Source organism: Poromitra crassiceps (assembly GCF_964638095.1).
Source record: "Poromitra crassiceps genome assembly, chromosome: 5".
Taxonomy (NCBI): domain Eukaryota; kingdom Metazoa; phylum Chordata; class Actinopteri; order Beryciformes; family Melamphaidae; genus Poromitra; species Poromitra crassiceps.
In genome coordinates this window covers 25,755,243-25,899,421 of record NC_139642.1, presented here as the reverse complement: position 1 = coordinate 25,899,421, position 144,179 = coordinate 25,755,243, and the positions used below count along the sequence as shown (strand labels likewise).

At 41.5% G+C, this 144,179-nt stretch overlaps 6 protein-coding genes across 7 annotated transcripts in view; 1 reads left to right on the top strand and 5 right to left on the bottom strand.

Moving 5' to 3' along the window:
- The first annotated feature begins 60,145 nt into the window (after positions 1 to 60,145).
- On the top strand, positions 60,146 to 83,855 carry siae (sialic acid acetylesterase). Of its 2 annotated transcripts, none has more exons than XM_083637785.1 (11): positions 60,146 to 60,265; positions 72,645 to 72,806; positions 73,594 to 73,748; positions 74,948 to 75,083; positions 76,569 to 76,746; positions 76,912 to 77,019; positions 77,127 to 77,209; positions 81,104 to 81,237; positions 81,445 to 81,599; positions 82,185 to 82,371; positions 82,748 to 83,855. In XM_083637785.1, the coding sequence occupies exons 2-11, from the start codon at positions 72,683 to 72,685 to the stop codon at positions 82,994 to 82,996; spliced, it is 1,509 nt and encodes a 502-aa protein (XP_083493911.1). In that variant the 5' UTR covers positions 60,146 to 60,265; positions 72,645 to 72,682; the 3' UTR covers positions 82,997 to 83,855. The 2 variants fall into 2 exon arrangements, with proteins under 2 accessions (XP_083493911.1, XP_083493910.1); XM_083637784.1 differs by lacking the exon at positions 60,146 to 60,265 and adding an exon at positions 72,030 to 72,234.
- A 138-nt stretch (positions 83,856 to 83,993) lies between these two features.
- Positions 83,994 to 94,767, bottom strand: tbrg1 (transforming growth factor beta regulator 1). The gene is made up of 15 exons (XM_083637422.1): positions 94,565 to 94,767; positions 93,994 to 94,157; positions 92,344 to 92,401; positions 92,114 to 92,196; positions 91,480 to 91,516; positions 91,075 to 91,137; positions 89,758 to 89,994; positions 89,394 to 89,464; positions 88,624 to 88,868; positions 88,360 to 88,496; positions 87,814 to 87,960; positions 86,450 to 86,547; positions 85,771 to 85,881; positions 84,988 to 85,133; positions 83,994 to 84,542 (listed from the first exon to the last, which is right to left on the bottom strand). The coding sequence occupies exons 1-15, from the start codon at positions 94,634 to 94,636 to the stop codon at positions 84,454 to 84,456; spliced, it is 1,758 nt and encodes a 585-aa protein (XP_083493548.1). The 5' UTR covers positions 94,637 to 94,767; the 3' UTR covers positions 83,994 to 84,453.
- Positions 94,768 to 98,459: 3,692 nt separating this feature from the next.
- Positions 98,460 to 108,096, bottom strand: LOC310776402 (collagenase 3-like; the record flags this gene model as incomplete). The annotated part of the gene is made up of 11 exons (XM_083636595.1): positions 98,460 to 98,563; positions 98,743 to 98,846; positions 99,068 to 99,233; positions 99,365 to 99,489; positions 99,615 to 99,813; positions 101,617 to 101,781; positions 102,133 to 102,258; positions 103,235 to 103,383; positions 105,106 to 105,233; positions 107,074 to 107,190; positions 107,989 to 108,096. The coding sequence occupies 11 exons, from the start codon at positions 108,094 to 108,096 to the stop codon at positions 98,460 to 98,462; spliced, it is 1,491 nt and encodes a 496-aa protein (XP_083492721.1).
- Positions 108,097 to 110,874: 2,778 nt separating this feature from the next.
- LOC310776401 (collagenase 3-like) lies at positions 110,875 to 118,347 on the bottom strand (the record flags this gene model as incomplete). The annotated part of the gene is made up of 11 exons (XM_083636594.1): positions 110,875 to 110,978; positions 111,108 to 111,211; positions 111,462 to 111,627; positions 111,758 to 111,882; positions 112,000 to 112,192; positions 112,733 to 112,900; positions 113,272 to 113,406; positions 113,610 to 113,758; positions 116,115 to 116,242; positions 117,427 to 117,543; positions 118,231 to 118,347. The coding sequence occupies 11 exons, from the start codon at positions 118,345 to 118,347 to the stop codon at positions 110,875 to 110,877; spliced, it is 1,506 nt and encodes a 501-aa protein (XP_083492720.1).
- Positions 118,348 to 120,099: 1,752 nt separating this feature from the next.
- Positions 120,100 to 125,689, bottom strand: LOC310776400 (collagenase 3-like; the record flags this gene model as incomplete). Its single annotated transcript, XM_083636593.1, has 11 exons — positions 120,100 to 120,203; positions 120,335 to 120,438; positions 120,695 to 120,860; positions 120,987 to 121,111; positions 121,238 to 121,430; positions 122,480 to 122,641; positions 122,976 to 123,101; positions 123,553 to 123,701; positions 124,349 to 124,476; positions 124,736 to 124,852; positions 125,582 to 125,689. 11 exons carry the CDS (start codon positions 125,687 to 125,689, stop codon positions 120,100 to 120,102), a joined length of 1,482 nt encoding a protein of 493 aa, XP_083492719.1.
- A 2,155-nt stretch (positions 125,690 to 127,844) lies between these two features.
- LOC310776399 (matrix metalloproteinase-18-like) overlaps positions 127,845 to 144,179 on the bottom strand; it is a gene marked incomplete at its 3' end in the record, with an annotated part of 19,903 nt that continues 3,568 nt past the window's right edge. The window contains exons 5-19 of the mRNA XM_083636592.1: positions 144,056 to 144,179; positions 143,499 to 143,632; positions 143,039 to 143,195; positions 140,943 to 141,046; positions 140,185 to 140,246; positions 138,993 to 139,112; positions 137,297 to 137,553; positions 136,891 to 137,039; positions 136,301 to 136,432; positions 135,905 to 136,063; positions 130,570 to 130,672; positions 130,284 to 130,426; positions 129,932 to 130,088; positions 129,186 to 129,289; positions 127,845 to 127,987 (exon numbers count right to left, since the gene is read on the bottom strand). The exon at positions 144,056 to 144,179 is cut by the window's right edge and continues 45 nt beyond it. Of these exons, the coding sequence (XP_083492718.1) occupies positions 127,845 to 127,987; positions 129,186 to 129,289; positions 129,932 to 130,088; positions 130,284 to 130,426; positions 130,570 to 130,672; positions 135,905 to 136,063; positions 136,301 to 136,432; positions 136,891 to 137,039; positions 137,297 to 137,553; positions 138,993 to 139,112; positions 140,185 to 140,246; positions 140,943 to 141,046; positions 143,039 to 143,195; positions 143,499 to 143,632; positions 144,056 to 144,179 (2,048 nt within the window). The remainder of the gene's footprint in view (positions 127,988 to 129,185; positions 129,290 to 129,931; positions 130,089 to 130,283; positions 130,427 to 130,569; positions 130,673 to 135,904; positions 136,064 to 136,300; positions 136,433 to 136,890; positions 137,040 to 137,296; positions 137,554 to 138,992; positions 139,113 to 140,184; positions 140,247 to 140,942; positions 141,047 to 143,038; positions 143,196 to 143,498; positions 143,633 to 144,055) is intronic.

Here is a 144,179-nt window from a genome sequence, read left to right as displayed (position 1 = left end):
ATCTTCTATCATAACATATAATACAGTTTGACCTATGGTAAATTACATTTAAACGTGCTAATCTAAACAAAGAAGCGGCGACACGACACACGACTTACCAGCACAGCACTTCTCCAACTTTTGCCCGGGAGAAGAGAAGGACTGCAGCGCCAGAGTCAAGTGAGCAGGAATTTCTGAGCAGGAATTTTTTACTTCCGGTCACGATTTTTCAGAATAAAAGCGATCATTCAAACTCGATAAAATACACAAATTGAAGTTATATCACACAAATTGAATAAAAAATACACATGGAAAAGGTTATATTGCATTTAGATATATATCCTTTGGTATTGTAGTACTAACTACTACTTCTATATTATTATATTAAAGGGATACACTACTTTTTTTGAAGTTGAGCTAATTTGCCACATCCCCCCCACATAGCCAAGATACCCCCTGTCTTTACCGGCATTGTCCAAGCAGTATACAGTGAGATACAGTCATGAAGTTAGTAATTATCGCCATAGAATGGAGGCCAATGGTATCGCTGTTAAAAATCCACTGAAACACACATCTCACGGCATTGAAATACATGTTGTGCTTCGGGGACTCACCACACAATGAAATATCAATCCAAAACACTCTATTTCTGTCGGCATCGGTTGGCATGCTCCACATCTACACCACCAGTCCATCCCGGTTCGTTCTCTTCCCTCGGCCCGCCGGGGCTGTTCGGCTGCCTCAGCCTCTCGTCTTGCCCCCTCTGCTTCCAAAGCCTGTAGATCTTCCTCAGTATATTCTGGTTCAAATAGATAAGGTTCGGGGTCTCGTCTTGGTTTGTCCAGTAGTAATCGTCATCATCCTCTCTAATGAAGTCCACCATGATTAGTAGTTATCACAGTTGTCCTTTGTTTTGATTACATTCGTTTCCATGGTGCTTTGAGGCGCTGTGTGAGATCAGTGCGCCCGGCGGCCATGTTTGGAAAGTAGTGCCCGGCTGTCTATTTTCCTTCCAAAAACACCGCTATGTGCATTTTGGATTGCTATTTCATCGTGTGGTGAGTCCCCGAAGCACAACACAACATGTATTTCAGCGCCGTGAGATGTGTTTTAGCGGATCTTTAACAGCGATACCATTGGCCTCCATTCTATGGCGATAATTACTAACTCCACGACTGTATCTCACTGTATACTGCTTGGACAATGCCGGTAAAGACAGGGGGTATCTTGGCTATGTAGGGGGGATGTGACAAATGAGCTTAACTTAAAAAAAAGTGGTGTATCCCTTTAAGCTTGCTCCAATCAGTCAGAAGACCATGAAAACGGTCCGATTTCTAATAAAGATTAAAAATCAAAAGTAAATTGTTGCACATCAAACTCACTTGGTAGGCTACATGTAGAGGCATAGTCCATCTATCATAGGGAAGTCATCTTGAGGCTGGATGGGTGTACATTTTTGTGTTTTGGACATGTATGTACAGTGTCAAGTGAGCAGGAATTTTCAAGCTGCCCGTCCCCATCAGTCAGAAGACCATGAAAACGCTCCGATTTCAAATAAAGATTAAAAATCAAAAGTCAATTGTTGCACGTCAAACTCACTTGGTACATGTAGAGGCATAGTCCATCTATCGTAGGGAAGTCATCTTGAGGCTGGATGGGTGTACATTTTTGTGTTTTGGACATGTATGTACAGTGTCAAGTGAGCAGGAATTTTCAAGCTGCCCGCTCCCAATCAGAACACCATGAAAACGCTCCGATTTCAAATAAAGATTAAAAATCAAAAGTCAATTGTTGCAGCTTGAAAATTCCTGCTCACTTGACACTGTACATACATGTCCAAAACACAAAAATGTACACCCATCCAGCCTCAAGATGACTTCCCTATGATAGATGGACTATGCCTCTACATGTACCAAGTGAGTTTGACGTGCAACAATTTACTTTTGATTTTTAATCTTTATTTGAAATCGGAGCGTTATCATGGTGTTCTGAATGGGAGCGGGCAGCTTGAAAATTCCTGCTCACTTGACACTGTACATACATGTCCAAAACACAAAAATGTACACCCATCCAGCCTCAAGATCACTTCCCTATGATAGATGGACTATGCATCTACATGTATCAAGTGAGTTTGACGTGCAACAATTGACTTTTGATTTTTAATCTTTATTTGAAATCAGGCCGTTTTCATGGCCTTCCGGTGGTCTGCGAGAGTACAACAAGCATGGATTTAGAATTATTTGCACACATCTGGCCAGTACCTACTTCTCACAAGACCACATTATCCATGCATTTTTGCGTAGGCCTAATGGATCACCTAGCCTATAGCTTGATAATCTTTTCTCTTGGTCTCTTCCCTAGAGGCCATAATCAGGTGAGAGGTACCCTCTATTGACCAGTGTGAGCTAGAGACACACCCTGTGCCAAGCATTTCAAGAAATAACACACTGTCTCCTTTGTATGTCTATTTTCATTCAAACATTAAACTAGAGGTTTATCTTAGTGTTCTTATGTTCATTATGTTGGACATAGTTAGTTAGATTTCTACTAGAAAAAAGTGAAATTCCTGCTCATTTGACGCTCGTGACAGCAGCTGGGCCATCATACCAATCTCATAACTGCTCATGACATTCAAATGTTTGACTTTGTGCATTTTGTGAAGCGCAATATTGGCAACATGGGGGCTCTAGAATTCATGAGTTATTTTAAGGCAATAATACGGCAACCCATGTCAAGGGCAACATTTTGGACGCCACAAAGTGAGATTGGAGTCAAACAAAATAGTTGATTTATTTCCTTTTGTTTCTGTGCAACTAAGCCAAGGACCTTGAAATAATGAAAACTAAGCAGCACTGAGTTCTTCAATTCAGTTCTGCAAATCTGTCTTTTGATCTGACACAGTGGATACATGTAGATCTGTGTCTGCATATAGAGAGAGAGAGAGAGAGAGAGAGAGAGAGAGAGAGAGAGATGGGTGGATGGACGTGTTTTACTCTTGGATGGAATTAAATGTTGTTGGTAGCCTACTGTTCATCAACATTTGTTACAGTTGTAGAGATTTGTGCAGCCCCTAATGTAAAGCTGAAACTGTTCCTCATGCATAAAACACGTGTTTTCATAAATCCTTTATGTATGTACAGCGTGTCATAAATGTATTAATATTAATTTTAAATCGCCACAATAAACAATTTGTGTGTGTGTGTGTGCGCGCGTGCGTGCGTGCTGCCATGTGTAGTCTGTCCCTTTCAAGGTGAGTCCAGATGGCTGGTAAAAGAAAGTCCTCTTGATGTCTTCCGGTTCAGCGTGTCTGTTATTATTTACAGTTGCTCCCCTCGGTTATTAGAGAGACTAAGCAGCATGACCGGTCTCTCAGGTTGGGTCTCTCAAATCCTCCATACATTTAGCATCATATTAAATATACGATTTAATGAAGGTACTGTCATTGTTGTTGTGGTGACGGTTGTAACCTGATGCTGCCAGATGGTTTTGTTGTCATGTGATCTGATCTCATGCAAGCCCAGCTGCCTTGCAGGGTTAGGTTGTGTACATTTTGACTTGAAAATGTTCTCAAAACTAAATGAAGCTCTCTGAAAAACCACATAAACAAACCCACATTTCAAATCAAATCAACATAACGGAATTTGGGATGGTTACTGAGTTTTACTCTGAAATCCAGACAGTGTTCCTGCATGAGGACCAGTTTGACTGCCAAACTTGTCAGTGAAGTCCAGTGCGACCGGCTGACAAAGCCAGTTGACTCTGCCCTAACTGATCAAAGTAGCTGGCAATACATGTGTGTGGACAGTGTGCAGTATTTGTAAGTATAATTGACCTTCTCATTAGATTGCCCTGTGCCTGCTGACTCTAATTCAGTGTGGGCCACACAGTGCCTGAGGAGGAGCTGCCTCAGCACTGCTGCTACGGTCACACTGCAGCATCTTATTGAGAGAGTAGTGTAATGTGTGTGTGTGTGTGTGTGTGTGTGTGTGTGTGGCCTGCTAGGTGCTGGGCAGAGTCAGTTTGAGAGTTCGACAGTACAATCAATCAAACAGCAGTCTGCTGGTTGTGTCTCTCAGTCCTCATGCAGACACTTGAAAATTCAATAATGTGCACGATATTCGTTTCAATATGTGCAGGATATTCGTTATTTGTTTTCCAACCAAAATTAATTAAATAGTCTATTAGTGGCTGTTCCTTCCACGATTTATACCTTAACTTACTGTACAAAAAAATGAGATGAAGCAGCTATACAAACATTTTGCTTATGTTAACTTCACTGGTGTCTGTGCTGCCATTGGTCGTCAATCTGGCTGATGTAGAAATGCATCATGTGCATGGAAAAATGAGACAATGAGCGCAAGAACCAGCTCAATAGTTAATATAATAATGTTTACTTTTCAGATATCACTGCATACTTCATAAATGTGCATTGTGCCAGCATCATGTGGCATATACCACGGCCTGTCGTGAGCTATTGCTTATACAGCATATATATATGTATAAATTTATGTATATGTATATATATATATATATATATATATGGCAACACATACATTATAGTGGCTTTCCAATAAGTCCCCATATTGTTGCATGTCGGTGAAAGTAATTGACAGGTGCCTTGGACATCGACTGTGTTACGCACAAACCAATTAGAATGTCCAAACGTTTACCTTTGCTTTTGCTGCTCCATTTATTGTTCAGGCATTTACAGTTTCTTGCATCCAGGTAAAACATCATAATCACACCGGTAGCCTAACCAAAATTGAGCTACTGCTACACCTGCTGTTAGTGGTCCCATTGCAGGTAACTGCCACCTGGTGGGACAGAAAGTTCATTACATCCAAAAAATTAACATCAAAGCAAACAAATTGATAAATGGCTCTTACAGATCACTGTAAACTCCATGTAGATTACTTGAAAAAATAAAAAATAAAGTGATTGCCTCACCCAGCAAACTCTACAACCAAATCACAATAAAATTGAATTCAGAGATTATTCAAATGTTGCCACAAATTATTCATGTCATAGTAATGCTTGTTGTGACTTAGTCATTTTAGTTATTGCCAAAAGGCTAGAAGTAATACACTGAAGAGATGGGGTTTAAATTAATTGTGCCTTTATGAACTCGCCCTTGTTGATGTCACTGTTCATGTTTAATTCATGTTGGTAAACTTTAGGGATCAATGTCTGAATTCAATATATGTCAATACAAAATATGATGCTCTGTATGGTGGGTCAGAAAAAGATAATGCTGATATTCGCTCCATGTTATTCTGCTGTAGCTGTAGTAATCACAAATCAGACACTTAACTCATTGAGTGCCAGCCACTTTTGGAGAACGGACGCTCCCAGTGCCAGAGTTTCAGAGCGTTTTCAGTGATTTCTCGAGGCCCACAGAATATTGTGTGATATTACTATGTAAACACCGAACACGCACAAAGAACAATGAGACTCTCTTCTATCATCTGCAAAAAAAAGTTTATTGATCCCATTTTCCGTTCTTTAGTTATGAGCCGGAGAAGATAGGCTGTTTTGAGCAAAAAGACAGGTTTCAAATTATAAGCTGAGGTATTCAGCCTTTTGTGAAATGAAGCATTTTAAGCACATTCACTGACTCTAGCTAATATTTTCTGATGTAGTGACGTGGTGTAGTTGTGTGGTGCCTGCGTGCCCCACCCCCCTCTCCCCCCCTCAGCTGCAAACTCCTCCCCACACTACACAGCCTCACGCACCCAGTCTATTTTCGGAGCGCTCCGTTTGTGTGCGCCGGGCGGCTCCCAGCGCGACAAGGAAATGCCAACCCGGACTGCAGGGAAAGGTTTGGCCCTTCGGCGTCGGGTGCTGCCTTTCTGGTGGCTAATCGTGTGAAGAAACTATGCAGACAGACAGACAGAGGCAGAGGAGCTCAGTTGTGTGCGCGGATTGACTGCGGTTCGCAGACAACGTCAGCTGCAGACAGAGCAATCTATATGGCTCTGGCTGCAGCATGCATCGGTTTCTCTTTGATCACGGCTTTTTCCTCCTGTTTTCCGGACCTTTCTGTAATCTGGAGAGCACTGTCGCCACCTACTGGGTCGGTAAAATAGGTTATACACCTTCAACATGCCCCAAAATTTTACAGGAGATGGATCTGGCTTTGATCCACGTCCCACCGTCAAAAAACGCAATTGACGACTTTAGTCGTCATTGGCACTCAACGTTACTAAAGCAATTGACGACTTTACTCGTCCGTGGCACTCAATGAGTTAACATCACAGTTTCACAAGCTCTCCATCCACACTATATTTACTTAGTAGTGACATTTGCACATTGTTGTTTACATTCTAGCAATGCAATGTCAAGATTTATGGCTGAGAAACAAACATAATTATGCATAGTCAGACTCTGTCTCACTGAACTTTGATTCATTACATGTTTGGTTGGATAGAGAGAAGCTTGTTCCCCCTGCAGACAGAGGAGGCGCTCTTCAACAGGTTAGATGCAGCGGTGTTTCTTCAGCCTAGATGACTGAGTGAACATTTTCTTACAGTGGACACACCAGTAGCCCGTTCCATTGTGAATGTGTTTGTGTCTTGTTAGGGCACCTGCCTGACTGAAACTGCTCCCACATTGGTCACAGTGGTAGGGCTTCTCTCCAGTGTGGATGCGTTTGTGTATTCTTAGGTTACTTAAGGTATTGAAATTGCTCCCACATTGGTCACAGTGGTAGGGCTTCTCTCCAGTGTGGATGCGTTTGTGTATTCTTAGGTTACTTAAGGTATTGAAATTGCTCCCACATTGGTCACAGTGGTAGGGCTTATCTCCAGTGTGAATGTGTTTGTGTACGGTTAGGTGACCTAACTGCCTGAAACTGCTCCCACATTGGTCACAGTGGTAGGGCTTCTCTCCAGTGTGAATGCGTTTGTGTCTCTTTAGGGTACCTGGGTCACTGAACCGGCTCCCACATTGGTCACAGTGGTAGGGCCTCTCTCCAGTGTGAATGCGTTTGTGAGCTGTTAGGTGGCCTGTGTTCCTGAAACTGCTCCCACATTGGTCACAGTGGTAGGGCTTCTCTCCAGTATGAATGCGTTTGTGTTTCTTTAGGGCACCTGGGTCATTGAAACTGCTCCCACACTGGTCACAGTTGTAGGGCCTCTCTCCAGTGTGAATGTGTTGATGTCTCTTTAGGGCACCTGGGTCACTGAAACTGCTCCCACATTGGTCACAGTGGTAGGGCTTCTCTCCAGTATGAATGCGTTTGTGTATTTTTAGGCTACCTAACTGACTGAAACTGCTCCCACATTGGTCACAGTGGTAGGGCTTCTCTCCAGTATGAATGCGTTTGTGTGTTTTTAGGTAACTTAACTGACTGAAGCTGCTCCCACATTGGTCACAGTGGTAGGGCTTCTCTCCAGTGTGAATGCGTTTATGTTTTTTTAGGTTACCTGATATACTGAAAGATTTCCCACACAGCAAACAGGAGTAGGGTTTCTCCCCTGAGTGAACTCTCTGATGAGTCTTTAACTCGTCAAGTCTTGTGAATGCTTTGTCACACTGCTGACAGCGGTGACGTTTGGGTCTGCTGGTGTCTCTCTGTATCCATAAAGGAAAATATAAAGAAAGAATTAGGACAGAGTGTGTGTGTGTGGTGCTATGTGTGTGTGTGTGTGTGTATGTACAGTATGTGTGTGTGTGTGTGTGTGTGTGTGTGTGTGTGTGTGTGTGTGTTTGCGTGTGTTGCAAAATCAATGATACAACATTGATATTTCTCTCACCTCTTCTGAAGAATTCATTTCGACAACGTTCCTCCCCTCCTACGCCAAATGTCTCTCCTCCCACCAAGCAGTTCTGTAGGTACAGCAGGGTTAAATTAAAATCGGTCTCATAAAATGTAATTACAAATTTGGGGTCTCAAACTATTTAGGAAATTGTTCAAAATCTAATGGTGTGTTGCTTAGAATGTATTGAGATAATCACACTTAGGTTTGAAGGTATACAAATATTAGCAATCTAAAGGTTGAAGATTTGTGAACTCTTAAAATAGCAGAGGACGGTTTCATTCAGGCTTTTTACTCTTGCTTGCATTTTACTATCGTTTGTCATGTAATGTGTAATTGTGGTAACGCTTTAGAATAGAGAGGCAAAGTGACCGCCTACTTCCTGCTTCAGCACTGTACCAGAGATTTTCATCCACCATTTATTTTCCCATAAACATTTCGTAAAATGTGTATAAAAATAGTTTTACTGGTTCAAACCAAACGGTACAGATATATTTAGAAACAGGAGAGATTGCATAACATTTCACCTGGACCAAAACGTAAAGAAATGCAGGTTTAAAGAAAGAAAAATGTCAATGTTTTTTTTTAAAGTTTTGGTCCGAGTGAAATGTTCTATGGTCTCTCCCAATTATAGCGTTAGCTGAACCGTCTGGTTCGACGAAGTACGAAGTAATTACCCAGAACATCCAAGTACTAAATTCACTTCTAGCCCGTAGTTACACTATAAGTACAGACTTGTTACCCTGTAGTTACACTATAAGTACAGTCTTGGTTACCCTGTAGTTACACTATAAGTACAGTCTTGTTACCCTGTAGTTACACTATAAGTACAGTCTTGTTACCCTGTAGTTACACTATAAGTACAGTCTTGTTACCCTGTAGTTACACTATTAAATATCTTGGTCACGTGATCACAGACCAACTGACAGATGACGAGGACATTTATCGTCAGTGTCGTATGTTGTATGTGCGAGCAAATGTATTGTCACGTAAATTTGGTTGTTGCACTGATGGAGTGAAGCTGACTCTGTTTACAGCGTATTGTTCACCTTTGTACACTGCACATTTGTGGTTGAACTATAAAAAAGCCAGCCTTCAGAGACTGCAAGTGGCATATAATGATGCTCTGAGAATACTGCTAAAAAGGCCCAGGTGGACTAGTGCGAGTGCTGGAGTGAACACACTGCAAGCTGTCTTGAGAAATGTAATGTATAGGTTTATCTGTCGGTTAAATGATTCTGAAAATCAACTTGTTGTGGTGCTGGTGAACATTGCGTACAGTGCCACACACTGCACGTCTAAGTTTTGGGAGCACTGGTATAGGTGTCTTTTAAAATGAGTCACTAGACTATTTTTATTTTGTGTTTTCTTTTAATCTTTTTTGTATTATGTGTATTTGATTGTATTTTTGTATGGACCTTGAGTCTGGAATAAAGCATATCTATATCTAACTATAAGTACAGTCTTGTTACCCTGTAGTTACACTATAAGTACAGTCTTGTTACCCTGTATTTACACTATAAGTACAGTCTTGTTACCCTGTAGTTACAGGCTAAATTCACATCTTGTACCCCGTAGTTACACTATAAGTACAGGGGTGGTACCCTGTAGTTACATGGTTATTTGCGGGCTGTATTCTAAAGCGTTACCGTAATTGCTTGGACCCCAGGAAGACTAGCGGTCGTCTTGGCGGCAGCTAATGGGGATCCTTTTAATAAACAAATAAGCAGAATACTGTATCAGTGAATTTGATTTACTCTATTAATGATGATTTACAGTATACAACAGGTAGTTCCGGTCGATATTTCACGATAACGCACTGGCGCTTCACTGTGTGTAGGGTAGGCTATATCACTCCGCTTCACAGCTGCTCTAATCAACAAAACACTTCAAGCAATATCACACGAGAAGGAGTGCTGTTGTCTAAAATGTTTCACAGCTGATCTAATCAACAAAACAAACACCAGCCACGTTACGTTGAACGTCATTCACAAAGCGTAACACAGTTACCGACAGCGCAAAGATGGATTTATTATATCCACATAACGAACTAACATGCCATTACCAGACTCTTAATTCACTGGCTGTACAATAAATGGAAACTTGCAAATCAAAGTGTATGATAAAAAGTAGGCAGCCTGCAGTTAATTAGGCTACATTTTTGGCAACTGGTAACAGAAAGCTGAGGGGACTATTTTTGTTGGCTGAGGAATAAATAGAGAAATCATATATTTTCTCAGCTTTTTATCATTTTTTTAATCAGCTTTGTTTAATAGAACTGTTGTATAAAAGCAATATCACACTCGAGGTCGTGCTGTTGTTGTCTAATATCGTCACTGGTGTGATTATCTATTATCTACCTACGACCGAATCACAGCAGTGACAATATTAGCCAACAACAGCACTCCCTCTCGTGTGATATTGCTTAAATATCAAACAGGAAGAATCAAAACAACTCAAGCGTCAATTTTATAGTAAATACACGACTGTGTGTGTGTGTGTGTGAGAGAGAGACAGACAGAGAGAGACGAGTCAGAGATGTTTCCGTGAGTGTGTGGGGGAGATGGCGAGAAAATGAGAGAGAGGAGGGGGGGGGGGGGCAAAGATCATAAACCAAGGCTCAGACGGCCTATAAGTAGAGTTGTGCACAGTTACCAGATTTGTCTACTTATCAACTCAATCGCTATCAATAAACGAAGGAGATAATCACAATCGTCCCCAATGATTCGAGATATATTCCTTATGATCAGTATGTTTAGCCTACTACACATCTAACAATAAAGCCAATCTCATTCTGCCCAGATGATCCAGCCTTACTTGGAGTCTTTGCGTTTCCAAAGTTGTCCTTGCTTGTGCGCAGGAGACTGGATCGGAATGTAACGGCTGTAGAATGGCTGCTGAAGAATACCAAGGACAACAGGCTTCAGGATCTGCACTTTTATCTAGGAAGAGCAGCAGGGGGCACAATCAGTACAGCACAGCACACACAGTGGAAGGCTTTCTCACTGGCCCCAGCACAACAGTTCTCCAACTTTTTTGTAAACATAAAATAAACACAACAGAATACTGTAATAAATCCAATGTATACCCTTATAGCGGTTACTATACATATTTGAAATCAGTAGTTACAGTAAAAGCAAAAAAAAAGACTCAGTACTGTTTTAAAATTATTATCCATTGAAACAAAAATAAATAATTTGTTTTCACTAGTTGTGTCACCCTTTAGTTTACATGAAAACATAAATCAAAACAAAATGCATATTTACAGATTGAAGCTATCTTCATCTTATTAGGTGAATCAATACAGTCCTTCATAAAAGTACATAACCAAAACATACCTAGGAAGGAAGAGCAGCACGGGGCAAATCAATACAGCACACACAGTGGAAGGCTTTCTCTCTGTCCCCTGCAACGGGTCAGAACAATTGAAGAAAAATCCCCGACCATTTGAACAGAAATAAAGCATTTTTCTGACCAAAGCAAATGACAAAACAAATGGGAGCACGTTAGCAATCTTCTATCATAACATAATTATCATACAGTTTGACCCATGGTAAATGGCATTTAAACGTGCTAATCTAAACAAAGAAGCGGCGACACGACACACGACTTACCAGCACAGCACTTCTCCAACTTTTGCCCGGGAGAAGAGAAGGACTGCAGCGCCAGCGTCAAGTGAGCAGGAATTTCTGAGCAGGAATTTCTTACTTCCGGTCACGATTCAGGTGGGGGTTGTGGTGGGGGTTGTGTGAATGAGGTGAAGGCGGGACTTTGTAATCCTTTGTCGTTTGTGTTACAATGCATTGCTGTGACCCAGCAGCCTGTGCCAATCTATAACCTGTAGTTTTATAGCAAATTAGTTTGATTACCGTTGTAGAATAGAAATTGACAGCCAAAAGGTAAACAGTGAGGAACCACTTGAAGAAAACCACTTGAGATCAAAAGATGGAGCCAACAGTCAGAAGTCGTCTTAAATGATGTATCAACTTATCTTGGACCGCCCCTGAGATGCACTCTTGTATATTATGGATACACAACACAGGCTTACATACAGAGAACAGAAAGTCAAAGATACTTATCACACATCAGATTACAATCTGTCTTGACCAGGGCCGCTGCTGGCCATTTGGGTGCCCTAAGCGTAATTGTTTTGTGGTGCCACCCCCCCACAAAATACACAACTGCAATCTTAAAACCGAATACTTATTCATACAGTATATTTATAGTTTGTGAAAGCTCAATCTTCAATAACAGTACATGATGGTATAATAAAAGTATATAAAATGAAGTGCCAAATATGTGCATTGTATTTTAATCCTGATCAAAAGTACTATCAAATATGAAGTGACAACACATGTAAGGTACATAAAGCTATAATATATACAGCAGTATGAACGCAGAATGATAGTGTTAGGATGGCGAGCAGGAGAAGAAGGCGGAGGCAGAGGCAGGCTTCAAGTTCCACACAGTTGTTTAATGTGAGAAACAAGGCCTTTTTAACATGTTACACACATGGGAGTTACACATGGGACACACACCTAACCCTAATAATAAAAGGACATACTGGTAAGGTGCAATAAGTTGCAGTTAGTAAATTGCACATCACAAATTTGTGGTACTTCAGCATTGAATATTTAATGCACATTCAGTTGTAGCACAGTTCAGGTCTACATTATAAAATACAAAGTGCAGTTGAGACCAGAAATGGGAGCTTTAGCACTCACTGGGTTAATCATGATAAAAGCCTATAAAACAATGCATAGATCTTCCCCCCCCCCCCCCCCCCCCATGTTAAGGAACACGCTGCCAATGTTCAACCAGCTTTGTATCATTACAAAATTAGTAGCATCAGAAAACTGTAAACAGTCTTGCAGTCATTCATCTAGTTTGACAGTTATTGAGTTGATTTGAGTTAAGCTGTGGACGGCCACTCCACAACTTAACTCAAACCAACTCTAAGTAACTGTCAAACTAACTGAATGACTGCAAAACTTTCAATAACTGTCAAACGAAAGACTGCAAAATCATTAATTATGAACGATACTATAGTGTATCTCACATTACATTACATGTGGCAAACAAACAATTGTTAGAATTACTGTACATGTCAGCAAACAAGCGATTGTTAAACTGTACATGCAAGTAAGCAGGCAGATGCTAGAGCCTGTGAGCTTTATCAGCGCCTCCTGTCTTTCTCATTGAAGTTTCACTGATAATAATAATAATGAATGAGTCATTCATTTAGTTTGACAGTTATTAAGTTGATTTGAGTTAAGTTGTGGACCAGTGGTGTCATTCATGACATCACTCCCCCAGTGATGGCATTCATGACATCACTCCACAACTAGCTCAAATCAACTCTATAACTGTCAAACTAAATGAATGACTGCAAAACTGTGCTATAAAATAAACAAAGGCACACTGAGCTGTGGGATGTGTGTGGTCCATACTTAATTCCAGTTTTAGAGTCACTTATCCTCAGTATCAGGATCTGCTTCCTCGTTGAGCCTGAATTAATTTTAAAATACAGGGGAAATGAATTAGCTATGCATGCAGAGTTAAATGTTTTTCAAGATAGCCAGCCAGCTGCCCCCCCAGTAGGCTACTCGTGGGTTAAGTGCCTGCTATGCGCTCGGGTCGGGACTGTTTCTGTGGAAGAAACGAGTGCTGAGTCTATGAAGCGAGTCAGCGATAAAGTGCGTGTTCGGGACTGCCATGTCATTCTCTGCAAAACAGCGAGTGTTTCCTCACTGTGGAGGAGCAGTAAAGCTCCGGGCCTGAGTTGTGCCGCTGCCGAGTGTTGGGAGGATACCCTGTGTCTTCTGCCTGCCTGTCTGCGCGGACGGGAGACCCGCGGGAAGCGTTGCCGGGGACGAGGGTTTGGCCCAGCGCTGAAGAGGGATCCTCGTCTCGTCTCGTCTCTGCTCTCTGTCTGTCCTTGTTGCTCTGGCCGTCTCTGCCGCGCGGCTGCGCTCAGAGACAGGACCTGCTTCGTGTAGTTGGTTCAGCTACAGAAAGTCGACCGAAACGGTGGTATGGTTGCTTCACTCTGCACACGGAGGTAAACCACTCTTGTGAATCACCTGGTTGTGGACAGAGATGGGCAGTATTTTAAATACATGTATTTAAAATACGTATTTCAAATACATTTGTGTATTTTGTAATTTGTATTTGGCTGGACCGAGAAAAATAAGATGTAATTTGTATCAAGATACTTTCAGACCTTGTATTTTGTGTATTTTAAATACATAAAATACTTTTTTCTTTAATTTTATGTTATTTGATTCTCAAATTGACACATTCTTACCATTGACACAGGTTTAAACTGTGGAGGAAAGAAATGTGACATGTCACTTCTACTATAGAAACACAGCATCAGGCAGCCTACACAGGATGTAATGGAGAGAGTTCCTGGAAACAGGCGAGTTGAATTCACAGTTGAAGACTTGTAACATTACTCACATTGGGTTGCAAACAGGAAATAACGTGAAGTTTCTTCTTTCTTAACATTTTCACAACACCACCGACTTCTGCTTATCTTATCTTCCTCTCCGCCTTACCACTTCTCTGAACTGGGGATAAGGTACGCTTTGAACAAACTCAACGACAAATCAGAGGCAGAGTCGGGGGGGGTCTTGAGTCAGACTTCACATCACTTCTTCGTCTAGTATGAAGCCTTGTGTTGGTGGAAATTCCCCCAGAGATAAATTACTAATATAAATTGATGATTAGATATTGCATGCACTGGCCTCTCTGCAAATGAAACGGTTTACTGCATATTCAAACCTGTGTATCATATTGTATGTATCAAGACACAACTAATTATCTTCTTAATTAAAATTGGCAAAGTGGGTGGCAGTGTGTGTGGCGGCAGTGTGGGTCATGATTGTGATGTCATCAGTGATGTCATCAGTGATGTCACTCGATCAATTGTGATGTCATCAGTGATGTCACTCGAGCCACGATTGCCCAACTGTGATGTTACTCAGGCAGTTGTGATGTCATCAGTGATGTCACTCGAGCAACTCTGATGTAGTATGAGCCGATGGCGCACATTTGCACGATGGCACCAAAGTGGGTGTGTGGTGTCTGTCTGTCTGTCAGTCATGATTTTGGGAGCCCGTGGAGCCGCCGATTTCCATAACTGCAGCCATGGTGCGTCATCTCCAGGGATACTGTTATGATGTCAGATATCTAGGGCTAACATGGTCAAAGTTACAAAGCTTGAGGTTAACATGTAGAAATACTGCCTGTAAGTCAAAAGCCCTCACAGAAGGTGATTAACAGCTGAAGTGAGGGAGAAATTTGCTGTGCTGAAAAACAGCTAAAACTGAAATGAAAGAACTGTAATGTGTTAGGGTACACAATAGGGTTGTGCGATGTCACCTAAATAACCATCGCGATGGTTCCACAGTGAAACATCGCGATGGACGTTGACATCGTCGTTGACGGGGGGTGGGGTTAATTAAAGATTTATGAAGTCCATGCGGTGCCGTTTGGCTGCGCCACTGCAATGTACGTTCACGTTTACAACAGGACAGCTGAGCTCTACATGTCATGAGAGACCAGCGGGCTTGGATAGGCTACTACTACACAGAGCCAGGCAAATCAAACAGTAGGCTATCACTACCAGCAATATTGAAAGGCGCAAAACAATCAAACGTTAACGTTACAGATCGTGACCAACAACGTGTGTGTGTTTAATTTAACTAGCTGGCAGAAAAGGGGCAGAATTAGTGGTGGAACACAGCATCAGGCAGCCTACACAGTAGGGCTGTCAATCTCCCTCTATAATCAAATTCGAATTTCAGTGCTTTATACATTTTAATATTCGAATTATATTCGAATATTTTAATTAATTTTTAATTGAATAAAACATTTTTTTTTTTTTTTTTGGTCTGAGTGAATTGTTGTCTTCTCTTATGTTATGTTCTGATTCTAAATATAGCTGAATCTTTGGGTTTGACCAAGTAAAACTTTTTCTAAGCATTTTACCAAATGTAGATGGAAAAGTGAATGGTGGATGAATATTCAAAATAATATTAGGCTTATCACAAATAGTCCAGCAATGATGTTTATTTAAGAAAACATGTTCCTTGTACAATGTACATACATTCATTGCATTAGAAAATAGGTCAGATAACCAGAGCTTAGTTAATATTCATCAGTGATGTATTGGTGCTGTCTGAAATGCTAAAATAAAATAATTGATAATAAAAAAAGACAGCCTTTGTTTGAGCTCCTTATCAATAAACAAATAAGTAAACTTTGCCAAAACAACAATGAGCCATGAAAAAAAAAAATCAGTCACGTATTGCACTTAAGAGCTACAGGTTTACATTCAGTATAGCAGCTTCAACAGTCAACTTCAGTTAACAATGAATGAACATACATTTTAAGAGCTACAGGTAGGTTTACATCAGTATAGCAACTTCAACAGTCAACTTCAGTTAACACTCTTTTCTTCAAGTATGTTGTCAGAACTTGTCACTGTTCTAGTGTTCTAAAAAAAAAAAAAATAATAATAAAAAAAATAAAAAAATAATAATAATCGAATTTCGTTGATAATTATTAAATTCGAATAATATTCGAATATCAAAATTCGTTTCAACAGCCCTACTACACAGTATGTAATGGAGAGAGTTCCTGGAAACAGGCGAGTTGAATTCACAGTTGAAGACTTGTAACATTACTCACATTGGGTTGAAAACAGGAAAGAACGTGAAGTTTCTTCTTTCTTAACATTTTCACAACACAACCGACTTCTGCTTATCTTATCTTCCTCTCCGCTTTACCACTTCTCTGAACTGGGGATAAGGTACGCTTTGCCGCTTGTTTAATGCTGCCTGTGCGTCCCCCGTGTGTCGTGGTTGAGTGGAGATCGCCTTTTTTATTATTAAATCTGCCAAATTTTTAATTCAAACAGATAATCACGATGGTCCGATGTAGAAGTGTCAGAGGTCGATGGGGGTCGGCCCATCGACGATGGTCGATGCCATCGTCCATGGTGCTGCCAACCCTAGTACACAAAGGAGAATACTGTCACAGAGGACTAAGACATGATTTACCATCTAAGGAAACCAGAAAATGTCACATTTGATAAGCTGGAATCAGAGAATTAGGACATTTTCTTTACAGAAATGGCTCAAAATGATGAACAGATGATTAAAATAGGCAATTAATGTAATATTTGGCAATTAATTGATGGATTGACTAATTGTTGCAGCTCTTTATCAGTTTTTATAAAATGTATTTTTATGTATTTTCAAAATACAAAATACGTATTTGTATCTCAAATACATTTTTCAGACGAGTATTTTGTATTTGTATTGTGATACATTTTTTGAGCAAGTATTTGTAATTTGTATCAAAATACTTTATGATGTATTTTCGCCCATCTCTGGTTGTGGAGGGGCGTGCCCTTAAGAGCACATGATGCCCTATGCAGTCTGCGTACTCTGCGTATAGGGTGCGGCGGCCCTGGTCTTGACGCACATTCGAAGGCTACTCTGCACAGACAACCTATCTGATGGTATTCTGGCTCTGGACAGGACATAGTGACACACGGCACAGTGTGAGATAGAGAGGAGCTGCAAATGTAAGCTACAGGTTATCTGAATATGGCGTCTGTCTGTCTGTACAATAACTATGTGTAACTTAAATTAAAATGTATATGAATACATAGTGATTGTCCAAATAAAGGCTAACATTATTTAAATTTGACCTATCAGGCCCCCTTATTGTTACCTTTTCAAAATGTAACAAACTAAAATGAAATTTTAAATAGTTATCTAAAATTATGACCTTTCAAAGCAAGGTTAAAGCCTATTTAGAAAGGCCATGTGTTCCTTATCTGTGTTGATTTCTATATGTACATGTTGAGGACAAAAACACATTAAAGTGTGTGTGTGTGTGTGTGTGTGGGGGGGGGGGGGGTAGCCCAGAGAGCTTGGCACCTAGCATGCATCTGAGCCAACCAAATATGTTCCACCCCCCGGAGATGGCTGAGTCACGTGACTCCATGTCTTTGAATAGGTTGTTTAGGTGCTGCACGGAATATAGGCATAACATTCCTTTTTTATTTAGCCAGGGCTCAGGAATTAGTGAAGTGACAGTGTTTCCCACAGCGCTTTGTGAGCCGTGGGTGAACCTCAGACCTTCTAGGGGGATTTTGTATGTTTTAAAGTTAAATGCATCAATCTGGTGCACATTGAGAGCAAGATTAAGAGGCTAAAGCTATGAATGACTTTGTACTCTTGTAAACAGTTTTGTGCTCTAGTTAACAATTTAATCGTAAGCACATTGTATAGATATGAATGGTGAAAACCTCATGACCTTGATAAACACTTTTGAAAATGTGTGATGCGGTATCAAGAACTTTGGAAAATGGGAGATTTGTGCAATTTTGACGATTGGGTGACACACACTATTTTCAGAGAATGGCTCAGTAAAACCCATTTATCTTCAATGTAGCCTAGTAGATTATGGGCGATTATCCTAGAGCGCACAATAGGTAATTTTACACAGTAAGGTAAGCCACTGCAGTCTGTTCTTAGTGTCATTTTGTATTGGATCGCGTTGCCAGGTATCCCAGCATGCTTTGCAAGGCGATGAGTGGCGGACGGCAGTGACGAGAGGGGGGGCCATTTTCAAATGGACCAATTGAAGACGGAAATACAGCAAGGCAGCCAATGAAGCTGCAGCGAAAAACGTCCCTGTAGTCTGAAGAAGACTACAAGAAGACCGAGAAGGCCGCCAAGAAGTAACCTGCACCAGCTTGTCCAACATCAAACCAAAGGGTCTTTTAAGAGCCAACCACTCTCTTCTAAAGAGCTCTCCTTAATAGTTATACTCTAGACCTGTGCTGTCACATTGTGACATTTTTTCAAGAATTCTGCTACTTAAAACTATAGAGTTGCACACTAAAAATACACAACTTGGTTCAACATTAGCCTTTGAGCAAAACATTAGAAAATATGACTTGAGCATGTGTTCATGTGAGGGCTTTCACCCAACAAAAAATACAACTGACAAAGTTTTGCAGCAACTCGGCGCTACATTCTACATTTATAACCTGGAATTAAAAGGTTTTAAAAAGGCTTGAATTAGGCTATATATTATGATGAAAACTCAAACATATTATCCAACACACCCTGAAATAATCTGCATCATGTTTAAATGATCCCACAATATTATTTGATTGTTTCTTTACTGTTTGTTTGTTTATATTTCATTCATGTTTTGTAAAGAAATGTTAAGTGTGGGATATTTTAAATTTGAATGATGTATGACAGAGGTTTTCAAAGTGGGAGGGAGGCCTCCCCAGGGGGGGCTCCAAGCAGTTTCAGGGGAGGCTCAGTGAATGGAAGTGAAAAAATATTACATTAGTTATTACATTAGCTATCAGGAGGGGATCACATAAGATAGCCTAAATGTGTTTAATTTGGATAAAGATAGTTCAGAGACACACAGTTAATTGTTAGATACAGGGCTGGACTGCAATGTAATTCTACCGGTGCGATGGCCGGTGGGCCGCTCGCTAGTGGGCCGGTCAGGTTGGTGAAAAAGTATGTATTATGTATTTGATTGGGCCGGTAGCGGCCCAATCAACATTATCTGTGCTGTTTACAACAAGCTCTGTGGCCATTAGTATCTGTTTCTGGGTGTACGAGGCGTACCTGAAGGCACCATGAGGGGCTCACCCACTCTTTACCGTGCAGAGCGAAGTAGACGCTCAATGGATTTTACGTGCAGATAGCGCGACTACGCTTCCTCAAAGTGCGGATGGCGTGACCGCAGTCCATTCAGGCGTCAATAATGAATGATTCTGGTCTCTGGAGTGGCCCTCTAACCAATCAACGTTGGTCCACGTACAATTGGGCCAGCCCATAGCAACTGTCTGTCACTCACTTCAATCACAGTGTTTGAAAAGTAGCGCTGCATCATGGCACCACCGTCCACCTAAACGGATTAAAATCACTGACTTCACATCGGCGTCGTCGTCTGCGTCTCACTCGTTTGAGGTAAGTGTGGCAGCTATTTGAATTTGACCAAGCGATAGGATTCTGGGCTGGCTTGTAGCCTTGACGCGGTACACGCCAAACTCTATTAGAAAATGTGGCAATTTAACACACTGCCTTCCTTGATATCGGCAATCGCACCTACCTGGTAGAAAACTCCCTAAAGGCCTTCACAAATTCGTAGAGCCTGCTGGTAAATTCGGCGTACATATGATCGACCAAGCACTACTTAATTTCAACTTTTAGGATTGGTGCACACTGCTAGGTAATCACTGAGTGAGCTAGCTAACGTAACGTTATTCATGGTGGTAGCCAGGTGGGTTAAACGGCAACAACGACGTTATGATTTTCACGTTTTTATAATGTTTAGATTAATATCTAAACTGTGCTTATTAGAGTAACTTATAAACAATATTTCATTTCCAATGACTTGCTTGCTTGCTCCATCAAACACAGGCATGGAATGAGTTGAGTTGTAACAGACTATGGGGAAAGATACATCAGACATATGGGAAATGTTTGTGTGGCTATATTATGTCCAAAGTAATCTACTCTATATTTTTTGGTTTTGAGTATCTAAGTTTTAGTTTAGTTTTATAGTTTCACCTATAACAATACTGATTCCTAGTGGTAGGGAGGGACGCCAACATGACAACAATCAATACTTGTATTTGCGTTAAAAAAAAATCAGTGTTGTTATGTTTAGTACTGTAATGGGGTAAGTAGGGGTGTCACAATATATCGTCCCACGAAATTTCGCGATAGTAAAACGTCACGATATGTATCGTTGAGATGAAATCTCATATCGTGGGGGGGGGGAAAAAAGTTTTTTTTTTTTTTTTTCCAAAAAATAGACTAAGAAACGTCTTTGTTTGTTGAAGTTCAATGTGTGGAAAGTAGTTCAGTTGACCAAGTCTCTGAAGAGACACACGAGAAGTTATACAGGAGAGAAACCATTCAATTGAGTTTCTGGCAAAACTGTTTACTTGACAGGAAAAACTGAAGATGCATAAAAAATAGATTAAGAAAAGTCTTGTTGTTTGAGTTTGAAGAAAAACTGAAGATGCATGAGAATTTATACTGCTGAGAAACCTTTTAGTTCAAAGTAAATCTAAGTGACGGTGTAACTCATTCTATTTCAAGATAAGCCTTATCTCCAATCTCATGTTTTTTCTAGTTGTTATTGTAATAACAATTTCCCACAACAGCATGTTTTGTATTTGTGCATTTCAAATAAAATACTACTTTTCCAGTCATATATTGTCATTATTCAAGTTTAAAAAAATATTGTTAAAATCGTATCGTATCGTTATCGTGAACCCAGTATCGTGATACGTATCGTATCGTGAACTGAGTGTATCGTGACACCCCTAGTAATAAGTAAACGTTGAGTTCTCACTGGGCACGTTTATTCAATGCTGCAACATCATTACGCCTAAAACCCCTAGACCGGGTCATAACATGTGGCTTTATAAGTAAATCCCCAACCCATGCGAGCGCGAGCGAAGCGAGCGCGAGCTCGAAAAATTGGGCCGATTCGAAATTGTGGGCCTGTCTGACACATGGCAGGTAGCTTTTTTGGTCCCAGTCCAGCCCTGGTTAGATACATTGGGGGAATTTGACTGTTTCTCCCACCTTCCCAGAATCAGAAACTAATAAATGCCATCAGACAGACACTTGTTTATATATATTTGGTGTAGTCTGACATATGTCAAACAGCAATACCAGGCTATCTTGGCTCAATTGTTGAGTGTCTATGACAGTGGTACGCGACCACTCAGGAGCCACATTGACAGTAAACAAACAAAAATCTTTGCAAGGGCCAAAAATATATATATATATATATATATTTTTGTTAGATTTGAATGTATTTTAAGTAGGACTTTTTTGATTGAGGGGGGCTCCTTTTTCCAAGCTTTGTCTGGGGGGAGGCCCAGTCTCAGACTTTGAAAACCTCTGATGTATGATGTCAAAGTGGCGGTCAGAAGACAAAGCAACACAGTTAGGGCTCTCAAATCACTCATTCCCTTGTGAGCTCAACACTGGTTTGTTTTCAATTAAATAGCAACAGAGTTTACTCTTTTTCTATCTCGCTCTCTGAATTATGTTACAGAGGGTGTCACATACAGTACATTATAGTGGCTTTCCAATAAGTCCCCATATTGTTGCATGTCGGTGAAAGTAATTGCACGTAACATAGACGTTGACTGTGTTACGCACAAACCAATTACAATGTCCAAACGTTTACCTTTGCTTTTGCTGCTCCATTTATTGCTCAGACATATTACACAGTTTCTTGCATCCAGGTAAAACATCATAATCACACAGGTAGCCAAACCAAACGTGAGCTACTGCTACACCTGCAGCAGCCCCATTGTAGGTATCAGCCACCTGGTGGTACAGAAAGTTTATTACACCCAAAAATGAACATCAAAGCAAACAAAATGGCTCTTAGTGTACACTCCATGTAGATTACTTGGAAAAAAAAGTCTACAACCAAATCACAAAAAAATTGAATTAAGAGATTATTCAAATATGTTTTGATATGTTTTAGTTATTTCTAAAAGGCTAGAAGTAATAGACTGAAGAGATGGGGTTTAAATTTGTTGTGCCTTTATGAACTCGCCCTTGTTGATGTCACTGTTCATGTTTAATTCATGTTAGTAAACTTTAGGGATCAATGTCTGAATTCAATATGTCAATACAAAATATGAAGCTCTGTATGGTGGGTCAGAAAAAGATAATGCTGATATTAGCTCCATGTTCTGCTGTAGCTGTAGTAATCACAAATCAGACACTTAAAGTCCCTGGAAACCAGAAATAATTTTGTATTATTTAGCATTTTGAGTTCATCACATCACAGGAACCTATGTTAATAAACCACCAGCCAAATTTGAACGATGATGAACGTCGCAAAGTATATAAATTTAGGTTTGACAGTCATGGCAAAAGTCATGAGAATCAATTATATTTTAGAGTGTATTTTCTCCCGCGGACTGTGTGGGCGTGTCCCGTCTGCAGCAGAGGAGACCTGCTGGAGGAGACCTCTAGAGAGAGAAGGAAAGGGAGATAGAGTGTGTGTGTGTGTTCGCGCATTGCTCGACGCATAGCACAGACAGAGAGGGTTTACAGAGAGGAAGAGATCTCTGCGCTGCAAGTGCACAGCGCTACTGTGTGTGTCAGTGTGTGTGTGCGTGCGTGCATGCGTGTGTGTGATTCGATTCAATCTTATGACGTGATAAGATCCTGCATTTTAGCACCGCACGCTCCGCTCTCTTCAATGAGGAAATGGAAATCCAGACCTTGTAGAAAAGTGGCGATTTTAAGGCTTTGGGTTGAAAGTAATGGCTCATACTTTCTGAGCCACACAATTACTCACATAAGACCCTAAATAACAGTTAGAACATTTTTGTGGATTTTGGTTTCCAGGGACTTTAACATCACAGTTTCACAAGCTCTCCATCCACACTATATTTACTTAGTAATGACATTTGTACATTGCATTGTTGTTTACATTCTAGCAATGCAATGTCAAGATTTATGGCTGAGAAACAAACATAATTACGCATAGTCAGACTCTGCTCTCACTGAACTTTGATTCATTACATGTTTGGTTGGATAGAGAGAAGCTTGTTCCCCCTGCAGACAGTGGAGGCACTCTTCAACAGGTTAGATGCAGTGGTGTTTCTTCAGATTAGATGACTGAGCGAACATTTTCTTACAGCCTTCACACCAGTAGCCCGTTCCAGTGTGAATGCGTTGATGTGTTCTTAGGTTACTTAACAAACTGAAACTGCTCCCACATTGGTCACAGTGGTAGGGCTTCTCTCCAGTGTGAATGCGTTGATGTGTTCTTAGGTTACCTAACTGTCTGAAACTGCTCCCACATTGGTCACAGTGGTACGGCTTCTCTCCAGTGTGAATGTGTTTGTGCATTTTTAGGTTACCTAACAGACTGAAACTGCTCCCACATTGGTCACAGTGGTAGGGCTTCTCTCCAGTGTGAATGCGTTTGTGTTTTGTTAGGGGACCTGAGGTACTGAAACTCCTCCCACATTGGTCACAGTGGTAGGGCTTCTCTCCAGTGTGAATGCGTTTGTGTCTGTTTAGGGCAGCTCGGTCACTGAAACTTCTCCTACATTGGTCACAGTGGTAGGGCTTCTCTCCAGTGTGAATGCGTTGATGTGTTCTTAGGTTACCTAAGTGACTGAAACTGCTCCCACATTCGTCACAGTTGTAAGGCTTCTCTCCAGTGTGAACGTGTTTGTGTCTTTTTAGGCTACCTAACTGACTGAAACTGCTCCCACATTGGTCACAATGGTAGGGCTTCTCTCCAGTGTGAATGCGTTTATGTTTTCTTAGGTTACCTAACAGACTGAAACTGCTCCCACATTGGTCACAGTGGTAGGGCTTCTCTCCAGTGTGAATGCGTTGATGTCTTCTTAGGTTACCTAACTGATTGAATCTGCTCCCACATTGGTGACAGTGATAGGGCTTCTCTCCAGTGTGAATGCGTTTATGCTTTTTTAGGTTACCTGACTTACTGGAAGATTTCCCACCCAGCAAATAGGAGTAAGGTTTCTCCCCTGAGTGAACTCTCTGATGAGTCTTTAAATCTTGAAGTCTTGTGAATGCTTTGTCACACTGCTGACAGCGGTGACGTTTGGGTCTGCTGGTGTCTCTCTGTTTATACATATAAAGGACGAAATAAAGAAAGAATTAGGACAGAGGGGTAGTGTGTGTGTTGCCATGTGTGTGTGTGTATATATATATGTGTGTGTGTGTGTGTTGCAACATCAATGATACAACATTGATATTTGTCTCTCACCTCTTCTGAAGAACTCATTTCGACAATGTTCCTCCCCTCCTACGCCAGATGTTTCTCCTCCTACCAAGCAGCTCTGTAGGTACAATAGCGTTAAATGAAATCAGCCTCATAAAATCGAATTACAAATTTGGGGTCTCAAACTCTTTAGGAAATTCTTCTATCAATGCTGTGAATAATATTGAGTTTGTGCAGTGCTAAAAGGGTGTCTTCAGGTATAAATAAAGTTAAATGTAATACTTTTTAAAGATATTTTTACTACGACTTTAAATTAAATTGAACACCAAACTTGCAATGGAATTTACACACCAAAAGTGAAAATATAGTCTTTCCAAGTAAACCCATTATGTAATTTCAAAATGACAAGCTTAAATTACAGTACCGTAAATTCCGGACTATAAGCCACGGCTTTTCCCCCGTTTTTTGGCCCTGCGGCTTATATAACGGTGCGGCTTATCTATGGATTTTTTCAGAAAAAAAAAAAAAAATACAAATAAAATCTCTTTTTTAGCACTCTTTCTAACTATAAATCCACTTCTGTTTTAATTTCCTCTCTTGCCCTCTTTTCACCACACCGCGGACACTGTGTGCACTGTAAAAATAAACAAAGGTGGTGTTGTGTTATGTTGTTTTGTTGAAATGTTACGGTAATACGGTAAATGGGAGCTTCCTCAAACAGCCATCTCTTTCCCGACAATCCCCTCTGTGCGTGACCCCTTACATATGGTAATTACGGTAAGCAAACGGCCACTCGGCCAACAACTCCCTCCCCCGACTACCAGGAGAAAATCACAAACTTCGGCGAATTCACACAAAGGAAGATCAAGGAATATTCCATCGAACCGGAGCAGATCTTAAATATGGATGAAGTGCCTTTGACGTTCGACCTGCCACTCACTCGGACTGTTAACAAGAAAGGTGAATCGTCGATCACATTGAGAACCACTGGGCACGAGAGAACGAATTTCACTTGTGTTCTGGCCTGCTCTGCATCTGGAGTAAAGCTGCCGCCAATGGTGATTTTTAAGCGGATTACGATGCCGAAAGAGAAAATTCCCAGTGGGATATGCCTCAGAGTCAACAAGAAAGGGTGGATGATGGAAAGTGTCATGAAGGAGTGGCTGGCTGAGTGCTACGTCAAGCGCCCTGGAGGATTCTTTCACCAAAAAAAAGCTTTGCTCGTTCTCGACAGCATGAGGGCTCATATAACAGATTCCGTGAAAGCAGCCATCAAGACCACAAACTCCATTCGGGTTCCGAAAGGCTGGACTGCTGCGTGATGATGACGCCGGCACAGCTGGGCGCCTTCAGAGGCTGTTCGATTCCGACACCGACAGTGACGAAGAGGAGTTCCTTGGTTTTGAGAGTGACAACGAAGGAGAGAGGAGAGTGGTTGACGAAGCCACCCTGAACCTGTTCGTTTCCGACACTGAAGTTGAGGACTTTGCTGGTTTCAGTACGGAGGAAGAAGAGGAAGACGAGGATTAGTGACTTGACTTTGACTCTGACTCTGTTTTTGACGCTGCACCTTCACCTAAAAGATGAAGACAAGGATTACGGTACCTGGTTTGATTGTTGACAGCACCTTTTGTTGAAATGTTAATAAATGGGAGCTTCCCCAAACAGCCATCTCTTTCCCGACATTCCTCTCTGTGCACGAACCCTTACATATGGTAATTAAACATCAAAACACCCGCGGCTTATAGTCCGGTGCGGCTTATATATGTAAAAAACAGTCAATTTTGCTGCTGCGGCTTATATACCGGTGCGCCTTATAGTCCGGAATTTACGGTAATTGGTGGAATCTATTATTATATTTTTTTATTATCATTATTATTATTATTAATATTATTATTATCAGGGGTTCAAGCCCCGAAGGGCCTGGAAAACCCTATTGTATTTGCTATGTTTATTCTTCTTATTCTTTTCCTTCTTCCGTAAAACTGGATATAGGTCAGAAACCCTAAGCCTAAGGCCCACAGTCAGTAACCAAACTTTGCACATAGTTTGGAAATGTCACCCACTACTCAGAAACAAAAGATTACACTAATCTACCAAATTTCGACGATATAACAGCCCATTTCACGTTTTTAGGCCTACACTGGTCATTTTAGGCCTTTTTTAGATCATTAAGCCAATATCTGGCCCAATAACATATATTGGTGGTTACTAGATGGCCTATCTATAGGGACAATGTTAATGTAATATAGGAGAACACAGTCCTCCACCCCTACTTGGAACTATATGCCCTAGAAATATTTTTTCCGGTCTACTTTTTAAGTGGTCCAGCCGCTTCTATTAGTAATTCTACTCATATGCACCTGGAGGTCAGTAGTTGACCTGGGCGAATCCATCTCGTGTAAAAAAGTGTAGTCACCTATAGGTCAGCAGTTGACCTGGGCAAATCCATGTCATCTTCAAAAGTGTAGTCACCTATACTGTATAGGTCAGCAGTTGACCTGACTGGTGTAAAAACCAATTTGTGTGAGTTGGTACATCGCAGAGACCTGAGATTTGGCCCAATGATGATGTTGGTGGTAAATACCCTAGAACATTTATTTTATTTTATTTTATTTTGATACTTCTTAAGTGGTGTCTGTATACAGACTTTTACTTTCTCGGGTGACATCACAGTCACCCGATGTGCCTGATGACATCACAGTCACCCGATGTGCCTGATGTAGTCACCTGTCACCTGTAGGTCAGCAGTTGACCTGGGAGAATCCATCTTGTGCGAGTGATGTCACTCAACTGGAAGTGATGTCACGCAATTGCTCGACTGTGATGTCGGGCTGTCAAAAATAATCGATTATAAGATGCATCGCGATGCGGAAGTGGACGATTCCGCATTGATTCACTTAATGTAAAAAAATAGATTATTACATTATTTACATTTTCTGTGAAACAGAAGGTTAGATTGCGATGCCTAATATGCCTATAAAGGACTATAGCCTATGTATTTTTTCACCCCAGAGTAGTGTCAATCCGTTTGTTGGCTAGGAGCTAGCGTTAGCACTTTTGCTTATCAAATGTTGAACTTAGCTCTGGTGGAATCAATGGTGTCCAGCCTGTTATTTTGTGTCCTGTCGCATCATCAAGGTTCTGCTTCTGGCACCATGTTTATGATGGATGTGCAGACAGGTGATATGTTTTGACTCGTTCTTTATTGCAACTTAACGTCAAAAGCTTGTGCTTCTTCTTAACTCATTCATGGCCAGTTTAGGACTGCCAATATTTAGCACAGGCCAAAGATTTTCATAATTGTTGGTCATCTTTCAAGACCCACAGTAAATTATCTATTAGCACCAGAGTGATTTGCAATACCTCAAAATGAAGATGTATGTCTCTGGGTTCACCAGGAAAAAAAAAGTGAGCTTTTAGCATGTTCTGTACTCTACTTATATCCATTTATATACACCCTGTTTTAGCCCAAAAGGTCTCTCTGAGATGACAAACAGGAGAAAAGGCAATTTCTGTAAAATACACATTCTCAAGCAGAACTCGCTCTCAATTCTTTTATTTTGAACTGTATTGACATCAGACATGTAAATACTATTCGTTATGACACAAATGAAAAAAAAAAAAATATATATATATATATACACATGAAGTGCTTTTTTTTTTACATTCAACAATACAGCAGTGTGAGTGAGTGTGCAGACAGACACACAGACAGACAGACAGACACACCGACAGACAGACAGACAGACAGACAGACAGACACACACACACACACACACACACACACACACACACACACACACACACACACACACACACACACACACGATCCCCCTTCGTTGCGTGATTTCTAACCCCACATAGGATAAGCAATAACCACGCCCTGTGGCGCCGGGATTGGCCAGGAGCAACACTGGAGGGCACGCAGCCCAGCGATTTCATGAACCAACTGAATAGCTCTTGAGAAGGACAGCGGGCTGCTGTGACTGCCGCTTCTGGCTTGTCTTCTTGCCTCCCTGTCCTATACTCCCTGCTGTTTGATCGTTCCAGTTTTCCCCTCGGCTATTCAACACTTCCTCACCGCCCTCTGGATTACCCGTCAAACTGATCGATCATTTCCTCATTCCTCCGATGATCAAACGCATCTCTGGAACTTTCTCCCGTTTTCTCCGGCTGGCACACAGGAAAGCGACCAGCTCCTGCAGCGCGCGAGGGGCGTTTCAATGGCGTTTCTCCTGTCTGCACAAGGCAAGCTCCTTATCCGTTTTCTGCCTTTCCTCTTGCTCAATTTCAAAACAACAGCTGCGGTATGTGTTTGTTCACGTGTTGTCTTAGATGCTAGGGACCTGATACTATGTCAGAGGCTGGGGAAGTGTTTGAAATACGCGCTGCAGTAATAAAAACAAAAACACGTCAAACACGTCTTTGGCGTGGATGGCTATTTCTGATAAGACGTCAAAGACGTCTTTGGCGGTGAATGAGTTAATAACCTCGCATCACCGGTCTCATCTACTATTAGAGATGTGAGGCCTCGATATTAAATTTAGACTGTTTAATAACAATCGAAAATCTTGCTCGTAGCTGCTTTAACTTCTTACCGAGATATATTTCCATAGCAACTTATGCTTCACACATAACCTGGTCGATAGCAGGTTAAGTTGCAAGGATAGGATTAAACCTTAAAAGGCACCGCCCAAGAACCAATGAGCTTCCTGGAAAAGGAGAGAAGAGTCTTGTGACCGCTAAGACCCGTTTAATCATATATGTCTCCAAAGCGCACCGTGTGCACAATGGAGTAGGGATGGGCATTTTAAGCAATTTAAATACTCGAGTACTCTCCTTCTATTATGAACGAGTGCTTGAGTACTCGCGCGGGGGGCGCGGGCTGTGTGATTACTATGGTAATGACTGAGCAGGGTTAATTTGCCGTGTATGGGGCTGTTCACACATAACATTTGCATTTTTGCATGGAAAAAGCGCTACCTGGAACATTTTTTGTCAGGAGAGGGACTGACGCTAACAGGGGTTAAAGCAAAATAAAATCTTTTTACTGAAAAATTTTCTAGGCCTATTTCAGCTATTTCGGGCTTAGAGTGTCCGCTTTTCCCCCACCGTGCCGTCGCTTCACATGGGTTTTCATGTAAAAAACAGCAGACAGTGTGTACATCACACTCATTTCACTCTCAAGTTCCCAAACATCCAGTAGGCCTAATGATGCATGAATTGTGTTCTGGGCTGATGTTATAAGGTTCCACGTAGGTATGCCAACAGAGACATATAAAAATTACTGGCTATAATAAATCACAATTAATATATAGATGTTTTTTATCGAGTCAAACAAGTAGATTAAGGGATCAGTATAACAATTATAACTAACAGTAGCCACAGGAACTACAACAACATTGTCAAACATATGTCCCAACTAAGGAGGTTCTCTTCCACCAGTCACACAGCTCAGCTCCACCCAAACTCTCACCCCTCCTGTCCCACTGAGCTGATGGTCTGGTAGCCTACTGTTATGAAAACACACCAATTAATACTGTCAGACAACACCTAGCATGCCTAGGCTAACCACCTAACGCTAGTGTTACAGTTCAGCATCAAGTGAAGAGGAAACATCCCACTGCACACGGTTACATCTAAAACATCCCTCAGAATTACAGAACTATCATGGAGTCAGGTAACAGATGAAATCAACATCTTGTTATCAACTAACTCAGAGACTAGCAGCAGCTGACACATCTAATGATATTGCTAACCAGAAAGTTAGTAACCAACTAGTTACTGCGCTAGCAACAGTTGTTTGTAAATGTTATCACGTTGCATTACAGATAGGTGCCTATAGCTCATTCAGTAACGTTAGCGTTGACGTTAGTGAAACTCCACTAGACTTTTTCTCTCCATCAAATAACGTTATTCTGCTGACATGCATCTTTATGGTGGAAATGACAATTAGTGACATGTGGTCGTGGAAAAAGCGTCAACCCCCCGCGCTGTCGGGGTGAAAAATACACCGAAAATAATAACGTTAACGTTACTGCAGCAAACGTTTGAGCGTGTGTGTTAGCAAGTTTTACCTGTCCAATAAAAGACAACTCCGCATCGCGCATGTTTTCAAAGTTCCTCCACCTTTGCAATAATAAATTAACTCAAATTCTCACAATAACAAACTTCTTCAGTCCAATGCTGTCATTAGGGATAATTTAACGTTAGGAACTAACGCTGTCTGAGAGGCAGATCTGCAACAGTGTTTTGTTTAGCGTTACATATTAGGAGTGGCTTTGCAGGGTCGCGTTCAGCGGGCCGAAAACATAGCACAACGTAGCAAAACATTTATCAGCGAACATAGTGGTGCATTGAAACAGGCAAGGAAACATGACGTTCAACCTGGAAACCGTAGCAATACATTTTCAGACGTATTGTGGCTTGAACACAGCCCAGGAGAATCATTTGGACGTCCGGTCGGAATTTTTCAAAATAAAAGCTTTCATTCAAACTCAATATAGTCTCTTAAAACAGACGAGTTGGCTTCCGCAATTTTCAAATGCTTTCGCCATACCGTCTGTACTTCGTGGGGGAGAATCATGCACCAACCGGAATGGGAAGTAGAAAGGCGGGTTTTCCGCTCATTAGTCCAATCAGAATCGTAGAAAGGCGGGTCTTCCGCTCATTAGTCCAATCACAATCCAATATGCCGCATTTTTCGTGGACACACGTGTCGTGATTGGTCGGATTCCGTCGAACTTCTTTCCTGTCTGAAGTTTTTTTTCCCAACTTCCTTGTGCATGTTCTAGGGGTGTAACGTACAGACTGTATAGCTGCATTTGCCGGATGTAGATGAGACAGTCTGTTTTAAGAGACTAAACTCAATACAATACACATTGAAAATATACAAAGGGGCTTTAATTTTGGTATTTTTCACATTTCATATCTGGCTCCAATAGACGGGAATCCGTCGTAGCGATGGAGAACTTTAATCCCTGCGCTAAGCTAACATCTAAAGCCTACCTTTAGACAGTATCTCCGATGGTTGGATTATCGCTTTGGAGCAGACAAGTTGTGAAACAAGCAAAGGCATTTGATTTCCAATACATGTCCATTGTTGCTGAATAGTGATCACCATGATGCGATTGTCTCCCAAAAAGTAATTCTTTCTCCACATTTCTTATGACTAACGTTATGGGAAACGACAGTGTAGTCAGTAAACTAGTGCAACGTTTTGAATGAGTTTTATCGGGCGTGCGCTATGAAGAAGCGTGCGTCTCATGCGGGAGAATCTCCAGCCACCATTTTCGGGAAGAGCTGGAAAACTTCCGGTTAAAACTTTCAAAATAATGTTACTTAAACAAAAGTAAATAGCTTATTGATGCACGTTGGAGGAGAAAAGGTATTTCAATGAATGAAGCAGCATCCTTGTATCAAAATACTCGTTGTGATGTTATATGGTGTGAAACTGTGGCTGTAACGCATTACTCAAAATAAATAAGGTTACAATAAGCGTTTTATTTTGAAAGCAACAAAGCGGATGACGTACTTGTACATTCTGGCTGGCTTGACGCCTGGCCGTGCAGTTACTGCTGGTTGCTGCCAGATCCACATGACGATGCGTGCGTAGATCTTCTATACCATTTTTAAAGGGGTGGGGAGTGGGGCGAGTACCCGAACAGCAGAAACGTTACTCGAATACTGACGTTATGAACGAGTGCTCGAGTACCCGAGTACTCGCGCCCATCCCTACAATGGAGATGCTGAACATCGGTGGCTAAATCAAGCAAGCTGAATAACATACGCATTGAGACAATCTGCATTTTTTTGCCAGCCCTTTCTGTGATTATGATTATTATGTGCAACAGTGTTGCCGTTAGTTTTTATTAGCCTACATCTTTGAATTATTCATATTTCCTTAAGATTATGGTTTGTTCCTCGAGCGTGAAGTATTAATTTTGATTTGCTACCAAGCACGTTTGACCCTGCCGATCGCAGCTGAACGCTGCATGGAGAAATATCACTAAATCACCTGCGTAAAAAGGTTACCAGTAAATAGAAAAAAGGAGCTTCTTGATGCTTATAGAAGAATTTAATAAAGAAGTACTGTACAGGTATACTTATTCAATTAATACAAAGTACATCTTCAAGATAGGACAAGGGCACAAGGGTCCTACAATGGCCAACGGCCTACAGCCTGACGAAGAAACGCGTTGCGTCCCTTGTGCCCTTGTCCTATCTTGAAGATGTACTTTGTATTAACTGAATAAGTATACCTGTACATTACTTCTTTATTAAATTCTTCTATAAGCATCAAGAAGCTCCTTTTTTCTATTTACTGTTTATATTGGCCTGCTGCGCTATCTTGTCGCCACTTTTTTGACTTTTCCTAAAAAGGTTACCATAAACATCTCCAAAGCGGACTAAGGTGCGCTGTGTGCAACGGAGCTGCTATTTTTTACGTGCTGCCGGGAACGCCCACCTGACGGTAAAAAAAAACCGCTGCCCGCCGAGTCGACTAGTTTCTCACACTGTGTTTGTTCAACCAAAATGCCGGATACCTGGGCCCCTATCGTTGCATCGGCGCAGTTTCTAGGCCGAGCGGCAGGCGCAGATCAAAGCAGTGGGCGTGGAAAGGCGCACTTGATATCGTCGTGCTGGCGCTAGATGCAGCCCAAAGCATTACAACCACGCCTTTTAGGCGTAAAATTATGCACCGTCATGCTCATTGGATAAGTGCAATAAACGAATCGCACGCTTGCCTTTTTAGCTCCAATTCCAGTGATCCCGCAAAACCAGACGAAAGCCAAACGCTCTGCCCCCCCCCCCCTCCCTTCATCCAGCCTGTCTGTCTGCATTATAGGCTATTATTCCATATTATTATGCTTCTCAAACCAATCTAACTGCAGTTTCAATACTGCAAGCATGTAAATACGCTACACTATAGCAAGATCAAAGTGAAAATAATGTTCTATGCATCAGCTAGAAAAATATAGCCTATTAGATTGGTGAAAGTTTGTCCAGAAAGATATCATTTTCTCTCGCCTGCTGCAGGAAGGATGATGCACATAAATATACCCTACATTATGTCAAGTCATTGCATAAATGTGTTTTTATTGTAAAACTAAATGTGAAATAGGGCCAAGTTATTGGAGGGACATCACAGTATAGCAGATGCCATTAGAAGCGCGTTCCGAAGCGCGTTCCGAAGCGCGTTCCGCTGTTACTTCTCTAAATCACGTTAACTCGACAAGGGGTATATATATGCCCAGGAGGACATATATGTTTCACATAGGGTGGTGTTTTCATTTCGATTTTTTATTTGGTCCAATATTGAAATGTTGACAATGGCAGGCTGTGTTACCATTACACATTAATTTAGAACTACCTTTTATATCTATTTTGGCTCATTTGGTGGCTATTTAGTAGCGAAATGAAGAAACACAATGCATGCTGGGAACTCAGAGAGAGAGAGAGAGAAGGGTGACAGAGAAGAAGCAGTGAAGGCAGAGAATAGGCCTGCTTTTCAAAAGCGCAAAGCGCTAAATGTAGGCCAGATCCCAAGATATCACTAGGCTGGTATTTAGCGCCGACACGCCCACTTTGGGACTGCGCCACGCCCATTCGGCCTAAAGCGCATTTGGCAGCCTAAAGCCTATTGCTATTTTGCCGAAACAGGCGCAAGGCACGTTTTTTTGCGGTTAAGGCCCGTAATAGCGCCGATGGCCTGTGGGAGAATAGAGCCCCTGTTGTGCTATCGGTTGCACTAACCGACGAGGAGACACGCCTGGCTTGTGCTTTTACAGAATCCCGTCGGGAGAAAGAAAACTCAGACAGGAGGAGGTTGTGGATTTGTGCGATTAGACGTGGTTCAGTCGCTGGGGAGGGCAAATGGCTTTTTTTCTACCATCAAAGTACACACGTTTTTGCGGCCAACATTTCATCAAAGGTAAGCTCAAGTAACGTTAACGGGGTATTTTAATCATTATTGTAACGTTACTTGAGCTTACCTTTGATGAAATGTTGGCCGCAAAGACGTGTGTAAGAAACGGCTGAACAAACACAGCGTGAGAAACTAGTCGACTCGGCTGGCAGCAGAATGAACAAGTTTTTTTTTGACCGCCAGGTGGGCGTTCCCGGCAGCACGTAACGCCCCTTGAAAGCTATGAATAGGCACTAGGCAGAAACGGCAGCAGAAATCAAATGACTGATGTGAATAAAAGCGGTAACTTTACACAGTCCTTCAGTAACAGACTCATATCCAACGCAGACTTTGATTGTGACATGCAGTAAAGCTCTGTTAATTTAACATTTTGATGTGGCTTTCAATGAATGAGGAAATAGGCGACGCTGTAAAATCCGGAGCTGTCCATATTGCATTGTGATTGGCTAGTTGTTACAAAACCACGCCTCTTTCATGGGGATGAGCTCCTGTTCACAGCATTTTCAGGTGCACAAACTCAGAGCTAATAAAGAAATCCAAATTGACAGACCCAGCTGATAACTGGCATTGTGGTACAGAATAGCGCGGTTGCTTTGATCTGGTTAAGCCAAACCAGATCAAGGGACAGATCCTGGATCTGTTTAACCTCCATTCGTGGTATGGGCCTCTGGTCTATAGCCTTATCAACTCAATCACTATCAATAAATAAACAAAGGAGATAATCACAATCGTCCTCAATGAATCTGGAAGATCATGATCAGTATGCGTAGCCTACACATCTAACAATAAAGCTAATCTCATTCTGCCCAGATGATCCAGCCTTACTTGGAGTCTTTGCGTTTCCAAAGTTGTCCTTGCTTGTGCGCAGTAGACTGGATCGGAGTTAACGGCTGTAGAATGGCTGCTGAAGAATACCAGGGACAACAGGCTTCAGGATCTGCACTTTTATCTAGGAAGAGCAGCAGGGGGCACAATCAGTACAGCACACACAGTGGAAGGCTTTAGCTTGTGGCATACTCTTCGCGCCCAGCCAAGCGCATAGGGCGCACGGCGATTATGATGTCATCGCACGGGGCGTGTCGGGGGGCGAGGCCTGAGCGCAGCGCGTCGCGTCCATGGAGATTTTTCTATCAGCGCGTCGGGTTTTGCTGCGTGTGCCTGTGAGATCTCCGTGGTAGGCTATCAGCGGATATCTGCTGTGATTGAGTCCTCACCATCGTAAAGTCGCCTAAAAGCATGATGTTCGATTATAACGAACTAGTTGTGTGGCTTAGCCTTCCCAAATGTTGAGGGTCGTTTTTTAGAATTTAATATATAGAATTGGGAACGTTCGGTTACATTCAATTTCATTCAGACTGCCTGGCACTGATCGCCGCCATTTCTGGAGCACTCACTATGTTCTGTTTTGGCCCGCGCAGAGTGCGCGCGCCCTCCGTGGAGCCCCGCCTCCAGCGCGTGCGCGAAGAGTATGCCAGAAGCTTTTCTCTCTGTTCCCAGCACAGTTCACCAACTTTTTTGTAAACATAAAATAAACACAACAGAATACTCTAATAAATCCAATGTATAGGCTACCCTTATAACGGTTACATAGGCTACAGGATATATTTGAAATTAGTAGTTACAGTAAAAGCAAAAAAAAAAAAAAAAAACTGTAGTAAACACAGTATTTTAGTTTGTTTTAATACCAACTTTGGTCAAAATATAAGACGTGACAGTCACTGACAGACAGCATTATGTGGTTCATTTGAAATTAAATGACTTTTAAGCAAAAAAGGGTCTATTTTCAAGGTAGCCTACTCCAGTACTTGATTTTTTCCCCTCAAACTCCAAGCACTTCAAGCACCTTGGCAGAACCCTGTGTAAAATTATTATCCGTTGCTACTAACTCAACACAGTCCTTCATAAAAGTACATAAAAATATATACCAAAACACACTGTACCTAAGAGCAGCACGAGGCACCATCAATACAGCACACACACAGTGGAAGGCGTTCTCTCCGTCCCCTGCAACGGGTCAGAACAATTGAGGGAAAATCGCCGACCATTTTAACAGACATAAAGCAGTTTTCTGACCAAAGCAAATGACAAAACAAATAGGAGCACGTTAGCAATCTTCTATCATCAAGACATATAATACAGTTTGACCCACATAACATGCTAATCTAAACAAGGAAGAGAGAGCGGCGATACACGTCTTACCAGCACAGCAGTTCTCCATCTTTTGCCGGGAAAAGCAGAGCAGAGCAGAGCAATACAATAGAAGAGTTGCGACATCTCCATTCACTCGAATAGACGGTTTGTTTTTACACCTCACAAAAGTTCTGGTTTAAGCGCTGTCGAGTTGCAGCAAAATGGACCGTTTGTGATGTACTTTGAAAGGGTCAGACGTTTAAAGAATGAAAGTGTATATTATCAGCTTTATTTTATGCATTCAAACCGATTCAAACCAAACGTAGGACCAACGCTGGCGCCACTCTCTTACTAGATTGCTCTGGGGAGAATGTGGCAACGTCACTTGTGTGTTCCGTTTTGGTGTAACACTAATTACGGCCCCCACTGCTACAACAGGTAAAACGGAAGTATATATTCTCTCATTGTAACATTGACGAAAAAACGATTTTATAACAGATAACAGAAAATAACACACACAAGTTTTGAGAATGTTGACAAAATAAAATAAAATAAAATGGACAACATTGACTCGGCTACAGGAGCACAAAGAAATCTTCATCAGAGGCTTAGTCCTCCTTGTCTATTGTCCTGGAATTTCTATAGAAAACATCTCTTTGGTTATCCTTTATTTATCCCCATGGGGAAATTCATCCTCTGCATTTGACCCATATACCTTCCTAGAACTAGGAGCAGTGGGCAGCCGCAGTGGGCAGCCGCAGTGCAGTGCCTTTTTGCCAGTACATTGGTCAGGGGCACTGACAGTATTTACCCTAACATGTCTTCTGGTGGGAGGAAGTATTTAAAAAATAAATGTAATGAATCAGACATAGAGCTGTGCAGAGGATGTGCAGGAATCCTTATACTGTATAAAGGGAGCCAGTGGGCAATATCTGTTTGTTTCCATTTTTGTCCTACTGATGATGTCACAATGTCTATGACATAATCAGTGATGTCATCAGTGACATCGTCTTATGTCATCAATGATGATGTCATAGGCACTGATGATAGGACAGGCATTGTGACATCATCAGTGATGTCATAGGCATTGTAATCTCTCGAGACAGACTTTCGACTTCCATCGAAAATCTGTCGGCAGGCTACGTCAAAAGGGGTGCAACAGCGCCTGCTGTGTATAGTCAAAACTTACCATTTTCAGCGTATAGCAAGTTGCTACTTGCCCCAGTGGTTAGATCATTTTTTGTTTTGTTTTGTTTAACCGATGGCTTCCCAGATTGTAGGCATTGTGACATCATCAGTGACAGTGATGTCATCAGTGATGCAAAGTTGGGCAAATATGCTCTGTGCATGCCAATACAGCAGGCAATTGTGCGCTCCGCATGCCAATAGTGCAGGCAAGGCCACGCAGCAGCTGAGTTGCGGGCGAGGCCGCGAGCAGCGGACGATGAGCGAATGAGCGGCAGATGGCAGAGACGAGAGGAGTAGTAATTTTCAAATCGACCAATTGAAGACGGAAATACACCAAGACAGCCAATCAAGCTGCAGCACCAAGCGACCAGCGAAAAATGTCACTGTAGTCTGCATGGGGCGTCAGGGCGGCGTGCTGACCAACATCCAGGTGGTGCTGCTCCCAAGAAGACCGAGAAGCTCGCCAAGAAGTAACCTGCACCAGCTTGTCCAACATCAAACCAAAGGCTATTTTAAGAGCCAACCACTCTCTTCTAAAGAGCTCTCCTTAATACAGGGTTCATACACATTTTGACCAATGATTTTATATGACTTTAAACCAAATTTCCATGACCAAACATTTTCTCTGTGTACATAAAAGCATTCTAAATTCAAAATTTCACTATTAACAGATTACAATAATTGAAAAACTAACATGGTCAGTTAATACTCTAAGGCTGGCTTTACACGGTGAAACTTTCAGGCAATTAGTTGCAGGTTGCAAATTGCATGAAACAATTTTCATGCAACTTGACATTTAGCAATTAAAGAATAATCAAGGTCTCATATAACACTTGTTTCACTAAAACAGCTAGCTAGATTGGTAATGTTTCATCTGTCATATTATTTTTCCTTTTCTCTCTCTTGCTACAGTAGATTACGGAATCAAGTTGGGAGTATGTAGCGGTATGAGTTTTTGACGGTATGATAACCTTGGACAAAAATACCAGTTTCACGGTATCGTGGACCTTTATGTTTTATTGTAAAATCTGTCCAAAAAATATATCTATTTTTTGCCATTGAACAAAATGTCACATTGTGACATTTCTTTTCAAGAATTCTGCTACTTAAAACTATAGAGTTGCACACTAAAAATACACAACTTGGTTCAACATTAGCCTTTGAACAAAACATTAGAAAATATGACTTGAGCATGTGTTCATGTGAGGGCTTTCACCCAACAAAAAATACAACTGACAAAGTTTTGCAGCAACTCGGCGCTAAATTCTACATTTACAACCTGGAATTATGTTAAAAAGACTTGAATTAGGCTATATATTATGATGAAACCTCAAACATATCTAACAGAACCTGAAATAATCTGCATCATGTTTAAAAGTTCCCACAATATTATTAGATTGTTTCTTTACCGTTCATTTGTTTATATTTAATTCATGTTGTGTCAAGAAGTTTAAAGCATGTGTTGCCTTTGGTTTTTATTAGCCTACATCTTTGAATTCTTCATATTTCCTTAAGATTATGGTTTGTTCCTCCAGCGTGAAGTATTCATTTTTATTTGCTACCAAGCACGTTTGACCCTGCCGATTGCAGCAGAACGCTGCATGGAGAAATATCACTAAATCACCTGCGTAAAAAGGTTACCATAAGCATCTACAAAGCGGACTAAGGTGCGCTGTGTGCAACAGAGCTGCTATTTTTTTATTCAATTAAAACTATGCCCGCACCGTGTTGATTCAGAGCCTATATTTCTAAGGTTAAATCTATGATCTAAATAGGCCTACGGATTTTGGAAATTTAGACTGAGTTTACACTCCTACTCGCAAAAAACACATGCGGGTTTTATTGAGTAGACCTATATTAATCTGCTGTATAGGCACTAGGCAGAAACGGCAGCAGAAATCAAATGACTGATGTGAATAAAAGCGGTAACTTTAGACAGTCCTTCAGTAACAGACTCATATCCAACGCAGACTTTGATTGTGACATGCAGTAAAGCTCTGTTAATTTGCCACTTTGATGTGGCTTTCAATGAATGAGGAAATTTGCCACTTTGATGTGGCTTTCAATGAATGAGGAAATAGGCAACACTGTAAAATCCGGAGCTGTCCATATTGCATCGTGATTGGCTAGTTGTTACAAAACCAAAACCACACCTCTTTCGTGGGGATGAGCTCCTTCTGTTCACGAGCATTTTCAGGTGCACGAGCTCAGAGCTGATAAAGAAATCCAAATTGACAGACCCAGCTGATAACTGGCATCGTGGTACAGAATAGCGCGGTTGCTTTGATCTGGTTAAGCCAAACCAGATCAAGGGACAGATCCTGGATCTGTTTATCCTCCATTCGTGGTATGGGCCTCTGGTCTATAGCCTTATCAACTCAATCACTATCAATAAACAAAGGAGATAATCGTCCTCATTGAATCTGGAAGATCATGATCAGTATGCGTAGCCTACACATCTAACAATAAAGCTAATCTCATTCTGCCCCAAAGTTTTGCAGCAACTCGGCGCTAAATTCTACATTTACAACCTGGAATTATGTTAAAAAGACTTGAATTAGGCTATATATTATGATGAAACCTCAAACATATCTAACAGAACCTGAAATAATATGCATCATGTTTAAAAGATCCCACAATATTATTAGATTGTTTCTTTACCGTTCATTTGTTTATATTTAATTCATGTTGTGTCAAGAAGTTTAAAGCATGTGATATTTTAAACTTGAATGATGTATGACAGAGGTTTTCAAAGTGGGAGGCAGGCCTCCCCAAACATTACATTAGTTATTACATTAATAGTTATCAAGAAGGAATCCCACAAAAGAGCCTAAATGTGTTTAATTTAGATAAAGATAGTTCAGAGATACAGTACATTGTTAGATACATTGGGGGAATTTTACTGTTTCTCCCACCTTCCCAGTCAGAATAATACATGCTAATAAATCAGATAGACACTTGTTTTATCTATTTGGTGTAGTATGTCAAACAGCAATATTAGGCTATCTTGGCTCAATTGTTGAGTCTCTATGGGATAAAATAACAATCATGACCCTCCTTTTTCCAAGCTTTGTCTAGTAAGTAAAACTTTATTTTGTATAGCACCATTCTCAGCACGGATGCACAGTGCTTCACAGTGGTTTAAAAGCAAATATAAAATACAGAACATAGGACAAAAAAATACAACTGAACTGGGGAGGAGGCCCACAGTCTCAGACTTTGAAAACCCCTGATGTATGATGTCAAAGTGGCGGTCAGAAGACAAAGCAACACAGTTAGGGCTCTCAAATTAAATAGCAACAGAGTTTACTCTTTTTCTATCTCGCTCTCTGAATTATGTTACAGAGGGCGTCACATACAGTACATTATAGTGGCTTTCCAATAAGTCCCCATATTGTTGCATGTCAGTGAAAGTAATTGACACATGCCATAGATGTCGGATGTGTTATGCACAAACCAATGTCCAAACGTTTACCTTTGCTGCTCCATTTATTGCTCAGGCATATTTACACAGTTTCTTGCATCCAGGTAAAGCATCATAATCACACAGGTAGGCTAACCAAACTTGAGCTACTGCTACACCTGCAGTCCCATTGCAGGTGACTGCCACCTGGTGGTATAGAAAGTTAAAAATGAACAACAAAGTAAACAAATTGATAAATGAGTGTTACAGATCACTGTAATCTCCATGTAGATTACTTGAAAAAAAGTGATTGCCTCACTTTTACCCAGCAAACTCTACTACCAAATCACAATACAATTTAATTATTGTGCATTTATTATGAACTCGCCCTTGTTGATGTCACTGTTCATGTTTAATTCATGTTAGTAAACTTTAGGGATCAATATCTGAATTCAATATATGTCAATACAAAATATGATGCTCTGTATGGTGGGTCATAAAAAGATAATGCTGATATTCGCTCCATGTTATTCTGCTGTAGCTGTAGTAATCACAAATCAGACACTTAACACCACAGTTTCACAAGCTCTCCATCCAAACTATATTTACTTGGTAATGACATTTGTACATTGTCGTTTACATTCTAGCAATGCCAAGATTTATGGCTGAGAAACAAACTAATTATGCAATATGCATAGTCATACTCTGCTGTCACTGAATATTAATTCATTACATGTTTGGTTGGACAGAGAGAAGCTTGTTCCCCCTGCAGACAGTGGAGGCGCTCTTCAACAGGTTAGATGCAGCGGTGTTTCTTCAGATTAGCTAACTGAGTGAACATTTTCTTACAGCGGACACACCAGTAGCCCATTCCATTGTGAATGCGTTGATGTGATCTTAGGTTACCTAACTGACTGAAACTGCTCCCACATAGGTCACAGTGGTAGGGCTTCTCTCCAGTGTGAATGCGTTTGTGTCTCTTTAGGGCACCTGGGTCACTGAAACTGCTCCCACACTGGTCACAGTGGTAGGGCTTCTCTCCAGTGTGAATGCGTTTGTGTGTTGTTAGGTGACCTGCGTCACTGAAACTGCTCCCACATTGGTCACAGTGGTAGGGCTTCTCTCCAGTGTGAATGCGTTTGTGTACTGTTAGGGCACTTGACTGACGGAAACTGCTCCCACATTGGTCACAGTGGTATGGCTTCTCTCCAGTGTGAATGCGTTGATGTTTTTTTAGGTTACATGGCATACTGAAACTCCTCCCACATTGGTCACAGTGGTAGGGCTTCTCTCCAGTGTGAATGCGTTGATGGTTTTTTAGGTGATCTGACTTACTGAAACTGCTCTCACATTGGTCACAATGGTGGGGCTTCTCTCCAGTGTGAATGCGTTGATGTGCTCTTAGGTTACTTAACGAACTGAAACTGCTCCCACATTGGTCACAGTGGTAGGGCTTCTCTCCAGTGTGAATGCGTTGATGTGTTCTTAGGTTACTTAACAAACTGAAACTGCTCCCACATTGGTCACAGTGGTAGGGCTTCTCTCCAGTGTGAATGCGTTGATGTGTTCTTAGGTAACTTAACCGACTGAATCTGCTCCCACATTGGTCACAGTGGTACGGCTTCTCTCCAGTGTGAATGCGTTTGTGTGTTTTTAGGCTCCCTGACCCACTGAAACTGCTCCCACATTGGTCACAGTGGTAGGGCTTCTCTCCAGTGTGAATGCGTTTGTGTTTTTTTAGGTTACCTGACATACTGAAAGATTTCCCACACAGCAAACAGGAGTAAGGTTTCTCCCCTGAGTGAACTCTCTGATGAGTCTTTAACTTGTTTAGTCTTGTGAATGCTTTGTCACACTGCTGACAGCGGTGACGTTTGGGTCTGCTGGTGTCTCTCTGTATTCATAAAGGAAGATATAAAGAAAGAATTAGGGCAGCATGGCAGTGCGTGTGTGTGGTGATATGTGTTGCAACATCAGTGATAGAACATTGATATTTCTCTCACCTCTTCTGAAGAATTCATTTCGACAATATTCCTCCCCTCCTACGCCAGATGCCTCTCCTCCCACCAAGCAGCGCTGTAGGTACAGCAGGGTTAAATTAAAATCAGTCTCATAAAATTGAATTACAAATTTGGGGTCTCAAACTCTTTAGGAAAGTGTTCAAACTCAAAATGTAATGGTATGTCGCTTAAAATTCATTGAGATAATCACACTTAGGTTTAAAGGTACAAATAATAGCAATCTAAAGGTTGAAAAAAGCAGAGGATGGTTTCAATTAATAAATGAAAGACAATAGGCAGATTACTGTATCATAAAAATATAACATCATAACACTTCATTCTATTAATGACGATATATCAAACAGTAAGTAAACAACGCAAGCGTGAATTTTACAAACATGCTATTATAACATTAATTCTAAGAATAACACAATATAATATGTTTTCAATAGGGGTGATCTTAGATATGTGTGTGTGTGTGTGTGCGTGAGAGAGAGGGAGAGATAGAAATGTGTGTGGGGGATATCAGTGGCGTCTTTTCGAGAGCCAAGGTATGGCAAGGTAGGCGGTGGGAGGTGACCCCCCTTCGTGGATTTTTTGTGTGAAATCGGTTGTGCAATAGTCAATTTTGGTGAGTTATTTATATATGCAAATAATTGTTGTTACAAATACACGCGTCATCAGTGATGTTAACTGGGGTCGTAAGGTGTAAATTCAGTTATGTGACATCATTACCCTCTAGTTAAAGTCAAAATTCACTCCTTGTACCCTGGCTGTAGTTATACTATAACTACACTCCTTGTACCCCGTAGTTATACTATAACTACAGATCTTGTTATACCCTCTAGTTCAAGTTTAAATTCACTCCTTGTACCCCGTAGTTATACTATAACTACACTCCTTGTAGTTATACTATAACTACATGCTTATTTGCGGGCTGTATTCTAAAGCCTACATGTAGTGATACATTTTTTATTTTTTAGTGATTTGCTTCACTGACTCACAGGCTTTGCATAAAAACGAATGCTGTAAATTGGAGGAACCCTAACCTCTAAAAATATTAATGTTTAGCCTGCAAAAGCAGTTACATTAATGTAGCCTACTTTGTGTTAAACATGACCAACACACTACAGCAGTAAAAACAATAATAGGCTATAGCCTATGGTGTGAGGAAGTATAAACAGCTGCATTACACTATGGTAATTATTCCTGCCTGCCAGATAATAATTTATTGTTGTTGGAGTGTTTATTTCCAGGGGAGCAGCACCCCACGTGTGGCTCAGTCTACTCTGAACATAATGGCATTCCATTGACTTTGAATTGCGTTTCATTGACTTTATCATGGGCTATTCACTGTAGGCTACTATGTAAACAGCGGTGCTCTGAGCAGCACTCTGAATATGAACACCTCCTCGACCCGGAGTGCGCTCCCGGTTTGCGGAGCTCCGTTTTTTCCCCGTGCACATATCTCTCTCTCCCCCTCTCCCCCTCGCTCTCTCCTTCCTTCTCTCTCAAATGTAGCTAGAAGGCTGCCATAGTGAATTGTCGCCCTTGGGGGAAATGGAGAGAGAAACAAGGGGGCGTCAAGCGCCATAAACCGAGGTTCCAACGGCCTTGGTTTTCTTGAGTTATTAAACCGAGTCAATAAGTTGTAGCCTATGGGATAATTGGGGCGTAGGCTGCTATATAACGGAGATCAATAGAGAGAGAGAGATGTGTGCATTACCAGATGAATCTGTCCAAAAGGAGATAATCACAATCGCCCTAAATTCTAGAAGATATATTCTATATTAGTAGGTCTATGCGTAGCCTACACATCTAAAAAGAAGGCTAATCTAATTCTGCCCAGATGATTCAGCATTACCTGGAGTCTTTGCGTTTCCAAAGTTGCGCAGTAGACTGGATCGGAGCACAAATAAACCTTGATCAGGCTGAGGCCTAGTCCTCCTGCTCTATTGTCCTGGAACTTTGGTGATCACCGCTGGGCCGAGGTGAGGTCTATAGGCGGGACAACAGTAAACAGCCCTTTATATAGCGCATGTGATGTCACACCTTTGAACTCTCTGCCCCGCCCATTGTAGTAGGCTACAGATGGTTCTGGTTAGTGGGGGATGTGAACGAGGCAGAGGAATGTTTGAATGAGGTGAAGGCGGGACTTTGTAATTCTTTGTCCTTTTAAGTTTCTGCAATGCATTGCTGTGACCAGGCAACCTGTGCCAATCTATAACCTGTAGTTTTGTAGCTAATGAGTTTGATGATTACTATATTCTTTTTTCAGCTGCTGGAACAGAGTTATGTGTTTGTCAATGTTTACAGAGGAAGCTGCCTTCAGGAGCCTTTCCTACTGATCAGAGAGAATCAACAATTCAGCAGTTCGTTCCTGAAACTTGTGTACAGCAATCTGCCAGGTTTTAAAATAGAAATACATTACATGAAGGTATGTGTGAAATAACTGTTTCCCCTTTAGATTGATTGATTGATTGATTTTATTGATCACACAAATGGTGCCCACTGCCCAGCCCATATGGGCTTATAAAACACGACAGTACAAGTAAACATCAGTAGAGTTCATACACATAAGTAGTACAGATTCCAGATTTCAAGTTTCCAAACAGAAGAAACAAGGTCCCATAACCTGAGGTGCAACATCAATACACATTAAATAACATTATTATTTCTTCTCTGCCAAGCTTTACCAATAAACTGGGCGATATCATAAGCTCCCTTGCTAAAGAATAATTAGAGTCTGGCCTCATCCCGAAACCAAAAGGCCTCAGGGTGCTGGGCACCAAACATTTATTTGTTCAAATAAAGTTAGTCTTAGGTCGTCATACAGGGGGCAGTAAAACACAAAATGGATTTAATTTTCTATTTCCCCAAGGTCACAAACTAAACACAGCCTGTCCTCTTCTGGGACCTGGGCTAAAGTTCTCCTTAATAAGAGCATAATGTGCAAAGTTGAGGTTTAAGCCAAATATCGGCTGCCCACTTCTCCTTATGTTGCAGAAAAAGTTTATGTTTAAGTTGAGATACATCACATGGTAATCATCTGTTTCTGAAACATACTGCAGATCGCTTTGATAGAAAATGGACAGCATTTCTCGAGCCCATGGATAGTTACGAGTGAGATTCCAGTTGAAAACTTTTTTTGTTATCCTCCTGTCCTCTGCCATTCTAACCAATCTATTCCATAAGCCTACCATTTCACTAGTTAGATATCAGTAGATAGGCTACTTTGAAGTTAGCAGTGCATGCAGTCTGTGTATGATACACAGTGCGGTCTGTATAGGCATTTGGACAGAAACTCATGGCCACATGACTAGGGTCTAACATGAAACTAGCCTCCATGGAATGTTACATTGTTTTGTTGTTTTTTTCAGTGCCCAGACACCATGGAAGAGTAGCAGAAATGGCCAATAGATTCCAGGCTCAACGTGACACAACTAACCACCTAACGCTATACAAAGACTTGTATTTTGCATTATAGGCTACTACCTTAGTCTGTGTTCACTCTTGTCTTGACAAAGAGTAGCCTAGACACGAGACTCCGAAGGACGAAGGCTGAGTCTCGTGTCGAGGCTAGCCAAAGAGGTGCTATTGCAAGTAGGCTGTCCTTTATCAAAGTCAGTGTTTTATTATCAAATTGTGCAAACTTGTCATTAGCCTTTGAGCAAAACATTAGAAAATATGACGAGCATGAGTTCATGTGAGGGCTTTCACCCAACGAAAAATACAACTGACAAAGTTTTGCAGCAACTCGGCGCTAAATTATACGTTTACAACCTGGAATTACATGTTAAAAAGCCTTGAATTAGGCTATAAATTATGATGAAAACTCAAACATATCTAACACACGCTGAAATAATCTGCATCATGTTTAAAGGATCCCACAATATTATTTGATTGTTTCTTTACCGTTCATTTGTTTATATTTCATTCATGTTGTGTAAATAAGTTTAAAGTGTGGGATATTTTAAATTTGAATGATGTATAGAGAGGTTTTCAAAGTGGGAGGCAGGCCTCCCCAGGGGTCTCCAAGCAGTTTCAGGGGAGGCTCAGTGAATGGAAGTGAAAAAAATATTACATTAGTTGTCAGGAGGGGATCATATAATTAAGCAATATAGCTCGAGAGCAAGTGTGTTGTGGTAAATATATACCGCTGATAAGCTGTTATCCCACGAGGCCGCAGGCCGAGTGGGATAACAGCTTATCAGCGGGATATATTCCACAACACACGCTGCTCGAGTGCTATATTGCTTTTATAAAACGGTTTCCAAGTATAATAATATAATAATAATATTACTATAAGTCCGACTGGCATTTTATTCTGATAGAGTCAGTTGAAACACTACTGTAAGGCGGGACCTCTAGCAAGAAGATAGACGTGCGGGTGATTTGATTGGATCGTTCTGGAGACTGAAGTCGACATTGGCCAATCCTGGCGCTTGCTGAGAGCTATTTGCAAAGGCTGACACCAGAGCTGTATGCCGACACCAAGTAACGTTACGTCTTATTTAGAAATGCGGGGTTTAAGAGTGAGGGCGCGCGAGAGAGGGGTTAAGACATTAGCCCGCATCTATTCTTGTACAAAACATCATTTTCTGCGAAGTATTAGTAAAGTTATAAGCGAAGATCGATTCACAAGGATCTGAAAACTGTCTCCGCCATTTTGTTTTTGAGGTAACCAAAGCCTAAGAGAGTTGCGCCATCATGCGTCTGGCTGCAAGCGAGTAGCTTTTTGTTTTGACACTACTGTAAGGCGGGACCTCTAGCAAGAAGATAGACGTGCGGGTGATTTGATTGGATCGTTCTGGAGACTGAAGTTGACATTGGCCAATCCTGGCGCTTGCTGAGAGCTTTCTGGAAAGCCCAACACGGAGCTCGAGCGCAGGGCTGCCTTTTAGTAAGAGAGTTGCCATGGCAACCAATAACCCATGGCCATGGGTTATTGAACTCGGTTACTGGAATTATGCAATGGCTGTGAACCAATCAGATTGCTTGATTTGAGAGAGCCGTTTTATAAAAGAGCATAATTGTTTAATTTTGATAAAGATAGTTCAGAGATACACAGTTCGTTGTTAGATACATTTGGGGAATTTTACTGTTTCTCTCACCTTCCCAGAATCAGAAACTAATAAATGCCATCAGATCAGACATTTGTTTATATGTATTTGGTGTAGTCTGAAGTATGTCAAACAGCAATATCAGGCTATCTTGGCTCAATTGTTAAGTGTCTCTGGGATAAAATAACAATCATGACCCTCCTTTTTCCAAGCTTTGACTAGTAAGTAAAACTTTATTTGTATAGCACCATTCTCAGCACTGATCCACAGAGTGTTTCACAGTGGTTTAAAAGCAAATATAAAATACAGAACATAGAACATAAAAACACAACTGAACTAGGGAGGAGGCCCACAGTCTCAGACTTTGGAAACCTCTGATGTATGATGTCAAATAAGTGCCGGTCAGAAGACAAAGCAACACAGTTAGGGCTCTCAAATCAATTGTGAGCTCAACACTGGTTTGTTTTCAAATAAATAGCAACAGAGTTTACTCTCTTTCTATCTCGCTCTCTGAATTCTGTTAGAGGGCAACACATACATTATAGTGGCTTTCCAATAAGTTCCCATATTGCTGCATGTCAGTGAAAGTAATTGACACATGCCATAGATGTCGGATGGGTTACGCACAAAACCAATGTCCAAACGTTTACCTTTGCTTTTGCTGCTCCATTTATTGCTCAGGCATATTTACAGTTTCTTGCATCCAGGTAAAACATCATAATCACACAGGTAGCCAAACCAAACGTGAGCTACTGCTACACCTGCAGCAGTCCCATTGCAGGTGACTGCCACCTGGTGGTATAGAACGTTAAAAATGAACAACAAAGTAAACAAAGAGTGTTACAGATCACTGTAAACTCCATGTAGATTTCTTGAAAAAAAGTGATTGCCTCACTATGACCCAGCAAACTTTACAACCAAATCACAATACACACATTTACAATGTGTGTGTATATTGTGTTACAATATACACATTTAATTATTGTGCATTTAATATTAACTCCCCTTTGTTGATGTCACTGTTCGTGTTTAATTCATGTTAGTAAACTTTAGTGACAATGTCTGAATTCAATATATGTCAATACAAAATATGATGCTCTGTATGGTGGGTCATAACAAGATACAAGATGCAGATATTAGCTCCATGTTATTCTGCTGTAGCTGTAGTAATCACAAATCAGACACTTAACATCAGTTTCACAAGCTCTCCGTCCAAACTCGATTATTTACTTGGTAATGACATTTGTACATTGTTGTTTACATTCTAGCAATGCAATGTCAAGATTTATCGCTGAGAAACAAACTAATTATGCATAGTCATGCTCTGCTGTCACTGAACTTTGATTCATTACATGTTTGGTTGGACAGAGAGAAGCTTGTTCCCCCTGCGGACAGTGGAGGTGCTCTTCAGCAGGTTAGATGCAGCGGTGTCTCTTCAGCCTAGATGACTGAGTGAACATTTTCTTACAGCCTTGACACCAGTAGCCCGTTCCATTGTGAATGTGTTTGTGTACTGTTAGGTGACCTAACTGCCTGAAACTGCTCCCACATTGGTCACAGTGGTAGGGCTTCTCTCCAGTGTGAATGCGTTGATGTTTTCTTAGGTTACTTAACACGCTGAAGCTGCTCCCACATTGGTCACAGTGGTAGGGCTCCTCTCCCGTGTGAATGCGTTTGTGTGTTTTTAGGCTATGTAACGCACTGAAACTGCTCCCACATTGGTCACAGTGGTAGGGCTTCTCTCCAGTGTGAATGCGTTGATGTGTTTTTAGGCTACCTAACTGACTGAAACTGCTCCCACATTGATCACAGTGGTAGGGCTTCTCTCCAGTGTGAATGTGTTTGTGTATTCTTAGGTTACTTAACTGACTGAATCTGCTCCCACATTGGTCACAGTGGTACGGCTTCTCTCCAGTGTGAATGCGTTTGTGTTTCTTTAGGGCACCTGGGTCATTGAAACTGCTCCCACACTGGTCACAGTTGTAGGGCTTCTCTCCAGTGTGAATGCGTTTATGTTTTTTTAGGGTACCTGACATACTGAAAGATTTCCCACACAGCAAACAGGAGTAGGGTTTCTCCCCTGAGTGAACTCTCTGATGAGTCTTTAACTCTTGAAGTCTTGTGAATGCTTTGTCACACTGCTGACAGCGGTGACGTTTGGGTCTGCTGGTGTCTCTCTGTATCCATAAAGGAAGATATAAAGAAAGAATTAGGGCAGAAGGGCAGTGCGTGTATGTGTGTGGTGATATGTGTGTATGTGTTGCAACATCAGTGACAGAACATTGATATTTCTCTCACCTCTTCTGAAGAATTCATTTCGACAATGTTCCTCCCCTCCTACACCAGATGTCTCTCCTCCCACCAAGCAGCTCTGTAGGTACAGCAGGGTTAAATTAAAATCACTCATAAAATTGAATTACAAATTTGGGGTCTCAAACTCTTTAGGAAATTGTTCAAAATGAAAATATAATGGTATGTTGCTTAACATTTATTTCGATATTCACACTTAGGTTTGAAGGTACAAATATTAGCAATATAAAAGGTTGAAAATAGCAGAGGATGGTTTCAATTAATAAATGAAAGACAATAAGCTGATTACTGTATCATAACAATTTAACATAACACTTTATTCTATTAATGATATATCAAACAGTAACAGTAAGTAGCCTAAGTAAAGTAAGTAAACAACTCAAGAATTTTACAAACAGGCTATTATAACATTAATTCTAAGAATAACACAATATCAGTTACACAATATCATACACACACACACACACACACACACACACACACACACACACACATATATATATATATATATAGAGAGAGAGAGAGAGAGAGAGAGAGAGAGAGAGAGAGAGAGAGAGAGAGAGAGAGAGAGAGAGAGAGAGAGAGAGCGAGGGATAGATGTTTCCGTGAGTGTGTGTGGGGGATCTGGAGAGAGAAAGAGGGGGGAGGGTTAAAGCGTCATAAACCAAGGCTCCAACGGCCTTGGTTTTCCTGAGTTATTAAACAGAGTCAATAAGTTGTAGCCTATATGGGATAATTGGGGCGTAGGCTGCTATACAACGGAGATAGATCAATAGATCAATAGAGAGAGAGAGAGGTGTGCATACGTTACAGATTCATCTGTCCTTATCAATTCAATCACTATCAATAAACAAAGGAGATAATCACAATCGCTCTCAATTCTAGAAGATGTATTCCATATTAGTAGGCCTATGCATAGCCTACACATCTAAAAATAAGGCTAATCTAATTCTGCCCAGATGATTCAGCCTTACCTGGAGTCTTTGCGTTTCCAAAGTTGTCCTTGTGGGCAGTAGACTGGATCGGAGCACAAAGAAACCTTGATCAGGCTGAGGCCTAGTCCCCCTGGTCTAATTGTCCTGGAACTTTGGTGATCACCGCTGGGCCAAGGTGAGGTCTTTAAGAGGCGGGACAACAGTAAACAGCCCTTTATATAGCGCATGTGATGTCACACCTTTGAACTCTCTGCCCCGCCCATTGTAGTAGGCTACAGATGGTTCTCGTTAGTGGGGGATGTGAGCGAGGCAGAGGAATGTTTGAATGAGGTGAAGGCGGGACTTTGAAAATTCTTTGTCCTTTTAAGTTTCTGCAATGCATTGCTGTGACCAGGCAACCTGTGCCAATCTATAACCTGTAGTTTTGTAGCTAATGAGTTTGATGATTACTATACTACTACTAAGTCTGTACTATACTATATTCTTTTTTCAGCTGCTGGAACAGAGTTATGTGTTTGTCAATGTTTACAGAGGAAGCTGCCTTCAGGAGCCTTTCCTACTGATCAGAGAGAATCAACAATTCAGCAGTTCGTTCCTGAAACTTGTGTACAGCAATCTGCCAGGTTTTAAAATAGAAATACCCTACATGAAGGTATGTGTGAAATAACTGTTTCCCCTTTAGATTGATTGATTGATTGATTGATTGATTGATTGATTTTATTGATCACACAAATGGTGCCCAGCCCATATGGGCTTATAAAACACGACAGTACAAGTAAACATCAGTAGAGTTCATACACATAAGTAGCCTACAGATTCCAGATTTCAAGTTTCCAAACAGAAGAAACAAGGTCCCATAACTTGAGGTGCAACAAGCTTTACCAATAAACTGGGCGATATCATAAGCTACCTTGCTAAAGAATAATTAGAGTCTGGCCTCATCCCGAAACCAAAAGGCCTCAGGGTGCTGGGCACCAAACATTTATTTGTTCAAATAAAGTCAGTCTTAGGTCGTCATACATGGGGCAGTAAAACACAAAAGGGATTTCATTTTCTATTTCCCCAAGGTCACAAACTAAACACAGCCTGTCCTCTTCTGGGACCTGCGTTGAATCTGCCTGTCTCTACTGCCAAGGAGGGGAGGGTGCCAGATCTTAGTTGAGCACAGATTGACCTTTTGGCTCTTGTGAGGTTCAAACACATGCAGGGACCTGGGCTAAAGTTCTCCTTAATAAGAGCATATGTGCAAAGTTTAGGTTTAAGCCAAATATCGGCTGCCCACTTCTCCTTATGTTGCAGAAAAAGTTTGTTTAAGTTGAGATACATCACATGGTAATCATCTGTTTCTGAGTACATACTGCAGATCGCTTTGATAGAAAATGGACAGCATTTCTCGAGCCTATGGATAGTTATGAGTGAGATTCCAGTTGAAAACCTATTTTGTTATCCTGTCCTCTGACATTCTAACCAGTCTATTCCATAAGCGTAACATTTCACTAGTAGATATCAGTAATTCGGCTACTTTGAAGTTAACAGTTCAATCTGTATGATACACAGTGTAGTCTGTATGATACAAAGTGCAGTCTGTATGATACACAGTGCAGTCTGTATGATACACAGTGTAGTCTGTATGATAAACAGTGTAGTGTAGTCTGTATGATACACAGTGTAGTCTGTATGATACACAGTGCAGTCTGTATGATACACAGTGTAGTCTGTATGATAAACAGTGTAGTCTGTATGATAAACAGTGTAGTCTGTATGATACACAGTGCAGTCTGTATGATACACAGTGCAGTCTGTATGATACACAGTGTAGTCTGTATGATACACAGTGCAGTCTGTATGCTACACAGTGCAGTCTGTATGATACACAGTGTAAACCAGCATACAGAAGCTCTCCACTTAGTGGTGTGAGTGTGAAAATAGATTGCTAAAAATATCAGATTGTAAAATGTAATGACACTATCATTATACGTGCTGTTGTTTTCTATGCCCCAACCTATCAATCAACAAATTAGTTGTAACATCCCAATAAGCCTATAACTAGCACAAAGCTAAGCTAGCATCCACTTGTTTCTGTTGGGAGCTTTAAAAAAACACACACACATACTTTCTCCCTCAGGCCATAATTGAAAGTGCAGAGAAATGGGGAGAGCCAGCCACTGGTAAAAGCTGTTGAAGGCTATAGACACAGCATGTAAATTGCACTTATCTAAGAGCCTTTTATTTGTCAAAAGCCACATTTTGTATTAAATAATACGTTAAGTAATGTGCAATGCTGTTGTATAATGGATTAATATAAATAAATCATTATATTTTTGATTTATTAATGTCTGGCGAAGTTACATCATGAGCCATTATTAGAGTAAGGTATGGAAAATCATGACAAAAAGAGCTAGTGTTATTTTTCTGGGTGCAGAGTGAACACTGCAGCCTGCACAGTTATGGCCGCCTGCCTCGTGAGCTGGGTAGGAGTCATTAGATGGGGATCAACCGGCTTATTTCCCTTGGTTTGATTGATGATGGCCTATCTGTGTTTGTGCTTTTTGCCTACATGATGGAAGTACTGTCAGATAGAACCCAGATAAAGTGTTGGCACCATGTCGAGCAGGATTCCCACTGTGATTATGGTTAAATCTTGTCTCCTTATGCTTACACAACCAGCCTCTGCCTTCATCCGTCTCTATCTCCTCTCTCTGGGTGTATCACACAATTTGGATTGGATGAGGAAGTAATGGGAGAAAGCTCAAATTCATGAATCATCTATTTGAGAGTAGGCTGATTTAAACTGTGATGATCATTTTTGATTGTTTGCTATTATGACCTCACTGATGATCTCACAATGCCACGGCATTGCGGCTCGACCACTGTGCAGGCTCATTGCTCTTATGACATCACTGATGAATGACATCACTGATAATGTCACAACTTTGCATCTGATGACATCATCAGTGATTTATGACATCACTGATGACATCATCAGTGGGACAAAAATGAAACAGAGAGAGCCCACATTGTCAAATTTATAGATAGATAGATAGATAGATAGATAGATAGATAGATAGATAGATAGATAGATAGATAGATAGATAGATAGTCTACTTTTGACGATTTTGCCAATGGAGGTTCTGCCGGCAAACAAAGGAGTAGCTCTCGATGCTGGCAACATGGACTTGTTCTTTTCCATTACACTACTGACATTGTAATTATGTAAAGCTGGGTGAAAATCTGCTAAATCTCCTAACGACTGTCACATGCTGTGAATTTAGAAAGCAAGCAGTACAGGATCACCTTGAAGCTGTATTTTACTGAAGTGAAACATTCTCACATCTCAGCATGCACACCTTGATTCTTTAAGAATCGAGCGCCAATATTCCAAACATTTGAACATTGTTTGTTTCAAGCTGGGCTTTAGAATGCTATCCCAATTTAGTCCACCGAGCCACTTTTCTTTCTCGCTTCATACATTTCACAAGGGTTAAACTACAAAATGATCCTGTGTTTCTCCCTCCTCATACTGCACAAAGTGAATAAAACCTGGGCCTTCAGTCTTTTGGATTCTTTTCTGATGTAGGATTCTGAAAGCTTGCCAACTACTCAAAGCTCCAGAGGTGCAGCTGCAGCGCCGAGGTAATTAAGTCCAGCTGAATGGCACCACCAAATTGATCGATTATTGCAAAGTAAAGTTTTGAACTGTACTGGATTGAATGAAGAAACAAGGCCATCCTGAAGAAAAGTCAAGCAGGCACAAACTAGGGAGATAGAGGTGAAGTGTTTACCAGCACCAAGCAGTATAGGCCTATCGGTGCCAACAGTGACACATCAATTAGCGTCATAACAGGTTATCGTAAATGGAGCATTATACATCACATCAGTGTTCTGGACTGTGATTGGTTTGTCAAGGATGTGCTGGTATCAGCAGATGCCACTTTAAAGCAGACAGTGCGTAACGTATCTAGTTACGTCAACTAACTTAACTTACCATAAGTCACAGATGCTCTGTAGATGAAGGCCTGTGATGATTCCAGCATGGTTTGATGTGCTACATTTGCTGAACACATTTCCAAATATATGGACTGAATTAACTATAACTTAAAGGGTCATTAAGGTCACAATGAAACAGCATTTTGACACCACCATGCTCCCTTAATGTGATATTTCCTCCTGAAACAGAACCTAACACAGCAAGGGATCATTCAAAAACCAATGGGATATCATTGTGTACCTGGTACACAATGATGACTGGAACCTCTATCAGTGACCCGACCCAGGGACATGAATAATATAGTATTATCTATCTATCTATCTATCTATCTATCTATCTATCTATCTATCTATCTATCTATCTATCTATCTATCTATCTATCTATCTATCTATCTATCTATCTATCTATCTATCGATCGATCAATCTATTTAGACCAGAGATCCAAAAGAGACTCTAGTGAAGAGCTTACATTTCAGAGTGCAAAACACTGTAATAATACTGATCTTTGTCTTGTGAATTACTGTACATGTTGGGACACCGGTTACTTGCTCATTGCATTTTTGCTCAGAAGCCCAGAAATCTCAGCAGCGGGTGAACTAATCGTTGAGTCATTGGTATTGATCAACAAACCTATCAACCCCCACAGATATATATGATGGTCATTTTGTGATGTATGGGCTCGTAAACATCTGATTTATTTACTTACTCCCTGCATTACATTCATACATTTTTCACATTCACAACACCAGGGATGCTGCCTAGCACAACAGTCTTTACTGTTTGACGCTTCACTGAAGCAGGTGGGAATACAGTGTCTTGCTCAATGACACTTTAGCACCAAGGTTCCCAAACTTTTTTGGCTTGTAACCCTATTTCGACCTCACAAAAATCTAGGGACCCGAGACATTTCAAATTCCGGTAGACCATCGATAATATCATCAGTGACATCGTCAGTTATGTCAGATATGCTTCTTTCCCCCCGCAGAATTCTGACTTTAATCTGAGAATTCTGACTTTAATCTCAAAATTCAGACTTTTTTCTCAAAATTCTGACAGTAACTTCGAATTCTGACTTTAATCTCAGAATTCTGACTTTATACTCAGAATCCCGATTTAAAGTTATAATCTAAAAGATTTCCATCTAAAAAAGAGTCACTCACAATGTTGATTGAGGCTATGTCCATTTGGATGAAGCCTTTGCAGTATAGTGACATTATGTGACATTACACTGTTTGGATCTCACCTGCAATTACCACCCACCGCCATAGGTGTCACCCAAGAGAACAAAACTGAAATCTTAGAGATTATCACTTTAAACTAAAAAAAATAATAATAATAATAATCGCAAGTTACCCTAATCATCTTCGGTAATATTAAATTGTGTGTGGTGTTTTTTTTGTCTGTTTGTTTTGTTTTGCTTTTTACTTTCAGGCGACCCTATTTGAATTCCAGGCGACCCCACTTAGGATCGCGACCCTAAGTTTGGGAACCACTGCTTTAGCAGTAGCCTAGTTGAGGAATGGCAGTATTTTTTTAATTCACTTTCTTGCCAGGCAATTTGAGGATTAGAACCGGCAACCTTACAATTCTGATTTATTCATGGTCATGGGTCATGACATTCGAGCGTTTGCATTTCCTCTGATGTACTATTTGTGACTGCATCCTTCAAAAATAAAGTAGAAGTAGATCCAGTAGAGCATGGTGCCATTCAGCTGGACATAATTACATCGGCGCTGCTCTGCCTTTCTCTGGAGCTTTGAGTAGTTGGCAAGCTTTCAGAATCCTACATCTGAAACGAATCAAAAAAGACCCAGGTTTTATTCGCCTGTGGAGTGTGGAGTATGAGCTAGGGAGAAAACACAGGGTTGTTTTGTAGTTTAACCTTGTTCAAATTCTGAAACTGGCTGAGGGGCAATAGCATTTTGAAACAGGCTTGAAACAAACAACGTTAAAATGTTTGGTATATATACGGGTTGGTGGTCGATTGTCATGGAATCAAGGTGTGCATGCTGAGATGTGAGAATGTTTTATTTCAGTCAAATTCACTCGCTTTCTAAATTCACAGCGTTACATCTTAAACACCTGTCATCGTGATCTCTCAGTAAGCGTTCAATTTCTAGACACAAACAGGCATGTGATGTGGATAATGAGTGCTATTCTGGTACAAACATGTCAAGCTGAGTAAGAACTGGTAAACATGCACTGCAGGACAAACAGATAAGGAAGGAACCGTACTTCAGGGTTCCTGTCTGGTTCAGACTGGCAGTGTTTAAGCTGCTCCACAGTAGGCCTAAATACACACTAATCAACTAATTACCTCAAGCTGCACGTTCCATCAGCCAGATAGATAATTAGTCCACAAGTAAACAGCATGGCAGCCATCCATCCATAAATCTGGTCGGGTTTTTTTATGCGAGTGTGCTCAAAGATAATTTCATGGAAATAAAAAATAAATCTCAGATGTGATCTTTCATGCTGAGTGCTGATTAAAAGCGGTTGAGGTAAAAAAAAAAAAAAAAAGAGAGAAAGAAAAAGAAAAGAAAGAAAGAACTGGTGCTATGTGAGGGGGTGGGGTATTTGTTTTCACTGGAGATGTAGTTCAAAGTCAGTCTCTCAGATAAGCTTAGCATCCCTGCTTCGATCCTCTCTCTCTCTCTTTCTCTCTCTCTCTCTCTCTCTCTCTCTCTCTCTCTCTCTCTCTCTCTCTCTCTCTCTCTCTCTCTCTCTGAATCTTACTCTCATCTAACCTCGCGTCACCAGGCTCTTCTCGGCGAGAAAGAGCCTGGCTCCCGCCCACAATTGATTTTGTCACCCTACTGGTTCCGGCCTAGAGCCCGCCCTAGACCGGATGGCAGCGTTTCTAGCTCGTCAACTTTCACGTTAACTTGACAATTTGACCCAAGTATCAGAACGGCAAACAACAAAACAAAAGATGGACGTACCGAAGTTCTTTTAGAAACATTGCGGATTCACAATCTCACATCTTTTAAGCCAATACAGAAGCTTTGCATCAGACAATTAATCGAGGGAAGAGACATCAAGCTAACAGCAACACAGATGTTTTTTGGCGCACTGCCTTCCGGTGTTCATTCTGGTTCCGTGGTTTACCCCCATGACAAAAAGCGGGGCGGAAGGTGCCAAGACTACTCTCATCACTTCTCACAGGAAATGGGTAAGCAGTTAAAAAACATGAGCACATGGGAGTGCATCTCTCATTTTGTAAATTAAATGAGACAAGCTGCCTTTAAAACTGCACGTCTGTCCATGCTGCGCAATTAATTAATTAAATCAGCATTCGTTTTCCGAGATATATTTTTGCACTTTGTTACTGATCGCATGCGAAGTTCTGGCTTATACGTTGACAGACTTTGACCGGGCGGGGGACTGTGTTTTGTTCTTAAGAAGAGCTACATGTTCAAGGACTTTATTCATGTTGAGAGGTGTCTTGAGCAAGACAGCGAGAGAGGTTTTAGTCTTTCTGCTACACTGTGTAACGCTTCACACAAGTCTGATTGAATTGGAATGAAATTGCTCCAGGAACCCCTTGAGCATTCGACTGAGTGAAAGCGCCGGAGGGGGCAGGGGCATATATGACCCTGACTCTAACGGAAGAAGTTATAAGGTCCAAGGTAAAATTGGAATACCCGGCTAATTTCACCCAGTGCGCGACCTTTGCCACGCCTGGAACTTTATTGCCTTTATTTCATCAAGGGTTAGAGTCAGAGGCAATTATTCTTGTTGATGTCGGTTCTCTGCTGCAGCGCAGCGGCGTGCCGGGAATGCTGGCGTTATGTTTTTTCACTGTACGCTGCAAAATTTGCATGGCCACCAGGTCAACAAGGCAGGACAGATATATGATTGCTAATGATGCCACTGTTTGCCCACTTCACCTTCACCGTGTCACACATGAATGAAAATGTCCGTGATTGTCATTCAGCCTGTGTGCTGAATGACAATCAGACAATCAGACAATCAGACAATCAGACAATCAGACAATCAGCCTGTGCTGATTTCGTTATGAGTGCAAGCGTGCTGAAAGTGATTCCTTCGTATAGGCCTATTTGAAACATTTGCACAAGTAACTGTAAAGACTATGACGAGCGAGTACACTATTATCTGTATCCGTTTAGACTAGACATGTAATGGTATGAAAATTTCACATCACGATTATCGTGACCAAAATGATCACGGTTATCGTATTATCACGGTATTAGTAAAAAATTGCTGAAAATTTTCAAAAAGTACTAATACACTCACAGAAATCATTTCACCAAGTTTTATATTGAAAACTCGGACCCAAAAAGGATTGATACACTCACTGAAATCATTTCTCCAAGGCTGCACGTCTGCATCTTGGAAACTGTTGCCAACTTTGGTTGATGATGGACAGTATTTACCATGTTTTTCAAAGCACTGTAATCACGGTACCACGGTAATCACGGTACCACGGTTTTAATGATAATGAAAATTTGAAACGGTACGGTTATCGTAAGGAATTTTATCACGTTATCATTCAAACCGGTTATCGTTACATCCCTAGTTTAGACTGAAAGTGGATGTGGCTTACGTTTTTTGTGTTGTTGTTGGCAGTTCAGCGTGGTGAGGGCTGAGCATTGGATCGTTGCTTTTCATGGACCATGTGGTCCTGATGACATCATCGGTCTGGGACCTTCAGCACTCACTGGATGGGTTTGCAGCAGAGTGTGGGATGAGGATCAGCACCTCTAAATCTAAGGCCATGGTTCTCAGCAGGAAAGCGGAGGATTGGCTACTCCAGGTAGGGAATGAGTCCGTACCCCAAGTATCTTGGGGATTTGTTCTCGAGTGAGGGGACAATGGAGCGGGAGATGGGCCGGAGAATCGGAGCGGTATTGCGTTCGATTTACCGCACCGTTGTGACGAAGAGAGAGCCGAGCCAGAAGGCAAAGCTCTCGATCTACCGGTCAATCTTCGTTCCTACGCTCATCTATGGTCATGAAGGATGGGGGTGATGACCGAAAGAACAAGATCACGGATACAAGCGGCCAAAATGGGTTTTCTCAGGAAGGTGGCTGTCATCTCCCTCAGGGACAAGGTGAGAAGCTCAGTCATCTGTGAGGGACTCAGAGTAAATCGGCTGCTCCTTTGTGTAGAAAGGAGCCAGTTGAGGTGGTTTGGGCATCTGGTAAGGATTCCACTTGGTCGCGTCCCTATAGGGAGGTGTTCCAGACACGTCCTGGGAGGAGACCACGGGGCAGACCAAGGGATAGGTGGAGAGATTATCTCCACACTGGCCTGGGAATGCCTTGGGATCCCCCAGTCAGAGCTGGCTAATGTGGCCAGGGCAAGGGATTAATGTTTAGGGTTAGTTACTGTAATAAACATTAACTTAGTTCATGCTTAATGAATGTACTCTTATTGCAGTGTTAATACCATGAAATTAATTGCAAGGTAAAGTAGGACATCCGATGAGTCCCCGCTCTCAACTTTATAATGACTGTCATTTACATACAGCATGAGCAATGTGTGTGCTTACAAGCAGAGGCGTGGAAAACTGGTTCATATCCCGGTAAAGGTCATATTTGGCACAAGCTGCAATTTCATATCCCAGCAGACACACATGAATAAACAGAGTCTATTATTACTGTGGAAACAGAACATAGAAGGCAATAAATAAATAAATAAATAAATAAATAAATAAATAAATAAATAAATAAATAAATAAATAAATAAATAAATAAACAAATTATTAAAGGTCTTTCTTGTATGCATCAACTAATACTATATCCAATAATTATATTGAGCTATATTTCCACAGGTCATTATAAACGCACCAACTCTTAAAGAGAGCACTTGAGAGGAGAGTGTGGCTAATAATATTCATGTTTATCTATGCATGAAAAGAAAACAGAAACCCGTCCATCTGCATCTGCTTGAGACCCTGCTGTAATCTGCATGACTGAGCTCGTCCGCTCTGAAAGGCTCAAGACAAACTGAAATGCAAACACATCAGTTCCCTCCACGGTGCACGGCACGCTCCCTCCTCACGTCCTCAAAGCCAAAGCCTATTTCTCTGTTATGAGAGTGCCCCCTACTGGTCTGCAGTGTGTCCAGCACCCGTCTTGACACCTCCAGCAAAACATCTCCCATGTGTCCAATAGGAAATAGAATCAGCCGTATCTATACAGCCACTTCAGCTGTTTTCACAACAATTTATTTATTTACTAATGCCCCTAGCTTGGCTTTATTGTTTCTTTTAAAGCTCCTAAATCATCAGGAGGAGTCTAGGGAGGGAATACTGTGATACGTCAGCGAATGAGAGGAAAGGCACTGGATACAGCATGCACCCTAATTGTCTGAGCCTTTGATGCAGCCTGTTAATGATGAAGGAGCTGAAGTGATGTTTCATTTTTATAGGGAGGAGGCTAGAGGGAGACGTCAAGGCAGGACTAGCAGAGCACGCACGATTCAACTCTGGCGAGCGTACCTGAAAGAATGAAGGGAGAAAACCATGATCTCTCTTACTTAAAGGTTGCTGTTTCAAATGGAGACAAATGAAGGAACAGAGGACTTAAAAAACCATTGGTGGATACAGATTTCTCTCTGTATCAAGAGATTCTGTTTCAAGTTCTTCTATAATATTATATATACATAATATACAGTATAATATTATATAGGCCTACATACACTGAATTTCATACCAACAAAGGTGTCTTGCATTGGTGGACCAAAAACACAAAACTCTCTCGCTCCCTCTTCCTCCCAAGATGATTTGATAATCTTGCTAAGTTTTGAAATGAGGAACATCCTTTTATATCCATATCCCCACCCACACAGCCACCCCCCACCCAGCGAGACAAACAAACACACACACACACACACACACACACAAACACACACACACACACACACACACACACACACACACACACACACACACACACACACACACACACACACACACACACACACACACAAACAAACACACACACAGCCACCCAGCGGGAGAGAGAGAGACACACACGCACGCGCGCACACACACACACACACACACACACACACACACACACACACACACACACACACACACACACACACACACACACACACACACACACACACACACACACACACACCAACAGGAACAGCTGGTTTCTAGGGGTAAATTAATGATTCAGTGAGGCTTAATTGCAGGCAGTATTGAATATTTGTACTTGTGTGTCTTTCCCCCTATGCATGCATATTGTCTAATAATCCGGGCAATGCAAGAGAGCCATAGCGTTTTGTTTCGCCAAGGAGCTGAGAGGTGGTTGCTTGGCAACACATCTCATCTAGAAGGAGGTAAAAAATAATAATAACAATAATAATAAAACTTTATTAATCTTTGCCAAAAAGATGAGTTTGTATCGAAGTGTGAATTAATTTGTATTCATTATCTTCAGGCTTTGAAAAGTGTGACAGTGACAAAGAGTACAGCATAATACTGTAACAGCTTTCCAACCCTCTCCTATAATACAATATGACCACTTTCATTGCTTTATATGGGCGATGATTTTGCAAAAGCAAAAATCACAATTGCTGATAATGAGCCTGATAGTCCCATTTATTAAGTTGACACTCCCCCACAATTGTTCCTGCGAGGCTCGCATCAATGTGGTCTTCTGTTGATCATTTAACAGCTTGCCACTGTAATATAAAAGGTCATCAACAATGATACACACGGCCATTTACATTTTGCTTTGTGGATATTTTGCATTGTCCTTATAGTGTTATCCACATTATTTTATGATCCTACAATCTGCACTCACACAGAAATGATAACAAAAGCACTTTCCCTGTTGTTATCGTATCTTGGTCAGTGTTGAAAATTACAGTCAAGTGTTTGTCTAGATAGCTATAATATACATTATTACCATATATTGTATATTACAGCACAGCGGTTGTGATGTCTTTTTCAGGTGTGCAGGCCAGGAAGACAGAACTAGCTCACCAATATCCATTTTCCTCCCTGCCCGTCTCCAGTTATTGCTGTTACAGCTGTATGAGGTGATGCAGGACAGCCTAATAAATAACCAGAAGTCCCTTTAAATTGCATGTCTTCACTTCACTTGTGCCACTCACTGGGACACCTCAGGCTCACTGCTCAGTAAAGAATACAGAAACAGTAGCAAGGACGAATGATTCCCTGGAGCAGTGTCAGACTACCAGCACCCCTCACACTCTGATCAGTGAGTATCTGCCTTTTCAGCAGCAACAGCATAGGCCTAACTGATGCTACGATGCTCAGTCTCTCAGCAGCCTATTTACTGTTTGCTATTTTCTGTCTGCTTCCATTACCTGGTTGTAGGGATATTTGTGGGGATGTTTTTTAACACATTCACTGCCAACAGTTTATCCAATACAGTAGGTAGCTTCTGCCAATGGGTTTTTTTGAGGATTCTGGCTCATCTTTCAAGAGCCGAGGATTATTTTCTGCTAGGACTTTGTGAACACAAAATATCTCAAAAGAACTAATAGAATGTGTGCTTTCTCTGTCTAAAATAGTTAGTTTTTATCATGTTCTGTTATGTAGGCATTAGCAGTTGAATACAGCATGGTTTCAGCGTCTGAGAAGGAAAGCTGAGATAAATCAATTTTTGTGAAATTCGATAGAACAGGCAGAACAGTCACTTTAACCATTTATTTTTGGCATCAGTGAGACATCAGACATCTAAACAATAGTTCTGAACAGTAATTTCCTCCAATATAACAGCACCCCCACAGCACCCCGCAAACTCCTCCCTCCGTGGGTGTGTCTCTGGTGGCTCTGCAGCGTGTGTCACAGGCGAGTCTCTGCTGCCTGCCTGTGCTGCCTGGCGGCCGCTCGTCGGGCGGGTCTGGATCGGGCTTGCTCCTTTCTGGGGTTTCGGTTGTGAGCTGGGATGAAGCTGCATGCGATTCTGGGCTTTCTGCTGCGTGTTTCAAAGTGTGTTTGAAAGAGTCTATTTTTGGAATCCCCCACCGTTGTGCGCCAGCTCCCAGCGCGAAAGCGTTTTCGCCAAACCATTCTCATGAGAATGGTTTCCTCACGCTTTTTCCTGCTGTTTTTACTCGACTTTCTCTAATCTGGAGAGCACTGTCGCCACTTAATGGGTCGGTAAAATAGGTTATACACATTCAATAGCTCCCATATTTTTATAGGAGATGTAAAAGGGTTTGATCCACGTCCCACCATCAATTTTTTTTTATTATTATTTTGACAAGTTAACTCGTCGACGGCAGTCAACGGTTGGTTTCTGTTTGACGAGTTAACTCGTCGACGGCAGTGAACGTGTTAAGACTATTTTATGGCATTTTCCCCTTTATTGGACAGGACAGTATAGGTAAGACAGGAAATGTAGGGAGAGAGAGAAGGGATGACATGCAGCAAAGGGCCAGATTCCAACCCGCGGGCCTGCTGTGGGAAGGACAGTTTAGTCTCATGTGGTCAGACCCAGTGGCTGGCTATGAGACTAAAGCAGTCTTTAGGGTGATTTCTCACTGGGGACGTGGTGTCCACCCGCTATGCCGACCACCCGCAATGCCGACCCTAGGTTTAGGCGTGAGGGGTGGGAGAGGTTAGGTTTAGGGTTAGGGTCTGGGGGAGATTAGGTTTAGGCATGGGGGGTGGGAGAGGTTAGGGTTAGGGTCTGGGGGAGGTTAGGTTTAGGCGTGGGGTGTGGGTGGGAGAGCTTAGGGTCTGGGGGAGGTTAGGTTTAGGCGTGGGGGGTGGGAGAGGTTAGGGTTAGGGTTAGGGTCTGGGGGAGGTTAGGTTTAGGTGTGGGGGGTGGGAGAGGTTAGGGTTACGGTCTGGGGGAGGTTAGGTTTAGGCGTGGGGGGTGGGAGAGGTTAGGGTTAGGGTTAGGGTCTGGGGGAGGTTAGGTTTAGGCGTGGAGGGAAGTTAGGTTTAGGCGTGGGGGCTGGGAGAGCTTAGCTCCAGCCGGTCCACCGACACGCTGCACGCCTCCTCGCTCAGCTGGTTCTGCTTGTGGGCTATCAGCATTGCGGCCTGTCGGCACTGCGGCCTGTCAGCACATAGACGCGGCACCGGGGACCCGGGAGTGGAACCGAGCACACTTGTCCCCAAATTGACCCTATAGGTGCGGTTCGTTTCATGAGTGTGAATGTTGCGTTCAGTGCCCGGCCGCGGAACAGCGTACCGTGACAGGGTCCACTTGAAAAGTTGGTTTGGGGAACTCTTTTGCGTGCCTGGGGACGGAACACTTGCGAATGTGAACGCCAACCATACCGAACCACATAACACACAGGCGAGGATACACTCCAGGCATGGTTGATGACACAAGTGTACTCTGCAAGTGTTCCTTTCCATTCCCGAGCACGAAAGTAATTTTTTGTAATGTGAAAGCGGGGGAGAGGGGAGGGGAGGGGGCATTCGTACAAACGGGACTAAAGCAATCGTTCGCAGTGAGAAAGCACCCTTATAGTCTCACGTGGTCAGACCCAACGGTTGGCTACTGCGCGACTATAAGCAGCCTTAGTGGTGTGTGCTCTACCAGGTGAGTCACCGGGGTGCCGCATGGGGATATGTTTTCATACTTCTTCGATGCTAGCTGTAAGAGCACACTTCACAACTTAAGAATATATTTCCCGATGAATTGACTCGATTGAAAATGAACGTACACGAACCCTGACATGCAGTAACGAACGTATACCGTCTCATGTATAAACTGATGTAGGGGCCAATGAGTGTGGAGCATCTGTAGGACAAGCTCAGCATAGTGTACGGCGTGGACAGGAGCGCTTTTTCTCTCATGCACCTAATAGCTGCTGAGTGACTTAAAGGGAGGCACTAATTTGTGGGATTTATCACATGATGGATTGTAGCTGTTGTGTTAAGAGACCTATGAGGGCCCTCGACAGCGCGCATAAATCTTGCTTCATGCATGAAACCACAAACACATTTGCATCTCTCATTGCGCCGCACGAAATTAGCTGTAAAATGTGATGGAATAGAGCCGAGCCCATTCCACGGCTCGCTAGAGGGGGGGATAGCCAACCCAATTTATACAATCTAATACAAGCGCTGCATGGCTGGGATGCTGTGATGTGGTGGTAATATTGAAGCATTACTCATCCAGAAGTGCACTGTCACATTAGTTAAATATAGTCTGCATGTACGGGAACATGAGGCGTAAATTACAGATCTGGAGTGGCCAAGATGGCACACAGTTTTATGAGTAAAGAAAACTGTGAGAGGCTTTTATCTCCATTGATCTCTATTGTGTTGCGTGTGATTGTACATATATGTGCTGTAATAGATAATAAGATAACATTTTAATTTTTGCATGTAGCACTCTATTTAAAGCTGTGTGTGTGTGTGTTGTTTACTATAGTACTTATATTTTACTACTATTGTAGCCTATTATTGTATTTACTCTGAACAGTTGTGAAAATGTGGTTATGGTGCACATGCAAAAAAACAAAAACAAACTAAAAGTTATGCTCTCAAGTCGGCATACAGTCAGTTTATACACAATCTCAGTTAAGTAAGTAAGTTAAGTTTATTTTATATGGACATCACAGATCATTGGAGATGTAACATGTATGCACAAGTGTTTATAGCGGAATGCTAATTTTCAACAGGCGGCTTTTACATTAAAATACACCCCAAAGGACATACCCAAAAAGAAACATAATCAAATATAAAACCACATGAGTAAAACCGTACCCATAAAGAGAGTAAAAAAATAGAGTTAGAGTAATTCATGTTAACGGCAACAATGTAAAGAAAAAGGGGTGAAAGATTGTGCAAATCAACGGGTCAGTTTTCTGCTATAGTTGTAAATCTACCAAGAAGATTGCTTGCACATTTGAGTACAACTGCAAACCTTTTTCTCCACTGAGAGAATGAAGATGTTAAAAATGTTCAGAAAACGATTACAATACCTTTAAGAAGTCTGGGCCAGATCATTTTTCTTCCACTGTGTAGCCTTTTTGTTTGTTGTTTTGTTTTCTGTAAGAATAAGACATTTTAACAATGCAAATGTATTCAGCTAAAAATCAAGAAGAACAAGAAGAGTCAGCACCACCGAGATCAATACAATTCTCTTAATTTAATTCCACTTAATTCTTTGTGCTTTCACAAGCATTTTTCTTTGATGAATTACTGTTGGGTCTTTTGTAGAACAGTAGCAAAACACAATGTGCAGTCGCGGGCTGCATTTTCATTGTGAATACGCAATTTCACAAATATTCTCCCCACAGATTTAAATGTCGTCTACAATAACATGATTAGTAGCAGCAGTGAATAGCATTGCATCACTTGTCAAAAGTGATTTCCTCTTGGAGATTATCCGAATAGAAAATCTTCCAAGAACCCAGTTGGAAAAATAATTATATTTACACACCAAGACCAAGCCTTTACAATTCCTATTGAAACCCAATGGATTTTAACTGTGGAATCTCACAGGATTTATTTTCACTATTCTTTCTTTTCTTTTCTTTTCTTTTTAAGATATATTTGTGCATTTACAATCCACTTCAGAATTATTGGTATCATTGGTAATGATGGACCTGTTTTGTTTTTTTTACTTTGTTATTGGGTAAATTTCACTGCTATGATCCATCTGAATCATGACGCTTGTGTTGTGACCTGTTCTTCTGATGATCCACAACTTACTAAGCACAGAATGTATCACTTGTAATAATGACAATTAATTTAATTAAGAGATGAATTCTCTTCTTGCTTGCCCCCTCCACTGGGAGGTCAGAGGTCAGGGTGTGTTGCAATGCAGCAGCTGGAGCTTGCAGGGGTGCAGTGTGTTGTAGCGTGATGCTTTGTGAATCCCCCCGGGCTGAAGAGCAGCCTCTCTCCTGCTGCCTAATGAGCTATTGTGAAACCATTATGCCAACTGAACAGTGCCCACTCTAACAGAAAGTGTCCTTGTTGATTTCAGTCAATAATAACTTTAACTGAGAGCAAGCTCCACAGTAAGTAGAGCTTGACTTGATGCAGCCAGCGGAAACAACATTTGCATTGGAATTGAAGCCTTTGAGCTCTGATTTAATGCTTATTGCTCAACAAATCCGATAAAGTAAATGTAAAAAGCACTCAAGTGACATTTAATTGGTTTCATCTCATGTGGTCAATACAATATAGCCTATCTTTAGGTGTATGTGAATTGAATGTCATACAAAGTCATACAATAGCTAATGGCATATACATTAAAGTGGATGTGCCAGTGTATTGTCTCAGCACTCATTGCCTCACAGTTACATATTTTAAAGTACAGATTCAATCAACTCCAGCAAAGTCTCAAAAACATGTAAAATTCATACTTAGCTGCATCAGCTACATAATGCTAAAGACAATTTTGTATCGCCACTGTATCTCAGAAACCAAATGCACCTACAATGTGATAACAAGAGACTGCTCCCTGTTGGTGTGTGTGTGTGTGTGTGTGTGTGTGTGTGTGTGTGTGTGTGTGTGTGTGTGTGTGTGTGTGTGTGTGTGTGTGTGTGTGTGTGTGTGTGTGTGTGTGTGTGTGTGTGTGTGTGTGTGTGTGTGTGTGTGTGTGTGTGTGTGTGTGTGTGTATCAAAATGTAACCGCTGTGAGATCCAAGGATTTTTCTTTTTACGTTCCAGCTGGCACTTTAGACATGCATTAAAACTGATATCTACCTATGAAAATCCAATATTTCACACACAGTCACATAAAAGAGCCTGTGCCTTTCAGACAGGCCTCTCAGAACAGCCTAACACAGAGAGGATGTTTTCCTTATCATCATGATGAAAATGTTTTGAATGGCATATTATGTTCAACTGCTGCTGTGTTAGAAGTGCTTCCAGAGATGTGCTGACAGGCTTGTAGTAGGATCTGACAGCTATGTCAATTAGCAGAATGCCCTGAAACTGACAATAAAGGGTGGATGCTTTCAAAACCTAGGCAGCAAAACAACAACAACAACAGCAACAACATTAGCAACAACAACAACAACAGCAACAACAACAACAAAAACAGCTATAGCCCATATACTGTAGTAGACTATAGAAGCATGCAGAACAATTAAGATGCTGGCTTCTGTTCATGCCTGCAGGATATAGCTACATGCCCTGGGGGCTTGAGTTTGCCTGCAGATAAATGTGTTATTTAATTGTAAAGTGTTACCCTCATACAGATTTGTATACTATTTTTGGCATTTGACTGTTGGATAATTGGCAGAACAGATGCCCATTGTAGGCTGCAGGGTCAATATAAAACAGAGCACACACACACGCACACCTCTGCATTTATATGTTGAACAATTATACCTGTACTTTTATTTGGTTAAAAAAAAGCTCATTACTTATTGATCCAAACAACAGCTTTCCCCATTATCTTGCCTATCCATCACTAATCTCTCTACAAGTGGTGAAGTTTGTTGCTAAATTGCATGCCAGCACAACATGGCGTGTCCATTTGTCTTTACTACAGGCAAACGTGTAAAAAGCTAAAGAAACACCTGGCTCGTAAACCGTTGGATAATTTAAGTTACACCTGCCTTCATTTTTCACGTTGTTGTCTAGTCTATATAGATGTTAATTGGTTTGGCCTCCATAAGGATTCACCTCACATGCTACTGTATACGTCCCATTTTGTTTTGCTGGTCTGAAAGGCAAATTAAGGGGACTGTATGATATAATCTATTATGACATTGTCTATTTTTAAAGTTTCCCACTTTCCAAGTACTTTTTGTAGTTATAGTAGCTAGTTTGTTTGTTTGTTTATTTATTTATTTACCGTACTTAGCTAGCAAGCCAGGGTTGACTGAAGTCACAAATATGTAAGGGAGCTGTCAGCAATGGCATATTGCAGGCTTAGAAATCATGTGGTCCCTGTTTTGTCTAATAGCTGCTGCAGTCATTCAAAAACCTTTTCCAAAAACAAAGGTGTGTAATCACCATAGACTGTAAAAATGTAAAAATCACCAAAGATTATCTATAATTTAGAACATGAATCAGTCAATTGTTACAACAAACAAACACCTCATACATCTTATGCACTCTCATGCAATATTGCATCAGGCAGAGCCATTAGCCCAAAACCTATCTGCTGCAGTATTTCAAGTCACCACCAAATAGGTTAATTTTAGCTGTGGTTGTGAACAGTATTCCGTCTGTGTGTAACATGGTTCACATAAACAAAGATAGCCTACTACATCATCTAATTAGATTAGAAAGATACAATTTACTGTAAGGTTACCGCCCAAAAGAATATCCGGCCACCAATTATTTTCAAAAACACACAAGTGTGATGGCCTATTGATATACAGTAGCCTAAACTTCTGTAAAGCGTTTCAAATCCAAATAGTATTTTTCACCTACAGTATTTTGGTATTGCATGTATTGCTTACAAATAAGCTGTGGAGAGATATCTTCAGATTTATAATTGGCAATAAGTGATGTCTCTTATCTGTTTTTCTTGAATACAAACAAACAAACAAATATTTCCCAGCCGTGTCAGCGGGACTGGTATTTTCACTGTGTGTGTGTGTGTGTGTGTGTGTGTGTGTGTGTGTGTGTGTGTGTGTGTGTGTGTGTGTGTGTGTGTGTGTGTGTGTGTGTGTGTGTGTGTGTGCGTGCGTGCGTGCGTGCGTGTGTGTGTGTGTATTGTTTAAGTTGACACCAGTCACAAGGAGGTCCTGATTCTAGAGGTAGGCTGTGTTTTTGACATGGACCAGGCTTTCCAAGATAAATATTCAGAGTATCAACCACTACTTGAAATTATATTTTGGGTACAGATGTGTGTGCTTGGTAAGCCTGGGCCATGTAGCCTACATAACTTAGCCATTAGTGGTCTGAACATTGCTGTAGTAGGCCTATTTTACCAGAGTTTGTGCAGCAACAATGAAAGGTGCAGTGTCCAATTTATTTTGTGGATGCTGTGCAGTGTGCTGTGTGTGTTCATTGTTGCTCATTAGAAATTGTTTTTGTGCATTCCAGAGGTCTATTAAACCATGAAAATCAGTCTGGGCCAGACTGCACTCCACATAATCAGACAGTCTATACTATGTCCCTGTTAGTATGTAAGAGTTGTGTTTTGACTGGCCCAAGGCGATTTAACCCTTGAAAACCTGGCCTGAATAAGGCCATAGAGCCATTTTGGACATAGGTTTTATGAGCTGTGTCTTTATGCATTAGTTGTCTATTAGTCTTATTTATTATTACAAATATATTGTTTTTTTTTTAAATCAATAATAATGTTTTTTTATTTTAATCAATAAACATGTCACAGTAACAGTGGTGTGGAGGTTTTAACAGTGTGTGCTTGAAAAAGCTCCGTTCAAAAAGATGGAGTCGTTTTGGGTCGCACATCACCAGCCGCGAATAAGGAGACGCGAATAATAAGGAGACAACTTCCACGTCGTTTGTGCACGATAGAAAATATTTTTTATTTTATTTTATTTAACGCTTTAATTTTGAAGGCTGAGCGCTTTTATTTTGAAGGCTGAACGTGCCAAGCGGAAGTCACGAGCTGCGCTTCTATAATCAGCTCAGCTGACAGTTGAAGCTTCCTTCCTGAATCATAAGCGGCGGCTGCATGAATGGCGGCGGGTCTGGTGGTCAGCTGGTCTAACGTTAATGTTTATGAGAACATCCTTTCTCTCCGTAACATAACTTGTGACCCAGTCTTCCTCACATAGCGTTAGCCGCGCGGTAGTTTGCTGCTTATTGTCTGCCTGAAATGGCTGGCAGCAGAATATGTGTGTGTGTTGTCGTTACACTGTTTGTATCTCTTTACAGCTGTGGTGAGTAAATCTGCCAGTCTCAGCATTACACCCTAGTGTCAGCAGAGCCGAAGGCAAACCGAATTGAATTGAATTCCTATACTGGATCAGTATCAAACAGAAGTGATATGTGCACAACTTTTATAGTATCACCGCATGAATTGTCATTTTATGTTCCCTTACATTATTCCTACTACTTTATTCCTTAAAGTGTGACTTAATTAGCCTATTCAAACTAGTCTAAATTGTTTTTAATGTTTCTTATACTACCGGTAATTGACATGTTTTGTGGTTATTTATTTAGTCAATTCAAATGTTATACCAAGGTAGTTTAATTTGCTAGTGTTTCCAATGAGTGAAGTAACATTATTTCAGTTATCCTGCAGATTGAGGAACTGTTCAGAAATGCGGAATTGCTCTTGTGTCAGTAGATGAGAGTCTGCGCTTTGCCTCCTACTATGGAGACCACATGGTGCTGCAGAAGGCTCCAGAGAGAGCCGTGCTGTGGGGCTACGGGCCGGAGGGCGCGCAGGTCACCATCTCTCTGTCAGGACAGACACGGCACAAAACCCCACCGGTCACTGTGACAAAAGGTGAGCCACTTGTTGACCTGAGAGAAGCTTCTGCTGACATCTGCAGGGTGGTGAATTAAAGCAGAGGTGCCGTGCTTCATTTTTGGGCAGGTGAAACCCATACTGAGTGACCCTGACAGAAACTCAAGTGTGGAAAATGTGCCAGTGGAAATCACAGAGATGCTAGTTTAGTTAACTAGGCATCTCGCGCACTCGATTCCTGGGCGAGGCCGCGCTGCAGCTCAGACAGAGTCCACATTGCCAAATTTATATAGATAGATTTGCACATAGCGTTCGGGAAATGTGAAGAGTGAGGCCTGGAAATAACTGGTTTGGAAACCAGTTGTCAGTTACGTGTGTATTGCCGTCATGCTCTACTGTAGCATGATTTTCCATTGTTGTGACTGAATCTTTCTATGAACTTTAATGGAGCAGATGGAGTATTTGTGACCTGAAGTTTGATGTTTCTCTGTCTTTATCTGACATTTCTTACCTCCAACTAACACAGAGGACACATGGCCACACCACATCAAGTTCCGAATTACATTACATTACAGTGTAGAAAATATCAGGAAGCCCTTCTTTATATTGAGTTGGAGCTACTTTTGCACAGTGAATGTAGTTGTCTAAAGGTTAAAAAAAACCAATCTACATTTCCCTGGAGTTAAATCAATAAACGTTCATCATTCTAGATTCATCTGCTTAGTTTAGTTCCCTGAAAGACCAACCGCTGCCAATATTGTATAGACTCAGTGAGCATATGTAATGGCTGTTCAATCGATGACTTGATTCCCCTCGATACACGCAGGCATCTGGCGAGTCACCCTTGACCCTGTTGAAGCTGGGGGTCCTTACAATGTGACAGCAGCCATTCAGCACAGCCTGGTCACTCTGACTGATGTGCTGTTTGGAGACATTTGGCTGTGCGGAGGGCAGAGCAACATGGCTTTCTCAACATCTCAGGTAGGCCGAGCCAGCTCAACACCTGCTCTCTGCATGTCTGTCACACAGATCATTAAAAGTGCAGACTTTCTTTGAACTAACACATTTTGATCAAAATGTTTTCAAGGTACATTCAGCGATGTTTTTGTGTTAAAATAAGTGTTAAATGGCTCGAAACCCCCAACCCACCCCCCCCTCCGGATAGTTGGATAGTTCGAGGATAGTTCCATAGTTCGAGGTTGGCGCAATTTTTTTTAAAGTTGACATTTTCTGGGAAATGGAAGGTCAGATCTGCGATGCGTTTTCAGGGCTAAATTTATTTTTTCACCCCGATTCCAATGCCGCCATCCATGCGTCTCTACGACTTACGGTTGCAGAGATACGTCCGCCCTGCATGCAGGACTACAGGAGAGCGATAGAGGACAGTGGGGGTTGGGGGGTTTCAAGTCACTGACCAAACACTCTAGTTCAGTGATTGCTGACAGAATATCAAGCCATTTAACACTTATTTTAACACAAAAACATCGCTGAATGTACCTTTAAGCCCCTGACACACCACGCTGATGGTCGGGCCGGCGGTGAGCGTATGTGGGCCTAGTTTTTGCGGTGTGTCCTCTAGTTGGCAGCTTTTCCGGCCGAATCAGTGTGTTGAATCGGCGTCGGGCCGTTGGTGAGAGAAATCAATTTGACTGACTGGTGATCAGCGAATCAGTGCACGAGAAGAGAGCGCACGCACAAACATTCTTCCCATTTTCATCAAGCTCCTTGAGTGGTTTCTCCTCATTGTTCCGCCTCCGCCTCTTGAAGAGGGTTGCTATTTTTTTTTATCAGAGATATACTTGATGAGAAGTAGCTATATTATGAAGTGGTGACTGTGAGTGAGAGTGATATAATAAAAATGGTAGGTCAACACCTTTGTTTCATGTAGGTATCATAACATTGGTTTGTATATCTGCAGTCCAACTCTCACGCAGGTGCTGTCATCTTTGCAGTGTTTATTCAAGTGCAACTTTTTGTCCCCGACACAGGCGACGTGTCGGTTACAAAGAGTAAATAGAAACATTAAAAACAATTACGTACGTAATGGACCTATTTTGGATTAAAAATGGTGGATTTTGCTAAAAGGTGACAGGTTTGCATGCCTGATTGGCTGCAGAAATGGGTTAGTGGTAATCGAAGCATTCTGACAAAACTCATGTGACCCCCCACCCACCCATTAGGTTTTCAATGCGTCGGAGGAGCTGGCCCTTTCAGTGAAATATCCTCAGGTGCGGATTTTTATGGCAGCCTTGAACGTCAATGAAACTGAGCTGACCGACTTGGAAGTTGGGCTGCCCTGGTCTGTGCCCACAGCAAGTATGGGAAAGATTATTATTTTCTTTTATGCAGCTACAAGGAATTTTCATTTTGTGTTGATTTTAGCAACCCCTGTGGTCAAAAGCGGTAGTGTTCGTGGAACAAAGAAAGTGGGTTGGATCGGATATGATAATTAGGTGACTCATGACTCAGGAAACACTTACTACAAGTCCCTTGTAGCTGCTTTAACTGATCAAAGAGTTGCTTGAAGCAAAGGGTTTTTGGGTCGATGTGTTGAATTGCATTTAAACGGTTCAAATGCAGTTCAATGCATCAAAATAGAAACTTGAACTTGTAATAATTTCTGTTTAATCAGAAACATCAGCCTAACCTAGTTTACTTTTATGTAAACACTACACTGTCCCTCCCTATACAGATATACTCTACTACAGCGTTTCTCAACTGGTGGGTCGCGACCCAAAGGTGGGTCGCGGGGCCGTTTTGATTGGGCAATTGGCCAAAAAAAAAAAAAATCATATTTCATTTGAGTTAAATTCAGATTATTGAAACTGGATTAGCCTGACCAGTTTTACTTGTTTAACAAGCTGAAGCATATGCTCTGCCTGTAATTCAAGAGAAGTCTGCCTTTTCATTTCATATTTAATTTTAGTTCAATTCAGATGATTGAAACTGGATTAGCATGAACCCAGTTTAATTAAAAGTTATGACCAGTTTAACTAAAAAGCATATAGCCTGCCTGTGATTCAAGAAAAGTCTGCCTTTTTATTTCATATTAGTTAAATTCAGACTATTGAAACTGGATTAGCATGACCAGGTTAACTTGTTTTATTATTATTATTATTACTATTAACTTGTTTAAAAACATATAGGCATGTAATTCAAGATAAGTCTGCCTTTTATTTCATATTTCATACAGTTCAAATAAGACTTTCTGAGCATGACCAGTTTGACTTGTTTAAATTTAATAGGCCTGTAATTCAATTCTGCCTTATTTCAATTGTTTTTTAGCCCTAGTTGCACTTCTGTTGCACTTTTTTGTTCATTTGAGGTTTATAACAGTGCATGAAGGCATTGTGTATTAAATTAATGCGCTATTTTTTGTGCAATAAATTTGAGTGGTTTAAAAAAAAATCTGAAATTTGGGTCGCGACTTCATGACAAGGAAAATAGTGGGTCCTGAGGCTACACCAGTTGAGAACCACTGCTCTACTACATACATAGCCTGTTATGTTTATTGCTGCAGATCAGAGTAAACATTTGACTCCACCCCCCCCCCCCCCCCCCCCCCCCCACCGAGCTATTCCTGAATATCCTTCTTGTCTGTAGCACTACAGTAGTGTCAACTTAGTAGAGAATTAGAAACGAGGATATTGTGTCATCTCATTTGACAAATTCACACTGTGTCAAACATGTAAAACAAATGGCACGGTGAACATAAGGGAACTGTCAAATATCAAGCGTGATGCTTATTTATTTAAATACTTACTACGACTAATCCCATTCCGCTGACTGACTGATGGTCAGGTGCATCCCCAGGAGATCTCTACCACTTCTCTGCAGTGTGCTGGCTCTTCGGCCGCTACTTGTACGACCAGCTGAAGTACCCCATAGGTCTAGTGGAGTCGTGTTGGGGGGGCACGCCTGTCGAGGTCTGGTCGTCTACGAGAGTGCTGCAGCAGTGTGGGTTAGAGGCGCTTGAGAGGTACTTCACATATATAATTTAAGTGCAATACAAACAAGGTTTTACCTTTTCTCCATTTTGTGTGCTGCGTCTTCATCTACACGCCAAATGTTCGTTATGCAACAATGCCATCTACAGAACAAAATGTCTTTATATGCAACAATGATTTGAGAATTTCTCTTCCAGAGACGAGCAGGACGTAGCGTACAGACTGGGAGAAAGGGCCGTGACTTACAATGAGAAGAACGTGTCCTTCCTCGGGGCCTTCCCTAGCCAGATCTTGCTCACTCAGGGGTATCTCAACTACTGTTTGACTGTGCTGTGAATAATTCTGTGCAATAACCAAGCATGGATAACGCATTCATTGCTGTGCCGCTTTGTCCATTATCTTCTGATCTTAGTCCACAGAATAATTCTATCCTGTGGAATGCCATGATCCACCCACTGCTCAACATGACCCTCAAAGGAGCCATCTGGTACCAAGGTAAGTAAGACCACGGTTGTGTCTGAAACGCAAGGAATCGACCTATAAAGGTAGCATTTCTAGGTAGGAAGGTGTAATTTTTTAAGTTTTAGTCGGTCTGAAACAGGTAGGAGACATTATTTGCAACCTTTCTGGGTACCTATTTTTGGCAAATTTTCAAGGAAGCATATAATTATGGATGCACCGATATGAACATTTTGGCCGATGCCGATAACCGATATTAACACATTCACTGCCAGCCTTTTTTTTTTACTGTAGGTAGCTTTTGCCAGAGGGTTTTTTTGAGGATTCTGGCTCATTTTACAAGAGCCAAGGATAATTTTCTGCTTGGACTTTGTGAACACAAAGTTCACAAAAGTACTAATAGAATGTGTGCTTTCTCTGTCTAAAAGAGTTAGTTTGTAGAGTTAGTAGTTATGTAGATATTAGCCGTTGAGTACAGCATGGTTTCAGCGTCTGAGACAAAAAGCTGAGATAATCGCAGTTTTGTGAAATTCAATATCAAACAGTCACTTTAACCATTTATTTTTGGCATCAGTGAGACATCAGACATAAACAATATAGTTCTGAACAGTAATTTCCTCCATAGCAGCACCCGCACCCCCTCTCCTTACAACTCCTCCCTCCGTGGGCGTGTCTGGTGGATTTCAGCAGCGTTTGTCAGTCACAAGCCAGTCTCTCCTGCCTGTCTGAGCAGTGAGCAGCAGCCTCCCTCTCTGGCGGCCCCTCGTCGGCGAGCGTGGATGTGGCTTAATCCGTTCTTGGATTTTCGGTTGAGAGCTTTGACGAAGCCTTGTGTGACTCTAGGCTTTATGCTGCGCGCTTCAAAGTGTGCTTTCCACCCAGTCCACCTTTGGAACCCCCCACCGCCGTGCGCCCGTGTGAAAGGTTTTCGCCTACAGTATGAGAATGAGGCTCGTTCGCTTCTGGGTCCTCGGTTGAGCTCAGCTGGAATGCGTGCGTTTCTGGCCAAACAACACTCAATAGTCTGAGCACCGTCGCCACTCAGTGGGTCGGCGGAATGGATTGCACACGCCCGGCGGCTCTAACAGTATAATAGAAGATGCAAAAGGGCCAGATCAACGATCCACCGTCAAAAAAAAAAAATCGATTCTGAAAACGTGTTAACACGTTGTTGGCAGTCAACAGCTGGATTCTGAAAATGTGTTAACACGTTGTTGGCAGTGAACGTGTTAACATTGCTGTTATGGCCGATAACCGATATTTACCGATGTCGATATGATCTGTATAAAAACACATTTCTATGATAATAAAATTTTGTAGATACTGAAAAACACATGTAAACACTGAATTTGAAAAAGTTATGCATTTCTTTATTTCAAAAACATTTGTAAAAGCCCATAAATCATAGATTTACTGCATTATTTCATCTCAAAGTGAAGAATTTGGCTGATACCGATAACTGATATTAACATTGCAACATCGGACCGATACCGATATGTTAAAAAATGACTAACATCGGCCGATACCGATATGATTGCCGATATATCGTGCATCCCTACATATAATGGTTCCTTAGGTGGGGTAGGATATCCCATAACACCTTGCGACCCTGCTAACCGATGAAGAACGAAACTAGCCGTGAGCTTCAGTCTATTGGCGTCACCCAGCTCTCGCTATAGACGCTTTTCACCAGCTGCAACCCCACAGCACTTATTTTTCTCTCAGCTTCTTCTTCTGTGTTTTATGGCGGTTGGCATACTTAAATGTTGCATTACCGCCACCTGAATTGTATCAGCTTCACAGTGCTATTTACAGTGTCCACTTTCTCAGCTGTTCAGGGGAAAACACTGACATAGCCTACTTCTATTTCTATTTGTTTATTTTTGCTATACGTTTCAATGTAAAGATAGGCCTATGCGTGCAATAACGTACTGATAGTCGGCTTACTCTGTAACATGTAGCTTTTATTAGCCTCTCAGGCTAGCTCCGGACCAGACAACAACGCTTCCTACTACCCAGCGTGTGCACGTGTTTCCGACGGGTGGTTGTTATGGCAACTATCATCAACAACAACAACAACAACTATTACAAGATATAAAGACCGAAATAGGCTGCGTTGTTACTGTGTCTGTCTGAGACACGGCCTAACGTTAACATTTAATATGAGCCGAATATCAGCCTGCGCTGATATGCGCCTGTATATACAGTAGGAAGTAAACCGGATATTCAGGTGGGTTGTGACGGTTGTTATTGTTGAGTTAAAACCGTCTATAGAGAGAAGTGAAACAACGTTCGCTAAAATAAAAACATCTATCATTTTCTTTTTCTTTTTACTTTAAAATCATCAAAAACGTCAAACATTACTTCATTTTAGTGTGTTCAGTCGTGTGTACGGTGTCAGGACAGTCACTTTTGGCCGATAGTAGGAAGCATCCTAACTGACTGGAATAGGGACAATGCTACGTTAGTAGCCTGGGAACCTGGCTCAGGTTTTGCTCTGGCGGATCACATTTGCGTCTGGCGATGTCAGGCTATTAGCTTGGCAAGTCGAGCTAAAGCTTGAAATATACTTCAACGTGAGCCTCGAGTTGAGCTCAGACACACACAGACACAGGTCTGCCACTGCCACCCTCCATTTAGAGTGAGTTTTCCAAATGCAGGATGGCAAGGGAAAACTCCACCTGGCTGCCCGCGATGTGTGATGCTACCTTCAGGACGTCTGAAACAAATTATTTCTCTGTTGCCTACATTCAAACCAGGTACCTCATTAAGAAGGTACCTACTTAGGTAGCAAGGTGATGATAGACAGGTTCCTTGCATTTCATACACAGCCCACCAACCTGGCCACTTAAGCACAGCATGCTTCTACAGCAGCCATATTACTGCATCTTTATGTCATCACCAGTAGCTGGTTAAGATACAGAGAAGCTCATTAATCATCTGATTTGTCCTGCTACAGTAAATCCCACTCATCTGCAAGCAGACAGAAACAAACATGACAAATTATAAGCAACAACTCTGCTTGAGAGCCATACAGCAGCAGCTGTGTGCTGCGTTCAGGGCTTGCTTCATAACAGCCTCTCCAGTATTACAGTAGCTACAGCAACACACCTGGAGTTAGTTATATATTTGTTATTTGCTCAGAACATTAGGATTGGTAGTGACCTGAGTGACCTTTTGGGATGGCACGGTGGCTCAGTGGTTAGCACTGTTGCCTCACAGCAAGAAGGTCCTGGGTTCGAACCCCGGTCCACCCCAGGTCCTTTCTGTGTGGAGTTTGCAGCATGTTCTCCCCGTGTTTGTGTGTCTCCTCCAGGTGCTCTGGTTTCCTCCCACCACCAAAATACATGTATGTTAGGGTTAATACTCCTGTCAATGCCCCTGAGCAAGGCACTGGCAAAAAGAACTGGAGTTGGTCCCCGGGCCAAATGCAGAGGATGAATTTCCCCATGGGGATACATAAAAGGATAACTTAACTGAACTTAGTCACTTAGTTTATATCATCCCCCCCTAAAAAAAAGAAAGAAAAGGGGAAGCAAAGTTGAAGTAGTTCATTTATCATTTGAACCATTATTTCAAATAAATAAATAGTGCTTTTGGTGAGTGCTGAGACACTGACCTGTCTTTTGGGGAGGTTCGTTTTCTGTCCCTAAAACAAAATGCATCAGGGGTTGCTGAGAAATGGTACTAAAAATAGTCACTCAAAAACCAAACGGAGAAACGAAAGGGATCAGAACATGGATAAGTTCACAGAAAACCACCAAACATCTGAAATGTGGGACGGTATCCACCTTGATTGATCCTACAGTGTTTGCTAAAGGGTAAAGCCTCTATTTGAAAAGTAAATTATCTTAAAAGGTTAATGTTATGGGCATTTGCACTGGACCTTGTTCGCCTTATGGTTAGCTATTGTCTTGTCTGTTTCCTAAGGTGAGAGAAACACATTCTATCATACGGACAAGTACAACTGTTCCTTCCCGGCCATGATCGATGACTGGAGGATGGCTTTCCACCAGGGCTCAGGGGGGCAGACGGCCTTGGACTTCCCCTTTGGATTTGTCCAGGTATGTTTGTACAAGTATTTTATTTTAATTATTTACACAATTGAAGCAAGTAGGGGTATACCACAGCAGAACCACTCTGATAGCGTCAAGTGGCTTTCTCGTAATTGTTCGATTTTTCTGGATCTGGGTAAAATAAAACAAACCCCAAAATGTATGAGCAAATACTATTTGACCTAGAGCTGATCCATGAAGCCTTTGTGCCTGCAGCTCTCCACAGACATAAAAGGCTCCAAAGAGGAAGGTTTTCCCAACATCCGCTGGCACCAGACAGCGGACACTGGCTTTGTTCCCAACCCCAGGATGAAGAGGACCTTCATGGCCGTGGCTGTGGACTTGCCAGATGAGTGGTCTCCGTACGGCACGTAAGGATGCTCATAGGTCGTCATAGCAGGAGATGACCTGTTCACAATACTGAAAAGTGTTGCATTTTGTTTATACCGGTGTGTGTGTATGTGTAATAACCATTAGAACAAACTGCCAACAAACGTTCACATAACATTGCATTTTACATAACAGGAATACATACAAAGTGATTATGCTCTCCCTTCACGTCTATAGTTCTGATTAGCAATCCTTCTACATTGTTATAAGTCAGAAGCCAGGCACATCTAACTGACATCTTTGAGAGAGATGTGGTGCAGAAGACCACAGTCACTCTCAGCTACTCTCTGAGGTTTGACCTGATGTCCTCAGGGTGCGTTGCTTTAAAGTGACCAAACCCCCCACTGTAATTAGGTGAAATATGCATGTGTGATGATGTGGCCTGCTGTGGTGTACAAGGGAACCCCCTGTAATGAATTTATTCTTGGCAACTAGTACTTGATGTTGTGTATCGTGATGTTGGTTTTAATGGTATATGATATAATTTGCTAGGTATTTTTCGAAACCTCATCAGACCACATTTTCCTTATGCAGCCATGACTATTTGAATTGAATTTCTGTTCCAGCATCCATCCCAGAGACAAGCAGGACGTCGCGTACAGACTGACCTTGGGAGCGAGGGCAGTGGCTTATAATGAGAAGAACGTGACCTTCCTCGGGCCCTTCCCTAACCAGATCTTGATCGATCAGGACCATCTCAACATCACCTACGACCAGACCATCTCTGTCACCTTATCTATATGCATCTTTGAGGTAAGGCTGGCAGCAGTGTAGTCAATATGGTTTGACATTTCCTTACCAAACTTATCACAGCCTGATGCCCCAGAATCTAGTCAGATCATCTCCCCTTTAGGGGAAACTTGTGCTAAAAGCACAAGGTTTCTATCATGTATTGTTTGAGTTACTGTATTCACAAGAATGTGTCTAGACACCACAATGACAAAACAATAGTCAAGGCAGACTTTCATGTGTTTCTTAAGGAATTAAATCTGTTAAGGTACTACTGCTTTGGTTGCATATTAAATTGACTATTAAATAGCCATTAGTTGTACCACTTGTAGACAAAAGACAAACTGCTAAATTAATACAAACCAATATAAGTGAACAAAACAGTCCAATTTCTCTCCAGATTTGTTGCTCAGACGTTCTAGCGCCGTGTGGCCCTCAGTCCCTCTGGGTCCCAGCTCCCATCGTGCGGTGGGGCCCGACCACTGTCCAGGTGTCCACCTTCATGTGCCAGCCTACAGACAAAGTAGCTGCCCTTCGATATGCATGGAAAGACTGGCCGTGTGACTTTAAAGCTTGCCCAATCTACAGCAGCACCAGGGTTTTACCTGCACCTCCCTTTAAAATCAACCGCTGGCCGCGCCACACGTAAGGGAGGACAGCAGGACCTGGAGCATCCAAACAAAACGATTGCCATAAAGGCACTGCTACTGCACTGCATTCTCCTGCACGTCTTAAAAGGATAAGGCTGATGTTTTTTTGATGCATTGCTTATGTCAACAAATCCTATGAAAATAATAAAATCAACAATGTGTTTGCTCTACTCCTGTTACGTTCATGACTTCCAAAGTACAATTTTTAGCCATCAACACGGAAGTCATCGGCTTCTCCAATTGTAACCTGAAAACCTTGAAATACAGCTCACAAAGACAGTTTCAACTTTAAAAAATCGCTGTTAACCACGAAATGTCAAGCTATTGTAATACCAAATTCAACCTATTATCAGAGTTTTTCAAATTCCGAAACTATTCAAGTCCTGGAAATGTTCAAATTCATTTTAATACTTTTCCAGACGTGCATAGGAACCCTGATTAAAAAAACACTGGCCTTTGAGGAGGTGCCCGGGAGGTTCTTGACATACTGTTTGTTTTTATTATTTTTGTCAATCAGGATGGAAAACACCATCCACCAGTCTACCAGTTACTTTGGCAGAATGGCAGGACACTGAGCATCATTTGAGATTTATTTTCCTTGCTACTATAAAAATCAATCAGTCTTATAAAATAAAGTGCCTGGTGAAGATTGGAATCCATCTGCCTCGGCAGACGTGTGTGTATATACTTCTTTTTTTTGCCCCATAGCCAATCCATGCTGTCCAAAACAGAGCAAAAACCCCAAAATGCTGCTCTGAATGTGTGTGTATATACTGTATATAGATATATTGAACTCCTGATGAATACGATACAAAAAAATCTTGCATCATCTGTACACTTCAATATTTTTGTGTGTGTGTCCGCGAGACATACACACTACTGAATGTAATAAAAGTATTCTTTGATGCAGATGTGACATGATTCATTTGACATATTTAAACTGGGGAGGGCGATTCACCTTTAATAATTAGGCATTATGACAGCTACATAGGGTACCAACAATTAATTACTTCTGAGAAGAGTATGCTATGCACAGAAAACTTTTATATACATGACATGAAGCATGACTGCAGTTTTCCTGTTTTGTATAATCACCCTGGATATGACAGCAATACTACTAGTGTATTTCAACATATCAGCGGGGGCAGATGCTCTAAAATCCAGTACAGATGTTTAAAAATATGAAAAACAAAAAAGTTCCAGTACAGAGGTGTTGCACGTAGGCTGCTATAGGCAGGTGCAGCAGAAGGCTAAGTCACTAGCCACATCCAGTATATTAGCTTCAATTACAGATCAGCAATGGTGTTCTATCCAGAGACTTACTATAAGATGACAACCCAATAAAGAACCACACTGCCTCCGTTTAATAACTGGATCATGTAGGTAGTTGTGAAACTTGAACGAAATGAAAGCACTGTAAATAAGAATGGAGGTCTACTGGCTTTGGAGCAGAACCTCAGGAGCTGAAGTAGGAGGTAGAGGGCTTCATGGTGGGGGAGGTCAGGTGGTGCTGATGAGAGGAGCCAGGAGACTGCGGTGTCTGGCCTGGGGAAAGACAGAGATGCTTCATTAATCATTAGGTGAGATGTCATCGGTTGAGTTCTCATCACGCTGGCATTATAAAATACAGCATGGTAAAGATGATCATGGAAAAAGTATAAAGAAGTGCTAGAAAATAACTGGAAGTTTGGCTATGTTCATACTTTGAAACTCCAATTAATTTTATTCAATTAACACTTGACTTAACACCCACACAATACTGTGGTGTATCTACACTTGACTACCGTATACATTCACATGGTAGACTCCAGTGTAAGTGAATGTAGTGTGTGTATAGTAGGGCTGTCAATCATAGATCATAGATTCTTGTACTTGTGTTTATCAATCAAGGTCCAACAACAAAAAAAATGTCAGGCATAACAAAAAAGATGATAGAGATAGGTTAAGGCCAAGCTAAGAATATGGTCAATGAATATAATATCCAACCAACCAGTGATGTGCTCCGTCTTCACGTTCTCCTCAAAGCCCTGGTGTCTCTGATAGGCCTCAAAGTTGACCGAGGCGTCGTCCTCTGATAGGCTGTGAGGAACATGTCCATCTCCAGGTCGACACACATCAAAACGTATCCACTGGTAGCTGTGTAAGCACAATTAGAAGCCAATAAGGTCTTAAAACCATGTGTTGGGAAATCTATAACTCCTAGGGAATGGAGATTGTCTGAACCTTGTGAAATGTTGACATGATCGAAATATATGAATGTCCTGTAATTTGCTGTCTAGTTTGCAGTTGAAATAATTGCATAAATCAAAAAGGAAATTCCAATAATAATACTGAAAATTGGGCCAGTAGTTTTTCCGTAATCCTACTGACAACCAAACAAACAGCACTGAAAACATAACGTCCATGGCGGAGGTAATAATTATAGCTGCACTATTTAGGTTTGGGAAGGTAGTTTTAACTTTGAAGGCTATAGGCTTGCAGTTCAGATTATTAATTAAAAAGCAGAGCTCCCACTGTGGCCCGCCCTGATGTAACATTTTTTCCATGACTTTCCAAGTCTGAGTGCTTCTGTGACATAGGCTACAAATGTTCTTCTTTCCTCCTGGTTTGTTCATGTTGTTTTGCCACTCAGCATTGTTCTAAAGGGGTAAATAATATTTTGTTAGCACGCCTAGCAGAGCTTGCTAACAAATCATTATCAGCTGAAGAGATCTCAAGTGAAAGTTTTGCAGTGTAGTGTTGAACGCAGGCTCAGCGAGCAGGGTGAGCTTACTTGGTACATTTGCGTGCTCCGGGACAGCTCTGGATCAGGTTCTGGATGGTGGGGTGAGAGAAGCCAAAGAAGTCTGCTCCTGATGGCACGATGGTCACCACAGGCTTGGATCTAAAGGTGGACATGTTGGATAATGGAAAGCATTAAATAAAGTAAAATTGAATTTGCTCCCCAAAATACAATTTAATTTAAATAGTACTTTGACAAACGAATATGCGTGCTGTATTCTGCTCCTTTCTATTTAGCAGTTTGTGCATAGAAAAATACAAAAATAAATATTTAATAAATATAAAACATTTCTGCCTCTGCAAAGGTCAAAGCAATAGACTTTGTAAAGTCGAAACATTTTGCACATCAGGAAAATTAAACTAGAAAAAATAAAATGCCCTGACGAAGGCCAAAACATGGCTCGTTTTATTGTGTTCTCATATGAACTAGCCTTTAAAGTTTTGTTTTTCTTCTCCTTGGAAGAGTGCCTCGGATCCGCATTTTTTTTTTTTACTTTTGTATTTCCCCATTTTCGACCAAAGAGCACCTTCTTACAGCTTGACTTAACCTGTCTTGAATTACCATAGCCCTCCTATCAATATCCTTTGTACAGAAATCAATTGTTTTAATTAAAAAGATATTGAATGAATTGAAAATACTAAGTTGGCCCAGGTGAGTAAAGCAGCCGTACCTGACAGATGCGATGGTCTTCAGTAGGTTCGAGTGGCAGGTCAGGGCGGAGGAGGCAACAATGGCATTCTGAGGATCTTCTTCAGGCACAATTTCAAACTAGGGGGAAATGGTGAAAAAACTGAAAGCTGCCACATCGGACACATCCAGCCAACAAATACCAAATACTCCGCTGCAACATATAGTCCTGTGTGATAAATCAGATTAATATGAATGAAGAATCAGTTTTCCTTTAGTAATTTACCGTAATTAAACCATAATTTAATTAAATCGGGGTATATGCAGGAATGACCTTTTCAATATATTTTAAGACCTCAACGCCACTTTCGCCACATCATTGATAGGGGTGTAAATCACAAGTTTCATCCCAATACATTCTTTGGAAATGATATCTGCTGATATCACAAAGACTGTCACAATATGATTTTGATTCAATTCAGGGGTCTGCGATCGATATGAGATGATATGCCCATTTAACACAATCAGCTACGAAGTATAATACCTCGTCAAATGGTGATTATTTTTAATACTTTCTAAGGAACTTAATTTTCCCTAATTGGTTTATGAACTTTTAATACTTTTCAAGACGGGTCAGGGTCGTCAAAACTTCCGTCGTCACACGTCATCCATTTATTACCCGTCTTTTCTTTATGATAATGAGACGTAGCCTATTTAATAGCATTTCATTTTCAAAAACTATCGATCACAATAACATTTAATATGCAGAACAGAAGAACAAACGTATGCCTTTATAACACAGAAGAACATATTTTGTTGTTTTAATTTTGTTCTGAAGGCTGAACGGCGGAGATTTCCCGACTCTGTATGCACGCGCTTCACTGAAGGAAAGCTCTCAGCGTGTGCCCCTTCAGCTGCTGCACCCACAGACACGCTCCAAGGTGCAGGAGGAGCGAGTCGGGAAGAAATGTCCCCTGACTTCAAAACTCTGTCGTGGCACTGGTCATTCCAGTTTCCAATCTGTCAAAATGAGGGACGGCCTTCAGATTTTTCCATCATTGTTAAAAAAATTAAAAAATCTGTAGAAGCCTTTTAGATACATATGGACCATACGAGTGCTTGGAGAGTACAGCTAATTAATTCGTGATGTTACTTTGCCCATTATGCCTGTTAGTATAGCAAAGTTTTTTTTATTCTTAACATTTTACAGCCTGCTGATAGCAGAGACAAAGACAAATACATATATATTAACATGTATTGAATGGGAATCTACAAATACATTGATTAATTGATTGGTTGATTGATTGATTGTGGGACCAAAGCGTATTTATTAATTTATTTATATTATTATTATTATTATTTTCTCCTCAGTCCCACTCCCTTGTCTGTGTGTGTGTCTCTGTATACCTGTGGGCCCATTCCTCCGTCCTTGATCTGGCAGGTGTACAGGCACTGCTGGTCTGGGATTTTCATGCTGGCAAAGACTCGTGTGCTGCAGAAGCCCACTGGGTAGATGGCACACTGGTCATGGAACAACATTCTGTCTGGGATGATCTGGACAGCAACACAAACGTTATGTTTGGTAATTAGTGATTAGTCTTAGTATATATTTATTTGCATAAAAGGGAAAACATTAAGCAATGAAACATTCAATAATTTAGACAACTTTAAACTAGACTCATATGGATAATGTTAAGAAGTTAATAGACACAGTTGATACTGTCAAACTGAAACTGCTTATACAGTATATTGAAACAGACCAATCAAGATCGAAAGATGTTTATCAGATGGCATCAGTCCACTAAACTATGACTAGGAAATGATATGCGTAACAGGTAGAGGCGGAGGCCAGAAACTTGTCATCACTGCAAATCACTGCAAAGTCTGTCTTGAGAGATTAACAATGGTGTAAGTAAGACAGCTGTCACCATCTGTGTCACATGAGCCACTGACCTCTCCCAGGCTGTAGATGGTCAGCCCCCCCAGTACGATGGGAAACAGAGGACGCCCAGAGGAGTCCAGAGGGATCGGCTGCACCAGTTTGCGAGATCCCTCCGCTAGCTTTCTCTTCTTAGACATCTTCCTGGGAACTGAAGAAAACAAGTGTTCACAGTAATGATACATCCCCAAGAGCCTTGCCTGGGAAGACTCAAGCCACTCAACTTTCAATATACATTCTAGTCTAGATATACACAAGAAAATAATTCCACAGCTCACCTTCCTCCTTTCCATTTTCCCTGCCTCGCTCTCTCCTCTCCTTCTTGGGTTTTTTATGAGGTCCGTCCTCTCCTGTTGACCCGGCTGAGGCAAGGTGGTGATGCCCCCCAGACAGGCCTGAAGCCACAGCAGGACCAGAGGTTAAGGCCACCGGTGGCACAGGCGGATGAGAACTGGTGCTGGGTGTGGGCAACAGCTCCCCCTCAGACAGAGACTGGTACTGCAACAAGGACTTCAGTAAGAACCTGGAATGAGAAAGAATCCCACATCATAGTAATATGTAACCTGACGCTGCCAGATGGATGTACAGTAGGTTGCTTCACATTTGTTTCACAACCTGGGATTGTGAATTTGTGAACTCAATACCGCCCCATCTGGCGGAGTCAGGTTAAGTAATATGTATACAAGCTAGGAAATGTAATACCAGCCATCAAACCAATAATGGTAAATTTTGGCTATGATAGTAGGTTTTTTTCTATTCTACCAGCTATTATTAGGATATTTGTTTCTACATACCAACTAGGCTGACAGTGAATACAAAAAATTATAACAAATCTGGTATTGTGACTTCAGCTTAGTTACGCCTGGTTACCATTTAAAAAATTAGTGAACAAACAGTATGAATAAAAAACAGGAGAAAAGTAGGATGGCTAGCTAGGTCTAAATAGTGACCACAACATTTGACATAGAAACCAATTTGATTCCTCTACGAATTCCTTATCACTTTACACTACAGGAATCATCAGCATAGCTGGAGCACATCAGCTGACCTCCGCTCCTCCTTTGCTCTCAGAAACTTCTCCTCCAAGTGGGCAACTTCATCACAAAGGGCTGCATTCTCCTGCAGGTACACCATCATTAGGACACCAAAGACTAATTTAGGCTTGTACTAAAGAAAGAGCTGGGTATTGGACGTAACATATACATTTTTGTTAATAAAATAAATAAATAAATAATTGTATTTATATATATATATATATATATATATATATATATATATATATATATATATATCATCACCAATATTAGTTTCCAAACAATTCTAATAAGCAGCCCTAACATGTCCATCCATGATACTACACAGTAGCCTTAGCCTAGTATGTAAATTGTATACTGCATAACAGGTTTACTCACAAATATCATGGCACGAGCTGCTTTGCGCAGCCTGAGGTACTTGAGTCGGTACTTTTGGTTGTGGTTCTTGCGCGCGCCTCTCTTCATCTTGACCTTACGCTCCGAGGAGCTGCTGGGGGAGCGGTAGGCAGGCACTGAGGTGGCTGAGCCCGAGCTGGAGACGGTCGTCTGGTGAGGAGAGCCCAGGAAAGACTGCGTAGTGAAGGCATGCAGGGCCTGCTGCCGCTCCTCGTCGGTCTGCGAAGGGCACAGGGAGAGAACCAGAGAGATCAGTCCCTGTGCCATGGGTGTCGTTAGGCCTGGGCATTGGGGGCTATAGCCCTGAATGTTTTATGAATAGCTCTCGATCTAAGTAAATAAATAAATAAGAAAAATAGTCCCAGCCCTCAGATCTATTAATCTGTCATTCATGCTTTAAAGCCCTCAAAACAATATGATATATGATACAGTTGATCAGAAATGCAACAATTGACTTCCTCTCTGTGTGTGCAAGTAACCTATAGAAGGAAGAGACATCACTCTCATCACAGCGTTTGAATTTTGCATTGGGGCTAGACTTTAGTGACAGTTCTATTGAAGTGAATGGGGCAGGCATGGAAAGTCCCACTATAAACCATCATACAGTATCTGTGTTTTTTCACCTTTGATTGAAAAATGCTTCCACAGATTGCAAAATTCAAACACTGTGATGTGCGTGATGTATTTTCCTTCTTTATAGGTTCCTTGTCTGTTTGTCAATCAAGGCTAATGCTGAAGTTGAACAATTCCTGAATTTGCTATGGGGACTGCCTGGAACCCTCTCAAGGACCCCTGGTGGGCCCTGGACCCCACTTTGAGAACCACTGATCTACTTTTTCAGTATTCATCTCAAATTGCTCGAAAATTGTGCATTTACCTGATCCCCCCGGATCTACCTAAAGAGGGCTGGGCTAAGCTCCCAATGTCTCCAGACCCTAGAAGTGCCCCTGCCCTGTGCTGCGAGGGGCACGGGGAGAGAACCAGAGAGAACAGTCCCTGTGCAGCAGAACAGCCTGAGACATGTGGTGCTTTGGCCTTCAGGATGATGTATGAAAATACAGACTGAAAATATGGATGATTAAATAATAACTGATGTAGCTGATACTTTAAACTGCAACATGACAAATAATGAAAATAATTGAAAAAATACAAAAAGTGGACAAGCAATTTTAAAAAATCAAATAATTTCTCATTTTATTCTGATTCTACTCTGACTTTATCTCTACCCAGTCCGTCGTTTAGGTCTGTGAGGACTGTAAGGAGGGTTTCCCTCTTAGTACTGTATGCCACATCACTCACCAACAGTGCAAAGACTCCATTTCTGTTCTCAATCCTCTTGAATCTCCTGCTGCCTTTTTGTGTCTGAAACATAGTGGGACACTGAGGCAAAGGCAAACTCAAACCCAAAAGCTGGGGTTGAGCTAAAACCTGAGAGTCCAGTCAAACTTCATCAGTATTAGATTGTGCATCTGTGTGCACAAAGCATCCTTTACTCTGATTACAGCGCATTAACATCTTTCAATAAAGGGAAATAAGTCCAAAGAAGCAGGATGGGAAGATATGGAGAAAAAATAAAGTATAATAACAGACAGAACTACAGATGAAGCATGTATTGACTGAACTGGCAGAAATGCAGAATGGAAGTGCAATCTGTTGTAGTCAACAGCAGAGGCTGCTGTCAGACAGCATCACCGTTCCTCTTACCTCACGGTACATAACAGCTTCCAGGCTCGACTTGGCACTGCCAAGGAGAGAACAGACATGAGCAGAGTTTAAAATTGGTTCCAGAAAGATGGCTGCCCTTAGTATTAAACACCAGACACCTGTCCTGCTGCTTCACATGTATCTCTTGTTTGGTGACGTCACTGATCAAACTACGTCACTGATTAATATAAAGAGAGGAAAATTTGAGTCTACAGCTGGCCTTTTTGGATTGTATGGAACTGCATAGGTATGTGAGAAGAGATGAGGAATTACTCAGTTTTACAGTAAATGTCAGGACTTTGACCTGGATTCATCAAGAACACAGCTAATTTCCAATATATATTGATTTTCACCATTTTTATGATTCACTAAATAGCAGGGCGGAAATCACACACAAACTCTGTCTCAATGAACTTGGACCAATTCTGTCCGAATGAATACAGCAGCATCTCAACTTTCATCAAGTTATAATGAGCTGGATCTTGTGAAATTCTAATTACCAGACTCCATAATAATTGCAAGCTGAATAGCCAAAATAGCCTGAGTCATCGTTTCGTGCTTTGACTTTCAACAACAGAGATATTCACATGAGAATACGGACAAGCTGAGTAGTAATTTGATAGGATTACTGTACTTGGATTGAACGAGTCCCCTGTCGACGATTCTCTGTTTAATCTCCTTGATATGCATTGGACGCCCAGCTTCCTCCAAGACAATCTACATGAGAAAAAAGGGAAGAAGAAAAAAAGGCGCTATTTGTTTAACAAACAAAAGCAAAAATCCCTCACAGCGATGACTGAATCGATAGCAAATCCTTTTCATATCACTGCATGGAAATGTAGTGAGGAAATAGATAGGAGATACCTGTGCAGCATCGAGCCACGTGAGGTTTGGCTTCTCTGCAATATCACTGGGCGGTTCACTGCGTAGAGAAGAGGTTTAGCATCATCTGCTGCAACAGACAAATCCTGTGCATGTAGTTTTCATAGAAGATCAAATCTAAAAATCTTTTTCGCAGCAGCATCCACAAGACTGAATATGGAGACCATTCAAAAATGAGATATTCACAATTTTAAAATGTGAGACATACTCCAAAATAAGGCCCCTTGATATGAAAGTAACCCCGACTCTGTGGTAAATACCGAAGATATGCATTCATATTAAAGCTGCACTGGGCAACTTCTTACACTGGTGGCTCCATACGCCAGCAGGATTTAACTGCTTGAAACAGCTGAACTTCAATACCCAGCAGTCCTGTAAGGTGATGTCAGTAAACTGCACACAGCTCACCCCTGTTTACACCAACATTGGTGCTTTACACCAAAAGATGTCAAAGGGGTGAGAGAGGAAAAATAACTAATGATGGAAAAGATTCAGATGGTGATCCAGTTTTCTCTTTCTCTGGACCACATTTCTAACTATCACATCTGCAATTTATAAACTTGATTCATGTGGGTACTGACTTTGTCCTAGTGTATCTCCAGCCAGCCTTTGTGCACACATGGCAATGAGATTCTGAAAGATGAACCAAGAGTTTGGCAGAGGCTTCGAACCAAATATCTAACAATCACATCTGCAATTTAGCCGTGATCTGACTGCAGCAGTGAGGTTTGAACTGAGGTAAGACAGCCAAGAGAAAGTATTCTGTGACTTCGACTGGTTCAAAGTAGATATAGAAAAAAATGATTTAATATAAATCGGTAAAAACACACTTACAGAATTCACTCACAATAGTGCATCATTTAAGATACAATTATGCATATGATATCATTCACAAAGTAAAAATGTGCTAATAATTTTGCACTGTGACCTTTTGGATCTTGTATTTGACCTTGTAACACGCTGCTCTTTTCTGTTTATCCACTGTATGTAAAGCACTTTGAATTGCCTCTGTGTATGAAATGTGCTATACGAGGGATCAGTGTTGGTAAACAAATGGCAGTTTATAGTGGGACCCTATGGAGCCAGCCTTGAGTGTCTCGCGCTAGCAGGGTGTGCTTTTCACTGAATTCACTTCATTTTAAAAACTGTGACAGATCACACAACTTTAACACGACATATTATACATCAGACCCTTGAGCTACTTCTGCTCTCACTCAGAATGTAAAAATATAAGCAATGTGATGTATAGTTTTTTGAGATATTAAAGTTTGTTTGGCACAACTCATACTAGTTAACTGCTGCGGTTCCGGGTGGCATATCCGGGTGTCGTGATGTCACGCTGATTCGTCCTATACAAATGAACTTGCCTTCTCTGGACGGAGCGCACGCTCACTACTGTTTAGGAGATAGCTTGTATTTCACTTGTCACTTCCCATGAGCAGAGTGTGCACATCCAAAACCAGATTTTTATTTCTGCAAATAGAAGTGCATGGGATACTCTTCTCTATCGCAGCTGCACTGGTAAAACAGGTGTATTTTCTACATAAAGATCTTCCCAAATGTACATAAGTTGAATTTTTTTTAGTCTAAAGTATGACACAGCTTTTGGGAATGAAACTTGTTTTCAACAACCTTTCAAGAGTTTCAGAGGTCCCCGACAGACTTGCAATGCTGTCCAACGCAGGAAAAAGAGAATAGTTTCCCTGTCCATCTGCCTCCATCTCAGACTCAAACGTGTTGAGTGACTCCATAGGAGACAGGGACGTGCCTCTGGCCTGGGTACTGCTCGTAGATGGCTGAAACATATTAAACAAGACAGTCAACCTTCTCTCTGTCTCTCTCACACACCCTCACAGTTAATATGACTTTTACTGTTTAAGACTAAATGTAAAACATACCACAGACAGACAGACAGACAGACAGACGCGCGCATGTGTACACACACACACACACACACACACACACACACACACACACACACAACAGAACCAAACATTGTGTGTATCAAAGTTCAGAGGCAATGGCATGGTTTTAGATTTAGTATCATCAACAAATACACCTGTAAATGCTACTAAATTATATACCAACGATATTACTCACAGTTAACTTACTGCTGTTTGGCATACATTAGCCTACCTATTTTCTAACAGGTTTGAGGTAAACACACATACACAGATCAACAACTCCGGCAAAGCCTACCTACCCCACTTATTTCAACTCGTGCTCTGGATTGCTCTTTTCCGTGTATCATCGGGGACCCTTCACTTCTGTCCATCGCATTGTTTGTTTACATACGGTGTCGGTGTGGCTAAACGGCTAATGGTAGCTAGCTAGCAAATGGCTCCGTCGTGAATGTATAATAAGCGTGTGTCTCTACAGACAAGTCGAATGAAATGGTTACTTCGCTTCGCTGGATCACAATTTGTTTGAAAAGTGAGTGTTGGTTGAAATCCGACTGTTACAGGAACTAGAGGCAGATCGTTAGTTGATTTCACCGGACATAATACTGAGAGCGCTTTACTGCGGCCGGATATCCTTTTTAGTTGGCGTTGGATTGTAGGGAAGTGTAGTTTTTTTCTAAAACAGGCGAGATTACCCCTGAAATAAACACACAAGAAAGATGTGAGAGGTGGGGGATTAAGATGCTTCTTTTAGATGGGATCTTTTTTTATACAGTCTAGCTACTGTATGCTTCTTCTTCTTCTTTGAGTTGTTGATGTTGTACAGTCAGTGGTTTTGAGTAGGCTTTTTTGTTTGTTTTTCAAAGTTAAAAGGACATTTATAGCCTAACCTATCTGGCACTGGCTATAAAATGCTCTGGAAAAGCAATGCCCACCCCACCCCACACATTTTGAGACAAAGAATATAATTCTAAAACCCATGTAGGCCAACTATTTGAGGCCCTCAAAATAGTTTTGTTGACAAAGGTCTTTCTAAATAAATTTTAGTCTACATCTTAGACCACAAATAGGCTACCGGTAGGCTACTTTCATGTCAGGAATCAGTTTGTGAAATAAAATATTTAAAGTTGAGGTGGTCTTGTAAGGATGCCACCTGGTCACTTCCCTATAGGGAGGTGTTCCAGACACGTCCAGCTGGGAGGAAACCACAGGGCAGACTGAGGGCTAGGTGGAGAGATTATATTCTCCACTCTGGCATCCCCTAGTCAGAGCTGGCTAATGTGGCCAGGGAAAGGGAAGTTTGGGGTCCCCTGCTGGAACTGCTACCTGTGCGACCCGACCCAATCCCGGATAAACGGTTGCTGAATTGATGGATAGAGAATATTTTAAACTGTGTCTTATAATTTGGACCATGATTATTACTTGAAAGTAGGCCTTGAGTGCTCTTTGGATAGATATTGTTTTATTTTTCCAAGTAGGCTACATTTTCTAGACAAATGAACAGTCAGTGTTTTCAGTTCCAGCTGGCTGCTGACCTCTTTATTCTCAACTGTGGTTGTTCTCCTGTAAGTTTTAGCTGGTATATATGGGAATCTGGAAAGCCGTCTTTGAGGTTAAGATAAGTCCCAAAAATATTCAGGTCTTTCTGGGTCATTCTTTCTATGCGATGTGTTCACCATCTGTCACCTGGGAGGAACACCATCAACTCAGATAGTGTGCTGCAAACTAAATCATTCTTCTGATGTGAATACACATTTTCCAAATCACATATATGAAACCACTCTTTCCAAATCACATTTTTCTTCATCCTTCATCGTTGCAAAATGGCCTTTGTGGTACAGACCTAAATGCTTGTGTGGTTGTTTTTATGTGCAGTGAACAACACTCAGATTACAGGGACAGAGCCTAAGTATGCCACACCTAGAGCCAATAAGGATTGTCACCATGGTAGGACAAAACAAACACAGGTCCCTAAAGCAGAGGTTCTCAAATGTTTTTCAGCCAAGGACCTTACAAGATAGAAAATATACCGGGGATCCCCTCATTCTGATTTTGGACTAAGCTTAATTGTTTCCACGGTAACGTGCTTGACTTTTAAATTGATAGGTTTCTTAGATTAGAATGTAATCCATGAACCTTTTAGATTTAAAGCATAACATATTTTCGTTGAACTATGAAGCTTTTGCAAAAAAATATATTTTATTTTTTATTTTCCTCTAAACGTTTCATGGACCCCCTGGCAAAGTGCCACGGACCCCTGGGGGTCCCCAGACCCCCATTTGAGAACCACTGCCTTAAAGTGATTTGTGCCACTGTCCAAAATTGAGACAGGTTGAACTGATTTGCTGCGTGACCGGTCTGTCAAGAGAGAAGCTTTGGACTTCACACACCCTATTAGCATTATTTACTTTGGCTACTTTCGAGAAATTGGTTGTTTTCTCAAACATCTGAAGGAGCTATTTTATGGTACGTTTTTCATCATCAGATTTCCAGGAGTATGTTTAAAATGTTGATCTCCCTTCCCAGAATTATTGTTTCTCACCGCAGTTGCTCACTTCATTTGGCATGTAATTGTTCTGTCTGTGCCACAGACAGGACTGAACATAGACAATACACATGCAATACAACACTATAAAATACTATATTCATGTGCTTCAAACCAGCATCATTCTGTATACCGGATCATCTCCTTTGTGGCTGAAGTTGAGGTTAACAGCTCTGTTTAATTGGTCCTCATTTTAAAGCTGGAGCATCCTGCTGGACTGCACGCAACCCAGATACTGATTTCACAACAAAATAATTCAGATGATCAAGGACAAAAGTGTCTCAAATTGTCTCACTCTCCCTCGCTCTGAAGGAACAAGTACAAGAAGATACAATCAAATAAAAAATAGCCTGCAAGTTGGGTTCTGCTATTGTCAAAGGCACAGTAAAAGAAAAGAAAGGGGGGGGGGGGGGGTAGTGCTCTCATGTAACCCAGTTCTGACATTTATTTGAATCTCTGGGGTATATTCAGAGGACGTTACAGGAGGGACAGAACAGTTTAAACAGTTCCTCACATCTCTGGGGTAGATTCAGAGGACATTACAGGAGGGACAGAACAGTCTAAACAGCCCCTCACACCTCTGGGGTAGATTCAGAGGACATTACAGGAGGGACAGAACAGTCTAAACAGCCCCTCACACCTCTGGGGTAGATTCAGAGGACGTTACAGGAGGGACAGAACAGTCTAAACAGCCCCTCACATCTCTGGGGTATATTCAGAGGATGTTACAGGAGGGACAGAACAGTCTAAACAGCCCCTCACACCTCTGGGGTAGATTCAGAGGACGTTACAGGAGGGACAGAACAGTCTAAACAGCCCCTCACATCTCTGGGGTATATTCAGAGGATGTTACAGCAGGGAGAGAACAGTCTAAACAGCCCCGCGCATCTCTGGGGTATATTCAGAGGACGTTACAGGAGGGACAGAACAGTCTAAACAGCCCCTCACACCTCTGGGGTATATTCAGAGGACGTTAACTTACAGAAGGGAGAGAACAGTCTAAACAGCCCCTCACATCTCTGGGGTTTATTCAGAGGACGTTACAGGAGGGACAGAACAGTCTAAACAGCCCCTCACATCTCTGGGGTATATTCAGAGGACGTTACAGGAGGGACAGAACAGTCTAAACAGCCCCTCACACCTCTGGGGTATATTCAGATAATGTTACAGGAGGGACAGAACAGTCTAAACAGCCCCTCACACCTCTGGGGTATATTCAGAGGACGTTACAGGAGGGACAGAACAGTCTAAACAGTTCCTCACCTTACAGCCAGAATTGTGCAATTTGACATCACTGAATTAAAGTAAATCAAATGAGCAAAAACCTCCAGGCAGTTGAAATACACTCACCATCAGTACATTCCTTTGCAGTTTCAACACAGAAAAACATGGGACAAACACATTAACAGACTGATAGAATATTTAAAAAAAACTGATGACTGATCACATCCTCACGTGTATTTTTTCCCCTTATAAATCAATCAGCCAAACAAGACTCAGAGAGCTGTTCCTGTACTGTATAATAAGGCCTTGATCTTGCTACCTTTTATGCAAATCATTGATTCATGTTATGCACACAGTCCTAAGAAGACAAGTTAGATTTTGGACATATGATAGACAAAGTCTTGTATAACGTTAGTGTCCATGAGGCTTCAGTAGCAGTTGAGCCAGCCGTAGTTGAGGAGAACACGGTTCACTCTCTTGTAAGCGTAGTTGTACTCACTCTGCCTCGGGCCATTTGAGAAGTACAGGTATCCTAATGGGAGGGAATGTTCAGTTCATGAGTGAGGATGTTGCTGCACTTCTGTGGAATGACTTGATTTGATGAAAAAGGATGAAAAAGGATGAAAATCATTTCATCCTTTTACAAAACGTGGATCTTGACTTGTGCATATAGGGTCAAATCATTAATGGGAATGATTTTGCATCGCTCACCGTAATTCTCAAAGGCTGCATCTACTCTGGAGCCAATGCCGGGGAGATCTTGAGTGATGTATCTTGGGTATCCGCGGTCCATCCGGCTCCTGCTCTCATCAAAGCTGGAAAGTGCACATTAACTATCAGGATGAATCGCATTTTAAAATGGCAGGAACTGACTTTGTAGCCTACTGCTAACAGGCCTAAAGAGACACTGCTGCAAATGCTTGCTAGTTAGCTTGTATATATCTATTCTATACAGTATTTTCATCCAGTACAGACAAACAGGTACAGGCGATAATATTAATAACATGATACTATGATCATGACTTGTAGCTCCCACCTCCAATACTGGTTTTTCACAAAAATCAGTGTTTTTCCAGTGGTCGCCACATAGACTGCTGCATCCACCTTATTCACTGAGGAGGGGAGGCCAAGTTTGGTGAGGGGCTTCGGATAGCCTGGAATGATTGTCTTTGCTTGAGCCTTTATTTTCCAGTAGTGACGACCTGTGGAAAAACAGTTGGAGAGTTTTATCCTAATTAAGTACAGCTTTACAGGAGGTGGATGGATATGTGCATGCTGATTTATATTCCATCAGTTCTTTTATTTGAGAAGATTCCACCTTTGTGAAAAGTACCTTCAAAAAGACGCACCACATCCTTGGATGGGACTTCATAGACAGCATCGACCGTATTAATCCGTGACCACATTGAGTTCACTTTAGTCAACCGGATTCCTCCAGAAGTCTTCTTCCAGTAGTAACTATTAAAGAATAGAACAACTGTTTCTCTGGACTTTGAGTAAGAGTCATCAGAAAAAGCATGCATGCTTGAATTCCATAAACAGAAGATCATCAGCGAAGGACAAAGAAATGGTCTGAAATGTACCCGTTTTTGAAGAAGTACAGGTCTCCCCTGATGGCGGTGGCAGCATCGAACACCAGGTTCCGGCTGCACCGCTCATTTCCAGGGTTGGGGCCGGGCTGAGGGTCTGGGCTGGGATCCTCTGTTGGTTCCTCAGGTTCTGGTTGAGGAGGAGGTGGTCTTGGTGTGGGTGCAGGTGCAGGTGCAGGTGTGCGGCGGCTCCCTGGAAGATACCATAGGAAATTAAAAGATGATCTCCACTCAGTGATCATCCTCATAGAGCAAACAATACACTTTATTGTCCCTCAAAGGAAATTTGTTTTCACAGCTTAACAGGTGTCAAACTGGATCATACGGCTGCCCATGAATACAAAGATACACACAGTTTAACCCACACTCAGCGTGGCAGTTTGTTCAGTACCTCGATAGCAGAGGGGACAAAGCTCTTAAAATTCAGTATAAAAATCTTCAAGAAACTGTGAAACTGTGTTTTTGGTTTAAAATAAAAAATGGGACGATTTTCTCCCTTTTGATTTAAAATGGGAAAATTGATTACATTTCAGTACCCTGACGCCTGTTTTTAAGTAGCCCGATGAATTTTGAAGAACACACTCACACACTCACACGCACGCACGCACGCACGCACACGCACGCGCGCACGCACACACACACACACACACACACACACACACACACACACACACACACACATTGGGGGCCACTTAAAAACGGACAACGGGCCGCAGTTGGCCCCCCGGCCCGTATAGTTTGGCCACCCTTGGCTTCCATTCTAGACATGTTACGATACTCCACAATCACAGCATAACTTTGGGCTGTGGGAAAAACAAACATTCAAACATGGGGAGAACATGCAAACTCCATATAGAAAGGACCAGGGTGGAGATTCAAACCCACAACCTTCTTGCTGTGACTGAGAAGACGATTCTAACCACTGACTGAGCCACTGTGATGCAACTCGATACAGAGCACTAATTATAGTGGGCAACAAGGCAGAGCGTACAGTAGCTTATCTCCTGTTGCCTAGTTATTAAACAATCTGTAGAGTTTATACAAGCAGGAGAGGCAATGCCTTTACTTTGAACATTTTGGTGAGCACAAGAGCTAGCCCTACTGAGTTGGTGTAATATTATAATTTGGCTTTTCTCAAAGAGGTTATTCTGCCTGAAGGCAAGCCAAGGAGAAGGTCATCCCATGACCAACCTGTCTGCAAAGTTCTGTGGTGGTGTTATGATAATCCAGTTGGAAGTTAGCTACCTTTTGTGATTGGTCATGCCTATTGCCACGCCCCCTTTTGGCCAGTGGTCATGGAAAGTTAATGAGTTATAAGTTGACCCATGATGACCTGCTTTTCGACAAAGTTTCGTGCAAATCGGTTCAGAACCTTTTGAGATATCCTGCAGACAAACAGACAAGCGGGGCGAAAACAAAACATGACCTCCCGGCCAACTCTGTTGGCGGAGGTAAAGATCAAAACACTTGGGATGCTTCTTCTCCTGGCCTGTAACTCAATGAGGATTGATTTTGCTCGGGGTTTTCAAAGTTTGAACAGGTTGACTCTAAAGCCCTGTGTTCAATCTAGATCACCAAAGAATAAGATTGCAGTACAGTATCAGTAAGAACTAACCTCGCAAGCCAGCTGGAGATCATGAGATCAGATCACACGACAAATCAAACAAAACTATTTGTCAGCGTCAGGTTAAGTAATAACAACAACCACCACCCCTTCCTTCACTACCTCCATAAATATCATACCTATTTAGGGCTACATCTGAATGAATCTAACCATAACCATGTTTTAGTAAGAAGCTAATATCAGGGTCAGACTGACTAACCTTAAGTTTTTGATTTTGTAGCAGACCTTACACTTATATGCAACAGGCAGGCTTTTACAAACTTGACCAACATTTGGTGCAGTGAAGTCCGAAACACCAGAAAATTAAATCCCTCAATCAGACTTGTCATAGTTAGGAATGATAAAAACATGTATGGGATATGGCTTCATTACCATAGAGGGCTTGAACCCCGCGTCTGTCATCATCTGGAAGCCTGTATCCATTTGTGTTGATGTAGTTATAGGTGGGGAACATCAGCGCACTTCTGTCCCTGGAGTGGTCCAGGCCCAAGGCGTGTCCAAACTCATGGGCCGCCACCAACAGCAGATTCACACCGGCTGATTACAACAATTGCAATGATGTTGAGTAAGTTGAGAGGTGCCATACGTATTTCATTTCTCATGTGGATATTTATTTACTTATTTAAATCATGAGGGAACTCCAGGTAAATCAGCCAGTAAGACAATTCACCCCTCTGTGTGCTATCAAACGTCATGTTTACACCACCTGTGGCAATTCAAACTTCAATTAGTTTTAATACCTTTGCTTAACATTTTCACAAAATTCCCACATATTAAGGAACTATCATCAATAGTCTACAGTGAGATTGTGTAGGAAAACAACCCACATCACTATTTCTGATCAGGGCAGCCGCAGCTTTACTAAAATGACATGGCAGAAACCTTTACCTCTTCGGTTTAGAGTCCAAGTTTCATCATCATCAAAGTGTGTGTCCCCCCCTTGGTCCCGTCCAGGGGAGTTAGCATGGGCCAACACTCCACCTGACCCATCAAAAGGGTAAAAGTCCCCGTGATCTGTGTTGGGTCAAAGGTGATAACACAATCTGTAGTTTATTTGCTGAAACGAATGAGAGCATGTTTGAACAGAGATGAGACATGTCTGCATGGCCGTAACTACCATCGAGAACACCGAGGTCATGACCTCGGTATTTTCTTTATTATCTAATTTCTTTTTTGAAAAATAGCCCCGGCCCCCAGATCTATTCATCTGTCATTGATGTTTTAAAGCCCTCATAAATAACATGATATATGACGTAGTTGATCAGAAATGCAACAATTTGCTTCCTCTCTGTGTCCTATATAGAAGGAAGAGACATAACTCTCACCACAATGTTCAAATTTTGCATTAGGGCTAGAAATAAATGATGTTTGTGTAGATCGGCCAATGGGCCATTGTATTTAATCCAGTAGTATTCTACCATATGTGACCTGTATGCAGAATATATATTATGTGGGGAGACATTTATTTTTTGTATCATTGTAAAGCAACAGCACAGTAAAGAGGATATTAATCTAATACGATGTCTGTAGTTCTTTATAGATCTAGCCTCTTAATTTTGCTCTCAAAGTGCACCAGATTGAAGCATTTTACTTTTTACTTAAAATGTTCTAACCGGACCCCCCACACCGCGCTAAAATGACCTCGGTATTTCTCAAATCCTGGGTACGGCCATGCATGTCTGTACTTAGATCCAGGGTGAAAGTAATTCTCCTCTCATAATTTAGTACAGCTGGTAGATTTAGGCAAGCTATCTGATTGAAGACACATTCCAACCATGTTGATAATCACAGCTGGCAACACCAATGTCCAGTACCTGTAATAACAAGAATCTTTCTTGTATATGGGTACATCAGTAACTTTGAAGCTCTCACATATTATTACTAACAAAACAAAACAATAAATTGTCTTATTTTCTTTCCATGTTTTCCACTCATTTCCGACGAAAAGTTTTGTATGTGTTTTAAAATGCCCCCTTGCATCTAGACTCACATCCGCCCTTGAAGAGGATCATGATGTCAGCAGTTCCGCTGTCGATCTTTTTGAAGTTCAGCGGGATGATGTCGCTGTAGAGCTGGAAGGCCTGACCAATGGCGTCATCCACCTGCCGGCGGCTCAGATCTGGAGTGTACTGGGTGATCCTGTGTTCACATCAGGTTGAAACACCTTCTCAGGAGGGCGTCAAATTCGGCCGCTTTGTCATGACCCCCCCCCCCCCCCAGTGGCATATTCCATCACGAAATGTACCCTTTTGCATCATATTTGGATGCACACGTTCCTCCAGCACAGACACAGGCACTTCCTGGTTTTTCCCCCGAGCAAGGCGGAGGCAACAAAATAAACTTTTAGTTGGTTTTAGGCAAGTAAAACAACGGTTAGGTTTAGGCAACAAATGCAACTTGGTTGGGTTTGGCTCGGGGTTCTCGTGACAGGAAAGTTCCAAGTTGGAGCGCTATTGTACACCACTCTCACGCCTTCTCCCTACTGTGATTTTGACCTAAACACATTGAGTGCCAAGGACGTCTGTGGACGTCCTAAAAAAAAGTAACGAGAAGTGCCAAGGACGTCTGTGGACGTCCCAATATCATAATTCATATTATTCCATAATTCTGCTGTTTAAGGTCGTACCCAGCCAGTGAGCATGAATCCCTTCAAGGGATCACACGGCGCCACCTTAAATATCTACACGGCAGCTGCGCCACCCTAAAACCTTGGCGCTCAGATCCTTTACTTTGTGCAGGAGAAAGCCGTGATCAAAGAGAACCCGATGCATGCTGCAGCCAGAGCCATATAGATTGCTCTGTCTGCACAGTTGGCTGCGATCCGCGCCCACAACTGAGCTCCTCTGCCTCTGTCTATCTGTCTGCATATAGTTTCTCCACACGATTACCCCCAGAAAGGCAGCACCCGACGCAGAACGGCCAAACCTTTTCCTGCAGTCCCGTTTGGCATTTCCTTGTCGCGCTGGGATCCGCCCGGGAGCCGCCGTCAGCCGCCCGGCGCAAAAACGGAGGCTGCGAAAATAGACTGTGTGCGTGTGGGGAGGAGTTTGCAGCTCAGGGGGGGAGAGGGGGGGAGAGGGGGGTGGGGCACGCAGGCTGCACAGAACTACACCACGTCACTACATCAGAAAATATTAGCTAGAGTCAGTGAATGTGCTTGAAATTAGAGTGCAAAAAGTATTCATAAAAGTGACTTTATCTTGAAAAGTAAAAAAAGACAGCAGAAAACCCTTGAAAGTGCTCTTCTTTCAGAGGCTGTCATTTCATAATGGAACTGTCTAGAAACAAAATTTCTTCTTTGAAAGAAGCAGGAGTGTCCAATGTTTCATTAGAGTCCAGCCCTGTCCATATAGCCCTAATAGAAAAAATTCTATAGCTGTTTTCAACTGAATGGAAGTGAATCTGGCACAGGCTCCAGACAATTTTACTGAAGCGCTGTGGCACTCAATGTGTTAAACCGCAGACTGTCATTACGTTCAAGGTCGTGGTGGCGACCTCCACACGGTCCGACGGTCCTTCGACATATTCTTTTGTGTCGGAATATGCACACTTGTCCGTCTGAAAACAAGGGGTCGTGACAATATTGCGGAATTTGGCGCTCTGGGAGTGAGAACGGGTTGCAGGTTATGATGGTTTGGTAGGTATATAAAGTACATTGACACATGCTGTACATTTATATTTCAACATGTCAACATCGTTGAAATAAAAATGTTATATGGAGTGAGACAACAAAAATGGTCCCATATTCCTTTCAATCATAATCGTCATCATCACATCAGGAGCTTTGACTATGATATTCAGCTACTCAAAATTCAACCATATGACAAAATGACAGTGTTGCACCTCTCTAGGTCACAGTACCTGTAGGTAATCACCCTCTTCTGCCACTTGGGTTTCCCTTGGAAGTGTCCATATTGGCTGACATCTGACACGCCACACCTGGGCGCCTTCATCACCTGAATAGTTTCCTTATCCAGGGAGCCAGTTACCTGGTGGTCAATGGTTGTGGATGATGTGAGATAACTGCCACAGAGATTTGCATATATATATATATACAGTGTGTGTATGTGTATACATATATATACTGTATATATATGTGTATATATATACACACTCATGGAACCGCGGTTATATTCATAACCTTAAGTTCATTCGTATTTGCTCAGCATCTCGCTAAATGGGAAGTCGCAGTTCCCGTAGTGCCAGACAAGCTTATCGAGCCTCACCGACCTGCAGAGGAGACATCCTTGTTCCAGCTAAGCCCCCGTTCACACTATACGCCGAAGCAATACTCAACCTAAGCAAAACCTACGCTGAACCCACAAGTTTCATTTAGGCGTCCTTGTTAACAGGCGAAGCCGTTCACACCACCCGCGCACGTGCCACGACGAAGCCACGCTCACGCCTTGCTCAATCGATCATTCAGGATTCACGCCTATTCCAAGCGTGATGCGTGCTGAAGCCGATCATTGATCTGTCAAGTCAGGCATGAAGTCAATGGGAGTTGTGGGCGGGTTCAAGGCACGCTGAGTATGCGCTGAGAGGAAAAGAGAAGGTTTCTTGTGTGAATGGTTAAGCGTGAGCCTGCCTCAAGCTTCAGTTCTGCTCACGTTAGGCGTCCTGTGTGAACAAGGGCTAAGAGTAGGACTGCATGTGCCTCGCAGAGGGCCGAGACTTCTAGCATATATAGACCCACACAGGGCACGAACTGGACATAACCCACACGCCTGCCGGGTAACTAGGTCAGGGCTGACCCAAGGATGCCCTCCGGAACCACCAGGCAGCTGAGGATGTCCTCCTTGTCCCGGTCTGGCAGGGTGGAGAGGTTGAGCAAGGGCGCTCGCTCCTTTAGGACAAGGGTCCGCAACACTTTCTCCGTAGCCTGGCCAGCACAGCGTAGGATTTGCAGACAAAGATCGTGATGGTCTGAATCTCCTGCCAAACAACTTGGTCCTGCATCCTACCGTAGGTCACACACAGCTCCGCCTGGTAAGAAGTGAGGATGGAGAGCCCGGGCTGACAGCGCTCCTGCTTCATAAGCCTTCTCGGTCAGTGCAGACTGGAGCCGTGCAGGCTTGGACTGCGCGGGGGGGTGGGGGTCCCAGGGGGTCCCAGGGAGATGGAAGACACCGAAGAAAGTGCTGTCCCCGGAGGAGAGGAGCGCTGCTGCAGATGTTTTCACAGGTGACATGGAGGAGACCCAGTGTTTCCATGTCCTTACAGTCAAGGAAGGGAGAGCCAGGGATACCTGCTGCTGAGCGGGTTGATCTTGCCATGTCAGTTCATCCAGCAGCAATGGGAAAATGGGAAATAGCTGTTTCTTCACTTCACTGGGCTCAAAACGCCAGTGTGAGTGACCAAAGGTTTTTCTTGAAATCCATTGGCCGGTTGTTGAGCTGTTTGCGGCTTGCAGCTAAAGTTAACGTTATGGTGGTTACTGGTGTAGCTGCTGGATGTAGCAGACAAAGAGTATTGAACATAGAAGGCAAGAGACTAGTCTCTATTTTGACAGCAGCGCTTCCGCCTTGATATTGCAGTGACACAATTAAGCCTTCAGTTCTTATCCATTGAAGTTCTTTGGTGCAGAATCGTCGAAGTTGTCCTTTGCTACTGCGATTGGTCAAAGAGTTCGATGATTGAGAACAGACAGCAACCAATCAGTTGGGGCTGAAATATACGTCACAGAATCAGTGGTGGATGCATCCAGACCCTAATTAAGGATTCATTGGGGCTGGATACCAGGCTTGTTTCTCTCAGGGATCACATGAGATGTTACCCATTCAGCGAGACATTGAGCAAATAGAACTTGGTATTCCTTGTTATTTTTACCTCCAAGCCATAGAAAGCCTGCATGGCCTCTAGATTCTGGCTGAACGAGGGCATGTTGAGGTTTCGCATTGAGGAGTTGATCATCCCAACATCAGCGTAGAACTGTGAAATGTATTCCTGATATCGAGAGAAGGATCGAGAAAAGGAAGATGATTGAATAGAAAGTGATTCAAACTTCATCTGATTATGACCATTCATATTGTTATTTCTTCCACTATAACTTGTATTAAAATTATAACTAGTTTTTCTTAAACTGAATTGTACAAAATATTACAAACAGTTTTCACTTTCACTAGTCTCATTTATCTAAAGCAGGGGTTTTCAAAGTCTGAGACTGTGGGCCTCCCCCAAGACAACGCTTGGAAAAAGGAGCCCCCCTCGCTCAATTCCTGGATGCCTATGGGATCATGATTATGTTATTTGATCCCATAGACACTCAACAATTCAGCCAAGATATCCTGATATTGCTGTTTGACATACTTCAGACTTCACCAAATTATTTGGTTTCTGTGAAGGTCTGTCTGGAGGTATTTATTTGTTTCTGACACTGGGAAAGTGGGGAAAAACTGTCAAATCCCCCCAAACTACTGTATCTCTGAACTATCTCTTTAACCAAATCACACACATGGGTATTCTATGAGATATACTTGTAATAATTAATATAATATTTGTTTCACTTCCATCCACTGAGCCTCGATTGAAACTCCTCGAAGAACCCCTGGGGAGGCCCACCTCCCACTTTGAAAACCTCTGATCTAAAGCATCAACAATACTTCTTTAACCTGTCTCACATACATCCCCCCTTAGCAGGTTTAAATATGAACACAATAAAGGATCAAAACATTCACTTGGTTTTGCCTGGTCAGTCTATTTAATTGAAAGTTCCTAAAGTTGACTCAAAGTGTATTGCATTACCTCAGCCAAATCTTCCTCTTCTGGTGAAATTGGGGCAGTGGTAGGTGCTGCATGACACAGAGCCAGACAAACCAGCAACACCGTCCCAAAAGCAGTGAGTGAGCCCATTTTGTTCAAAACGACTTTTTCTCTCCCCATCCACTCTGAGGTGTGAATTGTTCTGATGGCACTTGAATAAGATGCCAGGGAAGGCCGTGTCCTCTGCTGCGTTCCAGTAAATGTGAGGACAAGCCAGTGTGCTAGAGGGGAAGGGGTGTAAAGACTCACCCGTCTGATAAGAGAGTGGGAGGAGATGGGCTTGGAGCCAAAGTGCAGTATAGTAGATTTTAGGGGAGCCACATTTTTTGGATGAGCTGCCGTGACCACATACTAAACACAATATTTTAAGGTTTTGTGTCATCAGATTGATCATTAATATAAAAACAATACTGCTACAGTTGAAGTTTAATTATATTTGTTAACTTGCAAAAGAAAAGGGCAAAAGAGTGGAAATGCACAAACATTGTCCCAATAAAGCCATGCAGAATATGGGCGTGTAAGTAAAGAATTGATTAAATAAAAAGTAAGTAAACAATTACAAAACACAATCATTTTAATAGAAATCGAGCAATTACACTTCAATCAACACTTCAATATAAAACAAGATCAGAATGAATATGTTAAAATTTGAAGTAATGCTCAGAAACATTCACCAAGGCCTTTAAAATTGTAGGCTACATGTTACAGACTACAGAGGCTACCTGTTCTATTAAAACTTTCAATATACATTTTTAATAAACCTCTATAGGCAAGTATTTTTGCTAGTATAAAACATTTTTGTATTGGACACATCAATATTTTAAGTTATTGATATTATCGAAAATCAGCCCAAGCCTACTGGATATGTGGCCTTGTTCGGTATATAAACAGCCAGAACATACCTTAAAAACCTTATCACAAATCTTTAGATGCCACTCTCCAATTCGACATATGTGATCTTCTAAGAAGCACTTTGTGAATGTAAAATAATTTTTTTTGGAAGTGGTTCGCATTGCTCACTACTGCCCTCCACTGTGTTAACATATGTTATTTTTGGGGAAGAGGACTGTGAATAACAGACAAATAACAGGTGAGAAATTTGTAAATGTTGGAATAAATGTGTGCTTGTTATTCCAAATGAGAGAGAGAGAGCTCCAAGTATTCAAAAAAGGTCTATGTTTTCATAAAAGTTCTAAACTTGAATTCTACTATATTTAACCATTCATGGCTACATTAATTTGCCTTCACTAGCCATCAAAGATAGTGCCGATGCCCCAGAATGCTTTGCGGTTCCCATTCCCTATATAGAGGAGCCGGATATAGTAGCACTTCCGGTTCCCTCATGTCAAAGTCAAAGCCAAGGGATTTTTCTATGGGATTTGGGTTGAATGTCTGAAATAAGGTCTGTGGTTAACAAAAGTTTATGAAACGTTGAACTTTGTGTTCAGCAAGATAAGCTTAACATATGAGGACAACTTTTATAATTTTTGAAGCCTAAATGTGTTTTTAATCACGATCTTCAGAAAACACTTCAAAAACTTAAAAACAAAATATTGATTTTTTTTATCATACACAATTTGACATCACTGAAATTAAATCAATATTAGCACATTTTCCAGGCAATTGAAATACATTCGCAATGAGTACATTCATTTCAACCCAGAAAAAACATGCAGAAACATTATAAAACAGGACTGATAGGATGATAATAAAAAACTGATTACTGATTGCATCCTCATTTAGACCCTGCATCTTTTCTTCTTCTTCTTATAAATCAACAGTCAAGCACTGCTTACACACACACACACACACACACACACACACACACACACACACACACACACACACACACACACACACACACACACACACACACACACACACACACACACACACAAAGTCTCAGGGAACCGGGTGTTTCTGCAGCTACGGCCATTTTTAAGACCCAGCAGTGACATTTTGGATCTATGTTAAAATTTGTCATGATGCTTGATAAATATATAAACACATCTTGATAAAAAAAAAATATTACTAAACAATGTGATTTAATAACATGTATGAAGCATTTCTTGGGTCCAAACACCACTTTTTTTCATGTCCCACAACTGTGGTCTCAATGTTGAGATACGAAAATGAGCTCATTCAATTACAATATGACATAATTTCAAATGAAATTGTTATATTACTTACACCATATTAAAATTATTTTTTTGTTTACTGATCATGACTCTTTCATCTAAATACGCCTGCACCACACTTCTGAGTCCTTACCGTGACACTGAACAAAAACCATAAAGTCCCCCCACCCCACATGTTAACAAGTGAACACATGGATGACATGACAGGCCTCACAGTGACCCTCAAAATCAAGAAAACAAGGTAAAGATAAATTTTGCTTCTGAAGTAAGCTATTTATTGTGTGTTAGTACATCGATTATTACGTGTCCTCAGATGAGTAATTGTGCATTTTAATACATAAAAAATATTAGCCTACTATTAAATTCATGTATAGATGCTAAAAGTCAAAGCATATAGCAGACCTTGCTAGCTGCCATTCATCTGCAATATTGGCAAAATGTCATGTCCGCAACATGCCTTGCTTTACCACAACACCTAAAGAGAATATACTAAAATAGTAAACATAAAATAAACATGTTCCAGATTAAAATCTTAACGACCATAATGCAATTTTGTGTCCTTGGTTGTAGGCTATTACAGACTCTGATGGTTAACATGAAGAGGTTGATTTATTTATTTTTGAGAGTCAAAAGTGATCGTAGTTGCAGAAACATGTATTTTATGCATGTATGTTATGTAAGTTACATTTTGGACATATTAGACAGAAAGTGTTGTCGTGTCCACGAGGCATCAGTAACAGTTCAGCCAGCCATAGTTGAGGAGAGTACGCATCACTCTCTTGTAATAGAGGTAGTACTCACTCTGCCTTGTGCCTTTTGAGAAATATTGGTATCCTATGGGAGGGAATGTTCAGTTCATAAGTGAGTATGATTTGATTTTCATACTTATCTATTTAAAAAAGTGGATCTTGACTTGTGCATAAAGGGTCAAATTGTTAATGGGAATGATTTTGCATCGCTCACCGTAATTCTCAAAGGCTGCGTCTACTCTGGAGCCAATGCCGGGGAGATCTTGACTGATGTATCTTGGGTATCCGCGGTCCATTTGGTTCCTGCGCTCACAATAGCTGGAAAGTGCACATCAATTATCAGGATGAATCACATTTTGGCAAGAACAGACTTTTCTAATGCTAACAGGCCTAAAGAGACACTGATGCAAATGCTTGCTAGTTAGTTTGGCTTGTGTATACAGTATCTGTAGCTATAATGTGTAGGCTACTGTATCTATACTGTGTTTTCATCTACAGTACAAACCGGTACACATCATCATAATAACATCATCATAATAACAATATGATTATGACTTGTAGCTCCCACCTCCAATACTGGTTATTCACAAAAATCAGTGTTTTTCCAGTGGTCGACACATAGACTGCTGCATCCACCTCATTCACTGAGGAGGGGAGGCCAAGGTTGGTGAGGGGCTTTGGATAACCTGGAATGATTGTCTTTGCATAAGCCTTTATGCCCCAGTACTGACGACCTGTGGAAAATCAGTTGGAGGGTTTTATACCAATTACGGTAAGTACAGCTTTACAGGAGATGGATGGATATGCTGATTTATATTTGACCAACTGCTTTATTTGAGCAGATTCCACCTTTGTGAAAAGTACCTTCAAAAAGATGCACCAAATCCTTGTATGGGACTTCATAGGCAGCATCAACTGTATAAATCTGTGACCATCTTGCGTTCACTTTAGTGAACCGGATTCGTCCGTAACTCTTCCTCCAGTAGTAACTATAAAGAACAGTTTCTCAGAACTTTGAATACGATTAATCAGAAAAAGGATGTATGCTTGAATTCCATATAAAAACAAGATCATCACGAGGAACAAAGAAATGGTCTGAAATGTACCCGTTTTTAAAGAAGTACAGGTCTCCCCTGATGGAGGTGGCAGCATCGAACACCAGGTCCCGGCTGCACTGCTGATCTCTGGGGTTGGGCTGAGGGTCTGGGATGGGATCCTCTGTTGGTTCCTCAGGCTCTGGTTTGGTGGGAGTTGGGCTGGGTTCTGGTGGAGCTGATGTGGGCGCAGATGTGCGGCTTCCTGGAAGCCGTAGGAAGTTAAAAGATGATCTCCAGTCAGTGATCATCATAGCACAAACCATCACTGATTTGACCTTAATTGTGATTCAATCATGCCTGGGAGAAGGAGGATCTCAAAGCCTTTACACTTGAGATATGGATTGTACAAAAGGAGATGCAAATCAATAGAGAGCCAAAGTTGACATCACTACCTGCTTCAGCATGCGTACCATGGGATTTCATCCGCCATTTTATTTCCCATAGACATTTTGTAAAATGCGTATAAAAATAGTTTTACTTGATCAAACCAAACGATTCAGCTATATTTAGAATCAGGAGAGACCATAGAACATTTCACTCGGACCAAATCTTTAAAAAGCATCGAAAATATATTTTCTTTAAATCCGCAAAAAGAAAAATACATTTTGATATACAAATGTGGATCCTTTGGTTAAATTAATCATTACATGGGATCTACAACATGGGATGATAAAAACATGTATAGTCATTATAATACTCGTCACATTGGGGATTGCACATGGGATCTATATGGCTTCATTACCATAGAGGGCTTGAACCCCGCGTCTGTCGTCATCTGGCAGCTTGTATCCGCTTGTGTTGACGTACTTATAGGTGGGGAACATCAGCGCACTTCTGTGCCTAGAGTGGTCCAGGCCCAGGGCGTGTCCAAACTCATGGGCCGCCACCAACAGCAGATTCACACCTGAACCTACAACAAGTGCAATGATGTTTATATTCAAAAGATCAGGTACCATATTTCAAAATACTAAAATACTAATAGTAATTTGTCATATGGTTATTCTTTTTTTTACAGTCAGCAAATTCAGGTAAATCAGTCAGTAAGACACTTCACTTCTCTATAACTGTGAGCTATCAAACATAATCACGTTTACAGCACCTGTGACAATTCAAACGTCAATTAATCTTAATACCTTTGCTTAAAATTTTCACAAAACTCCCACATATTAAGGAACTATCATCAATAGCCTACAGTGAGATTGTGTAGGAAAACAACCCACATCACTATTTCTGATCAGGGCAGCCGCAGCTTTACTAAAATGACATGGCAGAAAACTTTACCATTGAACTTTACCGGGGTTAGAGTCCAAGTTTCATCATCATCAAAGTGTGTGTCCCCCCCTTGTGCCTTTCCAGGAGAGTTAGCATGGGCCAACACTCCACTTTCCCCATCAAAAGGGTGAAAGTCCCCGTGATCTGTGTTGGGACAAAGGTGATAATGCAATCTGTAGTTTATTTGCTGAATTTGAGTAGGAGTATATTTGACCATCGATGAGCATGTCTGTACTTTCATCCAGGGAAAACGTAGTTTTCATATTACTACTAGAAATATCACATGCTTCGCGTGCTCATTTCTAGCTTGGCGAAGTGTGTGTGCTTCCTGGTCCATCTAGACTCACTTCCGCCCTGGAAGAGGATCATGATGTCGGCAGTTCCGCTGTAGATCTGTTTAAAGTTCAGCGGGATGACGTCACTGTAGAACTGGAAGGCCTGAGCAATGGCTGCATCCACCTGACTCTGGCTCAGATCTGGAGTGTACTGGGTGATCCTGTTCACATCAGGTTATGATGGTTTGGTATATGAAGTAGCCTACATAGAGAGCCCCAGGAACGAGTCCGGAAATCATCGATGCTAACACTCCTGGTTCTTCACTGTTTTTGCCTATGGGATTTGTGAATGGGTTTTTGGTGCGATGCTTCTAATAAGGTCTCTGGGCAACGCAAGCTTAATCAAACGCGAACCAGTGTTCAGTAGGATAATCTTCACACATGAGGACCACTTTCACAAGTTTTTAAGCTTTTACGTGCCGTTAAAAGGGCGGCTAGCTAGCAAACGGCTAAATGAGACTACACTGTTGAGTCGACGGGGATATTATACGTCAATAACGTCATCACTTCAAAGGACGAACACGGAAATTATCTTTCCCTCACCTGGTTCAGCCCGGGGTAATCAGTGCACAGCAGCGCACACATCAACAACACTCCAGGTTGAGTGGTGATGTGACGGGGAAGCCTATGCGACACTGTGTGTAGTCCTGGATTAGCTTAGCACAAGCTTTTTACTTCTAGGGCTCGCATTTATGCTTCAAAACTCATGAAAGTGGTCCTCATGTGTGAAGATTATCCAGCTGAACACTGGTTCGCATTTGATTAAGCGTGCGTTGCCCAGAGACCTTATTTGAAGCATCGCGGCAAAAACCCATTCAAAAATCCCATAGGCAGAAACAGTGAAGAACCAGGAAGTCCGGGACTTCCGCGTTCCGACTACAAAAATACGTCATCCCTGGGGCTCTCTATTTACACCTACTTTATGCTGTGTACATGCATATTTTAACATGTTCACAGTTGAAAGAAATGCAATATGGAGTGACACAACAAAAATTCCAATATTTCATCATAATCATCATCGTCATCACATCAGGAGAATGCACCGATACCACTTTTTTGGAGAGAGAGTATGAGTATGAGTACTTACACTTGGGTACTTGTCGATACCAAGTACTGATACGAGTACTTAATTAGGGGTTGACGGATACGTTTTTTTAATGCCTTTAAACATATTTTTTATGAAAAGAGAACTTTTCAAGATTATAGGTTTTAGTCATTTTCTTTAGTTTATTTATATTCAAGATAAAAAATTTAAAGATTACATTTGAACACATTATTTTTACTGAATGGACCTTGAACGTCCCATCAATACAATACAACCTAATGGCCGGTGTAGTGGGGAAACAGGAGGACATTTACGTTAAAGGCGGTATACGGGACATGTATTGCAAATATTTGGTCAGCCTTAAATTTGCTTGTTCCACAACAATGTATTGTCTGTTGTAATGTTTAACGTTACAACGAGGGTTTTATTTTTGAAAGAGCTCAAGCGGACAACCTACTTACATTCTGGCTGACTTGACAGTCTGCGCCTGGGCTGTGGGGTTCACTCATGCATGAGAGATGCTTTTTTTCTCTGCATATTCCGTCAATGTAAAGTAATTAACTGTTAAGAAAGTCGAATTTCAGCTTGTGGGAATCACTGAATCACTGACTCACGTTGGAAAAAGGGAGGCAAATCAATAGGAGGAGAAGCAGGGTCGGAAAATAATGCGTTGGACCACTGCCAAGATTTATATCGCCATGGCATGCAGAGACATTGATTAAATGGCCCGGCTTGCAACTTTTAGACTGAAGAAAATGCCACTAGTTTGTGGATATTAGTGAGATTTCTGGCCAGTCTAAAAGGCGCTATACTGAGAGTGGGAAGTAACGTGACCAAAAACGCCCTAGGTGGAGTTGTACGCGAACGATCGCAAAAATAGAGCCAGGGCGAGCGATCTTTCAAACAAGCAACACATCGCCCGGCCTGTTTGCTGATGCATGGAGCAGGTTAGGACTTCTTGGAAAAACTGAAACAATGGGATGTTTGCTCGCTCGCTTGTTCACAGCGGTGTCATCGGGCCGCCCAGGGCGAAACCTCATCTACTCGCGCATTTGCATTGACTTTGTATGTAATCTCGTCGGACGAATTTACAAAAATCACCCCAGTGTGAACGCACAGTAACGGCTAACCGCAAGCTAGCACAGTGAGTGAATGGCTGAGCGAGGGTGAGCGAGCGGCTGTGTGGCTGGCTGCAGCTGATTACTGACCTCTGATAGCCTTTTATTTCACCCCACAATGCGCTCCAGGCAGGCAGATCGAGCGAGAACCCAGGTTAACGTCACGTTGCGTGCCGTAAAGTGGTATCGGGCACGGGCCGCGTTAGTATCGGACCAGTACAGTAAATTAACACAGTATCAGACCCGGTATCGCTGCATGCCAAATCAGGAGCTTTGACTATTATATTCAGCCAATCAGAGTTCAACTCTATATGACAAAATGAAAGTGTTGCACCTCTCTAGGTCACACAGTACCTGTAGGTAATCAGATTCTTCTCCCACTTGGGTTTCCCGGGGAAGTATCCAAATCGACTGATGTCCGACACGCCACACCTGGGCGCCTTCATCACCTGAACAGTTGCATTATCCAGGATGCCAGTCACCTGGTCAATGATGGTGGATGATGTGAGATAAATGCCACATAGAGATTTGCATGTCCTTTTTATAATTTAACTAGAACGACCGCACCACAGATATATGCCTCCGCCAACAAGTGAGCAGTCGACATGCATGTCTGTCCAGACTTTGAGGTTTGAGGCAGATGAGAAGAAATTTCATCAAGGTGTTACTGATATGGCGTTACCAAGCTTGAAAATGGCATTCGTGAGGTCACAGTGGCCTTGACCTTTGACCACCAAAATGTAATCAGTTCATCCTTGAGTCCCAAGTGGACGTTTGAGGCAAATTAGATGAAATTCCATCAAGGCGTTCCTGAGATATCATGTTAACGAGCATGAAACGAGCGGTTGTTTCACAGTAACCTTGAATTTTGACCACCAAAATCTAATCAGTTCGTCCTTGAGTCCAAGTGGACGTTTGAGGCAAATTGGAAGAAATTCCGTCAAGGCAAGCCTGAGATATCGCGGTAAAAAGCTTTAAAATGGCGTTAGTGAGGTCACAGTGACCTTAACCTTTGACCTTTAACAACCATAATGTAATCAGTTCATTCTTGAGTTCAAGTGGACGTGGAAAATTTGTTGAAATTCTGTCAAGGCGTTCCTGAGCTATCGCGTTAACGAGCATGAAATTAGCGATTGTGAGATCACAGTGACCTTGAACTTTGACCACCAAAATCTAATCAGTTCATCCTTGACTCCAAGTGGACGTTTGAGGCAAATTTGAAGAAATTCCATCAAGGCATTCCTGAGATATCAACGAGCTTGAAAACGGCGTTCGAGAGGTCACAGTGACCTTGACCTTTGATCACCAAAATCTAATCAGTTCATCCTTGAGTCCAAGTCGACGGACGTTTGAGGCAAATTTAATGAAATTCCGTCAAGGCGTTCCTCAGATATCGTGTTAACGAACATCAGACAGACGTAAGGGACGTACGGACATACGGACAACCCAAATCCATAATGCCTGGCCTGCCTGGCTATCACTGGCGGAGGCATAAAAATAGTACAAAATAGTAATATTTTATAGGGTGGAATCGATACCGGTATTTCTTTTTCCCAGGATGGAAATATTTAGCACGCTTCATTGATACAGTATTTACAAACTACCTCAATTCATCTCAGCTCATTCTTTAAAAGTACAACACCTTGGTATTCCTTGTTATTTTTACCTCCAGGCCAAAGAAAGCCTGCATGTCCTGTAGATTCTGACTGAACGAGGGCTTGTTGGCGCGTCGCATTGACGAGTTGGTCATCCCAACATCAGCGTAGAACTGTGAAATGTATTCCTGATATCGAGAGAAGGAAGATGATTGGAAAGTGATTCAGATCTGATTATGATCATTCTTATTACTGTTCTCTATTACTTCCACTATAACTAGAGGGTAGTTTTTCCACAAATCGGTTAAACTGAATTGTCCAAAATATTAAGAACATTTTCCAATTTCACTTGTCTCAGTTAACAGCATACAAACAATCCTTCTGTAAACTGTTTCACCTACAGTATCTCCCCCTCATGACTTTAGCAGATTTAAAGATGAACACAGCAAAGTATCAAAACGTTCAGAATCAGAATTGGCTAAGTATGTACACAAGGAATTTTACTTCAGTTTGCATTAATCTGGATCTGGATTTGCCCGGTCAGTCTATTTCAGTGAAAGTTCCTAAAGTAAGTTAGTTAGTTACAGTAAGTTAGACTTTATTTATCCCCATGGACAAATTAATCATCCTCTACTAGGAACCTTCCTAGAACTAGGAGCAGTGGGCAGCCGCAGTGCAGCGCCAAGGGACCAACTCCAGTTATTTTGCCATTGCCTTGGTCAGGGGCACTGACAGGAGTCTTAACCCTAACATACATGTCTTTTGGTGGTGTGAGGAAACCGGAGCACCTGGAGGAAACCCACACGAACACGGGGAGAACATGCAAACTCCACACAGAAAGGACCTGGGACGGACTCAAAAGTGTATTGCATTACCTCAGCCAGCTCTTCCTCTTCTGGTGAAATTTGGACCGCTGGGGCAGTGGTAGGTGCTGCATGACACAGAGCCAGACAAACCAGCAACACCGTCCCAAAAGCAGTGAGTGAACCCATTTTGTTCAAAACGACTTTTTCTCTCCCCATCCACTCTGAGGTGTGAATTGTTCTGATGGCACTTGAATAAGATGCCAGGGAAGGCCGTGTCCTCTGCTGCGTTCCAGTAATGTGAGGACAAGCCAGTGTGCTAGAGGGGAAGGGGTGTAAAGACTCACCCCTCTGATAAGAGAGTGGGAGGAGATGGGCTTGGAGCCAAAGTATAGTGTAGTAGATTTTAGGGGAGCCAAAACAAATTTGGATCAAACTTGGATGAGCTGCCGTGACCACATACTAAACATAATATTTTAAGGTTTTGTGTCATCAGATTGATCATTAATCTAAAAACAATACTGCTACAGTTGAAGTTTAATTATATTTGTTAACTTAAAAAAAAAAAAGGGCAAAAGAGTGGAAATGCACAAACATTGTCCCAATACAGCCATGGAGAATATGGGCATGTAAGTAAACAATGGAACTGGATGGCACTCGGCTTGTAGTGCTCGAAGCACCAAAAAAAATACATTTGAAAAACTCATCAGCATTGTCGCTCTCCAGAAATCATGACCCGGTTAGCTCAAGATAATGCACAGACTTTGTTGTGAGCAGGTTCATGTAAGAACTATTTTCTTTTGCAGTCTCATGTAGGAACTAGCTAGCGCATGCACACGCACACGCACACGCACACGCACACACACACACACACACACACACACACACACACACACACACACACACACACACACACACACACACACACACACAAAAGACTCAGAGAACCGGGTGTTTCTGCAACTATGGCCATTTTTAAGACCAGCAGTGACATTTTGGATCTATGTTAAAAAAATTGTCATATGATGCTTGATAAATATATAGACAGTGTTATTACATCTTGATAAAAAAAAGGATTGTGATTTAATAAAATGTATGAAGCATTTCATGGATCCAAACACCACTTTTGTTCATGTCCCACAACTGTGGTCTCAATGTTGAGATATGTAAAATGAGCTCATTCAATTACAATATGACATCATTCCAAAATTAAATTGTTTCATTTATTACTTACACCATATTAAAAAATATGTTTTACTGATCATGACTCTTTCATCTAAATATGCCATCTAAATGTACCACACTTCTGAGTCCTTACCGTAACACTGAAGAAAAACCATAAAGTCTCCCCACCCTCAAAATTAAGAAAAACAAAGTAAAGATCAATTTTGCTTCTGAAGTAAGCTATTTATTGTGTGTTAGTACATAGATTATTACGTGTCCTCAGATGAGTAATTGTGCATTTTAATACATACAAAATTGTAGTCTACTATTAAATTCATGTATAGATGCTAAATGTCAAAGCTAACATAGCAAACCTTGCTAGTTGCCATTAAATGGCAACTAGCGATATTAGCAATCTTAGCAATATTAGCAAAAATGTCATGTCCGCAACATGTCTTTACCACGACACCTAAGCTGCACCTTTCGGTGTTTTACTGCGGTAGAGACAAATTCAAGGTGAATTATATACTAAAATAGTAAACATAAAATAAACATGTTCCAGATTAAGATCGTAACGACCATAATTCAATTTTGTGTCCTTGGTTGTAGGCCATTACAGACTCTGATGGTTAACATGATGAAGAGGTAGATTTTGTTGTTGTTGCCAAAAGTGATTGTAGTTGCACAAACATGTATGTTATGCATGTTATGCATGTATGTTATGTAAGTTACATTTTGGACATATTAGACAGAAAGTGTTGTTGTGTCCACGAGGCATCAGTAACAGTTGAGCCAGCCATAGTTGAGGAGAGTACGCATCACTCTCTTGTAATAGAGGTAGTACTCACTCTGCCTTGGGCCATTTGAGAAATATTGGTATCCTATGGGAGGGAATGTTCAGTTCATAAGTGAGTATGATTTGATTTTCAACCTTATGTATTAAAAAAAAAGTGGATCTTGACTTGTGCATAAAGGGTCAAATTGTTAATGGGAATGATTTTGCATCGCTCACCATAATTCTCAAAGGCTGCGTCTACTCTGGAGCCAATGCCGGGGAGATCTTGACTGATGTATCTTGGGTATCCGCGGTCCATTTGGTTCCTGCGCTCATCATAGCTGGAAAGTGCACATCAATTATCAGGATGAATCACATTTTAAAATGGCACGAACCGACTTTGTACTGCTAACAGGCCTAAAGAGACACTGCTGCAAATGCTTGCTAGTTAGTTTGGCTTGTGTATACAGTATCTGTAGCTATAATGTGTACTGTATCTATACTGTGTCTTCATCTACAGTAATGAAGACTAACAGGTACACATCATCATAATAACATCATCATAATAACAATATGATCATGACTTGTAGCTCCCACCTCCAATACTGGTTATTCACAAATATCAGTGTTTTTCCAGTGGTCGACACATAGACTGCTGCATCCACCTTATTCACTGAGGAGGGGAGGCCAAGGTTGGTGAGGGGCTTTGGATAACCTGGAATGATTGTCTTTGCATAAGCCTTTATGCCCCAGTACTGACGACCTGTGGAAAATCAGTTGGGGGGTTTTTATACCAATTAAGTACAGCTTTACAGGAGATGGATGGATATGCTGATTTATATTTGACCAACTGTTTTATTTGAGCAGATTCCACCTTTGTGAAAAGTACCTTCAAAAAGATGCACCAAATCCTTGTAAGGAACTTCATAGGCAGCATCGACCGTATTAATCCGTGACCATCTTGTGTTCACTTTAGTCAACCGGATTCGTCCGGAACTCTTCCTCCAGTAGTAACTATTAAAGAATAGAAAAACAGTTTCTCAGAACTTTGAATACGATTTATCAGAAAAAGGATGTATGCTTGAATTCCATATAAAAACAAGATCATCACGAGGAACAAAGAAATGGTCTGAAATGTACCCGTTTTTAAAGAAGTACAGGTCTCCCCTGATGGAGGTGGCAGCATCGAACACCAGGTCCCGGCTGCACTGCTCATCTCTGGGGTTGGGCTGAGGGTCTGGGTTGGGATCCTCCGTTGGTTCCTCAGGCTCTGGTTCAGTGGGAGTTGGGCTGGGTTCTGGTGGTGCTGACGTGGGCGCAGGTGTGCGGCTTCCTGGAAGCCGTAGGAAATTAAAAGATGATCTCCAGTCAGTGATCATCATGTCACTGATTTTACCTTTTAATTGTGATTAAATCATGCATGAGAGAAGGAGGATCTCAAAGCCTTTACACTTGAGATATGGATGGAAAAGGGGATGCAAATCAATAGAGAGCCAAAGTTGACTTCACTTCCTGCTTCAGCATGCGTACCAAGGGATTTCATCCGCCATTTTATTTCCCATAGACATTTTCTAAAATGCGTATAAAAATAGTTTTACGTGATCAAACAAAGCGATTCAGCTATATTTAGAATCAGGAGAGACCATAGAACATTTCACTCAGACCAAATACTTTTTTTTTTACATTTTGGTCTGAGTGAAATGTTTGTGCTCTGTTGCTAAAAGGTAACGGTAAGGTAAAGTCCCAACGATTGTCACACACCTGAGTGTGCAAAATTTGTTCTCCGCATTTGACCCATCCCCTGGGGGAGCGGTGAGCAGCAGCAGTGCCGTGCTCGGGAATCATATGGTGATCTAACCCCCCAATTCCAACCCTTTGATGCTGAGTGCCAAGCAGGGAGGCAATGGGTCCCATTTTTATAGTCTTTGGTATGACTCGGCCGGGGCTCGAACTCACGACCTCCCAGTCTCAGGGCGGACACTCAAACCACAAGGCCACTGAGCTGGTAATATAGCTATAAATATAGCTGAACCGTTTGGTTTGAACAAGTAAGACTATTTTTATAAGAATTTTACAAAATGTCTATGGGAAAATAAATGGCGGATGAAAATCTCTGGTACGTTCTCTTATCTATCTATCTCTCTACTACCACCCCACCCCCCAGCTATATCGCCTGAATGCAACTGGTGCAGATGAAGTCCGTCCGAACCACCATAAAATTGGATTCTTCCATATTAAATCAGACTTGTCAAAATTTACAGGAATGATAAAAACATGTGTAGGCTATAGTAAGTCATAACAGTGAATCCTTCTGATAAACTTAATAAATGTGGATCCTTTGGTTAAATTATTCATTACATGGGATCTGTAAGGCTTCATTACCATAGAGGGCTTGAACACCGCGTCTGTCGTCATCTGGCAGCTTGTATCCATTTGTGTTGACGTACTTATAGGTGGGGAACATCAGCGCACTTCTGTGCCTAGAGTGGTCCAGGCCCAGGGCGTGTCCAAACTCATGGGCCGCCACCAACAGCAGATTCACACCTGATTACAACAATTGTAATGATGTTTATATTCAAAAGATCAGGTGCCATTTCAAAATACTAAAATAATAATAGTAATTTCTCGTATGGTTATTCTTTTTTTACAAGCTGCAAATTCAGGTAAATCAGTCAGTAAGCCACTTCACTCTATACTGTAAGTACTGTGTGCTATCAAACGTCATCATGTTTACAGCACCTGTCACAGGTGACCTGTGACAATTCAAACATCAATTAATCTTAATTCCTTTGCTTCAAATTTTCATAAAACTCCCACTTCAATATTTCTGATGAGGGCAGCCACAGCTTTACTAAAATGATATGGCAGAAAATGTTACCGCTTTGGGTTAGAGTCCAAGTTTCATCATCATCAAAGTGTGTGTCCCCCCCTTTCTCCCGTCCAGGGGAGTTAGCATGGGCCAGCACTCCACTTGCCCCATCAAAAGGGTAAAAGTCCCCGTGATCTGTGTTGGGTCAAAGGTGATAACACAATCTGTAGTATATATTTGCTGAAAAGAATGAGAGTATGTTTGAACATGAGCATGTCTGTACTTTGATCCATGGATGGATCCATCCATCCATACTTTGAAACAATACTGCCTTATTATAGTAGTGAGATTATTATGTATTATTACACTAACAAAACAAAACAATTAATTTTCTTCTTTCCTTTGCATACATTCGTTTTCTATGTGTTTTAATTAATAATTTATCATAATAATTGATTGGATTTATATTGCGCCTACTGTATACTCAAAGCACTTCACATATCAGGGTGGAGAACTCAACTCATCCACCACGGATGTGTAGCACCCACCTGGGTGATGCACGGCAGCCAGTTTGCGCCAGAATGCTCACCACACATCAGCTATCATGGTGGAGAGTTGAGGACTTCCCCGGTCCATCTAGACTCACATCCGCCCTTGAAGAGGATCATGATGTCGGCATCGCCACTGTTGATCTGTTTGAAGTTCAGCGGGGTGACGTCACTGTAGAGCTGGAAGGCCTGAGCAATGGCTGCATCCACCTGCCTCTGGCTCAGATCTGGAGTGTACTGGGTGATCCTGTTCACATCAGGTTATGATGGTTTGGTATATAAAGTAGCCAACACTTGGCCTACTTTATGCTGTACATGCATATTTTAACATGTTAACACAGTTGAAAGAGAAATGCAATATGGAGTGACAACAAAAAATTCCCATATTTCATCATAATCATCATCGTCATCATCAGGAGTAGGGATGCACCGATACCACTTTTTTGCATACATGTATGAGTATTGAGTATGAGTACATTTGGGTACTTGCTGATATCAAGTACCGATACGAGTAGTTAATTAGTGATTGACGGATATGTTTTTTTAAATGCCTTTAAGCATATTTTTAATTCAAAGAGAACTTTTCAACATTATGGGTTTTAGTCCTTTTCTTTCGTTTATTTATATATTCAAGATTAAAGTTTTTAAAGATTACATTTTCTAAAAGGAGAGAAAGCCAGCACACTTGAATGTCCTTTCAAAGGTTTTAATTCGTTGCGTGCCGTAAAGTGGTATCGGGCACGGTCGTGTTAGTATCGGACCAGTACAGTAAATTAACACAGTATGCGACCCGGTATCCCTGCATGCCTAATGAGCGTGCATATATTCAGATAATCAGAATTCAACCCTATGACAAAATTAAAGTGTTGCACCTCTCTAGGTCACAGACAGTACCTGTAGGTAATCAGATTCTTCTCCCACTTGGGTTTCCCGGGGAAGTGTCCAAATCGACTGATGTCCGACACACCACACCTGGGCGCTTTCATCACATGAATAGTTTCCTTGTCCAGGGTGCCGGTCACCTGGTGGTCAATGGTGGTAGATGATGTGAGATAACTGCCACATAGATTTGCATGTCCTTTTTATAATTTACAAATAGTACAAAATGGTAATATTTTACAGGGTGGAATCACTTTTTCTAATATTGAACATCAGATATTTATTTTTCCCAGGATGGAAATATTTAGCACTCTTCATTGATACAGTATTTACAAACTACCTCAATTCATCTCAGCCCATCCTTTAAAAGTGCAAAACCTTGGTATTCCTTGTTATTTTTACCTCCAGGCCAAAGAAAGCCTGCATGTCCTGTAGATTCTGACTGAACGAGGGCTTGTTGACGCGTCGCATTGAGGAGTTGGTCATCCCAACATCAGCGTAGAACTGTGAAATGTATTCCTGGTATAGAGAGAAGGAAGATGATTGGAAAGGCGGGTGGACACCGATTGGAAAGTGATTCAGATCTGATTATTATCATTCTTATTACTACTCTTAACTATTACTTCCAGTTTCCTTCCTAGTTTTTTCCACAAATCAAATTTAAACTGAATTGTACAAAATATTAGGAACAGTTTCCACTTTTTGTCTCAGTTATTATCCAAAGCATAAACTGTTTCACCTCCCCTCTTGACTTTAGCAGATTTAAAGATGAACACAGCAAAGGATCAAAATATTCAGAATCAGCTTTATTGGCCAAGTAGTCTACACCAGTGGTTCCTAACCATGTTTGTGTTATGTACCCCTTGAGCTGTTTTACCATGCTGATAGTACCCCCTCACTCATGTGTGTCCATAATTCTCCTAAAGTTGTTATATTAAACTTTTAGTAGGCCTCTCTAACACATCTCATTAAATGAAAATAATTTGAATGACTCCTCTTTAATACAATTTTGACAGTTTTCAATTGGTTCAGTTTTCAATCAGTTTTTATCATTTTGGAAATACATTGTAATCCCAATCTTTCCAAGTACCCCCTGCAAGCTGCTCAAGTACCCCTAGGGGTACACGTACCCCTGGTTGGGAATCACTGGTCTACACAATACAAGGAATTTGACTACGGATCTGCATTTGCCCGGTCAGTCTATTTCATTGAAGGTTCCAAAAGTTGACTCAAAGTGTATTGCATTACCTCAGCCAACTCTTCCTCTTCTGGTGAAATTGGGGCAGTGGTAGGTGCTGCATGACACAGAGCCAGACAAACCAGCAACACCGTCCCAAAAGCAGTGAGTGAGCCCATTTTGTTCAAAACAACTTTTTCTCTCCCCATCCACTCTGAGGTGTGAATTGTTCTGATGGCACTTGAATAAGATGCCAGTGAAGGCCGTGTCCTCTGCTGCGTTCCAGTAAATGTGAGGACAAGCCGGTGTGCTAGAGGGGAAGGGGTGTAAAGACTCACCCCTCTGATAAGAGAGTGGGAGGAGATGGGCTTGGAGCCAAAGTGCGTTATGGTCAATATTACAGGGGAGCCAAAACAAATTTTGAGAGGGCGGGGGAGAGAGAGGAGAGAGGGGCGAGAGACTGAGGGAGAGAGGGGGAGAGTTACTGAGGGAGAGAGAGGGAGATGTCTCTCTGTCCCATGTCCCACTGTGATGTCATAAATCCCACTGTGACATCATCAGGGATGTAATCCACTGTGACATCATCAGTGATGTCATAAATCCCAGTGATGTGTGACATCCGTGATGTCATAAATATGACTGTGACATCATCAGTGATCAGTGATGTCACAAAAGAGAAGTGGGAGTCTGGCTTCAGACCCCCGTCTTCAGCCATGGACAGCTGTATGTTGCCAGCTCCAGGACACGTGATCCAGCATCCCTGAAGTATGCCATCAAGGAGCAGCCAGAGTGCAGCCGAGCTGCGTATGCGAGCTGCAGGGCAGGCGAGCTGCAGGGCAGGCGAGCTGCAGGGCAGGCGAGGCTGCGTAGCGGGCGAGCCTAGGCATCTCGCACGCTACGCACGCTCAATGTATATTATTATATACTTAAAAGGGGCAAGTGGGCAATCTCTGTCTGTTCTCTGTTTAAATTTCTCTCGCACTGATGATGTTATAATGTAGGCATTTGTGACATCACTGATGATGTCATAGGCATTGTGACATCATCAGTAATGTCATAAGAGCAAATCATCTTATGACGCTTGATACAGCATGTATGTCTGTCTGTTTGTTTGTTTGTATGTATGTATGTATGTATGTATGTATATACAGTATATCTAAGAAAAACTATGCATGCTTACAAAAAGAGTCTGCTTGAGTAATAAAACAACTCCATAATACAAAAAATAAGGAAATTTGATTTTATTGAAATTAAATTGCATGTGATGCATCCTATTCATACATATTCAAACAATATGTACATAGTGATTTGTCATGGTGATGTGTACACTAGCCTCTATTGGCCAGTCTTCCAAACCTATGTTAAGGTACATTTTTCACACGGCGCTGTGCCAGCGACCCCGCCAGGGTCATACCATGGACAAGTCAGGACACTCACTCACTCACTCACTCACTCACTCACTCACTCACTCACTCACTCACTCACTCACTCACTCACTCACTCACTCACTCACTCTCTCAGTCATGGACATTTAGTGAGTTTAGTGGGGAAATGGCCATAGCTAGGGATAGGAAGGTGTCCTGATTCGGGATTCAAGGGGTGGGTAGGATTAATAGCTAGGGGGAAATGGGTGGTGTTTGGGGGGCAAGGCAAAAGGGGCCATAGGGATAGTATAGGAAGGTGGTAAAGAGTCGGGATTCAAGGTGATGGGTAGGTGGAGTGGCGAGGCGGATAGGCCTATGTCTACTGAGATTCTGAATGTATAATCTGGATGCAGCGGATTAGATTAGGATTAATGAGTTTTGCAATTGATATTCACATTATAAGTATTAGGTACATGAGATGTACCAGCACCATCGTACCCCCAAAGGGGGATTGTATTAAACTGTCTGAAGAAGGAGCACCTATACGGCTACACTTCAAAAAGGGGTGTAACCCATAGCAAAAAATCTGTTGCTCATCTGTTGTTCATTCTGATCTCTTGGGACTAGCTGGAGCCGTCTCATTTTTGAATCATTCTGTGCTCATTTGTGTCTTATTTAAGGAGCAATAATGGAGAGTAAAAACAGATGTACTACTAGTAAACTGATCTGAGACAAATGAAGTTCAATTGAGCAATATTTGAGAAAGAATGTGAGATGAGTCTGAGACTTCCATGAGACAAATCTGAGAAGTATGATCCCTATACTAGATCAATGATCTGATCACACATCACAGACAACATTTTAACATCTCTGATCTTTCAGTCTAACAGCTCTGGCCTTTCTTTTGTCAACATTTTCTTTTTCAAAGTTCTTCTTGTCTACATGAATGACATACAGAAAAGAGGGATTTTCAGTAATCATTTTCAACATTCCCTGTTGCTCCATCATTGCCACTGCAGCCCAGCCAAGCATTTGCTGCAATTATATTCACCACCCGGTTTCCTCTAAAATCATACTGGTAGGATTTTGTCCCACTGAAGAGGTAGATGCTACCTGTCGACAGAAAATGTCAAAACCATGAGAATATAGCATGTAGCATAATTATAGTAAATGGTGAAATATAAAATGTGTTGTCATGTTATGTCAAAACACCAAAATTGAAATACAATACAGAAGAATTCCTCTTGAGCAAATAGATTTTAATAAAACTGTGGATCAGTATTATTAGTACTAGAGATATTGCGTGCTTTGTGCGCTCCTTTAGCGCCCCTCGCTGGCTCGCCCGCTCAACTGGCAGCGCTCATTTCTACCGTGCCTCGTTGGTTTGCCCTCATCACGTGAACTCACATTTGTGTTTCATTCTGCGAGACGTCTGGCCTCTGCCCCGCGTGGTGGGCTACTTCAGATTCCAAATGGCCTGATAAGCCAATCAGGGACCTGCCTCGTAGTTGACATCGTAACGGGCCAATCAGGAACGGATCTGGCAAAACAGTAATGGTTGCCTCCGTGGCTCTTCGGCTCAAGCAGTAACGTTGACGTTCGTCGAGTTTTAACAGCCATGAGTGCAGTTATTGCAGAAATAGACCCAATAACAACAATTAAATAAGAACAGGAGTATGCAACAGCGGAGTATCTCAGGAGAAAAGACCATTTCCTCGTTCTTCTGAGTGGATTTGGATTTGACTGGATCTGATGCTGATTGGCTGAAGGACGGGCTACTTCCACCCATTGAAATGACTGTGTACAGCTCGGAGTGCAGACGGTTACATGAAATGAAACAGAATGTGAGTTCACCGATCCAGATGATTTTAAGCTAGTCTCAACGCCAGACCCATGAGAGTTCTTACGCTGATACACTACGACGTACGTACGTTACTGCATGCTGCAGAGCTCTCTCTGGGTCTGGGACACTTTCCCTCAGCCGGCTGGTTATGGGAGGGAACCGTTCACTTGGCCAGTAATATGCCAGTGGTGGATTCAGTCCTCCCCAATCAGTAACGACTTTGCGATCAGACGACACGGGAGGCGCAGCCCATTTTTCGAACCACTCTCTCATCGGTGCTACGACCTGTCACTCATTCAATTTCAACCCGCCTTCAAAAACCTTCAGTGGCTGTGAAGTGGTACAGACTCATTTATGTAGTATCTGGAGCGCAGCGATTCAACGTAATATTTGAGTGTGGGGAGAGAGTGATTTGAAGCAGGCTAGGCTTACCTCATCAATATGATGAAACTGTGACAGGTTTCTTACCATTTAACACAAACGCAGCATCGACCCGTCTCATGGTGCCAGGCCAGTCCATCTGGATCAGCCTGGGAAAGCCTGGGTCCATCTTTCTCCTGCGCTCATCATACCTGAGGATTGCATCATTCATCATACAAGTGCATGAATAACCAACTTGGGCCTTCTACATTTCATTATATAGAGTAGGTGTTTTCCATGCTGTCAGAGTGTGTTGTTTGTGTGTGTGTGTGTGGGGGGGGGGGGGGGGACTACCACAGAAGCCGTTTTTGAGTATTTTGCTAGGTGTCTGTCTGTCTGTCTGTCTGTCTGTCTGTCTGTCTGTCTGTGGACAGATTTTGTGAATGTGATACAGTAGCACCAAGACCGAGCAATATGCAATCACAAACCTTTACAGGTGTGTTGATATTAAAATGAAGCCCGAGTTCAAAAATGGGTGTGATCCGAGCAGGGGGGCTGGTCCTCCGACATTGCTACTTGATTTACAGTATAACAATGGTCTACTCTATCATTAAAACTGAAACACCTGGCATCAAAAAATCACTAGGTGGCACTATTTGGCACTGAAATACAGCCTATTTACATGAGGTGGGCTTACTGTACAGGTAGGTATGAAACATCTATTCCTATTGGCTATGATAAAATGAATGCTTTATTAAAATTCTATTGATGACATGAACAAAACATAGCAGAGAATCTCTTTCTCTCGTTTGGTGATCCATTGAGGACAAGGTGGCAGACAGGAGGAAGTTTACCTGTAATAAGACTCTCCTATGAAGAAAAAGGTTTTCCCGTATTCGCTGATATGCACGGCAGCGTCAACCTGCTTGACACTGGAGGAGAAGCCGTACTCGTAGATGGAGCCAGCATGACTTTTCTTCTTGAGCTGTTGAACTACCCAGTACTTATGACCTGGAAAAACAGAGCCGTGTCACTGCGTTTTGGGACACTGTGAAAAAACGGCAACATACCACAGCAGCTGCCAAGCTCAATGAGCCCTCTTGCATGGAGTGAAACACTTAAGTTGCACAAGGCTGTAATTTAGGTGCAACATTGTGTCATGCTGAGAGGCCTAAGTGATGCCTTACAGACTGCCCATTACTCTACCAGTGAATATGTACGCCACGCCTTGGGCAGGGATGTCATAAGCGGCGTCTACGTGAGAGCTGATGCTGGGTAAAAACGTGCTGCTGTGGCCCTCGCTCAGGCGATTCCAATAGGTCGTCCATGCTGTCCTCATCCACATGTACCTGGGTCGAAACACGTGAACATTATGTGCATGTTTAAACATGTTTAAACAGGAGTATGTGCCATGTCAATCAAGACTATAAATGTTGTTCAGACATTATTCAAACACCTCCTTCGAACACATTCACACACCTTTCAAACGTACCTGTCTTTAAAGAAAACAATCTCGTTTCCCATCACTGCCACTGCATCGACAGAGAAGTTGGGGTCACACTTTTTGGGGTTAGTTAGTTTTCTAGCGGGCTTGCCTATAGGAAACAATGCAATATATATTTTCATATGTCATGATATCAGCGTACACTATGCATTAAGGTAACACTTTACAATAAGGTACACAACATTTTTAGTAGTTAACTAATGAGGAACTATTACTTAATGGTCAGTTCATGTGTAAAGAAGCTAATCCTTAATTATTGATTAGTTAATTGAGAAAGTGTGGGAACTAATGAGTAACTAACTATTAGCTACAGTAATGGTCAGTTCTTGAGCAACTCCTAATCAAATGCCATAGAGTAGATCAACATTAGTTATGCTTAGTTAATTGAGAAACAAGTGAGGGAACTAATTAGTTAACAGTCAGTTCTTGACTCTGATCCAATTTGATAGAGTAGTTAATCAATAGTTAATGATTAAGTAATGAGTCAGTACTCATTAACGACTCAGTATGATGCAGCACTATTATAATACTATATAGTACCAAAGTGGAGATATCCTACTTCAAAGTCCGCTCTCAAACAAAATAATACACAATATACACAAAGATACATTTCTCTAAACTTGGACCCTTCACCAAACAAATTCCTCAATAGATTACCAGGTCCTAAGACCTGCTTAAGACCCGGATGTTAGCACTTCTGGTTCCCTCAATGTCAAAGTCAATGGGATTTTTGTATGGGGATTTAGGTTAAATGCCTTAAAGGTCTGTGGTTAACAAAAGTTTATGAAACTGTGTCAGCAATACAATCTTCACAAATGAGAACCACTTTTATGACTTTTGAAGCGTTTTCCGAAAATCTTGATTTTTAAAAATCGCATTTACGCTTCAAAAATCACAAAAGTGGTCCTCATTTGTGAAGATGATTGTGATTGCTACAGTACATGTAGGAACAAGTAGGACCTTGTTGAATGGAGCCTGCAGTGCCATATTACGGTCTGGCCCTGAGACTCCACTAACAACTACAGCGGAGTCTCACGTTGAGGTGAGCAAAGATGTTTCATCAAAGCCCAACATAGATGAAACAAACACAGCAGACTGTCTCCAGAGCTAAGAGATCATTTTATTTTGCAGTTTCCACAAACAAGTAGTGGACATTAATACTGTTTAAAGAGAGGGTATTTATCAGTTAACCCATTGGCAAAATAAAACTTGTCAAGAAGAAGAAGAAGAAGAAGAAGAAGAAGAAGAAGAAGAAGAAGAAGAAGAAGAAGAAGAAGAAGAAGAAGAAGAAGAAGAAGAAGAACAACAACAACAACAACAACAACAACAACAACAACAACAACAACAACAACAACAACAACAACAACAACAACAACAACAACAATAATCTGCGCAAAAAAATCATAACAATAAAACAGGTCAAACATGATGGGGAAAAAGTAGAATGCAAAATGACCTCAGCATGTTAATAAAAGAACACGAACACAGAAAATGTGTTATTTATAATCATAACAATAAAACAGGTCAAACAGGAGGAAAAAGTACTATGCAAAACAATGTCAGCATTATGTTAATAAAAGAACACAGAAAGAATATGAAAGAAAATTCATTATGTAGCTTTCAGGACCTTTGTCTCGCTTAGAGGCCGTCCTTACCATAATTACACTAGTTTAAGTGCAAAGAAATTCAGATGGCGGCTGAGTTGACAACAGTTTTGCTTTCGGTGGCTCACTGCAGTAGTAATTGCTTGCATTCAAAGTAGCCTCCCCAACACTGTGTATGATCCTAATCACTGATTTGTTCTCATCTAAAGATTTGTCATCTTCCATGTTAACCTTCAAATTAAAGCATTTAGTGGCATATGTCAAAAGCAAAAATCGAATTGGTCAAAGTTCATGTTCTGTTGACTACTAGGTCATTACTTTGATTCAAATCACGCTGGCTGTTAAATAAGTTTTTTTCCCCCTGCAGTTTGAGAAAGCAGTGAGACAGGGAAAGGACAGGGATGTCACAGCCTGGGAACCTGACGAATCAGCAAGCTCATGTTTCATTTGCTCTGGCCGCAGATGCATGTGAATTGGTCTGGCGATGCCAGGATAGGGACGTCATGCACTGATGTGCAGAAAAAGTGGAATGCAGGGACTGGGTTAGTGGGTTCACAGTTGGATCTTAGCACAATATTTTGAGCAAAATCCAAATAAGCACCATTATGTTTGGAAATAAATATACATTTTATTTTTTCTGAATCTAATTCAACAGCTATTTTAATAAGCCTGAAGAGTAGAAAACAAACACAAAGTATAAATCTGTGCATCCAGGCTAAATGTCTTCCTCCATGGCAGGGTCTGACCACTGAGTCTGGGCATCACAGCAACGTTTTGGTGCACTGATCTCCTCCGCTTGAGTACACTGGGAAAACAGACACAGAGGCAGTCTCAATAGAAGGACCAAGTCGTCATTCACACCATTAATGTAACTGATCAAGTATTCTGTCGTGCAGACAACTGATGAAACAGCATTTTTTATTATTATAGCATACTGTGCTTACCATTCTTGCCATCAAATTGCCATCAACAAAACCCAGCACATTAAAATAAATGATGATCAAAATAATGATAATATCAACATAGCCCATAGCATACCGAGAGTGTCTCAGTGTTTTCGTCAGCGTTCATCCTCAGCACTCGCCGACATGGCTTCCACCCCAGCCACAGGCTCCTTTCCTGCATGGGTCGGGGTTTTATCAACCAAATGAAAGAAAACATTACTTCTGTGGATTCTTTCAATTGAGATTCTTCAGCCATGCTCTTTTCTCTGGCTCTTCTTTTGGTAGACGGTGGAAACTGAAGAATCTCGGACAGGAACAATCTGCCCTTACATTTGTACTGGTAGCACTCTTGTTTTAGCCACAGTTGTTAGCCTGATTGTACAACCCATACAGTCAATGCTACAACCACAGACTGCACATGTTGTACCCCAAATCCGCAGGGACATTTCTATTCTTGACATGAATGCAGGCTAAAGACAATTACTTTGGAAATTCAAAATACACCCAGACAATACATGTATGTATATAGTATATACACACACACACACACACACACACACACACACACACACACACACACACACACACACACACACACACACACACACACACACACACACACACTATCCATAAAGCCTCAGCCAAGCACTGATGACATCATCACTGATGACATCACAACTGAATCACACCGCCACAGACACTACCCACTTATCCAATTTTAACTAGAATAATACATTTGGCAATGTGGGCAATGTTTCAATTTTGTGTCCTGTAGTGATGTGACTCAACTGGAAGTGATGTCATCAGTGATGTCATATGACTGATGATGTCATCAGTGATGTCATAAGGGGGCACACACACCCACTGATGATTTCATCAGTGATGTAATAAGGGGGCACACACACAAGGAGGCATTGTGACATCACTGATGTCATCAGTGATGTGACATCACTGATGTCATCAGTGATGTCATAAGACTGATGATGTCATTAGTGGTGTCATAAGGGGGCACACCCGCATGCATGTAAACTTAAGGAAAAGTCAAAAAGTGGCGACAAGATAGCTCAGCAGGCCAATATAAATAGTAAATAGAAAAAAGGGAGCTTCTTGATGCTTATAAAGAATTTAATTAATAAAGAAGTAATGTACAGGTATACTTAATACACAATACATCTTCATAGGACAAGGGCACAAGAGACGCAACGCGTTTCAACCTCTGGTCTTCGTCAGGCTGTAGGCTGTAAACTTAAGGGCAATAACATTTTGTGTGCAACACACACGCACACACACCCGCACGTGGCAATAGGGTAGGCGAGGCCACGCACCAGCCGAGGCCGCGCAGCGGGGGAGCTGCGTATGTAAGCTGCTGGGTCAGCTCGGCGAGCAGTAGGGCGAGCGCGCGCAGCGTGTGTAGCGTGCAAGTTGCACATACACATACATTGTGTATATACTGTACATAATATACTATAATATTGTGTTATCGATAGATAGATAGATAGATAGACAGACAGACAGATAGATAGCCCACAGTTTCACACTTTGTAAACCCCTGCTGCAACCATAGACTGTATAAGGCTACAACATACTGAGTAGTTAATGAGTACTGAATCATTAATTAATCATTAACTACTAATTAGCTACTCCATCATTTGCGCATGAATGACATCACTGCTCTGCAACTTAAATCAACTCTCAATAACTGTCAAACTAAATTCATGTCTGCAAAACTTTTTACAGTTTTCAGATATGTGTGAGATCATGTGCAAAAAATAAATCAGCATTGTTTTTCGGTGTAGTTCTCTAAGAACCACTAACTACTAGTTAGTTCCTCATTAGTTCCATCACTCGTTTCTAAATTAACCAATCATTAACTAATGGTTAACTAATGATTAGCTACTCTACTCATGAACTAACCATTAACTAATAGTCCCTCGTTCTTTCTTCCTTAGTTACTTAGTTACTACTCAAAATGTTGTGTACCTTAGTGTAAAATGTTACCTAAGGTAGGTAGGTGTTACCTAAAGTGTTACCTAAAGTGTTTGGACCCCTGTCCAAACACCCCTGTTACCTAAAGTGTAGTCTCGCTTGCCAGACTTCCCTCCCTGCCGGGAGAGAAGTCTGGCTGCATGGAAGCAGGCTGCTGGTATAAGCTCTGCCATTGGTGCCGACCATTTCAGTCGGCAGCAGAAGATAACCCATTTCGGCTCCTTGCAAGCTCTGCCATCGGCTCCGACACACTCTGACTGACCGGCTGTGACCATATATGCATTTCCTTTCCGCTCCCTGCGTGACAAATCTGTCTATCTGAAATACCTCTGCCGCTGTGCGTGTCGAATCTGTCAATCTCCTGCGCCGCTGTGAAACAACATCAACAATGCTAGCTCGCTGTTACATGCTGAAAACGATTGGATCTGGATTGTGCCTGCTTGGTACTTTTGGTGGATGGTTTTAAAGGTAAACAGAGCCTACCCCCCCCCCCCCCCCCCACATACACACACACACACACACACACACACACACACACACACACACACACACACACACACACACACACACACTATACCAGAGTGGAGGTATTGGCAGCCAGACTCTCCCCTGCTGTAGGGAGAGAGTCTGGCAAGCGAGACTACCTAAAGTGTTACCTATAAGTGTTTGGACCCCAGGAAGACTACAGTAGCTCTAATCTAGGCGTCAGCTAATGGGAATCCTTTTAATAAACAAATAATTTCAATGTGTGTGCTATTAATCACTTCACCTTTGGAAACTGTTACTCACCGTACAGTGTTTGGATCCCGAGTGTATCGTCTTTTGGTAGAGTGTATTGTGCACTGCTGTACTTGTAACTGGGGTACATGAGAGCAGAGGGGTCTTTAGAGTGAGTTAAACCCAGTGAGTGGCCCAACTCGTGTGCTGCAACGGTGAACAGGTCGTAACCTGAAATAAGAGGGAACAGTTTCATCAGGTCCACATTACTTATAGGTATTCCATGTCATGGCAAGAAAGTCATCATGCAGATCAACAAGAAGTCGTGAGAAAGAATAATTATTAAAGTTTTGCACAATCTGCACACAACAAGGGTCTTAGTTGTGTCTTTTGTATCTCTCGTTTGTATTTCATATATCTAACCTGCTTTTATTACAATATTGAGAGCATGTTTTGACTTTGACGAACCTCTGCTTTGTTTCCCCTTTGTCCATGTTTCATCCTCGTCGAAGTGCACATCCCCTCCCATCCCTTCTCCTGGCTGAAAGGCGTGGGCCAGCACGCCACTGGGCCCATCGAAGGGGAAGAAATCTCCATGAGCTACCGGGGAAGAAAACAAACACCCACAGGGCTTATAGGAAAGTCTGATGTGGGACCTATATCTCCTATGACATTGTTAGACATAAAGCAGTTTATTTTGTTGAGTGTAGCTTAACCGACAAAACAACTTCCCAAAAGTGGTTTGAAGATAATCTATAGTCTTTCCCTTCATTGTAGTATTTTATATCCCGTTTCATATTATTTGCCTTTTATCCCTGTCTTATTTGTTCTGTTTATTTTAATCCGTTTGTATTTATTTATTTGGGCTATTACTGCATTATTGTTTTGGGGGGTTTATTGTAAGTTTATTTTTAACTGTTTTTTTATTTATTTTATTAATTGTGATGATTTCTGCATCATTGCTTTAGGATTGTTATTATTGTATGTAAAGCTTGTTTGTAAACTTGGTTTTAGAAAAGTGCTATACACATAAATGTATTATTAAAGTTTATGAATACTTCTTCGGGCGAAGGAGAAGACGATGTCAGCTTTGCCTTGGTAGACTTGGGTGAATCTCAGCGACGTCGCGTCACTCCAGAGCTTCAGGGCTAAGCGAAGGGAGCTTTCCACATCCCCTCTCTTCATGTCCGGAGTGTATGTTGCAATCCTGCGTGCCATTGACAAGATGAACACACAGATATGAGCCATCAGGATCAACGAGGACAGAGGCGGACAAGTTCCAGAGCTGCTGGTACTAACATATTCTCTGTTGGCAACATTGATGTAATAGTTCGGTAAATAATGACATAGAAATCTCTAAAATCCCTTTTACAGTAATGCAATATTACACCATTACTCTAAAAAGATATAGGTGAAAACAGGACTGACTGAAAAAAGTTTCACAAGTCACATGACACATCTCACTTGTATGTAATGTCCTGGTTCTTCCATTTGGACTTTGAAGCGTAGAAGCTGTAGTTTTCCACATCTGGAACGCCGCACCTCGCCCCCCTCATTACGGCCAGGGTGCCGGGGTCCAGGCGGCCTGTCTGCCTCAGACCAAAGAAGCTTTGCATCTCCCTGATCTTCTCCACCATGGCTGAGGTGGATCTGGCCCTTCTTCTCCCAGCCACTCTACTTCTGCTGTTGGTGTTCAGGTTGTAGAACCTCCTCAGGTAGCCCTGTTATTGAAAGGAATTTAGGTCTGGAAAGTAGTAAAAGGCTCAAAATCTCTATTTCTCCTCAAAGTTGTCATGTGATTTAATAATTTTTAAAATTAATTTCAGGGGTAATTTCAAGGTATCTTTTAATGTCATCTGAATCAGGTGTTTTGTGTCTTGTTTCAGATGCAGCAGCCTGGTTTCCACTACAGGACCAAACAAGACTTGCTAGGGCTTGTCCATTATTCATGCAGATTATGAGATTTTGCTGACGGCTACATGTATGCAAGAGTAGCACCATATAAACTCTGACACTATACAGCGGGGCCCAAGCCTCAATCTGACTCTGAAGATGTTGCGTCCTGGAGCGTTTTCAGTGAGTTGAAATTCTGCAGGTCATCATCATCATCAGGGGTGTAGTGGAGGGTAAATGCAAGTAAACACAGTTTATGCGCCTCTTTGAAATGGAGAGTTTACTCTATTTTCATCAACTGTATCAATCAATGAGGTGGAACACAGTGAGTAAACTACTCACCTTGGATAGTTTAACCCAGTGGTTCTCAAATGGGTGTCCGGGGAACCCCAGGGGTCTGTGGCACTTTGCCAGGGGGCCGCGAAAAGTTTTCAGGAAAATAAAACTAAAAACTTTTTTTTTGCAAAAGCTTCATAGTTAAAAAAAAAAAATGCTTTAAATCTAAAATGGTTCATGGATTACATTCTAATCTAACAAATGTATCAATTTAAAAGTCAAGCACGTTACCATGGAAACAATCAAGCTTAGCCCAAAATCACAAATCAGAATGAGGGGGCCCCCGGGTATATTTTCTATCATGTAAGGGGTCCTTGGCTGAAAAACATTTGAGAACCTCTGGTTTAACCACCTCTGTATTTACCACTACACCCCTGATCATCATTATGGACAGATTAGAGCAGTGTGGATTCTTTTAGATAGATAAATGCGGCTTACATGGAGCCATAACAGACAGCAAGTTTCATCTTGCATGTACAGTAGCCTACTGTATGATCGTGGTTTGATTTTCATTTGGCAATGAGGTTAAAACCAAAATGAGTCCTGAAAAGACATCATCCGTGGTTGTCTCAAAGTAGTGAAGCATTCTTTTGTGACTAATCTTCACACATGAGAAGCATTTGCAAAGTTAAAAAAAAACTATATCAACAGATATATACTCCTCTTGCCCCATAGTGGAACCCAGTAAACCAAATCTACATAAGGTGACCTTCTTAAATGAAGGTACAGTAATAAAACCGTACTTGGTTAAACTTCTACATGAAAGTACTGGTAGTCTATTTTTACTGGAGTCTCACAAAAAAATGATATTCATAAACATGTAATATAGTTTTACTACCTATGGCATTTCTCTAGGATACTGTATCGGTTTACCACATTTTTCTGCACGATTCCCATATAAACTGTGCAAGACAATCTTCCATAAACAAACCTCAGCCAGCTCCACATCCTCAGGCCTCAGCCACTGATCCTGCTCAATGGGTAAAGTCCACAAGATATCCACAAACATCAGAGAGCCCAACACAGATATCCACAACCAGAACAACTCCATGTTTTAAACGATCATCACAGCAAGCTCATATTCATCTGCACCTCAGATTTTATATACGGGAGCTAGACTCGCGAGATCACAATCACGCGAGACAAGCCATCTGGCGCGCCAGGTTAGCATTCTTGAGGTTGTTGGGCAATCCCATGGCCCAAAAGGCTTCAATCCTGACGTTACATCTTTGTCTCTAATTTTCTTGAGGTTTTGTGGGGAAAAACACCTCAGGGAATGCCTGCATATACATAAAACGGATGGTTTAAATATGGGTATGCACGCACATCCAAACCAACGAGGACAGGTGCCGTCGAGCCAAAAGCGAAGAAAACATGAATAAAACGGAACACAGATTCCAAACAATGTTTGTATATGGAATGTGTTTGTGTACATGTTTGGTAGAATGTATGTTTATGTTTTTGACATGTGGTTTTTGTATTTTCGTTCTTTTATGGTTGATCGTAAAACAAAACAAAAAGAATAAAATGTGATTAAAAAAAGAACAGACTGTGTATCCAGTGTGTTTTACAATAACCCTCTGGCCAAAAGTGATGTACATGATTTGTAGATTAAATTCTTGCAAAAGATCTTGATTGTGGTTTTCAATGATGATTGGACATGGCCATAATTGGAAACAAAAACATGAATAAATAAATATCCATCATGTACTGTACTGAATCAATCAGACAGTCATGTTGTCAGTGCAGCATAACATTTGCATATATCAGTCTCCACCACAGTGATGATGTGTAGCACATTTGATGGAAGGTTTTCATATAAACTCACCTCAATAGTTGATCTCATTTACTGGCATTTACTGCAAGTGTAAACAACATTAACTATAACAACACACTTCTCATCTCTTTTACATTATAATTCTTTATTTTTGACAGAATGACATATGACATATACTTTATTGATAAATAAAACTCCACTCAAAACTGAAAAAGCACAGTGTTTTTTGTGTGTCATTGTTTAGTATAATTAATTTAATAAAGGTTATCAGGAAGTGTCTTCATTGCCTCCATGGAACTGCAGTATTTCAACATCCAAGCCAGGTATTTGCTTTCTCAACTCCAACGATATGTTTCTGGGTGTAGTCGTACTTGTAGACTTGCGGTCCGACAAAAAAGTAGATGAAGCCTAAGATGACAAAAACAAATGTTCAATTGGCATGTCTTTTATGTTGTTGTTGTTGGTTATGGTGTTGGGTGTAGTGGCAGTGGTGCTGCTGTGCTGCTGCTGCTGCTGCTGCCGATTATGAGGATGAGCATTCAGCTGAAAACAAATTTCTACTTTTCCTAGCAATTGAAATGACAGTATACATGTATATTGTAAAGAATGTCGGTGATAAAGAGGGTTTTAAATTTTAAATGATAGAGGTTAACCACACAAATTGAGTTCCACGCGGCTGATGTTAAAATGTCTGTAAATTTGCATTCCTGAAAAGAATGTGACGTGCAATGGCCCCCCCAGGGTAAAGACAGCGCCTGCTAAGATTAAACAAGATTACTACACTTACAAACCTGAACATCACCCAGTCTGCCAAACTTTAATCACTCAATCAAACGTTGTTAGTGGCCTAACATTTGCCCCACCCTTTCACTTTTCACATTTAATTTTGTACATAGTATTTATTGTTCAGGGCAAAAGAGGTAAAAAGCTATTAAAATAACCAACGAAGAAGAAAAAGAGGAAGAAGAGCTGCAGCTATGGTTGGCCTGACTGTGGAGGTCTGCAGCCAGACTATTGTCAAATTCTACAAATAAAGACAGTATCCATCAATTGAACAACTAACTTACAGTCTACAGTCTATAATAAACAAAAACAATAGCTTACCGTCTTTATGAATGGCTGCACTTATTGTTGTGTTGAGTCCGGGAAAGTCTTCACTGATGTATTTTGGGTAACCGATATCCATAACTCTTCGGTTTTCATTGTAACTGCAAAATACATGACATAAACAATTTGTGTTCCGAAGCTAGAAGAAAATATATTTGTTGATAGCTGCTATGGTCACGTCATCAAACCTCAAGTCCAAATTGAGCCTTTAGATCTGTGTGAAGTCCACATCACAGCGGAGATGTATCAGCGATGTGTAATGTCTAATCACTGATGATGATCATCTATTTGTGCTTCGAAGCTAGAAGAAAATATATTTGTTGATCGCTGCTACTATGGTCACGTCATCAAACCTCAAGTCCAAATTGAGCCTTTAGATCTGTGTGAAGTAAGTCCACATCACAGCGGAGATGTTTCAGTCAAGTTTGAGTCACATCTGTCAATGTTCACGACCAGCTGGAGGGCCTCCTCCTGTATATCTGTTTACTGATTTGACTCACGCGACGTGACGCACTCATAAAGGCCAATATAATATCTCTCTACTAAAAGGCAGGACATGTCTGTCTATATATATCTCTACGAAAGGCAGGACATGTCTGTCTGTCTGTCTGGGCTCAAAGCAGGAAAGCTTCAAGCAGCATTGACGGAGGCCAAGCAATCAGCTGGGTGGAAAGCGGGTTTAGGGAAATCCGGGGGGCACGAACCCGCAACCTGGGGGAAACCCAAAAGGGAGCACGGCGGGAGAGGGGATGAAAATACGAGAGAAACCCAGGAAAAACAAGAGAGTTGACAGGTCTGGACTAGAAATTAGCCCATTGAGAGAATGTATATCATCCTAATCCATAGTGTGTTCACTGTTAATCTGCTAATCTACTGGATGGACAGGTATGGAATAATTACATTTTATTAGATGAGACGGAGACTAGAAAAACCATGGTCTACACCAGCACAGCTATATTTTATTTATGGCAATATACTGTATCTACAAGGCAATTTTAGAACCTATCTGAAACAACTGTTTAGGCCAGGGGGAAAAGTGATATTAATGCTGGCACACTAAACATTTATGCTTTTACTTTGTAGATATTACAATACATTTGGCAATGATAGCAATGCTGTTGGACTTTAGAAAGCAGTGTATGGTTTGGCAGAGGCTTATTTTGAGTTCTGGTATATTGGGCTGACCTGGCAACATTGAGTAGCGGGGCACAAGTTATTTAACCAGTATTTCTTAGGATATTCAATCCTGACTCAGAAGACTTTTTAAGGAAACTAAAATCAGAACATCCAATCATTTTTATTTATTTCCATTGTCCAAGCTTCCCACCAAGCATGTTCAGGATAAAAGTAAAATGTTGGATGTGTACTGTATATTTTATGAATATGGTGCCAGTCTGACTCCAGCCTCTTGCATTCCCCAATCCCAAAATGTAGCACCCTCATCCCAGTGCACAAGTGGCATAAACTGCAGACTCACGTAAATACGCGTGATCAGAATCAGCAAACCAGACTGGAACTATAGACAAAGCCTAATGGAGATATGGACATAGGGAAGTAGGAATGCACCTAATAGCAATTTATATCACCCTTTTGGCTGCACATGCTATCATAACTAAGTTCAATTTGAGTCACAAGTCTATTTAAGACTTATTATACAGTATGTTGAGTTTGAGTCTGAATCCAAGTCTGATTCATCTACAGTTGAAGTTGAGATAAGGAGAATTGACTAGCTACAACTCAAGTGTACTGCCTTACATGATAGGTAATAATAGCAAAACATACATTATGTAACCAATAAAGTCTCATGCAGCCATTCTCAACCATGTTCTCAACCAGCCTAGTGGTGAGCCGCAGACCGCCATCTAGTGGGGCGTGAAGGCAGCAGTACTGCCATAGAAACATTATGGCTACTGCAAAATGGAGCAAAACAAAAACAAAAAAGTTTGGGTAATTTACAAAGCTAGTCATTTTTATGTCTAAATGTGCTCAAGAATTCACATAAAACAAACGTCAAATTAAAATCCATCATTTCAATGACCAGTTGAATGTCACCACACAGCTGACAGTGGCATAACTTGTTCTTGTTGTCTTACCTCCAGTAAATGTCATGGATGAAGAAGAGGGTGCGTCCTGTTTTCACTATGTGCACTGCAGCATCGATGTCCTGCACCCAGGCCGGGAAACCAAAGTGGCTTAGCGGTCTGGGTTTTCCTTTCACGAGGGAGCCTTTCACTGTCCAGAACATGGATTCTGACAAAATACATGAAACATATTCAGATCCAGGTGGCAAAGAAGTGACAACTTGCTTTCACACAATTATATAAAAACTAATATAATTATAGAAATTACATTAAATACTCAATGGTTGTCATACTGATTAGCCTATTTTTATAAACCACCTACAGTATGAATGCTAAACTTCAGGTGATGGTCGTTTTCCTTTTTTCCTCAAATAAACAGACTGTATATAGTAACTATTCAATTGTTGTTGATTGAGTTGTATATGGATGATCTGTTTGGTTGTTTATATTGATCAGTTTACTTATTTATTACCATGAATGAGGTAAGCAGTGGACCTGCGAGGCACCCAGAAGGCAGCATCAATGTTGGTTTCAATCTTGGGCATAAAGTTGGTGATAGGCCCTTCTTTGATGTCATATTGCTCGTTGTGTTTAATCCAGAGATACCTTATGGGGAAAATGATTATGATTTAGGTGAAATGCAAAAAGAGATCAATTATAATTAAGAAGAATTAAGAAATTAAGAGTTTAGTTCCAATGAGACATCCGCCTTTTAGAAGAAAGAAAAAAGCAATACCAATATCTATAAAATTATTGATATTATAGATTCAAAATTCAAGAGGCACTTTAATAGCAACAGTAAGTAATCAGATTACAAATGAGGAATTTGACTTAGTGCAAGTATGCAGCGCAGTCAACAGTAGAAGACAAAGCAATATAGAAAAACATATCACATGATCAAATTATAAAGTGCAAACGATAATTGAGTACGGTAGATCCTAAAATCAATCCATCAACCTTGTAAGATGAACTGATTATAAAACAAGTATTTTTGTAAATAAACTCTGCAAGAAAAGGTCGTCAACTTACGTTTCTCTGAAGAAGAAGGTGGCATCCCCGAGAGTGGAGACCGCGTCAAAGCTCAGGTCCGGGGCACATTTGTCCTGCATTAGGTGGGGGAACTGGGGCCCAGACAGCCAAGGGTTGTACAGAG

Bases quoted from the DNA above. Each gene is read 5' to 3' on its own strand.
- siae (XM_083637784.1), top strand. From the start codon at position 72,171: ATGGCTGGCAGCAGAATATGTGTGTGTGTTGTCGTTACACTGTTTGTA. The intron at 72,235-72,644 runs GTGAGTAAATCT...TTGTGTCAGTAG, and splicing joins TGTATCTCTTTACAGCTGTG to ATGAGAGTCTGCGCTTTGCC. The intron at 81,238-81,444 runs GTATGTTTGTAC...TTGTGCCTGCAG, and splicing joins TCCCCTTTGGATTTGTCCAG to CTCTCCACAGACATAAAAGG.
- tbrg1 (XM_083637422.1), bottom strand. From the start codon at position 94,636: ATGGACAGAAGTGAAGGGTCCCCGATGATACACGGAAAAGAGCAATCC. The intron at 92,402-93,993 runs GTTGTTGAAAAC...TTCTCTACGCAG, and splicing joins ACCTCTGAAACTCTTGAAAG to TGAACCGCCCAGTGATATTG. The intron at 89,465-89,757 runs GTGAGTAAACCT...GTGTACCTGCAG, and splicing joins CAGCTCGTGCCATGATATTT to GAGAATGCAGCCCTTTGTGA.